General features: G+C 32.9%; 1 protein-coding gene across 2 annotated transcripts; it reads right to left on the bottom strand.

Annotated features, from left to right (window-relative positions):
- Positions 1–2,902: 2,902 nt before the first annotated feature.
- Positions 2,903–68,720, bottom strand: LOC129221097 (tumor protein p53-inducible protein 11-like). 2 transcript variants are annotated; one of them, XM_054855542.1, is made up of 6 exons: positions 68,617–68,720; positions 17,710–17,803; positions 10,836–10,943; positions 8,618–8,726; positions 6,927–7,028; positions 2,903–3,546 (listed from the first exon to the last, which is right to left on the bottom strand). In XM_054855542.1, exons 1-6 carry the CDS (start codon positions 68,640–68,642, stop codon positions 3,332–3,334), a joined length of 654 nt encoding a protein of 217 aa, XP_054711517.1. In that variant the 5' UTR covers positions 68,643–68,720; the 3' UTR covers positions 2,903–3,331. The 2 variants fall into 2 exon arrangements, with proteins under 2 accessions (XP_054711517.1, XP_054711518.1); XM_054855543.1 differs by lacking the exon at positions 68,617–68,720 and adding an exon at positions 34,868–34,950.
- Between the last annotated feature and the right edge of the window lie 75,459 nt (positions 68,721–144,179).

The following is a 144,179-nucleotide window of genomic DNA, read 5'->3' on the forward strand; positions in this document are numbered from 1 at the left end:
ATGAAAGATTCCAAAATAATCGAATTGTTTCTTTCCGCTACTGCAGAACTTTTTTTGGATACAATCATTTCGTTCGTCCTAATCCCACTTATAGTTATGTGTTTTTTAACTTCTTTAGGGGGTTACATTTCGTCACCCATTTTTTTGGAAGCCTAAGATGTCAGAAACGAATCAATTTCATCAGAAATAGAATAAAACAATGACTACGATGTGGGTAACAGATTTTTTTTTCGTTCGAATAGTGAGAGAAATGAAATGCTTTTTGACCCACTTGTTAGATGCAAAGAGGTGTCACCATATTCAGCAGCTATTATAAAGAAATGCGCATTTGAAACTTAAAAAATTGAAAACGTTTTCTTGTGAGGTTTTGAACTTATTTTGTTTTATTTTAGCCAAGAATGAGTAATAGTTTTCAATTCTACTTTTAAGCAAACGATGAGTGTGATTCAGCATTGAAATACTTCAATTTTGTGGGCAATGTTTCTCAAAGATTTTTGAATTTAGACTCCTGCTAGAATAAATAAAAAATTCAAAACTTTTTTATAATGCAGTTTGTACTGTTTTTAGAAGAAGTTTTGAAAAAATCACTAAAATAAAATGCATATAAAATGCTAAAACGAATTACAAACAAGGTTTTTGCCGATTTTTCTAAAGAACCGAATTTGAATTTTCTCGACTTGCTTTTTACATCACTTTTCAAATATATATTTTCATGCTTCGGCAATGAAATTTTATCTCGTGTGAAAAAACTGGTACAGGAAAAACAAAATCCCACACATAGTATAACAATGTTTTACATAATTGCTCCTAATAGTTTCATTACACTATGTAGCCTAAGCCTGACTAAGTTTTACTGCTTAATGTTAAAGAAAAGTAATATACTCAACATAAATGAGTTTTAATGATATTCTCACAATTGTTTAAGAATAACAATACGTATTTCAATAAATATATATTCTGAATTAAAATATCAAGTTCTGAACAAAGTAAACGTAAAATAGACCTCAAGCATATTCAGTATTATTTGCATTTAAATCCTACTACTAAATGTATTCTTGAAATATAACACAAAAGAACATAGTAAATTTAAATTTTGAGAAAACTCAACATACTTCGAGCACGAAGTTTAACTATATCATAAATGCAGTACATTTTAAAGCTTTGAGCTCTTCACTTTCGAAGTTGTGAGTTCGGTGAAATATTGCGCCTCACAAAACTCATTTATGCCTCAAAGCAACTATTTGCGGATAAAACTCATATCCGTTGCAAATAGCACTCTTTTAAAGGCTATAACTATCTTTACAATAATATTAAACTCCATTCAGATTTTTGATGGAAAACAATTTGAATATGGAAATATTCTTTGAAGTTTACAAAACAACATTTCAACCCACGACATAAAACACAATGTGACACAATAACACTTGATTCTATAAACCTAACATTTATCATTTTACCAAAATATCTGGATTTGGTATGACAACCATTAAAAAGCTTAGTATATACAGCGGGAGAAAACGTTGAAGATTATCTTTCAGTACTTTTTGAAATAAATTAATTGAAGCTTCACAGAATCATTTCTGACTTTATAAATTTCAGTAACCGTTTTTATCAAAGTAAAAATTACTCTGAGATGAGGCTTTAAATTTGGAACTTTTAAATTTGAATGCTAATTGTTTCAAGTTAAACTGAAAAAAAAAAAACCTCTTGGTATCAGAGTTTATTTCCTTAGCAATTGATCTGAAAAATCACCATGTAACTTAAATTTTTCATAAGAACAACAATTTTTATTCGTACGAAATCGTTACAAATTGTGTTTTTTACGAATTTTTTTAGCTAAGGTATGAAACACAATACAAGAATAAATGATCATAATATAATCACATATTATTAACTTAGATATGCGGAATCGATACGCTGACCTATTTGCAACTCCAATACACTACAGGGGGCGCTGCACCCACTGTCTAATGGCGGATGAAAAAGGTAAAACAAACACCCGCCATAACTTATAACTTGCTTCGACTCTTAGTGAATGACAGTAATTTTTCATCGTGTTTGTGGGCAGCTTTCTTTTCTATTCTTATAAAATTACATTACACCCCAAACCGTCTGAAGCCTGTAATTTACCCCAAAGAAAACACGTGGAATGGTATGTTTTACCTTTTTCTTTAGTATTATTAATCACCGAAAGGTAGCGTATTCGAGCTCTGGAGTTGCGAATCTCAGAGAGGTCTAGGTAAAAAATACAACTGAAAGATTTAAATTCTGAGAGATGCTAATATTTTAAATTTCAAAGCTCATATTAAATGGATTAGTTATGTACAGGATCAGTAGTAATGTACAGTAGACAAGCGAATGTGGAATTCCGCTAAAAACGAAATGCTTGGCACAAAAATATGCCTAATGGTCTTATGACACGGTGCAACTTTAGTTGCAGCAACTTCCTGCAACTTACGCCACCTACTTACAGGTTTACCACAAGTGTTGGCGGACGTCACTCATGTCAGGTAGTCTGGAAAGATCACATCTGTTAGAACCTGCAACTAGGTGCAACTATTGCATGCAACTGTCGGTGACACAAAGCAATTTTCCCCCGTAAAAATACATGAAGTTGCAGGAAACGTTGCAGATGGTTGTACCGTGTAATAAGACCATAATTCAAAAAGAGGTTTGCTTCAAATAACTTGACTGAAAGAATTATTTAAATTGTCTTTTTGAAACGATTGTTAAGATATAGAAAATAAAAGGTTTTGAAAAGAAATTTTGCTACAAAACAGATATAAATTCAAAAGACATTGAATACGCATAACACATTCTATTAACCTAAACATATTTATGAAGAAAATTATGAAATACAAGAATAGTACAATGCCGAAGTTTTTGGAGTATATTTAAAAAAACTAGTAAAAATGACATTTTTGGAAGAGTTTAATAGACAAAATTATAAATTTACGCAATAGAAATAATAATGCTTTTATTTGGTAATAATACGATCTTCTATGGGGGAAAAAATCCACGCAGGCACCCAAAATAAGAAATTTTCTTTTTGAAGAAATCTGAAGAAAAAATCGCTTTAAAACTGTAAAGAATATTCAATGTATTATGGCAAAAAAAAATGTCTGAAAATAAAAATGATAAAAATAAACTCTCTTAAGTATCCTCAAACTATACCGATGTAAAAAAAATTAAGTCATGGTGGAGCACTTGGTTTAAACACATTCGAGGCAAAATGATCTTGTACCTAACCACTTCGGGATAGTTTCCAAGATTTTTAAACAACCACACAGACATATTTCACATTTAAATAATCGAGTAAGAACGCTTTAGTTCAGTCTGATTTCTTGAAACCACTGTTAGTACTGGAGTTGCTGTTGTAAACGCAGTCTCTCAAGTTGTTGAAAGAAGTGGACTTTCGCATTCTCAAGCCACAAAATCCGATGTTCCGGTAGAAGTAACCGTTTGGTAGGATAAGAAATGTACGTAGCAACAGCTGTGTTAAAGTACGCCAGTTCCACACATATCCCCATTCAGAAGAAAGGATAGCTGCAAGAAGAGAAACAAACGTTAAATAAATAAAAATAAGTAGACCTTCAATTATCTGAACTCCTATTAACCGAATTTTTTTTCAGAATTTCGATTTCCAAAATAATAATTCTATCTGCGCGATATTCCGTCCGCATAACTAGTTCAAAAGTTTACTTCGACATTCAGCAAGCAATGGCTTTCATTTAAAGCACGGTGTGTACACACTGTACTAATGTACAGTACTTGTATGTACACTTATCAAGTAAAAGTGTTGCATTTTTTCATTTGATTAATTAATAATTCTCTTTTTTTGAAAATACCTTTTCTCTCTTATTTTCAATATATATTCAATAGTTAACAGAAATAGGCTCTTTTTTCGGGCAAAGTCCAACTATCCGAATTTTTTGATTATCCGATTGAGCTCCGGTCCTAATTAACTCGAATAATTGGAGTTCTATAGTTGGGTCAAACGTAACCTGGCAGCATTGGGAAGGCTACGCAGATCCTAATCACAGTATTACGACGCTGCAAGTTAGGTTTGCCCCAAATATACTGTACAATACAAGTTTATATAATTTGAAAAATCATGCTTCTTTTGGAGCAATGGAAATGTAATTTAACCAGCAACAAAGTTACGCTCGCAATATACGATTCTATGCCGGCTAGTTATGCTTAATGGTTATAAGTTGGTCTTTTACTCTTTAGGTTGAGGGTTTAAACCCAGCTCCAGTCGGTAGAATTTCAAAATTTAGAAAATCGGCAGCGTCCATGATGCATAATTAGGAATTAATACTAAAAATCTCTGTTTTATATTTGTTGCAATATAATACTTATGAGTGTATTTAAACAAATAATGACTAGTTTCATTTCAGTATAACGTTTCCCCATTTATTTACAGCTCTTATTAAAAAAAAACAAAAAAACTAACTATTAAATGGTATTGTAGTATGTATTGTCAACGTGATGAAAGAATTGGGTACGCAAACACATTTGAACAACAAATCACCAATGTTACAGAGTGCTGAAGGAAATTTAGTTTCGGTCTTGTTTAAAAGAGCACTCCCGCAATAAATGTTTTGGTAAATAGTTTAATTGTTCTGTACATATTTGCGTGACCGCTACTTAGCGACGAACACTCAAGACATTTTCTGCTTCAACAAAGGAAGTTTCTTCTGTATGGCCGAAATTCGCGAGTGTAATAGTTTAACAAATGTGTGCTTTAGTAACGATGATGGAGAAATCTATGGAAATCTTGGAGAAATCTATGATTTCTCCACAAGAGTGAATTTTTTAAATTCATTTGAAGTTCTTTTTCATAAAATTTCTTCAGAAACAATTTTTATTGATTCAAAACTAAGTAACGAGATTGAGCAATCTTTGCTCTTCGGATTTGTTTTGAGTAGTTTTCATTGAATAAGACATGTTATCTAATTAAAGAAAAAATTCACAGTACCATGATTCATTACGTGTTTACACGTAATGAATCATTTATTATGAAGATTTTGATGAAAATAGATTTCTATATAGGGGGGAGGCTGAAAAAAGTTTTACTCGGAATTTATAGAGCAGATTGAATGAACACTTAAGCACAAGTCCATTTTCAAAAATTCATAGCATTGTTAAAAATTGTTGAATTTGACACATTACCAGTAAAAATCATTGTAGATGATATTGAAGGTGTCCCCGAATGCCATGTAGAAACTTGGAGGGGAAGTGGAGAGTATAATGACAAGAAAAATTATGCAAGGACATACAGCCGCAAACGCAAAGCTGAAGTACTACGTGCACGGGAAGCCAGAAACAGATAGATGCGAAACAAGTTACAAATTTATTACACAAACGCAATTTCATAAATTTTAGTTTCTAAGAAAGATTTAAAACCGTCGATACAATTTACGGCCTGCAGTAATATTACATGGGTCGCAGTGACAACGCACAAGCCGTCGCAACGTCGAGCCATTTTCAGAAGCTCTCATCGATGCTGTGTTGTTGTGAAGCTTGTATTAACAGCCACAGGCCGGCAAGTTAACCAACAGCTTTAAACTTTTCTCAAAAACTAAAACGAAGTGTGAAATCATCTTATTGTCATAAATTTGTAACCTGTTTCACAACCATCAGTTTTTGGCTTTGTGTGTAGTGCGTCAGCATTACGTTTGCGGCCATATGTTTTAAAATAATTTTTGTAGGTTATCGTTTTCCCTATCTAAGCTCCAAGTTTATACAGGGCATTATAGGAATCCCTGTATGTACGTAATTACAAAGAAATCCCGTTACAACGAATAATAATGCAACGAAACATCCGTTTCAACGGAATAAATTCATAGTAACGATTTAATTACCATTACGTTGCTTAAATTCTATCACAGCAAAATTCCCGTTTCAACAAACAAAATTTGGGGTCCCTTCAAGTTCGTCTTAATGGGATTTCAATGTATTTTTTTAAAAACTTTTGAGAATTTTTATGGTTCCGCATCAGATTTTTCGGAGGGTTAAAATGAAAAAAAAAATGTTACAACGCAGTTAATAAAAACCCCTAATAGTGGACAAGTACAACCGTTTCAATTTGATTTCTTTCTGGAAATATGTAGAAGAACGTTAGTAATTCATCTAAGGAAAATGTTTTAAAGTCTTATCAACTAATATCAAAAAAGGAGGTTATAATTTCGTCTGCGGCTTTTTATGTACGTTTTCGTATTACTCCAAGAATACTGGACCGATTTGAAAGAATCTTTTTTTGCTTCAAAGGGTATGCTTTTCAGATGGTCCCATGTTAATTTTGTCTGGATCTGATTAGGGGTCCCGGAGAAATCTAAGAAACTTTAAATTTTATACTTTATGGCTACGTAGACCAGCTTTCGTCAGCTGCGCGATACTTTCTTTTCTCAATTTCCCTCCCCCCCCCCCCCTAAGTAACTCCACTATCAGGTTTTTCTTTCTTTAAATATGTTATTTACTCACGCACAAATAAATATGCCGCTCATTATTATTATTCCATATTTTTTCATTTTAATTTTGCAATTTCTATGAAGTAATTGAAAACCGATATATTTGCATGCATTTTTATCCTTGTTTTCAAAATGGTTGTCGTCTAGAAGGTTTCCTTTTATGCAATATTCATCTTTTTTCACAATTGTTATCAAAAACTCATGAACTTGATTGGTTCAAAACTGATTGGCACAATTTTTATCAAAAATTCACAGCCTTATGAACTGATTGGCTCAAAACTGAATTTGACTTTTTAAAGATAAAATTCGGGAATTCTATACAGTATTCGACTTATTATAGAATGTATGATTTTTATACATTGCCCGGGGGGGGGGGGAATGTAAAAAAGCAGTCACAATAAGAATACTTTAGATAGAGAAGTATGTGCAGCAAAAGGATTCTTTGCGTCTTACCTACTACTTGCAGGAACTGACAAAGTGCGATAGCAAGCAACATTGTTCTAGCAATACCTTTGTCCATTGTTCCCCAAAAAGACCATAACAAGAAAGCCATTACTAGAAGAAGAAAAAATATAATTTTTAAAAACTAGAAATATCAGTTTATCTGGTTTTTCCAGTGGAAACGAAAAATAAATAGGGGAATATGAGACAAAATGAAATAGTTAAGATAATTTTCCTTTTTCAAGAGGAACATGCAAGTTTATTCTGGAAATTACGTCACATAAAGAAAGGACAATGTTTTTTATAATAAAACTTGCTCAAAAGTGTTTTTTTTTTCAATAAATTTGCCTGCTAAAAAGAGGTCGAAATTTTTCAGATTTTTTTTCATGGGGTAAAGTGAAAATAAAATATTTTTTTATGAAATATTTTCTATTATATTATTAAAAGTATTTTTGAGCAAATGAGTGAGTAAATAAAAGAAAATGAAATGAAACAATAAATTTATTAATAAATGAGTTAATAAAAGAATGAATGAATAAGAAAACATGTGAATGAATAATTAAGGGAATTTTTAAATGAAGGAATGAAAATAAAATTAATAAATGAACACGTAAGAGAGATTTAATACGTAAGTGATTTAATAAAGAATTGAATAAATAAACGAAACTAACTATTTCACTTTGTCCCCAAATGCACTTTACTAATTGTACAAAGCATTCAAAATCAGGGGTGATAGTGGACTGAAGTAAAACTTTTGAAAGCCAACGTGAAACTTTCAGAAACCTATAAGGAACCCCTCCCCGTCCCGCCAGTAAAAACTCATCAAATATACCTACAAAAACCATTAAAATCATTGGAAAAAATAAAAACTTAAAACAAATTTTTAAAAATAATTTTTCAGTTTTAGAATGCGTTGTCAACCTAAAATTTTCGGAAACGGCAACGCATAATGTTCGGAAATTTCGGATCACGAACATCCCTGATTCAAAATACAATTAAACTTAATATTAAATAATATAATACTGCATGGAATATTAGTAGATCTTGATTACTACTTAAAATAATATTGACAAGAATTTTACCATTTAATAATAACAAAAATAATTTTTCACTTTTATCAAAATATTACAATATGACATTTTTTGAAAATTTCTTGTATTATCATATTGTTTGATGTTTGAGGTAACTTTTTCTCTTGACTGGAATATACTACTTGCATTATTACATAGTTAAAATATTGCCAAGTAGGAGGAGCTAAAAGTAGAGTAAATACTTCACCATTCCACTTTGCCCCGCTATTTCACTATGCCTCACATTCCCCTACCACTTCTATTAGTGAAATTAGTTAAAAGAAGAGACAATAAGCTAAAATTGCTGTATGACACTAAGTATATAAAAATATATGAACAATAACATCACACTATATACATGTATTATGCCTTCAATACTAAAAAGCTTAATATGTATGTACAGCAATCGAAGCTTCGGTATTGGGCGCGTCGGCTAAACTGCGCTTCGTGCCATCTCTAGTTTCAAGTCCTCGCTTAGTTCAGACATATTTTACTATACAAACCACCAAATTGCATCTTTTAAAGAAGTAACGCAACGTAGATAAAAATAATCAGCGTAAAAATATGATATTCATCAATTATTAGATTTATTTTAGTGACTGACAGAACAAAAAAGCGAAACATATAAGTTACCAAGCAACATAGAACCATAAAGTCTTGTGGACAAATCACCATCTTCAGTAGTGTTAGAAGTTTCTTCAGTTTGAGATTCTGCTGAGGATTCTCCAGGAAAGAACATATTCTGCAAAGATTTTCAAAAATTGTTACATATTTAAACTGATATTACAAATTATAAAGTTTAGCATTTGAAATCAAGGAAAAGGAAAGAAAATTACTAACCAAGAGCTGTTTATATTATTACTGAATGAGTATTTTAATAATTGCATCTGTTTTCTAAATACAAACTTCTGTTTGCTAGGCACCAGGCTTCTGACACAAACTAATCTTGGTTTTCGATTTGTAACATTGAACCAAATGGGTCACCTTCGCTGGCGCTGTAGGTTTGGTATCACTTGAGACTTAACAATTACTTATTTTAGGATACAAACCAATTATACAGTTAAAGATTTACATTAAGAAATATACTGTAAGAGTTGGGGGATTTTTTAAATGACTTTTGTCATTTTTCACAGCTATTAAAAAATTTAAATTGAATAATGTCTCAAAACTGGAAATTAGCACATTGCAACTTTTGCCTGAATGCCGACGACATGAATAAAAACTTGAAATAAATAAAGAAAAAAGGTATTTGGCAGAGTCAACCACGTGACCAAGTGAGCAGCAATCAAACGATGTATATTGAGTTACTCATTTTACTGCAGATAAACACCCAAAAGTGAAGAACCTTCTGGCAACACCTTTGTTTCCTTCCGGTCCATCTTTTCTCATGAACAGAGTATAGTGAAGCTTGATATTTTCGTTGCGACCTAGTGGGCGGTTTCTTTTTTAATTCACAAAATCTTCTACAAGGTGCGGCAAAAAACCCAGACAAGCATTTTTTCATGTAACTTTATTAGAAATAGATAAATCAACGAAACACAAATAATAATGAGTAGATCTTAAAAAATCAATAAATTTAATTAGTTTCTAACTGGCCACCTTTTGCAGTGATACAGACGTGCAACTGCTTATTGAAATTTTCATTCAATGGCCGCAAGTCTTTTACGTATAATTAATCCTATTCCCTCTAAAGCGATTGGTTTAGAGAGTCTAAACTTTTGGGTAGTTTAGGGTAGACCTTTGACTCTAAAATAGGCCTTTCAGTGTAATAAATTGGATTGAGGTCTAGTGAGTAGAGCGTCCACTTTGCAGATAATATCGAGTCAAAAACAATGCGCCTTGTACCAATCTTGTCTTTTTGGTCATATGAACTGGTGTAGAGTCTTCAACTGGAGTCTACATTGCTGAAGTGCTCTTAGGAACACAGAAGTACAACAGCTTCTAAAACGTCCTTCTGGTACACATTTTGATTCATTTTACGACCCTCATCCACCAAGAGAACAAAACAGATTTTTTGTCGCTTGTGCTGATTCCATCACAGATCAAGTCTGCCTTCGAATTTTGGCACTGTTTAACATTTTCCAAGTTGCTTGGAGTGTCTGCAGACCAAAACCTATCGTTGTGGCTGTTATAAGTTGGTTGAACGGTAAATCAGTAAAATGTATCTCTTCCAGCACGGACTTGCGGCCCATCTCAAACGTTTCTGTCATCTTTGGAGTCATACAAATTTGTTTTCTTCAGCAAAAGGCTGAACTTTTTGGAATTCGTAAAGCTTCTGTTCGAGCTCTGTGACCGATAAGTGTGACTAAGGGCAAAAATAAATTCCTGTCTCACGGACGACTTCTCTCGTGGAAACCCAAGGCTTTCATAGAACTCACTTTTGGATGGCCTGACGATTAACGGAAATGTTCACTGTTCGTTTTTGTACACTTCTTGGATGTCGACTATCATTTCCAAGTCACTTGAAACGACATAATGCAAATACATTTTGCCGAGGCATAACGAGTAAAACGAACTATCGCTCTCCTAGGTTAAACAACTTTGAAATATCACGTCTTTTACTTAAAATTGTAAGAAAACCGAAAAACAATCTTATATATTGTAAATAATTTTCTAATAAAGTGAGAGAGAAAAATAAAGAAAAAAACTTCATTAAAAATAAATTAGTTTTCTTCCATTCGATGATGCAAACTTTGTCCGAATTTTTTGCTGCAACCTGTAGGTTCTCTTTACTACATATTTCCTGGACTTTTTCCCCCAGTAAAAAACGTATTTGCAATATAATATACGGAAGATTTTAACGCAACAAAGACTCACCAAATGTAATAAGAATAAATAAATGAAGCCTTACTTTGAAACCCAGCAAAGTGAACGCTAGTGCCATTGACAGGTGCCACAACCAAAACCCGCGAGGAAATTTCACGTACAGGTGCTCGTTGTGTCCGAGTAACTGGCTAATCTAAAAGAGAACACAAACTTTGGTTCATAAAAATCAAAGCATCGTAATAATGAAAAAAAAAGCTCTCATAAAAATTTAACAGCATTAAACATGTTTAAAATACAGCGAAACCCCGTTTCTCGAGGTACTGGGTTGAGAAAGAAAAGTAAAATACGGAAAATACATAGAACAAAAAATAAAATAGAAAAAAGTACAGGTGGTAAAGAGGACTTTTTAAAAAGGTATAATACCTATATTTTACGAAAAGAATATTATTAAATACATCATTTTAGATCATTTTAAGAAATTTAGTTGCGAATCCGGGTTTTGAGGTTGAAAATAGTCCGCAATAAAGTGGGTGGTTTTTACTTCCTTTTACAATAAAGGAAGTATTGTAATCGCAAAAAAAATTTCACTCAAAAATTGGCCTTAATTTCGATTTTGCTCGCCTCCGAATGTATATTGAGTTTTCTTTTCAACCCGACAGCACGTGGATATATGCCTAAAAACGTAAAGACACCCGAAGTATCCTTTTTGACGATCCCGAGTTAATTACAACGAGTTTTCTTGTGACGTGCGTATGCACGTATGTATGTGCGTATGAGTGTAAGTACGTATGTATCTCGCATAACTCAAAATCGGTATGTACTAGAAAGTTGCAATTTGGTACGTACACTCCTAGTAGGGATCTAGTTCTACACTTCAACCTTTTGGTTGCATTCGGATGTTCCAAAGGGGTCTTTCACACCTTTTTGGGGTAAAGTCATTGTTAATTTCAATGCAAACTCAAGTAATTGGCAAACATTTGGTAGTATATCGCCAAGCTTTTGGTCGCCAAGTTTTATGGCCAACTTGGCAACAGATTTGGCGGTTTTTTTTTTTTTTTTTTAATATGGTTTTAATTTGACCATATTTAGAGAGTTCACCATTGAATCACATTAAAATTGCCAATATTGGAAAAATGTATCTGTATAAAACGTTTTCTTTGCTTCGGTTCGCAAAAAACATGGGGCGAAAATTTTTAAAGTGTTTCTTTGCTTACTCCGAGGCACTATTATCATTAAATTTGAGTAAAAGGAAGTCATGTGATCACACATCAGCTCATTTAGTTAATGAGTTCAGCAAATGCAGCACCTTCCTGAATTGAATTACTTTGCAAGTTTTTTCCTATTCTTTATGAGGAAGAAATTTGTAAGTTCTGAAACGCAACATTGAAAGAAGGGGCGGACTGCGCTTACGCTACTCCTTGTTCGTCTTCATCGGCGGAAGAAAAGTCCATAAGTTCGGCTACGAATTGAGCAGTAGCATTTTTGTTTTTAGATTAAATTTAAACAGTGTGGATTATCTTAAAATACGCAAAAGGAAACAAACATTGCTTATTTTAAAACCTTTTAATTTCTTTACTTTCTGGGAAAATGCAAAATACGGGAGTCTAATGAATAACAAACTTTCCATCTGGATTAAATTAACATACATATATATATATATATATATATATATATATATATATATATATAAGCCAGTGATCGAGTGACGCTTCTGACGTCATCAAAACTGAAACTCGAGCCATGGCATGATAATTTGATAATATGTTTTGGCGATGATTATATTGCCGGGAAAGGTCTTATTACAACGCTGAACTGTATCCGGTAACTTAACTGTTTTTCTGGTAAGGCTATGTCATTTCAGGGGAATGAAGAAACAAAAAAAAAAAAAAAATGGTCAACAATGCACGCTATCTACTGGAGTTTAAATCCTCTGGAGTTAAGGTTAAAATGTCAGTTATCAAAATATTACCCTTCAGGCAATTGCTTCGTTCTAATGTAGAAGCAATTTTCACCCGTCATATCTTGACGGGCGATTTTCTACTTATTAGTAAACGGAAAAACTAAGACCTGATGGGGGGAAAAAAGTGAAATACTGGAAAAAGGGAAATTTCGTAAGGTGGGGAGGGGTCGGGGTTTTGCTCTTTTAATCAACGAATGTAATTCAAAGAATATTTTCAATGAAGTTAAGCAAGAACACTTACATTTTATATCATTTTGTCTCTTTCAAACGCTCCATTTGATTACACAGGCAAACAAAAAAAAAAATTTTTTTTGGTGCCTAGGATTTTATAGCTAATTTAAGCTATATTTGGGCCGCTGAATCTAAATATGAAATCTGTTTTTCTCTATCAGCTCTACTTTTTTAGATCAGTGATCATCTGATCACCCTTCTGATACTAATGAAGGTGACAGTGATTATGAGGGCATATTATCAATTCCTCAACGTTTCAACCAGGATGAGTTAAATGACCTCACCAGAGATCTCAACCAGTAAAATGAAGCTGCTGAAATACTGGCATCCAGGTTGAACGACAAACATTTACTGGAACAATTAACCAAAATCTCCTTTTACCGTACATGAGAAAAGGGATTGCTACCCTTCTCTCAAGAAGACAATCTTGAATTTTGTCACGAAATTATAAGTACTCCTGGAAACAATGTTTCTTCCTGAATATTTTCCAGATGATTGGTGCCTATTTATTGACAGCTCAAAGCGAAGTTTGAAATGAGCCCTTCTACACAATGGGAACAAATTAAATTCCATACCAATTGCTCACTCAACGAAAATAAAAGAAGAATCTAACAGCATAGGTTTGGTCTAAGAGAAGATAAAGTATCATGAACATGAATGGGTGATTTGTGTGAACTTGAAAATAGGCGCCACACCAAATATCCTTGCTTCCTATGCCTTTGGGATAGCAAAGACAAAACACACCACTGGGTCAGAAAAGAGTGGCCTCAAAGAGAAAATATGGACGTTGGGGAAAGAATGTCATTAACGACCCCTTGGTTGCACGAGAGAAAATCATCTTTCCTTCACTGCATATCAAACTGGGCCTTATGAAGCAATTTGTAAAGGCTCTTAATAAGAACGGATCTTGCTTTGCATATATAGGGGGGAAAAATGCCTCGGTTGAGTACGGAAAAAATTAAAGCAGGGATATTTGATGGCCCACAAATAAGACAACTCGTTAAGGATCCTGCCTTCGTAAATTCGATAAATTAGGCTGAGCGAAAAGCCTGGTCTTCATTTGTTGCTTCATTTCAGAAATTTTCTTTGCAAACGCAAAGCTGAAAACTATGTTGAACTGGTAAACGAGATGCTAACAGTTTCAAATCCCTCGGGTGTAACTTGAGCATTAAGGTGCACTATTTACACAGCCAACTTAGACCGTTTTCCTGACAATTTAGGAGACACCTCTGAGGAAACAGGTGAAAGATTTCACCAGGATATTAAAACTCTGGAGGACCGCTACCAAGGAAGATGGGATACGTACTTGATGGCAGATTACTGCTGGAATTTAAAAAGGGATTGACCCATAATATATTCAGGAATGTGATGGAAAAGATGCTTCCAAAGCGTTCAGTGAGTAGTTAGTTTCATTGAGTACTTTTCCCTCTTTCTTTGTTCATTATAAACATTCAAGAATGTCACGAAAAAAAGGCTTCGGAAGTGTTCAGTGTTGGTTTCATCAATGATTTTTTCCTCTATCTTGGTAATATGTCATTATTTTATCGTATGTAATTAGTATATTGTATTTATATGTATGTATTATTATATACAAATAATTTTTAAATTTGATAATAAAAAATCAGTGTTTAGTATATATAATTGATCCATGGATTTAACTGTAAATAGTGTAACGTATATTTCACTAAAATGTTATATTTCAGAAACTCGAGCTCCCAGGCGAAAACTAATGCCCCGGCACCAAAATGTGTGTTGGCCAGTGTTATTTATTTGTTATTTTTTGAGGAGCCGTAGATTAAAAAAGAACGATAGCTGAAGAAAATGCAACTAAAAAGTTTAAATAATGAACAAATGGGCCTTATTTGTGGAGATTAAATGAAGTTATAACAACAATCTGACTTTCTGCTTCAGAAAAAATTTGCAATTAAACCGATTGCCGTTCTTGCTCTATTAATTAAACCCAGTAAAGCAAAAGGGAAAAACAATGTTTATCGATTTGTTTTCATCCAAGATTGAACTATAAATGAGTGAAACGAATCATTTTTTTTTCCAAAAGAAAGTAAGGAGACTTGAAAAAGAATTGCTGCACAGTAGACCCTCGTTTTAAGCGGGTTTATTTTACGCAGTTTCGACTATATGCAGTTTAAGATTTGACACTTTTATTTTATTTTACGCGGATGAGTTTCGGTTTGACGCAGATGCGACAATGCAAACAGATAAAATTTTCCCCTCTTTCAAAATCCAAACTCCTAAAGATTGCAGATTACACGTAATAGACTGCATTTTGGATTGCTAATAATCGAGCTTGTGCCCCTGGAGACATTTTATGCGATTGGTTCCAGAGCTCTTTCCAGAAGAAAAGTTATTAAACTCACGCAGTTCAGAACTGACTGGAAGAAGAGCTTTTAAGAGTGGCAAAGGAGGACAAAACCAACGCGGATACCGACATTGGTGAAACAGAACCAAAAATGTTCACATTGAAAGTTTTGAGCCATTCCTAGACCATAGAAATGATTCTTCTCATTTGTTTGTGAAGGAAGATTCTATCATGGAAATGGAGGCCTTAATGCTCTGCAAGGAATTACAGATAAAAAATTTTAATGACTGCCAAAAGACTATCATAGCCAGCTCCTCTTTATAAACGCATACAGAAAACATGAAATTAATTCATGTTCTCTGTATGCGTGTTGTGCATAAAAGTCGATATAAGTACACATTAAACTTATTACTATACAACTAGTCATCACTAGAATGAAGTATTTTAATATCTACAAAACCAAACCCTTATTTTAACACTAGTATTAGGTCTCAATTTACGTGGTTTCGATTTACGCGGCATCTCCGTGGAACGTAACCTCCGCGTAAAACAAGGGTCTACTGTATTATCGAAAGCAACAGAGGCGACGAGTAACGATAGAACAATACTTGGTAAATATTAAAACTAAAAATTGTGATTGATCTGCTAATAATACCTTCAGTTTCTCATTTATGTTACAGGACAATCAATAAAACATTAGACTATAGTAGAGAAGTTTAACGAGTTATGTAAACATTAAGTGAAATCATTGTTGCCACATTAGCATTTTTAATGCTAGATTTGGCATCAAAATTTCAGATTTAGCACACAAAAAAAGCATCTAGCATTTGGCAGGAAAATTAGCAGTAAAACGGAATTAGTTAGTATTTTAATCTATTTTTTTAATTTGACAAAAATAATTAGAAAATTAATATAAATACACACAATTTGTTTCAACGGAATCACAGTATCAACATCTCTAAGTGCGGGAGTTATATGAAATGCATCGTGACGATCAGAAGAAGCCATTTGGTTTACATTACGAGTAAAATTAAGGCCCATGTAATTGATTACTGGTATACAAATGTATGTTCTTTGGCAATTTATATGAGCAGAAAGACACACAATCTTTTCCTAACTTGCAAAAAGGGATACTTAATCGTTCTCCACTGATATTCTGAAAACCATAACCTTGTTCCCAGCAAAAAATTATTTTGTAAGATTCTTTTTAAAACAATTATTTTTTAGAAGTTTAAAACTTGTTAACTAGTCATCAAAACCTTTCATGAATAATTTGGAACATGTGTACCAATTTCGCTATATGAAAGAAAAAATTAATTAGAAATTTTGTCTAAAATCGCAACTTCCTACAATTTTTCAAACGATACTTAACAGCTGGTTTTTTACACTCTCCCAAGATCTTGGTATAAATTGATGTATTTTGCTGTTCCAGTTGTAAGTTTTCAGCGTCCAATGATTGATTATTTGAATTCAACTGGAAGTTTTATTTTTCAGCAGAACTCTTCACGCTGTCTATACAATGCAACTTGTTCATAAATGATTTTATTACCTAATTTACAAGTTTTCATTGCCAAAGCATAACAAACATTGGAAAATCAATTTTCTCCAAATTTCCTTTGCAGGTGCAGTCCTACATAAAAGCGTCTGGAATGAAAGTTTTGGATTGTGCCGGGAATCATCCTGAATTGAAGCTTGTTGGCTTAAAACTGGTAGAAAATTGATGCTAAGAAGCCTATTTTAAGGTATCTAAACCCTTGACGACAGTTGAAGAACTCGTCAAATGTTTCAATTATCGAAATATTTCCGAAAAAGAAAGGGACCAAATTAATTTATTCTAAGGGGTTTTAGCAGCGTGATGGAACATTTGGATTTTATTAGTCTCCAGACATCTTTCATCCAACTCACGAGAAGAATTTTATTATTAACGGCAGAAAAATGACATAATTGAAGTGTCCAAATTCTTTAAATAATTACAGAGCAAATAGAGATATTTTCTAAAAAAATTTGGGTTGTGTTGATGATCGAAAATTTTCAAATTATTTGAGCTATCATGTAGCCTTTGATAATTTATAACTACACCTTTAAAATTTTTGTAATCAGTTCTTCAGAAAGAATGAGCCTAAAACGGAAAATTTGTAAGCACTTTTTTCTTCTTTTTTCTTTCTCATTACAAAGAAAAATTTAGAAAAAAACCAAGATTTTTTTAAAGTATAATTTTGCCTGATTTCTGGGGCATTTTATGCAGCACTTTGAGTTTTTTCTCCGGGTCAACAATTTCCCTTAATGTGGTCCATTTTGCCATACTCACCTCTATTAAAAAGTTCGTATTAAACTATCGTAATTGTTTACAAGATTTGACTTTTAGTAAAACAAAGACTTGAGTCATAGAAACCCTCTAGTATGACAAAACAATATTACTGCCGCAAAACTGAAATGTTGAACATATTTTACCTTTGATCTGTGAATATCTCCATTGTCTGTTTCACCGACACCGAGAATTTTTCTCGTTTTTAATCTGCTATGCAAATCACCACTGCTATGCTTCCTAGAAAAAATAAAAATAGTTACAGTAAACTTGGGCATATCATTCAAGAAACAGAAAACATTTCTTTGTAATCTTAAGCAATCAAACGTAAACCATACAGCTTGTTTAAATACAGATATTACTAGTACTCCTAGCTTTGCCCCCCTGTGATATATCACCTGGGGACACAACGCCCTTTTCTCTTTAGAATATTTCAGCTACTTTAACGCATGAAAATCGAATAACCTCAGCTGTTCAACACTGCTACAGAGTTGATTGATTATTCTTTTAAGGCGTTTTATACCTACACACGGAAAACAAATTAAAGTTCGGAAAATGTGCAGATAAAATTTTCATATACAATTGTATACTTAAACAACACGTTGTGTTACTGAATTTTTTCATCTTTTCTTTTTCATTTTCTTGTCAACACAAATTTAAAACTGCCGTTGAAAGGTAAAACGCAGTAGCTGTGTTAAATTTAAACATATAGGTTGCAGGTACCGGACATTTAACCAATGTCCAATTCTCACTTCAACATACTTCAACTGAACTTAGTTAAGGACGAGAGACAGGACAAAGTTAAAACAAGAACAATATTTATTAATAACTGGGCAAAACATTTTATTAAGGTTACACGCGCATGCCCAGAAAAAACAAACCCTGACAGCCTCAACACCGGCAATTTTATACATTGAAAACCCACTGTTGAAACAAAAAGTTACTGTATTTGAAAAAGGTTAATTTGCATAAACATCATGAATTAATCAACATGAGCACAAAACATTGGGACAATGTTCTGCAACTGAAATTCTCTAATTCCAGTTCCAACAAGCTGCAAAACTTTAATTTTTTTGCTTTTGTCATCTATTGCAGTGCTTCTCAACCGGTGTGCTTCGGCATACTGGTGTGCGCGACAAGGTCCTTGGTATGCCGCGTTGTTTTCAGAGTTGTAGAAAAAGGAAAAACAGTGATGCAATTTAACTGCGCCAGAGATCAGATATAATGTTGCTAGTTTAATTAATTGCCATCTTGCATTGAAAATGGCATGATGACGGTAAAAAGTTTATTTTACCTGCTTGTAAAGAAATCGTACTGGGGAAGATAGGTTCCGATGCAATGAATGAGATGGCGGTCAGAGTACCAATTCTAGACGATGTTTTCAAGTGACGAAATAGAAACATGATGGATGACATTAAAAAACATTGGTTTATAATCTACAATAGCCACGAAAATTTTATTTAATGTTGATGAATCAACAGACATAGAAGGCGCGCTAATCCTGTTTATGAGGACGACATTCAAGATCCATTATGTTGCAATGATGAAAAATGTCAAAGGGTCCATGTGTTGAATGCAAAAAGTCAAAATCCAAGTGTTCAAATCAGTTTTCTCCATCGTGAAACTCTCCTGTCAAACCACATGCTAGATCAGCTGAAGTCGGCCGTGCTTGAAGCCGTAAAAATCGCCTAGACGACTTAATTCTCACATTTGGATTGTACTTTCTGTATACGTGGGGGCAGATCACCACTCTGCTTCTTCACATGGTGCTTCGGTTGAGAAAAAAGGTCGAGCCAAAAATTTTTGAGTTGAGGAGACCAGGTACACATTTCTGATAATTCACGACAAACGAAACATACCAATTTGTTACAAGATAAATTATGTCTGGGAAAACACTTGCCTGAGAGTACTTGGGTGATATTTTTAAAAGTCTCAAATAACTAAATAGAAGAATTCGAGGACGCGGTGAGATTGTTTTTTGTATGGGCAAGCTAAATGAGCTAAAATCAAAAATTCAGCTGTGGAGAGAAGATTTAGATCGTGATTCACTGGACACGCTCAAACAGACCAGATACAAACATTCTGAAAGAAAAGCTATTGAATGCGGTGGCAGAACGCTTGGCAATGATTTTGAACAAACTTTGAGCACTGCTTGTAGTTCACTGCAGTAGAACAATATGACTGGGTTCGTGATCCGTTGAAGCATCAGCAAATTTCTTTGAAGGCATGAGAAAAAATTAATATAGATCTCAGGAGCGACTGCTCCTTAAAACTGGGGTGTAGCGAAGTGCTTTTCGATAAATATTGGCTGTTAATAAAAAGGGTACCTAACAATCCCTGATGACGTTATTTACGAGCTGTTACTCTAACAATTTTAATGAACATACACTGGTGTGCAAAAATTAAGGACGAGACGGTTTTTTCAATATAACTTTGTATAAAAGCTTTCCAAATCAACACATTTAATACCGTAAGATCCCCAATACGTAAGGACATGTGTAATGTAAGCAACACTTACTAAAAGAGAAATCAGAGGGATAAAAAGAAGCTTTATTGAAAAAGTAGCATGGAGCGCAATGCGACTGAAGGCTGAAACATCCCTGTGATGGGTGTCCAGCAAGAAACATCCTGTCTTTAGTGGGGGATATGATCTCCCCCGACTGCTAGGCAGGTTTCACAGCGGCTGCCTGTGCTGAGAATGAGGGTGTCAATGAGTTGTTGAGGCACTGCTGCCCATTCGTCTTGCAGCGCCAATCGAAGCTCCCGAATCGTTACTGGTGGTAAGGTACGAGCTGCCAAGCGTCTGCCTAGAAAATCCCATACAGGCTCGATGGGACTGAGATCCGGAGATTGTGCCGGCCAATCCATACGTTCAATATCCTCACTCTCTAAGAGCTGTTCGGCAGCTACTGTGCGATGACATGGTGCATTGTCGTCCATGAAAAGGAACTGCGGACCCATAGCGCCTCTAAAAAGACGAACATATGGAAGAAGAATCTCGTTACAATAACGGGTCCGTTGACTGAACCTGCGTCGAAGATGTGAACGTCTGTACGACTACCAAGCATGATTCCTTCCCAAACGAGAACGCCGCGACCTCCATACCTGTCCCTTTCAGTGATGTTCGAGGGATGATTGCGGCTTCCCCGCTCTCTCCAGATGAGTATGCGATGAGAATCGCTACTCAGACTGAATCTACTCTCATCTGTAAAGAGTACTCGTCCCCATTCATTGTCTCTCCAATTCCGGTGTTCCCGGCACCAGAGAACGCCTTCTCCGATGGGCAGGCATTAGAGGCACACACTGTAGAGGGCGTCGTGCAAACAGACCACCACCGTGCAGTCTTCTGGCCACGGTAAAACGCGATATCGGTCGTCCAGTCGCCTGTGTCGTGTGTCTAGCGATTTCTCCCGCTGTCTGCCGCCTGTTTCTTCAGCCCTGTAAGACAATATACCGGTCATCTGCGGGTGTGGTTCCTCGTGGACGACCACTACTGAACCCCCGGATAGCTGTTCTTGTAGTTTGAAATTGTCTCCAAAGTCGTGAAACGATGCTGTGAGCAATTCCGAACTCTTTCCGCCACACTTTTCACACTGCGGCCTTCCTCCAACTTCCCAATGATTCGACCTCGGGTAAAAGCATCCAGATGTCGTCTATCAGATTCATTATTCGCCATTTCTCGCTGAGGCAGCAACTCGGTGTGATTTTAACTGCTATACAGCGTGCAATCTCTTTGCCAGAAATACTGATCTTACACCGACAACATGCTTTATACTACTCAGACACTCCCCCATTACGTCTGCCTGCATATCTGCGCATGTGCTACCGTACATCACCTTACTTAATCTCCTGATTGGTCTTTCTGTCCACTCTGCCTCTTCGTTCAGCTGATATGCTAATTTTTCGACTTCGTCCTTAATTTTTGCACACCAGTGAATATACTCACTGGCCAATGAATTAGATTCCCAATATGAACCACGTGGGGCTCTTAGCATTGTACTTTTCAAGAACAACAAAATATCATATTTAGATCCTCGATTAAAAAACTTTCTCTCTCTCCAACATAGAGTCGAATAAAAAGGACCACTTTCTCTCAAGACATTAATGTCACATTCGTGTTAAAGTGAACGTTTGGGACTTGCTGGCCATTGTAAGCGCTAAAATTCATGAACGTTTAATCAATTTCTAAGGAAACTAAAGTATTTAAAAGATTTAAATGATTAATTGTTACATCATTTTTTTTTTTAAAGTGCTGGTGTTTTCTCTTCCTTGCTTTGACTAGAGAATGATGAAAGCACTGTCCATATCGACATATGAAGTTTGGTGTAGTGTGCCGCAAGGATTGAGCCAACTATCAAGTGTGCCGCAAAGTAAAAAAGGTTGAGAAGCTCTGATCTATTGTACTTCAGCTTTATTGTACAAGCTTTTTCATTTGGTTTCGTCTGCAAATTAAACACGAAAAATTCCTCAAATTTTCAAATAATCGAACACTTTTTCCCTCCGTCATAGCATGCATTTGTGTTATTGTCACGCAAAAAATTATATAGTTGCTATTAAAATCGGGGTCAGAAAAATTTAAAATGTAATTTGGACTTACGCTGTTTTTGCACTCAATTGGTTTTTAGGCTTGGGGAAAAAAAACTTCTAATACAATCAAAGTTTATAATATTTGTTGTTCATTATTTCTTCAGAAATAAAGTAACGGTTGGTTTACCATTACAACACAAGAATTCAAAAAATTAAGACTATTTTAAACCATACATAGAAAAAAAATTACAAAATAACAACGACAATGGAAGGTTATTACAAAAGTTGAGTGTCGGTTGCTAAATGGGTACCAAAAACGTTCAAAACGTTCTGTCCGTTCAAAAGAAAGGTCCAGTATCTTTCGAACTAGTAACCTGAGTGTCGTGGTTTTTGCACTTAACACGCATCTTGCCTCCCATAGCTTGTTTCCACGAAAAACGAATGTTCGAATTTTTGTGACTGAAAAGGTGTTTGATCTCAACGATTCAAACATAGCCACTTCGATTTTAAAAGCATCCTTAGTCTACTGAATCTTCTAGTTCCCTGAACTAATGTCGAAAATATTTATCATGTAAGTATTACATGTGACCATAACATTGAGTAAATTGTGAGTAGTTTCACTTTTTTATTTTATTATTCTTTTGTACCAGTGGCTTCCAAAGTGGTTCACAAGGACCCCCAGGGGTTCATGTCAATGAAAGAAAAAGTTGGAAGTACATGAGATGCAAATAGGGATCCGTGACAATCGCCCACGCTCAGAAACGTCTGGCAAAAATCTCACAACATTCCCGTCGTATTTCCCAAAATGGCATCGTGGAAAATGCTCCGAGTCAACTTTTCGTCAGATTGACGAATTTTTCGTGAGATTTCGGTATGAGTTTTTGATCAAGCGAAAAAAGAGTTGATAAGAGAAAGTTAAAAGACGAAATTCGTATTACGATGGGAAAAATCCTCGAACATGAGAGATTCATTTACGAGCGTGCTATATATTTTTTTTTCTTCTGATATTAGCATTACATGTTGAGGTTTGTGGGGGCAAAGTGAAATAGTAAAGATAATTTATCTGTTTCAAAAGAAGAAGTTGGATTTTTTTTTTTTTTTTTGTAAAATACAGTATATAAAGAGAGAACAGTCTTAGGTTTATTTCTAGAGAAGGAGAAAGAAGGAAGAACAATATATTTTCCAATAAAACTTGCAATGAAACACTACTTTCCATTTTTGGCAGCAAAGTTTTCCATGGGGCAAAGTGAAAAATAATATTTTTTAAATGAAATTGTTTCTATTCGATAATATTTTTTTTTAATCAAATGAGGCAGCGAGAAGGGATGCAAGTGGCAAATTAAAAATTTGGAGATTAACAGTACAAATGGTAGGTGGACCCCTCCTCTATCTTGGGGCAAGATATATTACTAGTAGCCCTGGCGGGTTCCGGTGCACAATTCGATTTAGAAAAAAAAATTTAATGAAAGCTAACCTAGGATCTGATCTTTAAACCCGTTTTACTGAAAACTTAAAAATGTTCACTTGCAACCCTTTGCTTCTCACTGCCTCAAGTGAATGAGTAAATGGAAGAATGAATAACTAAATAAAAGGAGAACGAAGCAATAAACCAATAAATTAAATAATTAATCAATGTATGAGAGAGCAGAGTAAATAAAGTGAATGAAATCATAAATAAATGAATTATGATTTCATATATATAATATATATAATATTTAACATTATTTAATGAAGGAATGTAAAAGAATTGATAAGTACACGAACTCGAAATTGATTTAACAAAATGTTGAATTAGTATACGAAAAAAACTATTTAACTTTGACCCATCCCCTTTGCCTCGCACGCACTTGAGTAATAATTGTACAAATAATTTAAAATACAAAAAAACTGAATTGTAAACAAATAGTGCACCGAATATTAGTAGGCCTCAATTCATATTTAAAATGTTAATATTGTACGTTCTCGAAAGCAAGGACTAGCACTCAGGACAGATTCAATTTTAAAAAGGGGCGATAGGTTGAAAGGATGGACATTTTCCGCTCGCACTTGCTATATGTCTTTTTCGACGCTTCTTTGGAAGAACTGCTGAACACATTATTTTGCACCTTTAACTGCCAGGTTTCCCGCCCTATTTCGATAAAATCAGAGCAGACCTGACGCATGCGCAAATTGGCGCTTGGTCTTGGCTAGAGAAAGCAGACAATAGCAAGAACTTTATAATTTTTTTTATACAAAACTAATTCTTGACTTACAACAAAATATTACAGTAAAAGTAGCAAATTTTGAAAACTCTCACATTATCATATGCTTTGATCTTCAGATGTAACTTCCTCCTCACTGGAGGGGACTACATGTCTTACTACATAGTTAAAATATTACCAGATAGGTGGCGCGAAACACAGAATCGAGTTCACCACTTCACTTTGCCCATATTCCCTTGTTTACATAGTTAATATCTAGCTCTTAAAAAAAAAATAACACGTCGAGAAAAATTGCATACCTACCAACATCTACTGGGAAAAAATCGAGCAAATGATTAAGACGAACCAAATGTTCCTTACATCATATACACAACCAAGAGAAATGATCAAAATCCAGGAATCTCTCGGAAAAACCAAGAGCTGGCAGGTATAAAATTGGCTCTTAATTCCGGAAAGGTGCCGATCCCACCAGTTTACCGATGCTTTGATTTATCAACACATGGACAATGAATGATCCACTACATTGGCCCTACCGCGCACGGGCCACTTCAGGACCGCAAAGTCGACTATTGAAAAAAAGATCGCCGTTTTTTTTTCAATATTAAAAATTGAAAACCACGAATAGCAACAATGTTACAAAATTTGGCCCAATTATTCAGACAGTGGTTTTTGAAACTAGATGCCTGCTTCGTATTAATTCAACAAGCAATAGACTAAGCATAATGATTCTATATTTGCAGCTTTCTTCTCTTTTCCACGTGGTCTTAGGTTATTTAGAAATTTTTTAGATATTTTACAAATTATGTGTATTTTATTTGACCCATGAGAACCAACTTAATACAGGTGCGGACCTCGAGTCGAAAAAGCTTGAACACTGCTGATCAACTTGATTTTCCTCAGACCTTTCACGTTAACAGACTGTTACTCATGCTCAACACGCTGATTTTTATTTTGTTTTCAAAATGATTGATCAAAGTCAACTTTTTTAATTAATACAAATGAAAATTACAAGCTTTTCAAACGAAAAATGTTTGTAATTATGTTTTGATTAAAAATAACCTTGTATAAACACTAAATTTAGCTATATTTTGTGCAGTCCAATTCTCACATTTTATAAAACTTCTGCGGAAAAACCCAAAACATAAAGGAAAATGAAATGCACCAAATGTAATTCAAGTAAATGTCACAACTGCCCGTCATAAAGAATAAAATTTCAGCTTCAATTGAAAATAAATTTATTCATGAGTAAATTTTCTTCTGGAACAGAGAACAATTCCTAATATTTTTCAAATAAAAAGTTATCTATTTTTCGATTCGTTGTCTTTTGTGTTGCACAAGCATTGTCACATCTTTCGTGTTCACTATTTCAGAATGAAATGAATTAATGCTTTTCTTTGTCCGTGTCAAATAATTGAAGGAGAAAAAAAGGGGTGAATACTCTCTAAGCTAATACATAATCATTATTCTCTTGTATTATGCTAATGAGAGGATAATCATAATTATATTAACTCATACTACAAGAAAAATTATTGGCAAATATTTGCAATTGTTTTAAAGCTGTGTTTAATGAAGGTTTTTATTACATTAAAAAAAACTAAATTCGTGTACACATTTTCTTTTTACTTCCTTTTACAAAAAAGTAAAAATTGTATTCGCGAAAAAATTTTCACTCAAAATTCGGCCTTAATTTCTATTTTGCTCATCCCCGAATTAATGTTGAGTTTTTTTTTTCAACCCAACCCTCCGCCCCCCCCCCCCCCGGATAAGTGCCTTAGAATGTATAGTCACACGAAATATCCATTTGACGTTCCCCGAGTTAATTACAAAGACTTTTCTCGTGACGTCCGTATGTATGTTGCATAACTCAAGAACGGTATGTCCTAGAAAGTTGAAATTTTGTACGTAGACTCCTAGTGGGAGTCTAGTTGGGCACCTCTCTTTTTGGTTGCATTCGGCTGTTTCTAAAGGAATCTTTCGCCCTTTTTTGAGGGGAAATCATTGTTAGTTTCGATGTATACTCAAGCGGTGTTATATTTTGGCGGACACTTGGCGATATATCGCCAGTCTTTTGGTCGCCAAGTTTTGTCGCCAAGTAGGCGAAAAATTTGGCAATTTTGTTTGAGCAATCACAATGCTTATTGTTCTCACTTGACGGTTTTGATGTTCCTATGATTTTATTTTCCCTCCGCCTCCCTCTGCAGCACCACCAACGACCGGCCTTACGATGCTGCTCCTCCAGCAAAAACCGTCTCCAGGTTGCGTCCATATCCTGCACACACAAACGCGCATACATACACACACACATACATACACCTACACACATACCCACACACTCATGCCTAAACACAGACACAAACACACACACCTACGCACACGCCTGCACACAGACACAAACACACAGACAGACACACACTCATGCCTGCACACAAATACACGTGATTGCGAAAAACATAATTTGAATTCAAGATGTCAAAATTCAAAATACTTTTTTTTTCGTATCTGGTTTCAATTTGGCCACTGGTGGTGATATTTAGAGAGTAAGCTATTGAATCACATTAAAATTGCCAATAATAGGAAAATTGGAGTAAAATGACATTAAAATTGGAGTAATGACATTAAACATCAGCTCGTTTTTAATGCAACGGGGATTGGCGGGAGATACGTAATTATTATTGCAGGGGCGCCCATCCTACCAAACAGCCGAGAGCGTATCCCTCCCCCCTTCCGATCGGACGCCCTACCCCAAAAAAGAAAAGAGACTATATAAAACACCTGCCGCTCCTAAAAATGTCAATGGTGCAGTCTGCACCATAACCCTCCCTAGGTAAGCCCCCTAGTTATTGGTACAGTGAAACCACTCTGAACGGCTACCTGTCTTAAACGGCCACCCCTCTCAACGGCCACTTTTTTGCGGCACAGATTTTTAAGCCCATAGACTAAATGTTAAAAATACACCTAGCAACGGCCATTCAACCCTTCTGATCGGCCGCTGAGTGGATGCGCCCATTCCATTTTTTAGAAAAATCTATTCGCTTTCTGTTTCTAATCTGCAGCGTTTTAGTTCAAAGAGGAGAATTCTTATTGACCTTTAACGAATGCCGATAATTTTGGAGTACAAATGTCAATCATGTTCATTTTATTAGTTAGTCAGCGTGTATGTGTAATCTGGATTGCAAACAACACTGTCGGAGATCGTTTTATGAATCTCGAACTTCGTATTGAAATTCTGAGCAATATGAACGTGGAAAATTGGCGAGAGAATTAATATAGCAAGATTTCGAATTATTTCCAGCCTGAAACAGCAACGGAGAGCTGCGATAATTACACTGCCGACTAAGAAAAACATTTTCTGGTTAACGAGTCAGCGAAAATAAGCGTTTTTCAATCAAATCTAATATTAGTTTGGGATTGGTTTAAATAAACTAATCAGTTCGCTGTGTGTATTATTAACGTCATTTGAGCAAACACATTGCTATGCCTTTCAGACACGAATTCGATCTCTGATAATCAATTTACTAAAACGTTTTGAATCATGAGCAAACTTAACTTCCAACTGAAGTGATTTTGGGGATAACAAATAACGTCATCAAAAGTTCAGATGCAATGACAAATATATTAGTTACAACAATTTATTTGTCATTTTAAATTGAAAAGCATTTGAATTACAACAAGCAACATTTTGAATTCGATTTCGAAAACAATTGTTGGAGAAGATTGAAACTTATGTCACAAATTGTACCCTTTCTTCGAAAAATGTAAACAGTAATTAAATAATATACTATTTCCCTTTTGGAACTGTCTCAAACTTCCTTCTATGTATTAGACTTGCTTATGTTGTGTATTATAGAATTATATTGCAACTGTACAGAAAACCCTTTTAAGCGGCCACCCCCTCTCAACGGCCGAAATTTTGTGGAACGGAGAGCTGGCCGCTCAGAGAAGTGTCACTGTAATAGCTTTTATAACTTTTATGATTATGTTTCGACAGTACGTTTTAGTCATAACTTATTTAGACTTCTTAATTGAGGGGTTCAACTCTTTTTCTTGAAAACATAACGCCCATATACACCTTTTTCCCTCATCAATAGTTCACTTAAATTACATTAAAAAAAAAAAAAATCCGCACACTGTTTGCGAAACATTGAAAATCACAATAAATAATAATATAATCTTTGGAAATACTCAGTATTTAAATATAGCCTGTAGAATTCTTCATTGTAATTCGGTGAAAAACATGTTATTTGTGCCCATTTCCGTATTTCTTTGTATTAACACTCTCGAAAACGAATCGCTCCCTTTCGAGGAATATTCCATTAAGTCAAATTTTGTTTTTATAACGGACTCAATGAGTCAGAAAATCATGCTCAAATCTGAACAAATTTTCATAAATTTGACGAAAAGTTTTCTCGGAGCATTGTTTCTCTTCAAATACGAAAAAAAAAATTCGTTAGATTTGAACAAGCGCTTCTGAAAGACATAGCATTTTTATCCAGTTATATTTTCGTGTGTGTTATAGAACTACCAAATTAGTCTACTAATAAATGCATCTTACTGTGAAAAACCGAAATTGGATAAAGGAGACACTCGACAGTGAATGCCAACAAAGGGAGAGCAAATACATCGATGAAAAGCAGAATAATCAGTTACATTTTTGCAAAGTAACATGTGAGGGTTGACATTCATTATTTCCGGTTTTTCAAGGTATAGCTTGACCACGGAGAGATGGCGGATGACCTTGAATCAAAAACATCATTTTGTATCATTTGTAGTAGGTAGAATCAGCCAGAAAGAGCCGAAAAGTAAGAGGCGTGTTCTCGCTGATCTTTCTATTACAAAATAATGACAACAACCAATTACAAATGATGTTTCCCCTTCAAGTTCATCCACCATCTCTCCGAAGTCAGGCTTTAACGTACATTGATCCTCCACTTTGAAAAAGAAATGGTGATTCAAACATCAATTATTGAGGTTAAGTATCAATAGCACCGATTTTTGGATTTCTAACATCGATGTTTTAAAAATTCGGTCAAACGGGAATTGCAAGAGATCATGTTGCAATCCGGCAAAGCAAAGTGAAAACTCTAGCATCAGAGAAAATCAAGGTTTTATGAAAGAGTAATGTTAAGTGATTTGGACTTAAATATTACAGTACGAGCAAACGAATTTCTATGTGATTGTTACTGGGTAGTTTTTGCACTCTAAATTACTAATGCATACTTAAAGTTCGAAAATATTTCTTCTAAATTATGAAGTTTAATGATGTACCACTAGTGAGATTACATCGTTTTTATGCCACCGTGCACCATTTATGTAAGCTAAATTTGAGCGAACTTGGTGGAAAGAAAGAGCATTAAATTTAATGTTTTAAATTAATAACTAGTACGTTTTCCCCAACTTTTGAGTTGTGTCACTTCTCTTGTCTGGGTTCGATATATAGACCCCCCCCCCCTCCCCTCTTGTCCGAAAAAAAAGTGGTGTTTCAAAATATCAGTGGTTTTTTGTCAATAGCACCGTTTGTTTGAACTTCGATTGCAAGAGCTCGCATATACATTTTTTTTTTTTATGTTGCTCGTACAAGGTTTTTTTCCCTTTTATATCAGTCAACAAGTAAAATATTGTATTAGGAGTAAACACAGGACCAGGTGAGTTAACCTTTCCCTAGTATTATTTAAAAGGAATTAATAGTATCAATTACTTTCATCTCTAATGTTGTGCATACTTTCTCAATGATATTTAACATGCAAAAAGTACACTTATACCTACTTTTTTCGTCTATCATTTCTACTCCAACGTAATTGAGAAATATTTTTGTCATCATATGTTCATCATTGCTGTTACTAGAACATAATTTTATTGAGAAATTAATTTCCGTAACGACAGGTTAGTTTTGCTGTTAGATTAATATTTTTAATAAAGTTATATATTTTTTAACTTTGTGAGATAAAATGTAGTTTTTTCATATTTAAAACGTTACAGTTCGTAAGAAATAAATACTGTTCTGCTAAGTCATTAACATAATCACAACAACGTTTAAAAAGCATAAATTTTCAACAAAAAAGTCAGATACGCGTTTTGGGGTTACGAGAAATCTTTTTTTTTTTATTAATGGAAAAAGAGATGAGCTTATGTATATAATGAAATTTGACAAAAGTTGTGTACATTTTTACTATAATCCATAACATTTTAACTCATGAGCCGCTAAGCTTTTTTGATCATTGACATCTAGAAATATGCTTATTCTCTCATCGACCCGCCTTTTTAACAACAATGAGCAAAAAAGAAAAAAATTAAGTTGAATTTTGTCATCTTGAATTCAAATTATGTTTTTCGCAATCACAAGTGTGTGTATATGTAGGCGTGTGTGTTTGTGTGTGGGGGTATGTGTGTTTGTGTGTAGGGGTATGTGTGTTTGTGTGTAGGGGATATGTGTATGTGTGTAGGCACGTGTGTTTGTGTCTGTGTGCAGGCATGAGTGCAGGGGCGGCATTTCACCATTTCATTTGGGGGGTCGAGTTTTTTAAATATGTATAACCAAAGCGAAACCAAACACACATTAGCTAACAAGAAGTTGTCATAAAATCGGTTTAGTATGAATAAAATTAGTGTTTAGATTCAGTTAAAATTTTGATTCATTGACTAAAAATTTATCATACAAAACATCTCTCTGCTAAAGATTTTATACCTTTTGGAAAAATTATAATGCATGATTTTTCGAATTCAGAACAGCAGGGAATCCTGTTACTAATCTATCAGTGCCCAATGTCGTGCTGTTTTGCCGGTTCAGCTAAATAGAAAAGATATTTTTTCCCCCTTTGTGCCTCGAAAATATTTCTCTAACCTCCTGAGACACAAAAAAAATCTTTCTCTACTAGCTGAACCGATTGTAATAGTTAAAAAATAATTGAAGTAACACAAAGTTATGTATAAAAGCACTTTTTATATCTTGCTCTTCAAAATAACCCATGCTACTTCTAAAACTGTGAGGGGCTTAAACTTTTCATCATTGAATAATCTAGTCATGTCGGTGCTCGCAGCTTCAATGAGATATCATCTGCCTCCAGCTCTGTTATTCACTATTCCAGACTAATGAGCCCATAATAAGGACGAAACTGCAGTCTTTGGATGTGAAAACTATTCTGTCGGTATATTGCTTGTAATTGTTCTTTCCTCATGCTAAAAATTTTACTCACAGTTGAAACATCTTATTTTTCGTTTTCAAAATCCAATCCAAATAACCATAATCCCAGCCAACCATACAGAAAAATAATTATCATCAAATTTTGTGTTAATTTCATTCGAAACTGAATCTATTAATTCATACAAAGTATTCAAAAATCAATTTTTGACTTCACATCATCATGTGGATTTTTGTCACTTTTTTTTGCACCTCTTTAAAATTGGCTAGGAGGAAGAATTTTTTTTTTTTTTTGAAACATTTCACGATTGATTGAAATGTACACACAGAACAATTGTAGATTGAACTGTGGTTTGAATAGTCCAGTAGCGGATTGAAGATATAGATTTTGATAGAGTAAGGCATTTTTCAAAAACCTTTTCCCGATGCAAACAAATTAACATGCTAAAGGGCATGAGCTTTTTCATCATTGAAAGAATTGTTTTGCAATAATTCTTCCAGTTTTCAAATCACTGCTTTGAAGTTATAGAGAAATGGTTTTATCGTTTTAACTCTTGGAGATTATCTTGTGTCACTCCGCGATTGCATAATTATAGAGCCCCATAAAAGGTATTTGGTTAATATGTCTTTTTTTTTCAATAATCACATGCATTTTGAAGAAGTTTCTATGAAAACATTATAGTGTATTGAGCAGCTGAAACGTGTTTCTAGCAGAAGAACACTCATTAAATAAACATACACTTAAAAAATGAGCGTAAAAGTGAATGTAAAATATCAAGGAAATTTCTTGTGAAAACCATGCTGCCACACCACTTTTCACGAGCCTCTCGTATTGGACATACCATCGTTACACTGGGCACACAAGTGTGAAACTTTTAGCCTATATGAGGCAATGTCTTCCTTAGTTAAAATTCATGGTTCTCTATCAGTTTTCTATGTTCTGAAAAAGCCGAAAAGATTTCTTGAATTTCTAAGTCATCATCCAAATAACGAAAAACACTTCTTCTAGTCTGAGAATGTGTCGAGTTTCATCAAATAGTTGCTGAGAACCAGCGAGATTTCCTTTAGTGAACATTTATTTCCGACTTACGTAAATTGAATTCACCCATTTTCTATCATTCTGCTCAAAAAATTTGGGGGTGCAACCGCCCCCTCTTGACCCCCCTATTTGCCGCCCCTGCATGAGTGTGTGGGTAGTTGTGCGTATGTGTGTGTGGGGGGGAGTATGTGTATGTGTGTGTAAGCATATGTATTTGTGTCTGTGTGCAGGCATGAGTGTGTGGGTAGTTGTGTGTATGTGAGTGTGTAAGTGTGTGTGTGTGTTTGTGTGTAAGTGTATGTGTGTAAGTGTATGTGTTTGTGTGTAGGTGTATGTATTTGTGTGTAGGTGTATGTATTTGTGTGTAGGTGTATGTATGTATATGTGTGTAGGTGCGTGTATGTATGCCTGTAAGTGCAGGATATTGACGAAACCTGGAGACGGTTTTCGCTAGAGGTGCAGCATCCTGAGGAGCCGGTCGACGGTGATGCTGCGGAGGGTGCTGGTGGGAAAATAAAATCATAGGAACGCCAAAAACAGTCAAGTGAGAACAATAAGCAATCGTGATTGCTCAAAAAAAAAAAACAAAAAAAAAACACTATAAACTCCACGTGTTCGTCGTATGACACACAACGAACTGTTTCTATTTGAAAAAAAAAATATACATTAATCAATGAGAACGAGATGCTTTTTAACACTTTCAGGGCAAGCAGAACTATAGTTTTTGAGGGGGGGGGGGGAGGGTACAATCAATTTAGCGACGGAAACTAATAATTTTTCAGAATGATAAAACTCAAGAACGCACATTGCATACATACAAACTCCTGATGGAAATATGCATTGCAGTAATTTAAAAAAAACAATATCCTAATACTGTGTTCAAATTTTCGGAATGTGAAAGACAACGCATCACAGAAACAAAAAATTTCGAAAAGTCACAGTGACCTCCCGTAACCTCCCATCGGGGTGCCTCTGGCAAGATTTGGGCTCGAAGATTGTTACTTTCAACATTACGTTGCCTCGAAACTCTCCCTAAATTAAATTATTACTGCACTTTGCTAAAATCGAACATGACTGAACACATATTGAACTGTATATGAGATTGGAAATGTAATAAAGAAAAAAGGAATATTGCATTGCGAAGTCTTGAATTTTTGCGTAACATTGACTTTTTTTCCAAAGTTGAATCATAGCTAAACAATTACATTTTTTATTCTCAAACTCAAAAACGCATTCCAACCAAAAATCGAATCTACTTCGCTGATTTTATTAGAGATTGAACACCATTGGTATTTATCGACCCTTAATCGAACTTTTAGATCGAAGCGACACCTAATTATATTATATCCATCCCACTCCCTCTGGGTCGATATAAAAATATTTATTGTTCTTCGGTTTAAATTACAGTCGGATCCCGCTACAACGCGATCCGACTTACGTGAAATGGCTATAACGCGAGTTTTTCATGAGTAATGATTTTTTTTAATGCGGACACAAATTACTCGCCTGCAACATGAAATTTTTCGGAAAAGAGCGGCGGAGCGTTAGAATGGGCTTCGTTGACACTAAATATTGGTTTTGTGAATGGACTTTCATCTCTTTAGCATCACTGAAAGCGGAAGTTCACCCACTGTATTAGTCTAAACAACGCTTTGTTTTAGTTTATACTAATAACCATGGCGATTCTTAACTTTTTTTTTTTTTTATTTTACATGTGAACGTTGATAAAATACGTTGAACGTTGATAACAGTCTGATCGCGCTGCATAAACCTTCTTCATTTTTTAAATTACAAATATATTTACTATATCGATATTGTTAAGTGCTAAAATAATACCGTACCATAATGTAAGTACCATACTACTTTATTTTAAGTTTCTCTCCCCCGTTAATCACTGATTTTGTGCTAAATTACAGAATTTTATGCCAAATAATAACGTTTTTTCTAAAATGCAGAAAAAGTCGGTTCTTTGTCAAAGATACTGCAATATATAGTTAATAAATGGTTTGAAACAATATGAAGGGTTTTTACAAACGTCTGAAACAATTGGGCATGCTTATAAAAAATTACTAAACATACCTTGTTCCACAACGCGAAATTCCAACTTACGCGAGGTGTCTTGGGACGCATCCCTCGCGTAAGTCGGGACTCGACTGTATTCCATTCGATACTTTATTTGCTTCATTATGGAATAAAAAAATAAGTCGATTTTACTTCCCAATAACTTTAAATAAGTTTACGTTAGAAGAAGACTTTACAAACTCAGGTGTTAATTTTGTTAGTCACTATTTTATCAACCATTATCGTTACTATAATGTAACATATTATGTTTATGTCTCAAATAACGAAACGATCATCTCAGACAGATACTAATTTTAAATATAGAAGTATATCTTACTTACGTGGCATACGGCATTATCCAACAAAAAACCTCACATTACTTAAACCCCGTTGAATTCCTGTATTGAGCAAATCACTATGCAACACCACGACGCAAAACTTCCCAAATAAAAGTTTTGCAAAGAATTTTATTCACGGAAAACATAAAAACAGCCTATACTTCCTATCCGTTTCATTCTCCGCGCATGCTCATCATTCATCATCCGGGTACGTGTGGTTATTTCTAAACAGATTATTTCGAACTGAATTTATAAAATTGGAATTTTAGATCTCGATTTTAAGGCTAAGAAGGTGCAAGTATTATTCTCGGTTTGATTTATTTTGCAATGCTTTATTCAACGGAATTTTTGGTAATAGTCGTCGAAAAACTGCTAGTAGTTCCTCAAAATAAAAAGTTGCTTATTTTGTTTCTGAATAAATTTATGCTTTTTACGTGCATGAAACTTGCATTGCTTTGTTATCTTAAAGAGATAAATTGTTTTTTTTTTTTTTTGTTAAAATAACTAACTACATTCAGCCACATCTTTTACCGTTACGTAAAAACGGAAACTTTTGATCAGTTTAATAAAATACGACCAGGAAATAATATTCTCAATAAGACAAATACTTTTGGAGGTTCATTTACATATTTATTAGTGTGATTGTTTTACTGTTATTCCGGACATTTTGAAGTAAAAATTAAGGGTTAAATTTTCCATGAAACATGTCTAATTTATAACTTTATTTTTTGTTATTATTTTTGAGTTTAAAGACTAGTCTTGAACTACACTTTGTTCTTACGTTGGGTTAATTTCTAACAATTTCAGTATTTTCTTTAAGAGGAAAAAAACTGTAAAGTACAAAAATGGTAGAATCAATTGTATGCGCGTTTTTAAAGTTAAGGAGCTTCCTCCATTAAAGCAAAATATTCTAATGCTATGCCACAAACTACCGTGGGCAGGTGAAGGACAGTAACTGCAAATTTTTCATTTCTCTTTTTTTTTTCATTTTTGTCATCTAGTACGTTAGCTTTATTTTACAAGCTTATTTATTTGATTTCCGCTGAGGAAAAAACCCGTCTAATTCAAACATTTTCCTATTGTTAGTACTAAATCAAAAGCGCGTTTCTTTAAATATCTCGACGACTCATTTCTGAAGATACTGCTTTTTACCTGCCAACGGCAGAATAAAAGACAATTTTCTATAATACGTAATATGATCTAGCGACCTGTGATAATGCAAGTTCAATGCAATGACTTCCTATTTAACAACTCTATACATGTGTAATAATACAACAGTGTTTCATTGGTATTCGTCCCCAACCATATGTTTCAAACTGATTGCACGATGGAATGGAAAATCCCTTTATATAATTTACATAAATGGAATTTTCGACGCAATAATATTTGGATTAACCACGTAGTTTAACTTTTTGGTAAACTATTTGAAAAGCATTCTCTTTATTCCGAACATGCAAAGTAATTTACTACAGCTTCATGGAATGAATTTATCAAAGTAGCGACAACCCAATCTAATGACATCATTCATTTCATGCGCCAATAGAAGACATGCTGTATTCTGTAATATAGACTGTAAACCTAATTTCGGATACGCATAAAATAACCATCATATTTGTTTTAACGACTATTTGGAGTGCTTGCAATGTTCAATGCAGCATATTTTAATTACGCCATATATTTCAAAGGTTTTGGGGAAGGAGGGGGGAGCATATATGTAATTCATAAAATACCTACACAAATGCATAGCATTATGTTTTTAAAATTCAGAGGTTGGCAATTGATCCCCATGATCCCCCGAATAACGGGCTTGGTTTTGTGTATGTGTGTGATCAATATATTTTTTTTCCAAAGAAGAAAAATAATTTTTCTTCATTTTTAAAAGAACAGATCTAGTAAAAACCTCGCTTTAATTTAACATTCAATTTAGCATCTAACGCGACGTTTTCAACTTCAACAAAAGCATCACTATCTGATCGGATAACTTTTTATTCATTTTTTGCAATAGACAATTTTTTGTCATAACGTTTAACGCACTAAGAGCAAGTCAGATTTGAGCGTGCTTTAGTAACTTCCATTGCGGTAATCTACAATTCCGCTTTTGTTTTACCGCTCTCCGCTTATTTTTATATTGGTACTACACGCAATGATATAAAACTGATGAAAAATTTCTGAAGTATTGTATACTGGGGTGGGCAGAAAAAAAACTCTTTTTCTTTTCTTATTTCAACGTTGGGTAGAGCAGAAAACGTGACATCGGGGAAGCAAAGTGCACATACATTTTGTTTAAATTTTCGGTCAATTTTGATCTGCCGCAGTTGCGTGAAAATTTAAACAAAAACAGTTTTTTTTTAATGTTTTTAGCGAAATTATTTTTTAAAAATTATTTTCCAATTTTTGATGATGAATAGTGCAGAAAAGGTGCCTTTGGTGGTACTCAATTCTCAATAAAAAAAATAAGGTATGCGGTACAATTCCTTCCTTTTCCAGGAATGCATAGAAGTTTTGGCAATTTCTGCTCTTTTAACGTTTTTAATAAATTTTGTCGAAACTTTAAGACTGTTTCCGCTGTATTCAATATCAAATAACTATGTAGTTTGTCATACATCATATGATTTCTTTTAGATGCTCGGTGTTTGGAAAAACAAAGCACCACAATACTATATTAACCCTCATTATCATTTTTCGTCATCATGTATACTATAACAGAAACTTATGAAGGTTATCGCATATTAAAATGCTATCTAAAAAAGCTTAAAAAAGTAAAATACTGCTTTGGTGGCCTGATGATAAATAGAGGCGTTGGATTCTTAAATGGAGGATTTCATGTACAATGCCATTTGGTCGAATAAGATCCGTATTTGTTACTGAGGACTGGGGCACGTTAAAAATGTCGTAGTTACTTAACTCCTCCAAATTGTCATTTCAAATCAATACCTCTGTTGGTTGTGAACCAGGAGTTGTTCAGCTTCTGCTTTGGACCAAAGTTATCGAAATGTTGGTAAATAGTGCTTCCATCTATCGTGAGCTGTCTGAACTAAATCTAGCTTCAACCTTAATGGTGCTCTGTAAACGGAAGTCGTATAATTCTGCCTTAAATCAGGCATTATTATCTACTCGGGCTCGAATATGCGTGTGGTTTAGGTAACAAAATAAATAACAAAAGTAAAATCCACTAGCAAAACATGCATTTGAAGTGCAAGACAATGTTTTTAAGATTCCACAATTTTAACTCAAACTTAGCCAAATTTCGTAAGCATCTTATTAGTTGAAATACACTTTTATTTTAAAATTAGTCTTTTGCTTTCGTTACTGTTTTATAAATAAACTATAAACAAAGTTTTGTATAACCAAGTTTTTAGATAACTATTTGAATCATTGAATATATTACAGAATGCGCACATCAAAAAGTAATTACTTAAAGGAAAATCTTCAAATATTTTTTCTAGTGCACATCAAGGAGAAATCTTCAAATAAGATGGAGTGCTGTCTGCATTAAAACACTCAAATAAGAAAAACCTGATTTCGTATGTTTTTGAAAATATACTTTTCTTGATTCAGAAATTTCTTTTATCTTTCAACGAGTTTTCTTAGAAATATCAGATGTGCTTGCATGTCTATAAAACATTAGTAAAAGTAATTAAAGTAAGTGATAAATTTCCGGAATTCTTCAATGCACTCGAAAAGTTGATAAAATGATTTTTTCCGGTATGTTTTTATTTAGCAGATCGATGCACTTAAAAGCATTCCAGAACTTGGAAAAGAAAATCATTAGGGAGATGATGTTGGCAATTGATTTTTTTTAATCGAAAAGAATTGGAGTGTGCAAGCTATATTTTTGTAAAATTAGAAGTTTTTGTTTTTAAAAAATGTATATAAAGTTTCCTATTATTAATAATTTGAATTTGCAATGCAATCAATCACAGGTTATTAATAGATAAGTAATATTTCTTGAATAAAAAGTTATCCCTCGTTTGAATATGATCTGTAAATACATGAAATACACCGCCAGCTCAGTCAATTCCAGGCGAGGACTGCGGTTTCGTGCTTATTAGCACTTATCAGCCCGGAATAGGAGTGACTGAGCTGGAGGTGGAAAATCTCATAAGGAAGCCATGAGTGCCAAACAAACTGGTAGCTAAAGCAGAATTAGCACTGGCCAAACAAGTGACCGAAACGATGGTTCGGTTCAACTCGAAGGCAAGGCAGGTAAGTTTGTTTGGCACTCGTGGCTTCCTTATGAGGTTTTCCACCTCCAGCTCAGTCACTCCTATGCCGGGCTGATAAGTGCTAATAAGCACGAAACCGCAGTCCTCGCCTGGAATTGACTGAGCTGGCGATGTATTTCATGTATTTCTGCCTTAGCCCCGGCTATAGGGCGGTAACTTACTGAATGATCTATAAATGTTTAAAGTGCAACATAAATAATAAGTAAAATAAATAATATACATAACAAACAGACATTCTTAATATTACACAAAACCAGGGTCAAACGAGCCAGGGCACCAGTTCGCCCGGTCGACTAAAAAAAATCATAGTGACCAAGGGCGGACTGGTTGACTTTGGCCCAGTCGGCAAAAGAATATTTTGGCCCACACCTGTAAATTAAAAAAGTTAAATTAAACAGTACCGGATCTCGATTCTTCAGAGTCGAGCAAAGATATTAAACTACCGCTAGTTCCTATTTTCCTTTAGGTTTCTAAATCAAGTTTTAAAGTTCTAAAAAAAGAAAATTATGAAACGTAAAATAAAGCTAACACCGACACATTTTTTAAGTGCCTTTAAAGAAGGATACTAATGGTTGTCTGAAAAGGCACAACTTTAGGCTTCTATACTGACAACATAGGAAGGACACGAGAATAGGGATGAATCCGGTATATCAAGCCGTAAAATTTTCGAAATTGGTTGATCTTTATAGACTTAAGGAGAAAAGAATCAAGAGAAGGGGTTCTAGTTCCCTTCCAAGCGATATTTTCAAAGTTGATGTCAAAAACCGCAATTTTACAATTTTCGGTAACGTTAGAGGAGAAGAAAAAGAAGGGGTTCCCCCACGCGCGTGCGCGATTTAGTTTTCTTAACTTTTTTTTTTTTTTTTTTTCAAAATTAAAGCATTTTAGTTTACAATAGAAGGTTGGGAGAAATTCTCCGACATGGAAAGTTTTAGAAATGCAATTTTAGGATACTCTTGGTAAAATTAATGGAACAGGGAAGCATCGGAAGTTCTCTACGAAAACGTTTCGACTTAGAACTATTAGAAAACGCCAAACTATCTTTGGTTACGTTTGAGAGAGTAGGAGCCTCAGTGATCTCATTTGGAAGCATTTAAAAAATGAAGTATACTCGACCCAATTTAAAACTACATCTAGTTACCACAGGGAATCCGGCGACTTCTCTTTGTAATTTTTCGACATTGAAAATTCAAAAACGTAATCTTATTATATGTTTAAAAACGTTAAAAGGAAAGAGGACAGTTTTCGCGAGTGTTTCACCAAGATTTTTTAGGAGGGCGCTGTGCCCTTCCGGTTTTAAGCTATTCTTTGATCCTAAACTTAATCAACCCTCCTTGCCCCTTAAAAGTTTAAACAAAACTTCACAAAAGCGAATTTTTATCCAAAAGGTAAAGGTTCATACCAGCCTGTCCTAGGAACGTCACTCTCTCGTTTCAATCATTTATCCACAAGGATCTGATTAGAATATATCTGAATGTTCTTCGCACTATACTATTAAAACTAAACATCAAAAAGGTTTTTAATATTTTAAAAATAACTACTATCGAAAACACTTGAACTTTGTATGTACTATACCAAAAAGTAAATGAAGCACATTTTTTATTTGACAAAACTTCTCTTAAAAAGTACCCTTTTTATCGGAAAGCGCACTGCCCCTTTTTTGGTCTGAGGGAAACACTAGTTCCCTCTGGGCGGTCATTCCAAGCGCGCCAGCTTGCGAGATCGAGATTTTCGCTCACGTGATCGGTTGTGACGTAGAAATGTCGCTAAGTAGTAATCTAATCACGTGAGCGAGAATCTCGATCTCGCAAGATGACGAGCTTGGAATGACCGCCCTGGACATTTTTTTTTTCTGAAACTGAAATCAGTTTTAGGTTATAGTGCAGATAAAAGGGCTACGGAGCTCTCCCACGGAAATTTCTATAAGTGAAGTTTTAAGCTATCTTTAGTGACTTCAAGGGAATGGCGAAAGTTCGAAGACTTTGGCAATTTTTTGACATTTAAAACTGAAAAACACAAATGAGGGCCTTGATGCAAGAACCAAGACCTGACTCACTCATTTTTGGTAAGACCAATAATAACATCAGTGTCCGATAGAAAGGCTAATATCTTTTACACATTATTTACTACAAAGCAGAGGTCTGATCTTACATCTGTGTCTCGTTGTTGCATCAATCGGAACATCTATATTCTCCCAGCGCATTTTTTTTTTTTTAAGGGAAAAGTTTGGATGTAACTGGTTATTGCATCAAAGTCCTCAATGAGGATGTTTCCTTCAGTCAAAAGTACTACTTTTAGTCACTGAAATTGATAGAATAAGGGGGAGGGGGAATAACATGGAGCGTGGATAAAACTTTCATTTTCAAAACGTTTAATTTTTAATTATTTTTTTTAATATCCGATTTTGAAAATAAGGCGTGGTCTTTATGACGTCGTAAGTGATGCACTTTAGCGCATCTCCACTGGTGCGCTGAATGCTGTCTACCTCGTTTCCAGGTTATGATAATTCAGAAGCGAATTAAATTTTGCGCTCTACGCTTGCTATCAACCATATCGTTGCCAGTACATTTGAGTAAAGAAGCGAATTAAATATTGCGCTCTGTGCTAATGGCATTTCATCTTTTTATAACATGAGGAGAAGCGTAAAAAATTAAATTGCACCATTTAAAATAGTTGTTAAAAATGCCAAGTTATTTAAATAATGGTTAAATCCTATGTTTTTTAAAGCTATGTTTTCAGAAAAAAAAATTGCTTTTAAAATTTCGGAAACAACCCCACTGTCGACTTAAGACTATTGTTGGTGGCTTTAGGACTACAAAGAGACCTCATACCTGAAATACCTTAGGGACCCGGTTAAGTCTTAATCTGGCCCTGATTACAACTAATGTTGCAAAAAAAAAAAAAAAAAAAACTTGCCCCCCCCCCCCCCCCCCTTGAACGCAATCCTAAATCCGCCTATGTTCAGGAGTTCTCCCTTCTAAGTCAAAATTTTGTCCTGTTTCAGATTCAGTTTATCGTAGTCCAGGCTTGCTTTCCCGTATGTGAATCTGAGATAAAAATACTCGTATAGCGATAATTTACAATAGACTAATGAAATATCTTGCCAACTGACAGCATTTAGCTGAATTTATCACAACCACTGAATACCAGGATCAAGTACAGAAATTTCGTGTCCCGTCACATATGACATTTATTGACCCTCTTTCATCTTGTTTACCACAACGTCCCTACATGTATTTCACCCCTCATTTAAAAATTTAGGACCCCCTTCAGGCTTGGAACCGGGCCAACAGGTGTCCCTTCTCTCCCCCCTCTCCCCTTGTGCATGCAAATGCTCATTTGTATCAACACTCCAAAGCACTCCAAAAATTGCTGGAAGTGGCCCACTCGGCGGTCGGCCCAGTCGGGGATCCCTGACTAGCCGAAATGGCCAGTCCGCCCCTGATAGTGACTATAGTTGGGTCAAATTTATCCTGGCAATGCCGTAATGCTGTAATTAGAATCTGCGTAGTCCTTTCAAGATAAAAATAAGATTTAAAAAAAAAAATCCATCACGAATCTAGTTTTTAATCGAGCGTATTTGAACTTTTCGTTTTGTATTCAAAATTACAAATGAACTGATATTTTACAAGAAAAGTCACATTGTAAAAAAAATAGAAATTTCAGTCTGCAACGTTTTTTAATGTTCTTCTGAGCAATACATTATTATCAACGTCCGACTTATGTAGGGAGACTAATGAAATTGCATTCAAAATTGAAAATTTTCTTCTTTTTGCCACCAATTAGGCTAAGAAAGTTGTCAATTTGTCAGAAAACAGAACGGTGTATAGCTGCACACATAAAGCTTTAGTACGTTTAAATCACGCTTATTTAAATCACATTTGTTTCGAGGACATTTGATAAAAAAAAACGGCTTATTTTATAAAATCAGTTTGTAAAAATTAGGTTTTAAAATTTAAATGCTCTAAAAATGAATTACTCTATTTATGTTTCATTTTAGGTATTGCAAAATACAGCTGACATCTTAACGAAACATAATGCACATTTTATTTATTTGCATGGGATCTTAAAATATTGGCATATTGGTATTTGATTAACAAAACTTAAAAGTAAAGATTCGGTATCGCTAAAAATTATTAGATATGTTTTTGAAACATTCAAACATTACCTCTTCTGTGCTCTTAAGTGCATCGTATGACAGATCAACTGCATGACATCAAGTGGTTTTCTGACATCTATTTAACAAGTAAAATTTGGCACTGCAATTTTTCTCACCTCCCAAGATCGATTCCTCACTTCTTGGTGCTACATAATTCAGTAAGTCGGTAGCAGTTTTTAACAAATGACAATGCAAAATATTTTTGAAAGCAGTCTAAACAAAAGAAAAATTTCTTTAAAGTTTCGAAATTAATATTTTTTTATTGTTTGAGATTTCAGAGACAAAACGTATCCTTTGATTGTTTCAAAGTAATCACTTTATACTATAGCCTTTAATTTTAGTTTTTTCTAAAAAATATATTTTTTCGATTACATCTTTTTAAAGCTGAAACGTCAAACCGTATGCTTATCACGCCAAGCTAGAGATGTGCACTGGAAACTAAAAATATTCCACCTTTTCACTTTGTCCCCCCTAATTTAACTTTACCCCACATTTCCCTACACAGCAATGTTTTTCATTTATTTAATTCTCTTTTTTACTGCAAGTTTACGCTCGAATGACGAAGTCAACTTATTCTTCCCTATTTTAGAAAGAAAAAAAAGACAGTTACGGAACTGCCCGACAGAAACTTGAATAACATAAGCTTATACCGTTGAAGAAGTATATGGAAACGACAAATCGAATTAAGTGTTAGTTAACAGCCAAAGGTTACGCAATTAAATATGATGATGAGGTTTGTTTTGTATTTTACTCTGGGAAACAATGTAAAGCAATTGGCATTGATTTCGAATTTTGTGAGCTGTTAAATAGGCCTTCTAAATTCAAAACTAGTTAGTTTTCCTCTACCACGGCAGGTTTTTTTCTCTACAGCCTATGTGATTAAGAATGAGGTCGTTTCCAAAATTTTAAAAGTATTTTTTTTTTTTATGTGAAAGAACATGCTTAAAAACATAGGATCTAACTATTTTTTAAATAATTTGTTTAAGTTTAATATTTTTAAAAAAAATAATTAAATCGGTGAGCTTTTATTGTTTACATTTCTTGCCAATGACATCACAAATGATGAAATGCCATTCTGTGTAACTATTCACAGAGCAAAATATTTAATTCGCATCTTTACTCACGTGTATTGGCAACGATATGGGTGATAGCAAGCATAAAGCGCAATTTTAATTCGCTTCTTGATTATCATAACGTGGAAACGCGGTGCAAAGATGCGCCAAAGAGCATCATTTGTGACGTCATCAAGACCACGCCTTGTTTGAAAAATCGGACAGTTTAAAAAAATCAATTAAAAAATAACTGTTGGGAAAATGAAAGAATTTTCTAAGTCCATGCATGTTATTATTATTATTTTTCTTTTTTTTTTTTTTTTTTTTTGCTTATTCTATCAATTTCAGTGACTAAAAGTACTACTTTTGACTGAAGGAAACAACCCCATTTCATTTTTTTAGGCAGGAGAGCCTTATAGTTCATCTAGTGGCTCGTATTATGCATACAAAATTTAATGATTGCTAAGCTCAAAATCTTCAATTTCGTTCCAATATTTCTTTGAAAAGGTCCTATATTTTATTATTTGTTTGCTTTATTCCCTATGCAGCTTATGAGAACTTGACGTGATAGTCTAAAACTAAGATCATTTTAGGACTCAAATGCCGTAAATTAATCAAAAATAAAATGTTAAAAAAGTTACAGATCAAAGGCAACCAAACCGTTCTGTTCTCCAGCATTATTATTATACTAGTATTATCCGTGAGCGCGCGCACCGTTTTGCCCGTAGTAGAAAATTAAAAGGTCATTTGGTTCGCCTGTATATTCACAGTCAACATCTACTACGCGTTATGTTTTTTCTTTTTTTTTCAGATCTCTTCATATTTTTAGCAGATTTGAAAACTTAGCACAACTACCTGTTGATTAGTCGCTATTACAACAACAACTGTATTTTTCTAGAAACAAAATGTAAAAGAAATCGAAAACATTGTTACATGTGCGATGTGCAAACTGTCCGTTTCGAAAATAAATTTCATTTAGCTTTAATTTTTGATTTTCTTCTCGAGCTTAATCATTTAGAATCGTTTGGCTCGCTTAAGACAAGCCTTGGATTCCGGCTTTCTTAACAAAATTGTTACAGCTCTCCTGATGTTTGTAGAAATTTCGAATAAACTTCATCTTATGCAGAAAATTCCAAGCTTTCGAATGATTTGAAACTTAAAAATGTGCGAGCTATATACGAAGGCTGTTCAACAAGTAATAAGACTAAATTTATAAAAAATATCGAAAACCTTTAATTCTTATTTATAATTTACATGGTTGTTTTAAGAATAACTTCTGCGGGAGAAAATATATTTACTCCAACGTTCTGTCCACTTCTTAAAAATTTGTGAACGTTAAGTTTGTGAGAGCTTATTCAAAATCATCTTCGCAGAGTCTAGACATGCTTTGTTGCTTTCAAAATGTTTGCCTCGTATAGGTTTCTTAAGTTACGGAAACAGCCAGACATCACTGATGTAAAATAGTTCTGTGATTCCGCAGCAGTGATAATAACAGCAGTGTTAATCATTGTCTCTGTGAGAGTTGTCCTTAACGTTCAATACTTCCACATTTTGTCTGCCTTTTTTAAAAGCTTTATGCCAGCAAAAAGTACTGATTCTAAACATTGCTTCACCGTTGAAAACTTCACGTATCATATCAAAGATCTCCGACAGTGTTGCCAGATGGTCAAATCCAAATTTCCCCAATTCCCTTCCAACTTTTCCCCAAAAGGCGATGTTTTCTATCAAAATTCCCTAAATTCAAAAATTATTTTTCCACTAATAACTTCCTCAAAAATTTTTGTCTCTTGAAAATTTTTTTTCCCCCAAATAGCCAAATTTTTATATAAAATTCCCCAACTTTTTTTTCTTCCCAGTTTCACTTTTTTTTTTTTTTTTGTCTTCTTTATCTTTACTAATAACAAAGCTGAAAGTCTCTCTGTCTGGATATCTCTCTGTCTATCAGAGTAGGGGAAAAAGGACAGTTCTGCGACAGCCGGCGCAGCCCGCAGCCAGCTGCGCCGTCCATCTCCCCGATTGCGCCTCCCCCTCCCACTCTTCCTCCCACCGCCTCCTCCACTTCCTCCCCACCCCCTCCCGACCTTGGGGTTGACCCTCCCCACGACCGGGGCCGCCGCGAGAACCCGTAGAAGGTGACGAGGGTTTTTCCCGCGTTTTAGATATTTTTCCCGCGTTTTCGGACTTAGAATATTTTGAACTTGTTGTCATGGTATCCACAAAGTTTTTACTTTTTGGATGGCAACACTTGTTTGAGTTTCGGTTTTGGAATGGCAACACTTGTTGTCATGACAACCAGAGTTTTTAGTTTTCGGTTGGCAACACCTGTTGCTATGCTTTAACTTATGCGGTGTTTAACGTTCATGGCGCCATCTATTGAGAGGTTTATTTTTATTTTTTTATTTCTACGAATTTAATTATTTTTATTTTTACAGAGTGTTGAAGTTGGGAATCGAACACCCAAACTTTGAGTTAGCAAAAACGTATGCTAACCACTATGCTATATTTTTCATTACTCTTTCAGTCTTAATGTGAATCTGTACCATGACAACGAATATTACAATTAAATTAATTTTAAAACCATCAGTTAATTTACTCTTTAGTACTAATCATGGCATATCATTAACTGAATTTCAGCTCATAATTGAAACTATCATCATTATTATTATTATTTTTCATAATAACAAAGTTTTCACTTAAGTAAAGATTTATTTAAATACAACCCATTCGAGATTTTAGATTTATTTCAATGCTTTGTGGACTTGAAATATATTTTAAACTTTGATTTTCTTTTTCATGCATTTCAAACTTTATCCTTTTTATTTTTTCTAACTTGTTAAATTTTCTTTTTTCTTTGTCAAATTTACAAATAATTTTTCTAACTTGTAAAAATTTCGAAGAAATAATTTTCTTAACTAATTTTTTTTGACTTTCATACAACAAAATATTTTTTCTTACTTGTTAAATTTTCAAAGAAATAATTAACTTAAATATTCTTTCACACATTTTGAACTTTAACGTTTTTTCCTGTCATTTAGCACTTTGATTTTTTTTTTTTTTCACTATTTTAGCGTTTTTCAATTATTTTCAGTCTTTAACTATTTTCTTAACTTTTTAGTCTTTAACTAATTTCAAGCATTTCAGACTTAGATTATTTTTTCGTGATTTCGATTTTTTTTTTTTTTTTAGTATATTTTAGAGTTTGATCATTTTCTCGCTTGTTTTTACTTTATCGTTTTTTTTTTTTTCCCCGATATTTTTAAACTTAGAAATTTTTCACAAGTAGTGACAGGAATCGAACCTTCAAATTTTTCAAAACGTTATCATGTCTTCAATTTTTGCAATCATGTCAAACTTGCAATCAATTTACTCGTAGTAGTAATTAACACTTATCATTAACAAATTTTCTCAGATTTTAAAAAAATCAACTTAATTAATTTTTTCCAGTAAGCAAATTGCGCACTCAAGTTACATTCCAACACTGCATATATGTTTCAAGAGTTTCATTGAATTTATCACATTCCATTTAATTAACTATAATAATTACTTTTTCATTAATACTTAACTTAATCATTTTATCATACATTTATTCCAGTTACAAAATTATGCTTAAAAGTTATTTATTTTTCTTAGCACAAGAGATTTTAACATGTTCCTACTAAAATGCTTTTCACTCTAGTTTGAGTTTACTAAAATAGCAACTCATTTACGATTTAGATTCATTTAATCGTCTTTGATTCTTTTTTCATTGTTAATATTTTAAATTATCACATACGTTATTATTTTTATACATTTATCCATTTAATTTTCGAAAATCTACAATCAATTTACTTTTCGTATTAATTAACACTTATCACTATCAAATATTTTCATGAATTTTAAAAAATTATCTTCTTAAATAATTTTTTACTGTAACCAAATTTCCCACTCAAGTTATATTTTATCACTACATATGCTTTTCATGAGTTTCACTTAATTTATCGCATTTCATTTAATTAACTCTAATAATTATTTTTTATCATCGATATTTAAGTTAATCATATTTTCCTTTCTTTATTTTTTTTTCATGCAAACACTCTTGATGGAATAAAACAAAATTTTCAACTTTCATGAATTAAATCCCCTCTGAATATTTTATTTTACTTTACCATACTTTACTATTTTACTTACTGCGTTTTACTATTTATCATTCATTACAGCTTTTCCAAAATATTACTTTACAACCAACCAATTTCATTAACAGAATTTTCATTACAATTTATAAATTTCACTTTTATTTAATTATTTTTACCTACGGTAAAATAAAACACATAACACAAAAATGTTAAACATCAATGAAGTACCCAAGAAATGTTAAAATTATAAGTCGAGTATCAAAACTTCATGTCAGCAAATTTTAAAAATAGACTTACCGAAAAATAACTTCTACTGAAATTCATTTCAAAACTTGGAATCAATTTACTCTTAGCATTAATAAACACTTATCATTAAGAAATTTTCATGGATTTTAAAAATCAACTTATTTAATTTTTTTCCAGTAAGCAAATTTCGCACTCAAGTTACATTTCATCACTTTATATGCTTTTCAAGAGTTTCATTTAATTTATCACATTTTATTTAATCAACTCTATTAATTATTTTTTTGATTAGTATTTAACTTAGTCATTTTATCGCATAGTGTTTTACTTTATTATTTTTTTTTTTTCATACAAGCACTCTTGTTAGAATAAAACAAAATTTTCAACCTTCATGAATTAGAATCACTTTGGCTATTTCATTTTCCCAATAATATTTTACTTTAACAACTAATTTCTTTAACAAAATCGATATCATTTATTTTAGTCTTTATCCTTTTCGAACGATACATTCAAATGGACAGCTATACGTTAAATTAAGAAACTTAATCTAAATTTTGACAAATTAAGTTATAGCTAAATACTGACTAAAATTAAGTACAAAAGACTAACCTTTTTGGGGTGAAATCCCTCAAGTACCAGCTATCGCGAAGTTATTTAAAAACAGTGAATGAAATTGTAATAAGTGGATTGTTAATTATAACTCAATCTCACAAAATTACAATTACATGCATGTTTTATTTGAAATCGCTGCATACGGCTGGCTGCCCATCGTCGATTTGCAGAACGCATGCCGTGATATCGCAAATCAACTCGGCTGTTGAAAGAAACTACCGTAATCCCACAGCACTTCGGATCGTCCACACACACACGCATCGAGGCGAATTGAGAAAATGACTTTATCAATATTGCTATCTACCCCTTTACCGATAACAGATAACAAACCCCACGTGCTAGTATTATTCACCACCTGGCCTACGTCTTTCAAGTGATGTCACTGTTTCTGACCAATTAAAATTAGTTCACGTTTCTCAAATATCAAGCACATAGATCGGCAATAGCCTGATGTCAGGTTTTTCCAAACAAAATTTTAGATTTTAATTCGTAGTTTCGAATTAATTTCTTTTTCATTTCAAACTTATAAAAAAAAATTTCCAGCTTGTAAGAATATTTCTTTCAAAAACAGATTTTTGATTCAAAACAGTATTTTTTCAAACTTGTAATATTTTTCTACTTAGAAAATGAAATCAAAAATTTTTGTTTTCTTTAATCATATAAAATGTTTTTAAGAAATAATTTCTCAAACTTGTAATATTTTTCCACTAATTAAAAAAAAATCAATTTTTTTTTTCAATCATATAAAAATAAATTTTTAATCTTACAACAGTAAATTTTTCCGCAAAAATATTTTTTTCAAATCAAAATAATAATAATATTTTTGTAACATATTGTTTTTTTTTCCTTTCAATCTTTTTTTTTTTTTTTCAAAAATTTTCAAACTTACGAAATAAAATTTTTTCAACTGAATCTTCAAACGAAATGCTTTAATTAAATTTAAAACTCAATATCACTTTACTCTTAGTATTAATAACCAATAGCACTTAACCATTTACTCTTTGCACTCTAAGTATTAATTAACACACACGCATTAGAAATAATAATAATAATGTTTAAGATACTTACAAATCACTTACTCAAGCTTTCAAATATCCATCTAGCATGTTATTGTTCATTCGTGTGAGGGAACTTGTAATAAAACTTTACTTATCAACCGAAATTATAAGCGAAAATATCGCATTTTTTAGCACTTAATATAATCCTACAATTAACAAATTGGTTTTAACTTTGAATTTAAGAAAAATAAAAACTATTACACACTTAGTAACATATCTATCGATGTATATTATTTCATGACAAATCACAAATAGGTGAGGATCTTTTATCGATCATGTAACCAACTAAGTTAAGAAAGAGCGTTCTTATCTCATATGAGAATTTATAAGTCTTTAATATTTCTCTTTAATGTAAGTGTATTGATACGTACGAGTTTGTGTATGTGAATATAACTGTGTATTGTTTTCAAACCATTGTCATGTTTAAGCTTTACGGTTCTAATTTTGACTTTCCACTTAGCATTATTTGAAGTCCTTCGCATGCATTAAACTATAGAAATATTACAAAAATTATATTTTCATTCAGTCTTAATTACAAAACCATACAATAAGATGAAGACAACACCGATAGTATAAAGATTACTTACAATAAAGTGCATATAAAAAATATATGTAAGAGTGATTTCAAAGTATAATCCATCAACCATATTCAACAACTCAATCAAAACACAAGTCTCTTTTAAAATGATAAACACAATTTATTCACACACACAGTAAAAGACAATTAAAAAAACTTTCATCTTTAAGTAAAACTCTTCAAAACTTTCAAGCGTATTTTTAACATCGATTGCATCAAATAAATCAGACACATGACATTTTAAACATGGACTATCAACATTCAAAGCAACGAAGTCACGAGTCAAGTTTTCCCAATTAACATTAAAAAGAGCCCGTTCGAAAAAAAGTGTCGAACTTTCGACCCTTTGTTAATGATTCACATTCATGCACTCTCATGTAAAAAATGAATCCATTTTTACAATCCACACATTCTTTTTTAGAAAGGTAGTTTATGTTGCATATGAGCTCATCAAATAGTCACTTACGTAGAGAATCAGCCAGTTTACGAACTTCTTGTGATGTATATGTGCTGATTTTATCACATCGACAATCACAGGGATATTTTTTCTCAATTTCCGAAAGGATGTACTCTTTTAGAGTATAAGTCATAAGTTTGTCTTTGACACTACGTGAGATACAAGGGGATGCGTAGCACAATTTGTCAATCTGGCTTTCCAAAAGTAGAACTCTATCAGACATCAACTGGAACACTTCTCGTTTCAGTTTGAACAATCTTTGCACACTAACACAGATGTTACCATTCGCACTCGACTCTCCTTTTTTATAACAAAAGCGAAATCATGGTCTTCGATTAATTTTTGATTTACATTTTTACGTAGGCTTGAAATAAGTGATCTCCACACATCTGGTTCTAAGGAAATACCATCCATAGTTGGTCGAAAAATACCATCTTTCCCACACGTATATCTTCTAATATGCACGCGTGTACGTTTCCGAAAAGTATTCACCTAAAGTGAAAATACAATCACCCAAGTGTATCATATCATCAGGCTGTGGAGAAGCCTCAATGTTCATTTTCATGTTCGTTGCATCCCATCTGTTCATCTTCAGGCTTCAAAGTTTCAGAATGATTTTCACCAGCGTTAGTCATTCTTAACTCTCATAGGATTAGGAGTCACAATACTAAAACAACTTCCTGTGAACTTAAAAAATAAATCAAACTAGGTTTTAACACTAGCTGGTGAAGAAAAATCCTAAGTACATAGAATAAAATTTCACGATCTCTTTCAAAGCTCAGAATCACCCTGAAAATGATTCTCCAAACATCCACTATAAACCAATGAATATTCACTTTAACCAATGAGAAGTGTACATAAATCTCTTGCTACTGACGTCATAGAATATCACATGAACTTTTGAGCAGAATTGAGTTGTTTTACACAGTATTCAGATTTTTAGAAAATGCCAACACTTTGACTTCCAAATTCATCCTGACCTACTACGAGTAATTTTAAGATGGTAGCAGGTTTTCACATCACATCGAATGCCGATGACGTTTTCGCATCTCACGCATGACATGATCAATCACGTGTAATTGATCATGTCAATTTGCATGAGATGCGAAACCGTCATCGGCATTCGATGTGATGTGAAAACCTGCTACCATCTTAAAATTACTCGTAGTAGGTCAGGATGAATTTGGAAGTCAAAGTGTTGGCATTTTCTAAAAATCTGAATACTGTGTAAAACAACTCAATTCTGCTCAAAAGTTCATGTGATATTCTATGACGTCAGTAGCAAGAGATTTATGTACACTTCTCATTGGTTAAAGTGAATATTCATTGGTTTATAGTGGATGTTTGGAGAATCATTTTCAGGGTGATTCTGAGCTTTGAAAGAGATCGTGAAATTTTATTCTATGTACTTAGGATTTTTCTTCACCAGCTAGTGTTAAAACCTAGTTTGATTTATTTTTTAAGTTCACAGGAAGTTGTTTTAGTATTGTGACTCCTAATCCTATGAGAGTTAAGAATGACTAACGCTGGTGAAAATCATTCTGAAACTTTGAAGCCTGAAGATGAACAGATGGGATGCAACGAACATGAAAATGAACATTGAGGCTTCTCCACAGCCTGATGATATGATACACTTGGGTGATTGTATTTTCACTTTAGGTGAATACTTTTCGGAAACGTACACGCGTGCATATTAGAAGATATACGTGTGGGAAAGATGGTATTTTTCGACCAACTATGGATGGTATTTCCTTAGAACCAGATGTGTGGAGATCACTTATTTCAAGCCTACGTAAAAATGTAAATCAAAAATTAATCGAAGACCATGATTTCGCTTTTGTTATAAAAAAGGAGAGTCGAGTGCGAATGGTAACATCTGTGTTAGTGTGCAAAGATTGTTCAAACTGAAACGAGAAGTGTTCCAGTTGATGTCTGATAGAGTTCTACTTTTGGAAAGCCAGATTGACAAATTGTGCTACGCATCCCCTTGTATCTCACGTAGTGTCAAAGACAAACTTATGACTTATACTCTAAAAGAGTACATCCTTTCGGAAATTGAGAAAAAATATCCCTGTGATTGTCGATGTGATAAAATCAGCACATATACATCACAAGAAGTTCGTAAACTGGCTGATTCTCTACGTAAGTGACTATTTGATGAGCTCATATGCAACATAAACTACCTTTCTAAAAAAGAATGTGTGGATTGTAAAAATGGATTCATTTTTTACATGAGAGTGCATGAATGTGAATCATTAACAAGGGGTCGAAAGTTCGACACTTTTTTTCGAACGGGCTCTTTTTAATGTTAATTGGGAAAACTTGACTCGTGACTTCGTTGCTTTGAATGTTGATAGTCCATGTTTAAAATGTCATGTGTCTGATTTATTTGATGCAATCGATGTTAAAAATACGCTTGAAAGTTTTGAAGAGTTTTACTTAAAGATGAAAGTTTTTTTAATTGTCTTTTACTGTGTGTGTGAATAAATTGTGTTTATCATTTTAAAAGAGACTTGTGTTTTGATTGAGTTGTTGAATATGGTTGATGGATTATACTTTGAAATCACTCTTACATATATTTTTTATATGCACTTTATTGTAAGTAATCTTTATACTATCGGTGTTGTCTTCATCTTATTGTATGGTTTTGTAATTAAGACTGAATGAAAATATAATTTTTGTAATATTTCTATAGTTTAATGCATGCGAAGGACTTCAAATAATGCTAAGTGGAAAGTCAAAATTAGAACCGTAAAGCTTAAACATGACAATGGTTTGAAAACAATACACAGTTATATTCACATACACAAACTCGTACGTATCAATACACTTACATTAAAGAGAAATATTAAAGACTTATAAATTCTCATATGAGATAAGAACGCTCTTTCTTAACTTAGTTGGTTACATGATCGATAAAAGATCCTCACCTATTTGTGATTTGTCATGAAATAATATACATCGATAGATATGTTACTAAGTGTGTAATAGTTTTTATTTTTCTTAAATTCAAAGTTAAAACCAATTTGTTAATTGTAGGATTATATTAAGTGCTAAAAAATGCGATATTTTCGCTTATAATTTCGGTTGATAAGTAAAGTTTTATTACAAGTTCCCTCACACGAATGAACAATAACATGCTAGATGGATATTTGAAAGCTTGAGTAAGTGATTTGTAAGTATCTTAAACATTATTATTATTATTTCTAATGCGTGTGTGTTAATTAATACTTAGAGTGCAAAGAGTAAATGGTTAAGTGCTATTGGTTATTAATACTAAGAGTAAAGTGATATTGAGTTTTAAATTTAATTAAAGCATTTCGTTTGAAGATTCAGTTGAAAAAATTTTATTTCGTAAGTTTGAAAATTTTTGAAAAAAAAAAAAAAAGATTGAAAGGAAAAAAAACAATATGTTACAAAAATATTATTATTATTTTGATTTGAAAAAAATATTTTTGCGGAAAAATTTACTGTTGTAAGATTAAAAATTTATTTTTATATGATTGAAAAAAAAAAATTGATTTTTTTTTAATTAGTGGAAAAATATTACAAGTTTGAGAAATTATTTCTTAAAAACATTTTATATGATTAAAGAAAACAAAAATTTTTGATTTCATTTTCTAAGTAGAAAAATATTACAAGTTTGAAAAAATACTGTTTTGAATCAAAAATCTGTTTTTGAAAGAAATATTCTTACAAGCTGGAAATTTTTTTTTATAAGTTTGAAATGAAAAAGAAATTAATTCGAAACTACGAATTAAAATCTAAAATTTTGTTTGGAAAAACCTGACATCAGGCTATTGCCGATCTATGTGCTTGATATTTGAGAAACGTGAACTAATTTTAATTGGTCAGAAACAGTGACATCACTTGAAAGACGTAGGCCAGGTGGTGAATAATACTAGCACGTGGGGTTTGTTATCTGTTATCGGTAAAGGGGTAGATAGCAATATTGATAAAGTCATTTTCTCAATTCGCCTCGATGCGTGTGTGTGTGGACGATCCGAAGTGCTGTGGGATTACGGTAGTTTCTTTCAACAGCCGAGTTGATTTGCGATATCACGGCATGCGTTCTGCAAATCGACGATGGGCAGCCAGCCGTATGCAGCGATTTCAAATAAAACATGCATGTAATTGTAATTTTGTGAGATTGAGTTATAATTAACAATCCACTTATTACAATTTCATTCACTGTTTTTAAATAACTTCGCGATAGCTGGTACTTGAGGGATTTCACCCCAAAAAGGTTAGTCTTTTGTACTTAATTTTAGTCAGTATTTAGCTATAACTTAATTTGTCAAAATTTAGATTAAGTTTCTTAATTTAACGTATAGCTGTCCATTTGAATGTATCGTTCGAAAAGGATAAAGACTAAAATAAATGATATCGATTTTGTTAAAGAAATTAGTTGTTAAAGTAAAATATTATTGGGAAAATGAAATAGCCAAAGTGATTCTAATTCATGAAGGTTGAAAATTTTGTTTTATTCTAACAAGAGTGCTTGTATGAAAAAAAAAAATAATAAAGTAAAACACTATGCGATAAAATGACTAAGTTAAATACTAATCAAAAAAATAATTAATAGAGTTGATTAAATAAAATGTGATAAATTAAATGAAACTCTTGAAAAGCATATAAAGTGATGAAATGTAACTTGAGTGCGAAATTTGCTTACTGGAAAAAAATTAAATAAGTTGATTTTTAAAATCCATGAAAATTTCTTAATGATAAGTGTTTATTAATGCTAAGAGTAAATTGATTCCAAGTTTTGAAATGAATTTCAGTAGAAGTTATTTTTCGGTAAGTCTATTTTTAAAATTTGCTGACATGAAGTTTTGATACTCGACTTATAATTTTAACATTTCTTGGGTACTTCATTGATGTTTAACATTTTTGTGTTATGTGTTTTATTTTACCGTAGGTAAAAATAATTAAATAAAAGTGAAATTTATAAATTGTAATGAAAATTCTGTTAATGAAATTGGTTGGTTGTAAAGTAATATTTTGGAAAAGCTGTAATGAATGATAAATAGTAAAACGCAGTAAGTAAAATAGTAAAGTATGGTAAAGTAAAATAAAATATTCAGAGGGGATTTAATTCATGAAAGTTGAAAATTTTGTTTTATTCCATCAAGAGTGTTTGCATGAAAAAAAAAATAAAGAAAGGAAAATATGATTAACTTAAATATCGATGATAAAAAATAATTATTAGAGTTAATTAAATGAAATGCGATAAATTAAGTGAAACTCATGAAAAGCATATGTAGTGATAAAATATAACTTGAGTGGGAAATTTGGTTACAGTAAAAAATTATTTAAGAAGATAATTTTTTAAAATTCATGAAAATATTTGATAGTGATAAGTGTTAATTAATACGAAAAGTAAATTGATTGTAGATTTTCGAAAATTAAATGGATAAATGTATAAAAATAATAACGTATGTGATAATTTAAAATATTAACAATGAAAAAAGAATCAAAGACGATTAAATGAATCTAAATCGTAAATGAGTTGCTATTTTAGTAAACTCAAACTAGAGTGAAAAGCATTTTAGTAGGAACATGTTAAAATCTCTTGTGCTAAGAAAAATAAATAACTTTTAAGCATAATTTTGTAACTGGAATAAATGTATGATAAAATGATTAAGTTAAGTATTAATGAAAAAGTAATTATTATAGTTAATTAAATGGAATGTGATAAATTCAATGAAACTCTTGAAACATATATGCAGTGTTGGAATGTAACTTGAGTGCGCAATTTGCTTACTGGAAAAAATTAATTAAGTTGATTTTTTTAAAATCTGAGAAAATTTGTTAATGATAAGTGTTAATTACTACTACGAGTAAATTGATTGCAAGTTTGACATGATTGCAAAAATTGAAGACATGATAACGTTTTGAAAAATTTGAAGGTTCGATTCCTGTCACTACTTGTGAAAAATTTCTAAGTTTAAAAATATCGGGAAAAAAAAAAAACGATAAAGTAAAAACAAGCGAGAAAATGATCAAACTCTAAAATATACTAAAAAAAAAAAAAATCGAAATCACGAAAAAATAATCTAAGTCTGAAATGCTTGAAATTAGTTAAAGACTAAAAAGTTAAGAAAATAGTTAAAGACTGAAAATAATTGAAAAACGCTAAAATAGTGAAAAAAAAAAAAATCAAAGTGCTAAATGACAGGAAAAAACGTTAAAGTTCAAAATGTGTGAAAGAATATTTAAGTTAATTATTTCTTTGAAAATTTAACAAGTAAGAAAAAATATTTTGTTGTATGAAAGTCAAAAAAAATTAGTTAAGAAAATTATTTCTTCGAAATTTTTACAAGTTAGAAAAATTATTTGTAAATTTGACAAAGAAAAAAGAAAATTTAACAAGTTAGAAAAAATAAAAAGGATAAAGTTTGAAATGCATGAAAAAGAAAATCAAAGTTTAAAATATATTTCAAGTCCACAAAGCATTGAAATAAATCTAAAATCTCGAATGGGTTGTATTTAAATAAATCTTTACTTAAGTGAAAACTTTGTTATTATGAAAAATAATAATAATAATGATGATAGTTTCAATTATGAGCTGAAATTCAGTTAATGATATGCCATGATTAGTACTAAAGAGTAAATTAACTGATGGTTTTAAAATTAATTTAATTGTAATATTCGTTGTCATGGTACAGATTCACATTAAGACTGAAAGAGTAATGAAAAATATAGCATAGTGGTTAGCATACGTTTTTGCTAACTCAAAGTTTGGGTGTTCGATTCCCAACTTCAACACTCTGTAAAAATAAAAATAATTAAATTCGTAGAAATAAAAAAATAAAAATAAACCTCTCAATAGATGGCGCCATGAACGTTAAACACCGCATAAGTTAAAGCATAGCAACAGGTGTTGCCAACCGAAAACTAAAAACTCTGGTTGTCATGACAACAAGTGTTGCCATTCCAAAACCGAAACTCAAACAAGTGTTGCCATCCAAAAAGTAAAAACTTTGTGGATACCATGACAACAAGTTCAAAATATTCTAAGTCCGAAAACGCGGGAAAAACCCTCGTCACCTTCTACGGGTTCTCGCGGCGGCCCCGGTCGTGGGGAGGGTCAACCCCAAGGTCGGGAGGGGGTGGGGAGGAAGTGGAGGAGGCGGTGGGAGGAAGAGTGGGAGGGGGAGGCGCAATCGGGGAGATGGACGGCGCAGCTGGCTGCGGGCTGCGCCGGCTGTCGCAGAACTGTCCTTTTTCCCCTACTTATCAGGATCTCTGTGACGCGCATAGCGCCTAGACCGTTCGGCCTGTTTTCATGTGATTTGGCAAACAATTAGTTTGTAGTGGAGGTGTGCACCTTTAAGCGATTTTTGGAAAATTCGATTTTTTCTTTTTCTATTCCAATTTTAAGAACATTTTCCCGAGCAAAATTATAAGATGGATGAGTAAATTACCAAGCTATCATAACGTGGAACCGTAACGTGGGCAAGCCAATTGGCATCATGCATTATTTAAATATACAGGGGAACCAAAAGACCTTTTAATTTTCTACTACGGGCAAAGCCGTGCGGGTGCCACTAGTCATAAATACCAGCGCCTGACCGAAAGATAAGAAATAGCCAAATTTTTTTTCTACTTGCATTTACTACTCTGCTTCTGTATGTACATTTAAACTATGATTTTTTGTATATATTTATCCAAGAATATTCTTCATCACACTTATTTTTACCTGTTTCACGTATCAACTATTTACTCACGTAAAACATTAATGCGAATTCCGTAGCATAACATTCCGCGAAATGCGAATTCCATAAAGTTGAGCAAAGCTAAACCAACGCTGTGTGATACAAACAATGTAACCACTACTTCTTGACGCGAATCTAGATTCGAAAAAAATTCTTTTTTCCCCTAGGTTTTTTTCCCCCAGGTTTTCCCCAAGAAAAAATTTTTCCCTCAAAGAATTCCCCTCAAAACTCATTTCCCCAAAATTTCCCCAGAGAGCACCAGCTTTCCCCAAAAATGGGGAAATTGCCCCCAATCTGGCAACACTGATCTCCGATGCTAATTTTTACCGACGAAAACTAACTTTAATCGCATAACGTTGTTTCAACTACGCTTTCGTTTTGACAACTGGTTGCGTCCTGTAGGCGCCCGCCAACATGCTTCAGTTCAATCACGTGATACTCAGGAACAAGAGTCTGTACACGCTAACTATCGGTAGCTTTTGTTAATACAGACAGGAGACAGTTTTTATGCCAAAGAAATTAACATTCCGATAAGTAGTTTCGTTGCATTAAAATTAGTTTTATTACTTATTGAACAGCCTACGTATATTATCAAATTTATGCGAAAAAGGAACTTAAACTTGGAAAATAAAAAGAACAAAATCAAATTTTCGAAAAAAATGCTTCGAGGTGCACACTCCTACGCTACAAACTAATTTTATCCCAAATTTCATGAAAATCGGCAGGACAGTCCAGGCACAATGCGCGTCACAGACTTCCCGACATCTAGACAAACTTTCAGCTTCATTATTAGTAAAGCAGTTGAGTAACTCAGTGAGTTAGAAATCAATGAAGGAGTATTGAGAGAATAGTTGCAATATACAGTTGAACCTCCGTACATCGAAGTAACAAATTGCCGAAAAAAAATTCGTTCTATAGAAACGATCTTAGTTTATCATAAAAATCTCCTCAAAACATTAAAGTTAAAGTTAATTTTCGTGTATGAAACCCTATATCTAGTTTATACGAGCATCAGATTAAATGTAAGTAAATAATTTTAAAAAAAATTAAATGTGAAACATTTACTGAGCACTGCATTGTTTCTAAAAAAAAAACAAATGTAATGTCGTTTCATGTTTTTGAGGGAAAGTTTTCCGTACGTTTCAGTACTTTTATTATGGCTTTCTGATTTATCATAACAGCAGACACTCTGCTTGCGTAAGTACTAAATTTATTAGAAATGACATTTTTGCGCCTTGAGACATCTTCATTCTTCGGCAATTCGACTTCATCCGCAACATTAGGAGATTTTCGTTTTGACGATGGTAATTGAGGGAAAAATAAAAAATCAATCTACTTAACTTGAATGATTTTCACTGAAGCTAAAAAGACTAGGAATGATAATCAACAGACAAAAGGGATACCTTGAAACTGATTTCACTGTATTACTGGTTGCAACTAAGATTTTAAATATACTTCAGCGAATTTAAGAATTCCAGAACGGAACAACGACCTATCTACACACCCCTCAACACAAGATTCCTTATGAGTTTCGGTAGCAGCCTTAAGTGAACATAATGGGTTTGTTTCGCTTAGTCAAAAACAATACTTTTAGTCGATGAAATTAATAGAATAAGCGAAGAAAATAACATGGACCCAGAAAATACTTTCATTTTCCCAGCAGTTTTTTTTAAATTAATTTTTAAAATGTCCGATTTTTCAAACAAGGCGTGGTCTTGATGACGTCACAAATGATGCACTTTGTGCCGCATCTTTCTACTACGTTTCCACGTTATGATAATCAAGCAGCGAATTAAAATTGCGCTCTACGCTTGCTACCAACCACATCGTTCGTTGCCAATACATGTGAAGAAAGATGCGAATTAAATATTTTGCTCTGTGAATGGCAACACTGAATGGCAAATTTGTGATGTCATCGGCAGAAGCCGTAAACAATAAAAGCCCTCCAGTTTAAGAAATTTTTAAAAAATATTAAACGTAAACAAATTTATCAAAAAATGGTCAGATCCTATGTTTTTAAGCATGCTCTTTCAGAAAAAAAATACATTTAAAATTTTGGAAACGACCCCATTTCTCCCCTAATCTTCATTTTTCATGAGATAAACAGTTGCAAGAGGAAAAAATATCTACGAATGTCTCGAAACATTTTTCGATATATAGAAACAATTTTTCTATGCAGCGTACATAAAAGTTTGCTAGGAATTTGATATATAGAAAATTTCGATGTATGGAAGTTCGATACATGAAGATTCGACTGTATATCGTACTTGATATTTCTCTGCCGAAGTTTCAATACTCACATCTCTCGTCATCAATATTTTTTTGCCTTTTCATCCGTTACTTTTGTGTAGTCTTTCTCATGAATAATATCTTTGAATATAATGTGGTGTGTGTGTATACTTTTATTATCTATTCAGAATGTCCATAACCCATAGAAAATATCGAGCTGTCACTTACTACCATAGAAATTCTATAAAACTGACACTAAGCGACAAAAAAGCAATGAAAAAAAAACATTATTTGTTAACTTCTAGATGGCTGACACAGGAGACAGATATTCAATCCCTAGGTAACACTGCGAATAATACATACATATCTGATTTTTATAGCGTAGATATGCGGAAGACTTTTAAATAATCTTTTGCCAACAAAGCAGTTTCTATTGTTTTTCGATCCAGTTATTGTGTAAGGAAAATAAACGATAAATAGTTTGTTTATATTTACAAGAATTCCCCACTGCATTGTATTGTAATTGTTAGCATTACTTTTATTCAAGAATAGTGGTACCCGCACGGCTTTGCCCGTAGTAGAAAATTAAAAGGTCCTTTGGTTCGCCAGTATATTTACAAATAATAGATAACGAATTTCTTGCCAATTTGCTATGTTCATTTGCTTGCCCATGTTACTGTTCCAAGTTATGATAATTTGGTAATTTACTCGTCTACGTTGTGATAATTTGCTCGGTAAAATTTTCTTAAAATTAAAATAGAAAAGAAAGCAAAATCGAATTTTCAAAAATCGTTTCGATGTGCGCACTCCCATGATATAAACTAATTCTGTGCCAAATTTCATAAAAATCGGGCGAACGGTCTAGGCGCTATGCGCGTCACAGAGATCCTGACAGACAGAGATCCAGACAGACTTTCAGCGTTAAAAGATCAAGATTTATTAGTTAACAAGTAAATATGTTTATGAATTTTTCGCAAGAAAAATTAGCTTTTTGTTTTGCAATACAGGAATATTGGTTGACTTTTGTGTCATTCGACCACAATATGTCAGAATGAGAACCGAATCGGTGACAAACATTGTTGAGTAAGGGAATTGTTGAGTAAAGTGAAATGGTAGTCTTTTCAGTTTCCAGTGCCACCGTTCAATAAAAGTTTTAACCATGCTCTTAAATGATTCTAGTCAAAAATTTTATAATTCTGAAAATCAATATGCATTGTTAAAAGACTCACTATCAAATTTGATACACATATTGTAAGATTCGTTGGTTTATCACAAATATTTTTTGTTTTTGTAAGGTTGTTTTTGTAGCGAGGATTGTCGAATTCATAGAGGAAAGAGAAAGTGTGCGATCCTTTCGAGTCAGTTTGAAATTTGTGAATGGCAAGTGTTCCATTTTTTGCCATGAAGGTACGTGTTTGAAATTCTCTAACTTTTGATTGGTTGAATAAAATGTAACAAAGTAGCATATCAAATTGAATTAAATTTAAAGATATACAACTTTGTCACTGACAATCTTTATGAATACTGATCCTTGGAGGCACTCAGAGCAAATGTTTGACGAAAAGATAGAATTTCTTTGAAACTCATCGATTTTTCATGACATATACCCTGAAAATTATTGAAAACTTGACAAATATGTGTAGAAACGGTTCTATAGGAACTTTATTTAGCTTGAACTTTTATTTTTAACTCATTTTTTCCACCCTTTCCGACGCATATTTAAAAAACCCAAAATTTGCTTCCCCCCTTCCTCCCATCTTTAGCTCACTCCCCAGGGTCGGGGACTTTTAGCATATTTACTTACGAACTACCCCTAACAATGTTCTGAAGTCAAAAATTATCGCACATTCCATGCACGCTCCAATGTGCTCATTGACTGGACTACATGTAGATAATGCACAAATAAGCAATGAATTGCATATAAGTGTTTCAGGATTTCTAGGAACCTCTTTTTCAATTCAGAAAAATGCGAGCTTTGGTATAAAAATCATCAGAGAAGAGGTCAGATTGTTTTTATTCTGCATCAGTTATACTGCAAGTCATTTTTGAAATAGACAGTTACTATGCATAGAAAACACAAAAACATAAATTTTTAAAACACAGTTCAAGCTTTTTTTGAAACGCTTTTTTGAACTACTAGAAAGAATATCTATCATACCGATAGAAGAAAAAAAAAAAAAGCTTGCACTTTTGACATGCTTTTAGCCATGAGTTCCCGAAATGGGTGCCGCAGGAGGAGGCAAAGGGTGTTTCGAGGAGCCTATGTAGTGAATATAACAAACAGAATAGGCTGTCGTGAGAAAATTCTAATTCTTTAAAGGGTGCGGCGAATCGGAAACGTTTCGGAACTCCTATTTTAAGCCAATATTTAATTAAATTTCTTTGATTAACATCTAACACTTAAAAAAATACTTTTTTAGACACATTTCTATTCATTCCAGACAAGAACTTATTAAATGAATACATTCCATGCATACGATAAGAACAAAAGTATTTGTGTTTTAAAAAATTTCATACTTTCATAAACGTGTTTCTTGGACTTTCCAATCATTGCATAGAAAGGAACACATTAAAAAATGTAGTTGAAAAAATACTTTTTGTTTCCATAATAAGACCATTTTTGCCGAAATACTTAAAGTAGAATTAAAATCCTTTTCGTGTTTGAAAATAAAATAAATAAAAAAATGAAAAATTAAATAAAGTAAATAACTAAAAAACAAAAAAAAAAAATGTTTTACATGCGTTAGCACTTTTTCATTTCTTTGAGAACAGAAATGAGTTAAAAATAAAAGTTCAAGCTAAATAAAGTTCCTATAGAACCGTTTCTACACAAATTTGTCAAGTTTTCAATTATTTTCAGGGTATATGTCATGAAAAATCGATGAGTTTCAAAGAAATTCTGTCTCAAAGAAATTCTGTTTTGAATCTATAACATTCGTATGTTAAGGTTACGAAAAAACCAGGACTAGAATAAAGCTTGGTATACATCCCGACTTCTTAACTGTCAGACGTACCAAAATAATATTTTCTTTTTCCACCTATACTAAAAGCTAAGCAGAAGGTGCGCGAATCATAATTTATCTGTCAGGTAAAATTTTTAACTGAATTAAAATATGCGACAAATATTTAACATTCCCCTAGGACAGGAAGTTCTCTTTCGAAAACTGCTATTTTTATGTCCATCTGCGGTATCTATGGAAACGAAAGAGCCGTTACGGCTTAAATTGTTTCGTTGCCATAGTTACATATCAATCTTGTGAATCTTATAAGGAAGACATATCGAAAACAAGACCACACTAATTCAATATTTTGTTGTGTTTCCTTCTGCAGTACTGATAAATGTTTCATTTGACCTTCGTTAGAACTTTTAGTGCAATAAGATGTGTTTTGCAGCTGTTGCCACAACCAAGAAAATCTTTTTTCATGTATTTTTTAATTAACATATGAACTTTTTATTTAATTGCTCAATCCAATTACACAAAAAGTACTTTGACGCATATATTTGCACTTTATTCCCGAAAATTTTAATTTTGGTTTTAGTGTCCATTTGTTAGACTTTACGGTTGCATCCGCAACACGTACAAATAATTATTTTTCTGTGAAATATTTTTTTGAAATTCGATACTTTTTCTTGTAATACATAATGGTTCCATATTTTGGAATACAGAAAAATTTAAGCCAAAGTTTGAAATCCTGGAAATGCAAATATATGAGCAAAAATGCCACATCTGAGTACAGCATCGAGCACAGTGCAAGAGATTTAGCGCATATCAAACGGTGAATTTGATTTTTAAAAAATCAAATTTCACTGTTTTCGGCAGAAGATGTATTCGGATCATAGCATTTTGTTGTAAAAGCAGTAGTTTTTAAAACGTAAGAATATTTAAAATGACAACAGGCAAGTGATGTAATGGACACTAAGACATTTTTGCACATTAAAATGCACGCCCAAGTTAAGGCTGTCTGTTTGTCTCATTTGGAAGCGCGAGGCTTGCTTACCGATTACCCCCGCGTAAAATGGAACTCTGCGTTCGAGGAGGTTGGGCGAAGTGCCTTCTCCTGAAAAACGGATAATACACTGCTCGACATTGAAAATGCAACACTAAGGAGGAATGTTCAGAAATTTATGCAAATTTCAGAGCAGACGTACGTCGTTGAGTTGTGTAAATGATGTGAAATGCGCACCTCTCCGACGCACGCGAAGTAAGATATAAGGGAGTGAACTTGCAGAATGGGCAATATTCGTGTCGTTATTTCTGACTGGAGAATTATCGAAGAAATTTTGTTTTTGTCTTAGAGGATACGGAGGTTGGTCCGTACGTCAAGTCGCAGCTGATACCTACATGGATGCAAGCACGGTACATCGGTTGTACCGAAGATGGATGGAACAACGAAATGTGGCAAGATTGAGGGGTGCAGGGGCAGCAAGAGTGACGTCAGAACGCGTGGATCAACGCATCCACCGACAAGCTGTAGCAGACCCACAAGTCACTTGTTCTTCGACTCTGCAGCAGGTGCAAGATACCCTGAATGTTTCCATGTCAACCAGAACCATTTCCCGTCGTTAGGTTGCACGTGGTCTACAATCACGGCATCCGCTAAGAAGACTGCCATTGACCCCACAACATAGACAGTAACGTTTAGTATGGTGCCGGACTAGAGCGACGTAGATGACAGAATGGCGAAATGTCGTGTTCTCAGATGAATCCCGCTTCTGTTAAACCAGTGAAAGTCGCCGCATACGTGCGTGGCGTCGACGTGGAGACAGATCTAATCCGGCAGTAACTGTGGATCGTCCCACCGCACGACAACGTGGCATAATGACTTGGGGCGCGATTGTGTACAATTTCATATCACCTCTAGTTCGTGTTCAGGGCACTATGACGACCCAACGATACTTGGATAATGTGTTGCGGCCGGTGGCAATCCCATACTTTCAAGGGCTACCTAATGCAATTTTTCAGCAGGACGCCCGACCTCACAGTGCTCGCATCTGCCAACATGCTCTCCAAGGCCCACAGATACTTCCCTGACCACCATACTCTCCTGACCTGTCACCAATCGAACATGTGTGGGATGTGATTGGACGCCGTTTGCAGACTCTGTCCCTGCCTCGTTCAGAAGACGAACTGTGGCAAAAGATTGAAAGGGAATGGACAGTCATCCCTCTGGACACCATACGCATCCTTATTGACTCTATACCTAGACGTGTTTCTTTGTGTATCACTGTCTGCGGTGGTTCTATATCCTACTGAGCCAACGCCGTTCTCCCTCTGTATTCTGCCTATCATTTTGAAATTAAGATCATTTATTATTCCTTGCTGTCTCTGTCTGTTTTCGAAATTTCATCACTTTCTGATCACTCCTTCTTGGTGTTGCATTTTCAATGTCGAGCAGTGTATCAGTCATTTAAGATGACGGTTGTTCTTCAGATGTCCACAACTTATGAGCAGCGAAAAGTTTTGTACGTATCAACGGACAAAAGCCTATAGCAATTCACAGGGGCACCTATACAGTCCAGGCCTTGCCCTAGTGATTTTCACGTTTTCGCTCCACTGAAGAAGTTTCTGGCAGGACAGAGAGTCACATGTGGCGAAGAAGCCAAGAACGTGGTCTGACGGTGGTTCTACAGGCAGCCGGAAGAATTTACCACAGGAGGATCTCTAATTTAGTGCTGTGATGGGACAAACGTCTGAACCGGTGTGGTGACCATGTGGAGAAATAATGTAAGGTACGTAATACACTAAGTATGTATGTAAATACCTGTATGTACCTGTTTTTGGGGAATAAAAAATAGGCGCAAAGACTTTTTGATTTGCCCTCATATTTTGCAGTAAGTTACCGCCCTTTAAGAGGTTTTTCGTCTCCAGCTCAGTTGCTTCCTATTCCAAGCTGATGAGTGCGAAAAAGGACGAAACTGCAGTCCTCGGATAGAATAACTGAGCTGGCGGTTATTTTAAGTATTAATTAAGGTTGTTGACAATTTGCCGAATCGTCAACAAAATTTTCTAAATAAGGAAAGGTTTGGGAGGGGATACAGTGACCTCTCTTGAGCTTCCATCGGGGTGTCTTTGTTTGCATCCTATACGAAAGAACCTTTTTTTTTAAATTCTTCTTCACTCGCAACTAGAAAATATCTCCTCCTTGGTTTATGGCTTCTCAAAAGTAGATAACAGTGCCTCTTTGACTTTTAACCAAAAGACAACAACATCACTGCATTCGCTTCTGGTATCACCTATATGAGGAAATAATAACGCATCTGTACTAACTGCTGCCAATTGCAAGAAGGCATAGCTCGGATATGTGTCTCTTCTTATCAACAGACAATATAGCCCTGTCTGTATTTTCTATCATCCCTAAGGAACCTAAGTTTCCATTGTGTGGCAGAAAGCATGCATAAAATATCGCTTCGTCAATATCTGCCATTTACACAAGGAGCTACCGTGTACCTTCTCCCTTTTATGAACAGATACCCCCCCCCCCCCAGCACCCTTTTCGGTTGTTCTTCTGTCTTCCACAAAGGTACAATTTCGAGAGCTTCAAGTTCCACGCACCAAATGATCCCCGCACCTTCCAATTTTAATTAGTTTTGTCGGTTTTAACTGCTATGGTACGCCGAGGCAAGTGGACCACTGAGATCTCCACAATTTCAGAATTCTACAAAAGGAGAAGGGAAGTCTTCAATACCCTGCACATAAGTAACTGCTAACGACCGACTCCAAGACATTAACACCCACGATTTCACAAGCACCTACTATTGTGGGCATTTGGTTGCATGGGTTTCAGGCCCGCCCCCCTCTGATTCCGAGTTCTGCGTTTTATCCACTAAGCAACCCATTACCCTGGAAGAAAACAAATAAACAGTATTGTCTCCTTGAAATATATTAAACATAAGAAATAAAACCGCATCTATCTGTCTCCTCTCAACCACAGAAAAACCAAACTGTCCTCTTCGGTTCTTTTGTCCCCTCCCCCCAAGGAGAATGTCTAATGATTTGATTTTCAGGCGGAAAATAAGGAGACAGAACTGCTTTTTGAAATATCCTATCCACCACAAAAATTCAAACCAGTGTTGTGTACTATTTAATTCCCACAAATGAATAATGATGCCGTCATAGGTTTTACTATAATCTGCAAGCGTTGAACGGTTTGTACGAATAAGATCACAATGGAGGTCCCTTTGATACACCTGTCACCCTCATCGAGTACCACATGAAACAAACTAAAGCAAATATGCAGATGTATACTAACATAAACATGCACATGTATCGAATTGTAGTACAACTACTAATTAAACGCAACTTACCTTTCCAACTTTGGTGGATGAAACATTCGATGCGCTATTGCACTAAGAGGTTTGATAGGTGGTATATCCTTTGTTGCACTAAGTTGTTTTTCAGGTGGTATGTCTTTGACATCCTTAGAAATGTTAGTCACATCTTGTTTCTGAGTGTTATCCATTGTTTCTTCTTATAAAATTTATTGTTTATGCGAAATGGGTGTCCTTGAGGCTAAACGACTGTATAGATCTTGTTGTTGGTATAGAAAGTACTGGTTGAAACGACTAACGTCTTGTTGATTTACCCAACCTTATTCCACCTTTTAATAAAACTCTGAGAAAATATCCTGATATGTTTTTTGATTTAAAAAATATCTCAGGTTTTTTAAATTAACAATTTATTTTTTACATGTGTTCATCTCTTTGTAGTATGTAACATTATTCATAAGCAATAGCTTTCTGAAGCGTACAAAATAGACCATTTTCGTTTTTCAAAGGGTACATCTCTTGCCCATTGTTAACAGTACCACTTCTTTGAACCAATTTAGCTAGAATTTTATGATTTTTATCCACACTTTGCAAAATATTTTGTTTGTTTTATCAGGAAATTAAATTTATATTTCTATGATATAGAATTTATTTCCATATGAGAGCGCTTGGCAATAAAATATCACATTTAGTCTTACTATAAAAATACTAATGTGCTCAAAAATAAATAATTTTAGCACGTTCTGCAAAAAGAAATTTTTTCAATGCTGTTGCGCAACATTTCAAGAAACACATCACAATTTATTTATTTTTCCTCAAAAGATGCAAAATCCTTTTTAAATTTTTATACACAAAATGAAAAGTTATGTTTTTCTGACTGCATAGTAAATTTTCAAGTTACAACAATAAATTATACTTATTTGACAATAACAGAAACCGAAAGTTCATTATAAATGCAGCACTCAAATGTCACTAATAATTTGGCATTATTTCTTGTAATAATATATTCGTTCCTTGGAAAAGAAAATGACATTTTATGACACGCTGTTAGTCTTCCAAATAGCAGAAGAAAGTTTTCTATATTCTTCCAATTTTGAAAACATCTTCAGAGTTTCGATCCATCCATTTCTTAATGCATTTTTCATTGATTCACTGAATGAAATGGAAATATACATGTTTTTTAAATAGAAAAAGAAAAAAAATAGAAATATTTTTAATGTTGTTGTCTGTAATGGAAAATACAACAAAATCTTGCTTTTAAGGCGTAAAACATAGCTAAGTATACAATTGTATTTGTATTGTTTTCAATGCTGAATGAATTTGTTTTTAATTGAGATTGATGTATTAGCTTCGTGAAACAAGTGAATTCATTTTTGTTTGCAATTTCAAATTAATTCCTTTCAATTGTGATTTATTTATGCATTCGTAATTGAATAAAATAAAATTAAAAAAAAAAAAAACTTGGTGAATGCTTTTTATGAACCGAACAAGTAAGCGATAATTGAAACACTAATATAAACCATATTGTAAATTCAATGTAAAATGATGCATATACAAAATGCCCAATTTGAAGTTATACTCAAACTATTACGCTGCTACCACCACGAGATTTTCTACTCTATATTTCACAAGAATGAAAAAAAAAAATACAATTTTTGGCAACCTGATGGTATTTCAAATTTAAATGACATGACAGCAAGCAGTCCGTATTTTTTTTCTTGACAGATTTTATAATTTATATATATTTGTAATCGAGCTGGCGCGATTGTGCTTCTGGAAAGCAGTTTAGATCAACCATATTTCACGCAAACGTTCTATGCATGTAGATGACTCTACAATATTATTTTTCGACTTTTAAAAATTCAGTAAACACATAGTACATTTACACTGCAGGGTCCCACGTACCTACAATTGTGCGTGGTTTAGTCGATTGGATAGGGCTAAGAAAAAAACTGGGTTTTCTTATCCTCACCCGAAGCTCTCAGATGAATTTTAACGGGAACTTGGATGACTTTGTGTCCACGACATGCTCAACCCCAGTGCTACGTCCCCAGTCACCATTAGCGAAAACTGAGTATATCCATCCGGCCAGCCTTCAACTCGGGAGCTGGAGCCCGATACTTTAGCGATCAGGTGCTCACGATCTAGGTCCCCACGGTTAAAGCAAACTCACGCAAAATGGTGCATGAAAATTTCTGAAACCATTCAGAAACAGCATTATCCTCATATAAATAATAGCCGATGATCGAGTAACCCGCGTGTTTCAACAATTAACCTGGTGCCACGTCATGATAATTTGTTAATATGTTTTGGTAATGTTTAACATGCAGGGAAAGGCTTTATTGTGACAAGGCTGAACTCAATAAAGTAACTTAACTGCTTTACTGGTAAGACTGTCATTTCAGGGGAATGAAGAAACATAAAAATGGTGAACAATAAACGCCACCCACTGGAGTTCAGGGTTAATCGACTGGAGCTGGGGTTACGATTTCAAGTATCAAAATTTCATCAAACAGGCAATGTCTTCGTTCTAATGAGAAGCAGTTTTCACTCGTCATACCACGACGGGCGATTTTCTAGTGTTTTAATAATTAACAAATTTCTCACGGAAGTCTGAAAAGTATATAAACAAAACCTAATTAACCATTCGTAATATGTTTTTAAAAAAGTTTTATAAGTTTTTCCTTGTACAAATAGGCAACAGTAACCTCCTTCTAAACAATTCCAAAAAGGAAACAACTACACAACTTCGTATTTGCCCATCATTCGAATGTGTTCATCTACAACAAGTTATTGTACCAATTTTCATTTAATATCCAAACAACCTTGAAGCAAAGCCTCAAAAGTTCTCCCAGCTTTTTTTAATGACTAAGGTGCTTCGCCCCCTGCTCGTTAGCGCTAACCAATCCCGAAGATTGCTTCGCAACCTTATTTGATTCGCAAAGATTTATATCATCAATTAGATAGAATCAGAGTACCAACGCTTTACAAGTTCTGTTTGGAAAAAAAACACCCCTTTCACGGCTTTTAAACTAACTAGTACTAACTTGCAGAGCTATAGCTGTTAAGAAACTCCTGCGCATTGCAAAGCGGTAGTTTTGTGCGTTTGAAAAGTCACCTTCAAATTCGTGGTCTCCATTTTGTTCTTTAGCTTAAGACTTGAATTGTGTTGAGCATAGGATTTTCCGTTAAAATAGAAACCCTTATATATGCTGTTCTATTTAATAGAGAAAGTTGGAACAAGCCTTATTTGATGCAGAAAAAATTTCTTTTGAACAACATAAAACGTTAAGGGATATGGGAAATCTCTCATCCCTTTAATAGACAATTTACGTGTAATTTTAGCATTTTTGTAATTAATTATTTAACCTAATTCATAATTAAAAATAAAAATCCTCGGTACAAATTCCCTGGGCTCGAAGTAATTTTGTAATAATTTTCAAAGCTGTAGGTGCTATGGGTTGTCCTGGATCCTGGTCCGCCAAAGACTTCCTTTTGCAATTTCTTTGACGTTACTTATTTATTTTTTTTTTAATATACAGGGTGCTCCGTTTTACCTGCAAGACCTCTATTTTCGCAACCGTTAGTCCTAGTTGCATACTTCCAATTGCAAAAATGTTCAAAGTCAGATGCTGAGTTAAGATACTGAAAGTTTGAAACGAAAATAAAATTGCTTTAAAAAATGCAAAATTTAACTTTTTATACGATCCCCAGGTCCCCTAACTTATAATTAGGGAAATAATCTCCATCGAAAATTATTACAGACACAAAAAACTTGGCAGTTGTGTGACCAAAACTCAAGGAAATAGTTCAGTTTAAAGTTTTAAGGGACCATACTGAAGATGAGATTGGAACTTATCGCCCTTAAAGAAAATGACAGGTTGTCAAGGTAAAAAAAAACAAGGTAATAATATTTTTCATTGCTATTCAAAAATTCATGCAAATGTTCTACCATGATAATCAAAAACGCACTACAAAACCTCTAGCAATTTGAAAAAGTGCACTCTATGCACACATATAATTTTAAGCACTTGTTAACCGCTATATTTCCCCCAAATGGTGTTATTGACGGCGAGTGTAAAGTGGTGTAAGTCATTAAACGCTGCTTCTCATATCTCCATAATCATTAGTCGTACTATTTTCAAACTTTTTATGATGGAAATATTTTTCAATTGAGATGTATTCCCGAAATATAAAGTTACAGGACCTGGGGCCCGTATGAAAAGTTAAATTTTGTATTTTTTGACTCAATTTTATTTTCACTGCAAACTTTTAATATCTTAACTCCGCATCGGATTTTGAATATTTTTGCAATTGGAAGTATGCATCTAGGACTAAAGGTTGCGAAAATAGAGGTCTTGCAGGTTAAAACGGAACACCCTGTATAGAGATTACACACATCAATAAACTCTTTTTAATTTCATGTGGTACATGGTACTTAACGATACTATGCATTTATAAAAATGAAATTGTGCTTAAGAGTTTGTTGTCTACTCTGTAATAAAAGAGACTGGGGAGTAGGGTAAAAAAAAAAGAATCTTCTTCTTTTCTAAAGAACTGAAAAAAAAGGTTCTTTATTAATTTTTTTCGATTTTACATAATCTGGTGGTCTCTGGGGAAATTTTGAGGAAATGAGTTTTGAGGGGAATTCTTTGGGGAATTTTTTTTTTCTTTGGGAAAACACCTGGGGAAAGAAAAAACCTCGAGGAAAAAAGAATTTTTTTCGTATTGAGACTCACGACAAGAAGTAGCATTTACATTGTTTGTATCAAACAACTTTGATCAATTTTATGGAATTCGCATTTCGCATTATGTGGAATATCATGCTACGGAATTCGCATTAATGTTCTGTGTGAGTAACTAGTTGATACGTGAAACAGGTAAAAATAAGTGTGATAAAGAATGTTCTTGGATAAATATATAAAAAAATCATAGTTTAAATGTACATACAGAAGCAGAGTAGTAAATGCAAGTAGGGAAAAAAAAAACATTTGGCTATTTCTTATCTTTCGGTCAGACGCTTGTATTTATGACTAGTGGCACCCGCACGGCTTTGTCCGCAGTAGAAAATTAAAAGGTGTTTCGGTTCCTCTGTACATTTACAAATAATGCATGATGAATTTCTCGCCAATTGGCTTGCCCACGTTATGATAGCTTGGTCATTTACTCGTCCATCTTATGATAATTTTTCTCGTGAAAATGTTCTTAAAATTGGAATAAAAAAAGAACAAAATCCAATTTTTGAAAAATCGTTTCGAGGTGCACACCCCTATGCTACAAACTAATTTTGTGCCAAATTTCATGAAAATCGGCGTAACGATCTAGGCGCTATGCACGTCACAGAGATCCTGACAGACAGAGAGATATCCAGACAGAGAGACTTTCAGCTTTATTATTAGTAAAGAAGATAAAGATAAAGAAAGATAAAGATAAAGAAGACAAAAAAAAAGTGAAAATGGGAAGAAAAAAAAAGTTGGGAAATTTTATAAGAAAATTTGGCTATTTTGGGGAAAAAAAAATTTTCAGGAGACAAAAATATTAAAGGAAGTCGATTCGTTTTAGGAAAATATTAGTGGAAAAAATAATTTTTGAATTTGGGGAATTATGATAGAAAACATCGCTTTTTGGGGAAAAGTAGGAAGGGAATTGGGGAAATCTGGATTTGTCCATCTGGCAACACTGGGTACATGCTGAAGCATGGCGTGGCAAACACCGATAAAGCTCTCGAAGGTTGTCCTACGGTATTTCCGACCAAATTGGCTCCAATTATCGGACGAGGTTATCAACATTCCTTGCCAGATGCAACCGCCATCCCATCATATCCCAGACATGCTTGATGGGAGAGAGATCTGGCGATCTGGCAGGCCACGGAAGAGTTTGAAAAGCTTGCAGACAGTTCATAGCAACACGTGCCGTATGTTATCTGGCATTGTCCTGCTGAAAACCAGCCGAGGGTACTGCAAAAAGAACGGCAGCAAAACAGGTCTTAGAATGTCGTCGACGTACTACTGTGCAGTAAATGTACCTCTTAATTACGACCAAAGGGGTCCAGTTATCAAAGGAAATGGCAATGCAGACCATAATGTCTTGTTGAGGGCTTGGAGTGCAAAAGTAAAACCAGGTTCCCCCCTTTGCCCTGTGTGTCTCCAAACACGTCTTCGCTGATCGTCATGACCTAGTTAGAAGCGGGATTCGTCGCTAAAGACTCTATGTCCCCAGTTGGCACCATTCCAATTTGATAGAGCCATGAACCACTGTAATCTGGCTCGGCAGTGTGTAGGTGTCAGTGGCAGGTGGCGTAACGGTCGGCGCGAGCGTAGATTTCGTTGTCCTAACCGGCCATGATGGACACTGGTGTTTGGGTTGAGTGTCTGATGGTTCATAGAGATGAAGAAAGCGAAGAAAGCGCTGTGACAGCTGATCGGACAACCACTCTGTCATCACAATCTGTTGTGACCCTAGGTCGACCGCTACCATCTTGACGCTGAACTCTGCGATTTTGCGATTTTCCACCCATCCTTGCCAGCATCTTCGAATCGCCGCATCGCTTCGACTCAAATGACGAGCGATTCTCCGATTTGTCCAACCGTCCTCTTTCACTCCAATGATACGACCTCTTTTAAACTCTGACAGTTGCTCGTAATGAGCACGAACCATGCGGCGAGGCATTTTTAAGTTGTTGAAAGGTAATCTGAATCGGAATCAAACCGAAAGTTTTAACTGTGGAAGAACTGCTCTTTATATACATCTGCTGGATGTGCAGTTTCAATGCGCTGGAGATGAAACTATTCATTCATTGGACACCAAATTTTAATCATTTACATATCTTGTCAAAACACTCATGCATACAAAATTTCAAAGCAATCGGATGATTGTTTCTTGGTACGTCAATTTCTTTATAGAGTGTACTTACTTTTAAAAATAATTTTAATGCATTGAAAAGATTATTGAAATAATTTACATTTTATTCATAAAGTGTTTGAATACAATATGAACGGATAATATTGACGACATTATTATTATTTACTTTTTTTTGGGAGGGGGGGCGTCGTGACCATCCATGCAACTCCCCCTTGTATCCACCCCTACGTTTCAATTAGATCACAATAAATTATTGATCACTTTGAATTCTTTGAATATTTATGTTATTTCGAACATTTTTCTAGACTTTTTTTTCCGATGTTTTAAGTTTTTTAATAATACTTTAAATCAATAGTAATGGAAATAATACTATGAAAAAAAAATCTATTACTATGGTAGCTTAAAGATCAAATAATGTTTCGATTAAAACTGTTTTCTTTGTCTCTTGATATATAATCCTGTTTTTTTAAACGTACCCTTAAAAAAGAACGAAAAAAAAGCAAAATTTTAATTAAATCAACTGCAAAAATTCTCCATATGCTTTTTTTTTTTTTTAAATTGAATAGTATTGATTAAATGCGAATAAGTGTTTTGTCTTGCATAATTAAAAAAAAAGTTTGACTAATGCATTAATTAAATAAATATTGTTAAAAAATAACATAAGCACTTCCTATGTTTTGGTTCGATTAGATTAAAAAAAAAAGTCTTTGACTTATGAAAGGTGTTGATTTTTAATGTTTGCTTTGCAGAACTTTTTTACGTTAAAGACATTTTTTTCTGATAATTATATCAGATAAAAAAGAAACTCGAAGGTATTAAATGTCTTTCAAAAGAGCTGTTTGCTTAGAAAAAAGAGAAGAAAAAATCAAAAAGTCAGTAACGGAATTAATATGAATTACTTTTTTAAAGAAAGGCTTAGGAAATAATAGAAAAACCCACTTGTAAGATTTAGGAAAAATCAATTTTCTTTAAAAATAATATTATTGATAAAATAAAAGGATTGTTTAAACTGCTGAGCTCGGGATAGTGAATGTTTGCCTTCTCTATGTTTCGGGGTTACAAGACACTCCTTTACCAATGCAATTTTCATATTGAGAAAAGTGGTACTCTATAGCACACAACTTTTAGCTTCTTAAGCGCTTTCCTCTCTCCTTAAATAAAAACATCTGAACTATATCCCTTTTGTTAGTTAAGGTGTTCATTTTTAATCAATTTCATGTATTAGATAGAGAAAACACTTAGATTTATACAATACAGACAGATTTCCTTGTTATTGATAGTTTTTTTTCTGAATGAAGTAGTTAGAGTTTAAGAGCATGAAGGAAAAAAAAACATTGAATCAACCATGGAAATTAATCACGCGTTTGACCCCTCCCCCCCCCCCCAGCTTCTTCCATATTCTTACATTATGTACTTGCTCTCAGCTCATAGGGTTTGTTAAGGTTTTAATCAAATTTCAAGGTTAATACTGCCGTACTAAGCGCGAAAGACGAATCTGGAACTGAGTTCAAAATGAGAAATTGCCAATTAAAGTTGTGTGCCTCCATAAATTTGATTCAGGTGCAACTTTCTTAAAATTTTTTAAAAACATATTTCCTGTTGACAAACGAACATAAAATGTTGTATTTAGGTGAAATAAATGATCAAGAATCATTTGGTAAAGGTAACTCAATTTTGATAAAAAGTGCAGATGTGACTTTTGTGCTTAGCACGGTAGAATATAAATCTAACAGTTATTCAAAAGTAGTCTTAAGAAATGGGTTTATCCCCGGTTTCACCGAGACAAATTTCTTTCCCCTTCTCACTGAAATGTTCCCCAAAATAGGGAAAACTAATGGGTTAACGTAAACAAGGGTTACTTTGGCCCTAGGATCCTTCTTTGACCCATATAGATAAAAAGATACAATGTCCTCTCAACCTTCAGGGCGCAATTTTTTCAACATATTTTGACAGATTCCACTCCAGCGCATCCCCAAGCACGCATTTTTTTATACCAAGCAGTTCTATAAATCTGCTCAAGAAGCAACACAAGTGGTTCTGCATTCCTTGAGCTAACATGTGCCTTCATAACCTCTCAACTTCTCCATGTAGAAGCAGCTCTACATCAGCTAAGAGTTTTTTAAGTACTCCTATTTACGAGTACTATTTTTTACTCTTCGCCGTAGCATAGTTGTACTTCTCATTTCTGTTTATGTTTTTTTTTTTTTTTTAAATTGACAATGACAACATGTCTCTTTACCTAAAAATTGCGACCTACTTTGGCCCAGTATAAAAACTTGAAAAACTCCGCGCGCGAGAGAGAGAGACTTGGAAAAGTTAAGAATAGCTAAAACTAAGAATCTAAACAGGAAAAACAAAAGAAAAAACCTGGAATTCTCGATAACGGATAAATAGAGAGATTGCCGACTCAATTCATTACGGCTCAATTAGATTACTTTCATTATGAAGATGAAGATGAATTAAAAGTTGCGGGAAGTTTAGAAAAAGGTTTACCCAGCTGCATCTACATCTTACAAATATTGTTGAATTTGTTGGAAAGTTTATGGAATTTTATTATAGTAGAATGGAATGAGCTCAGGCTTCCAAAGATAGCTGTTAACGCGAGAGAAAAGGGGCGAATGGCAATGGGATGCAGCAAAAAGTTTTGGAAGTAACCAAAAATTTAGAATCCTTTGTTTTGCGAATGGTGTTGTCTTAAGAAAATTATTCAACTTCCAAAACTGATGAAAAGATGACTTTTCTATGTCGGTAGTTTCTGAAACAATAACTAGGTATACACACAAATATTAAAGAACAATAATAATTTTCCTTAAAACAAATATGTGTGACTCAAACTAATTTTAAATGTATTTTTCATTCATATAAATAGTTTTCGTATGAACACACGTATTTCCTCGACTCTAGTTAGTTCTACAGTGATTTTAAATAGAGAAAAGCATTTTGAGCCAAAGTAACCCAAATGCAAGGGAAACATTGGCTCAAATAAAAACCCCTAATAAACGGTAAAATTGCTTGGAAATAAACTGATCACACTTTTTAAAAATTAAATTAAGAGATCTCTAGATGTGTAAAACAAGTTTCCACAGTTTGGAAACATGAATAGTTTTAAAATTATTGAAGGAAGAATGGGAAAAATTAAAAATAAAGGTCAAAGTAGCCCGCGATTACGATACTCCCCCGGTTCGCCGACACTATTTTTTCAAAAATGAAGAATGAAATGAGTGATTAAAGATAGTTATCATTACATATTTGATACTTTCACAGTCCTTTTTATGTAAGTATGAAAACAAATCGTTAATAACGTGCCAGAGTATATATGATTCCAATAGACGGCGTAGTATTTTCTTGGAATTTAAACAATGTTAGGGCAATTAAAACTGGACTATTTTTTTCTTATTTTATTGAGCAATCACATTGTTTACTGTTCTCACTTGACGGTTTTGATGTTCCTATGATTTTATTTTCCCCCCGCCTCCCTCTGCAGTACCACCATCGGCTGGCCGCCTCACGATGCTGCTCCTCTAGCGAAAACCGTCTCCTGGTTGCGTCAACATCCTACACACACACACACTCACACATACACACACACATGCCTACACACATACACACACGCACACATACACACACATGCCTACACACATACACATACCCCCCCCCCCCCACACACAAACACGCATGCTTACATACACACACACTCGTGATTGCGAAAAACATAATTTGAATTCAAGATGTCAAAGTTCAAATTAATTATTTTTATTTTACGCTGAAAGAGATATTTCATTGCAATTTTCAACGTGTGCTGGTAAAACCCTGGAAAGACCGTCAAATTTTCAAGCGAAGCTGCGGAGGCGGTTAATAATCCCTCTTTTATGGGATCAGTATAACAATTAAATTATAATAAGTTGGTTAAATCCATGTATGAATACAAACTTCCATTTCTAAACGCGTTTATTTTCGTAACATCAATCATAAATTGTCAGTTTTTTTTTTTTTTTTTTTGCACAATTTCGGGAAAGCTTTTGCATATTTCTCCCTCGCCGACACAAGGTTCTTGAAATAACCTGACTGACACCACAAATCATAAAATAAGCGAGAAATGCATTTGATCTTTCAACGCAAGGCTTCCTGTGGGGAGAAAATTGCTGTGATGACGTCAAGGGACCTTTCCTCATAAAGCATTCCATTAGCAGGATTTTAAAAGATTTTCCCTTCTCTTTGTCAAGTACGACATAAACCATGCATTTACCGCCGTTGTTGACTCGAAATGAAATTCATAGCACATTTATCATTTGCAAATTATTTTTTTTGAAAGAAAAGCGACCTATGCCGTTGGTGATTATTTTCCCTGAAATTCTATGTGTAAGAGATTGAAAAAACTTATAGATATGACGTTTCTAAAATAGTTTTTGATGTCAATTATTAAATTGAGTTATTCATTGACAGGTTTCTTCACATATTTTTTTTAAAAAAGAGGAACGTTAAAGGAATTGAAATTATGTCTGTAGCGAGCCTACGTTCTGGAAACCCCATAGCACCTACAACCTTGAAATTTTGTGCAAAATTACTTTGAGATGTCAAATGATGCCACGTTGCAATTGTGAACTTATACAAGAAATAAAAGCTCCTAAATGTGTTTATAGACGTGTACACCACTGTCACAACATAGCTCTCCTTCTACTTGCAATTTTTTGTAACGTATTGGTAAAGACACTTAAAGTCAAGCTCTTCTATCCATGATTTATCAATGTAATCAACAAACGCAAGACATCCCTGCTGGTTCGGTTATTAAGGCACCTTTGTGTCAATATGTCCCCACTATTCGTAGCTTGTATAAAGTGTCAGTTCGAATGGCAGAAGTTCCCATTCTCCGTCTTCCGTCGCAGTCTCCTATGCTGCCGGAAATTGCTGTGATTTTTGACAAGACATTTGCCACCCTCAGACTCCCCGCACTTACCAATTACTCGGCTTATCGGTTTTAAACGCTCAGATAAATCTGAGCAAGTGGGTCCCTGAGGATTTTTTTTTAAAATTATATTTAAAAAATACATTATTATCAGTTAATATTTTGACTCACTATTGACGAAAATTCTGACAATTTATATCAATATATGCGATAAAATAGACAAAAACAAAACCTAAAAGCTTACAATGATACACTAAGACATAATACAAAACTAGAGATTTGTAATTTTACAGAGGATAACGTGTTAAAGTATGGAGAAAAAAAAACTAAATAGAAACGACATTAACTATTAATTTTTTTTTTTTTTTACAAGACACATCGTGTTAACATAAAGACCAACAGATGGAAATCGCACAGATGTTTTGCAAGATAAGTGCTGTTTTAAAAGTGGACGTATAATACGCGAATTGTCCTTTTAAAGTTAAAGTTTTTGAAAAATGGCTTCGGGTGCATCATTTTAGAAACAAAATATAAAAGCGCTAATAAAGAGCAAATATTTGTTTTTATATTATGTACAATATCACTATCAACCCGTTCGATTTCAAATTAAGTTTTGTACTTACATATGCAAAGTTTAATAATTTAAGCTCAATTAAACGTTTTATCCAACACAACTTCCCTTAGATAATTAAATAAAAAGTACCCAATTCGCTAAACTTTGTATAAATTAGCATAATCGTATTGTTTTACTTAAAAGTAAAACACCATCTGACGTTCAGCTGTATTTGTAACTCCAAATCAATTCTGTCTAAACTTCCAGACATGATTGGCAGTTTAATGTATTTCTCTTACCGATAGGGAAGTAATATAGAGCCATTCTAATAAATGACTTCCATCAAGTCAAGCTTGTGATTAGTTTCCTATGTCTGGCTTTAAGCTCGTAAACATTCCGACACAAATACGACAACTTAAATTCTGTTAGCACCCAATTGGTTTGTCGAACTGGCATTGAATAAAATGCATTAATTAGAACAAATTTCCTGATCAACTGTTTTATCTAGTATTTTCATAACAATCTGTTCCTTAAGTGCGAAAAAGGCAGCGTTCGGTAAAATTTGTGAGCACATGTAAATATCTAAGTAAATGGAATTCATTTCAGGGTTTACCTTAAGTTAGTTAAAAATAACTTCTACTTTTGAGTTCAAATGATTATAATAAAAAACAATGAAACGCCAGAAAAGAAATACATGCATGTATAGTTTTTTTTCTCTCTCTTATGATGCGTTTCCAAACACTGGTTCCGATTTTATCTAATGGATGATTTTTAAAAAATGCCATCTTCAAACGTTTTGCTCCTAATTTTTATTGGTCCTGAATTTAAATTTGTACATTAGATGGCAAACTTATATTGATAACGAGCATAAACAGTATTGGTTAAATGTTTAAACAGGTGAACACTTTAGGGTTTTGTTAAAAACTGTATTTATAGGGGTCTTACAAAGCCTTTCGCGGGTTAAAAAAAATCTTATTTTTAAAAAATAGGAAAGATCCACGCGTATATTAACGCTGTTTGAAAAAAAAAAACATTTTAAAGATAAGGATCAAATTTGGATCTGAAGTAGTTTTTCAAATAAATTCTCTTTAGAAGTGCAAGACATTATAATCACCCACCAATTTCCGGTCACCTTTCCTATACAAATAAAATACAATACAACAATTTCGTTTATTTACGTTTAATGAATTCATTACACTTTTTGAATTTCATTTCAAAGTAATTAAAACGCAACAACAAGACACGCTAATTGATGGTTAATTGATTTTTTTCTCAAAATTACTATATCGTCTGCATCGTTAACTGCAACTCATTATCGGTAGTATGAATTCAATATTCGTGAGTAAAAGAAATCGTTTCGATATTTTAATTGAATTCTCTTAGATGATTGGAAGATAATTAATGTATCCGAATTTTATTGAAATTACGGAAAGAAAAACAGCGTGGATAAAGCTAATGGAATTACTTGAACCCAGACAATTATAGATTAGAAACGGAAATGAGAAAAAGTAATGTTATGGCGGAATTAAGCATGATTAAAATGTAGAGACGTAATTGATCTGGAAAATAAGAAGCACTGTTACTTCATTTTTCATGTTGCCAATAAAAATTTACGACTACATCCATCAAGTGACGTAAAATTGAATTAGAAAACTTTGCAGCGATTGAGGTACATTTTGAGACTTAATTTTGTTTTTATAAATTATTTCTAATTAGATGACAAAGTTTGTTTAAAGAATTGGCATCATGCGATTATTATTATTATTATTATTATTATTAAGAATAGGAAATTCTAATGTAAATGGCTCTAGCTTGAAGTTGTTTTAGTGCCATTTTCTTCAGCTGCAACACACAATAATTCTACGATATCATGCTGACTGGCAAGGAGGTAGAAAAATATTGACCCCCCAATTCTTTAAGATTTTTTTTTTAAAGTAGTGCAAGGTTTTTATTTTTACGGCAACTTTCCACATTCAGAGAATTAAAAAATTCTTACGAGATAAGAGAGAGAAAGTTAAAATAGATTAGTTAGATGACGAAACCTGAAATTAAAAAGAAAATTACTTTTTCTCCTATGAAACAACATACACAACAGTGTTTAAATAAAAAGATCGTTCTACTCATAAATATCGCCGAAATGCCCAACCCCAATGAGCCCCAGTGTAGCACAGCGGAGTATTAAGAGTAGCATGCGAAGACTAGCTGAAAAGGTTTAAAAATTGAAAAATAAATGGGCATGTCCATGAAACTAGGGACATCACAGTAAAAAAAAAAAACTTCATTTTATCACTAATTGTTTTTCTTTCATATGAGGTTAAAAAGACAATTTTTAACATACTATGAGAAAAAAAGTTTTATAGGCAAATTTTGACGACACTACTCAGTGCCCATGCGTCGTTGTGTAAGCGGTTCTAAAAGTTTATACTTTTTTTAACTTAAGAAATTAATTGTTACGTCTACAATCTTATTTTTTATTGCAATTTAGCTTACATCGGAAGAGATTAGACCAACAAATGAACTTTAAACTTTTACTACTGTCTTGTAACATTTTTTTTTAAACTAGCCCTCATACTAATGTAACATCCGTCACAAAATTGCATAAAAGTGTGCATTGCGTAAACAAGAACAAGCCCAAGTTTATGGAAAGCCATATTCTCTTCATTTATGATTATATCTTTGATATTAATGCCTTAAATATTGAGAAATAGTTAAATTTAATTATTTAATACTTATTTAAAATATGTAACAACAGACGTAATAATATCGGTCACATTTCTCGTTTCGTTAATAAACCTCAAACAAATTGCACAAACAGCATTGACTACTGCAGAAAGGAAAAATAGAAGGCGAAATGAAATATTAAGAAATAAAGGAAAACATGAAAATTGCGAAAAGTGAAACAAAGAGTAAAACAAAGTAGAAGCTAAAAAGAGCGGATGATAAAAAATAATTAAAATAACTTTAAAAAATCCAACATAATTACCAAAGTTAGTTCAGAATAAAACTAACAAGAGAAATTAGGTGAAGAAGTAGAATAAGAGTATAACAAATTTACAATGTGGAAGCGCGAGGTTGAAATTAACAGCTACATTACCCCTCTTTAAAATAATGAAACCTTGATGAACTATTTAGTCATTCAAAGTGCTCTTTGTGATATCTTCACAAAAGTTTTCCAACATGAAATTTGGCCATCAGATACTCTTTGTTCTTCATGCATTACACTTGAATAAAAGTGCTACATCATCAATACTGAAATATTTCTAAATGTCACATAGCTTCATGCTAATTTCAGAGCTATCACCATTCGACTTGCAGTCATAATATAAAGAGTTGCATTTGAGTAATCCTTTTTTTTTTTATAAATCAGAAGCTGCAGCAGGTGTTTAGCAGCAATACTTTTTTTTTACAGTAAAGGAGGAAATCACTTCCAGCTGAACATTTTCCAAAATTGTTAACTGCAACAAGAGAACGGGTTCTTGAAGAATATGACAAACAATTGCATAACGAGAAGTTAGATGCATTAAAATTGAAAACAAGGAATATTTAGTAATTGTCAAGATTCAAACAGTAAAACATTGGAAAGAGCCTGTCAATGTGGATGAAATTTATTATTCACATGAGAAAGGAATAAAATATTTAACGCACGGGATGTAGTTAAGGCAAGAGGACTTTTTATTTTATGAAATACATCAAAAATATAACTTTTAAAACTTTACAAATGAGCTTTTCCAGTATTTAAAATGTAATTTTACTATTTCAAATGCTAATTTTATTTTAAAGGAGAAATAATTTATAACTGTAGCAATTTATTGTAAATGTAACATCAGTCACAAAATATTTGTATCATTAGTCACGGGTGTTAAAAACCAAAAGTATAAAAAATATTTAAGGTATTTCAGTAAAACAAAGTCTCAAAATCAAGTATAAAATCTAGTTAAACAATATTAGAACAGTTTTAAAGATGAACGAAGGATTTTTTTGCCTGTTTCAAAACTTTCAAGTGATGGCAATGACTTGTACCCATTTGTACATTATGCAGGGAGCTATGCACATTTCTTCTCAAAGGATCAAAAGGACCTGCGTCGTATTTCTAGGTATACAAAAACAGCCCTAAATTTAATGTTAAACTATATTGTTCTTTTGTCTCATTGAATAGGAAACTCCCTGTATATCGATAAATATTGGCAAAAGTAGTGATAAGACGAAGCATTATTCTGCTGGGATATAAATGTTGATGTGCGAAAGGATTTCCAACTAAAGCTGTTAAGTATTCTATGCTCATACAAAAGCCGTGACTGCCTCTCCGGCATGGAAATTAGGATTAGAGAGAAGAGGCTTTTATCCTCTAAGAGGACCTTTCCAAATTAAACAGCTCTTAGCACGTAAACTCAAAGGCAAGTCAAGAAGAAAGTTTAAACAATGCGGATGAAAGCAAATAAAACGAGAATAAACGATCTTTAGAAAATGGAGTAAAAGGTGCTCTCTCTCTCTCTCTCTCTCTCTTCAGTTACGCAAACGAAATTGTATTATGTTACTATCTCTCTCTCCCTTTATATATATTTTGTCTCAAAAATGTAGACACAAGCATATAGGGAAAGAGTGGCTCAAAGCAGGTAGGTCGTCCAAACCGGGTAGGCATTCGTATGCCCCCAGCGTCTCATGGTGGGTAAGCTGCGATGCATACGTATATTGTGTCTACCCGAACACCCCGGAGTTTTAATCCGTCCCGGCGAATCAGCAGTGAAGCGGCGTGACGCAACCAGGCTTAAAATTTAAAAAAAAATGACACATTTCGAAAATAAATGAAATTTTGCAACTTGTGATTTGTCGAACCAGCTTACATTTTTGATTGTCAATAATATTACGTCATTCTGATACCATCCACCTACAAAATACGATGGTCATTTCGTTTTTTTTTTCTTTTTTCTTTCTTGAATTTAAGGTTATAAATATTGAAATAAAATACGTGCCTTTGGCAAAGCGGGTATAGGATTTAATTATATAGGGTAACACCCCCAGTAATGGGCGTGTTAGGCATCAGTGATTGGCACTTCAAACAAAAATGTTTCAAAATAAGATTCATATCCAATCTTTTAAAAGTTGATGGCTATATGCCAATTGAATGTTGGGGAATGTGGGGCAGTGAAATGGTTAAGATGTCAGAGCTTTTTAAAAATGAACAAATGGGAACTTTGATTCGAAAATTACAGTATGTAAAGAAAGAACATTGTATTTTACAATAAAACTTACATTGAAACATTCTCTTTTATTTTTGGGGATTGCAGAGATTGAACTGTTTTTCTTTTAGTTATGAATTATTTTGACATTAGTAATTAGTTTTAGGTAACAGTTTTCAGTTACTTTTATTTCATTTTGAACTGATCATTTTAAGTGTAATATTATGTGTTGACTAAATGTATTCGCCGCAAACAGTTGAAACAAATTGCCCTCTATATTATGCTGAAACAATTACTGCTTATACTACATTTCTTGCAAAATTGAAAGAAATTAGGAGATACGTACTAGGTTTCTAATGAATGCTGAAGAAATATCTGATGTCAAAAATTTGCTGCCTACGGAAGTTGTTCGCCGTAAGCTACACTAGATAGTAGACAATTTAGAAATTCGTCACTGTAGTAAACTAAACACTGAATTATTTTCCCACTGTACTTTCTTAAATAATTATGACAGAAATAAGTTGTATTTTTAAACCGAATTTGATATTTCAAATTTTCTAAATTACATCAAAGCATTATTACACGGATATCATCCCAAATTAATAGGGACCAAATTTGACAATCTCGGTAATTTTGAGATTTCAACATAGAAATACGAATTATTTAAAGATAGTATGTGTACAAAAAAAAAAAGAGAAAACTACAAACCAATGTTCTTTTCAGTTTAAAAGGGGGAAAAGGGGAATCTTTTAAATTGGCGAGAAAAGAATGTCGACAACATAAAGTCTAATTTACTAACACTTAAAAACCTTTTTTAAATGCATTTAACTTCCCTGGTGATAAAAATACTTTCAGAAGCTAGCAAAATAGTGTATAAAATGTATTCCCGCGTACTTCACTGATGTAACTTAATATTTAATAGAAATATTAGGAATATAAATATTTAATAGAATTAAATAATTATAAAATTCATAGCTAAACATGGTTCGAAAAATAAAAATTGCAAGAAATGAAGAAAAATGGCATAATAATAATACTGCATACTTGTGAAAAGTTACAGATAATCCTTTTACACAATTTTCTTTGCAAAGAAACGCATAGCAAAAGTAAACCACCTTTCTTGCACTTGGATGTTTTGAATAAGAAATAAAACTTTTGCCGCTTTGCAAACATAATTTCTTAAGGACGTCATTTGCTACGATCAACGCCCGCCGTTGCTATGACACACACCAGTCACATGGCTTGGTTTGTGACCAACAAAAGGGTTGCCATAGCTCGGACTACTCTTATTATTAGACTATGGTTCATTCCCCTGAAATGACACAGGCTTACAGTAAAACAGTTAAGTTACCGGATCCAGTTCAGCCTAGTCACAATAAAACCTTTCCTTGCCTGTTAAACACTACCAAACCATATTATCAAATTATCATGCTGTGGCCTTGACACAATAAAGACTTTCCTTGACAGTTAAACATTACCAAACCACATTATTAAATTATGTTGTGGTGCGAGTTTCATTGTTGATGACGTCACGAGCGTTACTCGATCATTGGCTATTATAAATATATATATGAGGATTATATTTAAAGTTCAGAAACTCAGCGCATTCATACGCAATTATGTGTCCACTACTAATTATTTCATCCACGCTGTTTTCCATCGAAAGTTTCAAGTTTTGCATCAGCTACAGGGTTAGTCCATAGTATTTCATACCATGCTTGCTCTGTCGCTGCTTTAAGGTCCCGAGTCAAAAAATATTTGCTCCCATTTTCATATAATTTTAGTGCTAAATGTTTGTGAACGTTTCCACTGGATTTTAGTCTAGACAAAGTGATGGTCACTCCATGTTATTGATATTCATGGTAAAACATGATTCTTGCGTTAGACATATGAGTAGGTGCATTGTCTGGCTGAAATACACAGTTATGACCTCTAAGCAAATCCTGTATTGGAACGAAATGGTCATATAATATTTGCTACTAAACGTGGAAATTCATCGTCTTGCTGGAAATTACAAAGAATAAATAAGTAAAAAAAAGTTTGTCGATTGAACCTTGAATCATCACAAAACTCTACGTTGAAACTGGGCAAAGAAAAAGATGCTTCAGGGTGACGAATTGCTGTCAACAATATGAACTAACAAAAACGGAGATCGGTTGACTCGATGAATTTAGATTTTACTAGCTACGTCGCCCGGCTTTGCATGGTCCATCTCGAAAATAAAAGTTATATCAAGTGATGCGTGTTCAACAATCAGGCTTGAAGAAGAAAAAAATTAGTAAAATTTTGCGGCAGAATTCGGAAAAATAACCAAAAAGTAAACATTTTAAATCCCTCGATTACAGGAGAAGCCATTAAAACAAAACCCAGAATTTTATTTGCTCATATTCGAACCAAAAAAGGGCAACAGATCTTTCGTCGCAATGATGTTCTTCACCGCTATAAATTTTAATAAAAGCATTGTTGCGGAAAATTTGAGATGAAGTACTGAATAATAATTTGAATGGAGGAAAGCCTTCGAAAAATTGGGATTTTATGTCGAAATCTAAGTGTCATAATTAATAGTTTTTAATTGATATCTCCACTGATTATTATCGGAGGATTATGTTGAATAGCCAAACATAAAGACGGGAAGATTACGAATCCATCGATATCTGGTTCGATAGTCAGTTCACTGCCGTTCGGGAGAAGAAACTTGAACATAGATGACTACATAGATACATAGGTACATACGTTCAGTTTTTAATTATATAAGATTGGTATGATTTAAGAAACGAACGAAGAAGTTCTTTTAGGAAATAGCAAAGTGAAGGATCAGTTGTGACTTTGGGTGATTTTGAATTTAATAAGCAATAATTTTTGGCATTGTAGGGGAAGAAAATGAACTTTCAAGACTATTATCAAGTTCATAAAATCATAATAAGTTCACCATTATAATTAATGCAAGCCTTCATTTTTCTCTTGACACCTTAGTTAGTTACGCTTTAGTTTTATTGGACTTACTAAAATGAAAGAGATTGAGAAATAAATAAATCAAACCCAGTTCTCCAAAAAAAAAAAAAAAAATTACACCACAAACACTAGTGTAATATTTCATACACGGTGGGCACGGGGCAGAGAGCGGTGTGTTGAAAGTGTGGAGCGTCACAGAATGGTGGGGAGAAGCTCAACGGAAAGATCTGAATGGGAAGCTGTGTTACACCATGCTTTCAGTTGCCATCATGCTTTGGTCGAGACTATCGCGCTTTTACTGTGCAGGCGTACTTTTCCACGCCTCCATAGTAAAAGCACAATGCTGTCTCGAAGCATGATGGCAAACGAAAGCATGATGTAATAAAACTTCCCATTCAGATCATTCCGTTGAGCCTCTCCTCACCACTCTAACCACCGCTCAATCGGAATGGGGACTTAAACTGGCCTGCACGCTCGCCCGATTTAGCCCCCTGTGACTATTTCCTGTGGAGTTATCTGAAGTCGCAGTAACGATCGTCCACGAACCCTGGAAACCCGATGAACTGCACCGAACCGAAACTGCCAATATACCGGTCGACATGCTCCAAAGCGTTGACCAAAACTTCTGACAAGGAGAGGTTACGGTCTCGGAAATTCAGATCGGGATGAGATTTGGCATATTAGTAGTATCCCTTAAGGGTACTCTCAGGGTAAAGTAATAAAGCGCACTAGCCATAAAATTCCGAGAAAACAGCCTTTAAAGATTTACGCGCAACTTATTAACTAGTAGAGATTGTTCGTAAACAAGCGCCCGGTGGTCATGTGGGCAGCGTGCTGGGGTTCCATGCGGTCAATCCGGGTTCAAATCCACTGCGAGTTTTTTCATTTTTGTTCATTTATAAAGTGACTATTACCGCTTTTTGCAGTTTGCAAAACTCTATTTACTATTCTCACAAACAAGTGATTACACATTTTTAGATATTATAAACTTTGACGAAGTAAATGATTTTTGCAATAAAAACATAATCAGTTTCTTTGTGGATGAGTAAGAATGTTGTTTCATTGCATATAAGCAGGTAGTCAAATTTAAAAAAAACCTAACCGTACTTATCGAGCAATGGTTTTGCTCCTTGATTCTGTTATTTGTAAATTTATCGTCTGCTGTATTTTTCATTGAATATTCAACTCTTTATTTTCCATCTATTATTGTTTGCAATGTTCATATTTGTTTTCATCATTAAATTTATTTATCGTCTGTGCTGTATATTAGACTGGAACATTCTATACCGTTAAAAAGGATTTCAGTTTTTAAAATATTGTGAATCGAAATGGTCGGTTATTGAAGTAATCCTGAAACAAATAAAATCTGTTGGCAAAATGGATCAAAATTCATTGCACAAGGAATTGTTGAAGCAGAGATTAAAAGATGCGGTCGTTTATTACGAGAGCTTGCTTACTGAAAACCATTTGATTGCAGCAGAATCATCAAGTTCAATTTCTCATGAAGCAGTGTTAATGGGCGAAGAAATTTATGAACGTACTATGGATATGCTGGTTGAAAAAATATTTGTAACTGATGACGAACTTGCTCATGAAAATGAAAACTGTGAGGAGGAACCTTTTGAGCAAGTCGAAATTCAAAGCTCATCAGCTGAATACGAACCAAAAGAGAAAAAAAGAAGAGAGGTAGAGCATCTTCCTTTGGATTACAAAATTAAAGTTGTGAACATAGCAACGGCTCACCCCTCATGGAATCTACAAACCTTACAAAAAAAAGGTTAAAAAAAATGAATATTTATCGCAATGGGAGAAAGAAATAAAAAATGGAGGAAATCTGTTAGATCAATACGATGTAATCAATTCTTGGACATATGATCGTTTTCTAGAAGCTCGAGAGAATTATCAACAAGTTACTACTCGGAACTTGCAACAGTGGGCTTTAGCAGCAGCACGACAGTTTACAGATTTTGAATTTAAAACATCTGACAGTTGGGTAAAAAAATTTCAAAAGGAAGCATGCCATTCGTCAGCGAAAAGTCACAAAATTTGTTTCAAAAAGAGAAACTGCGACGATCGAAGAAACTTTGGCTTCTGCAGACACTTTTGTAATCCAGACGTTAAAGTTGATACCGAATTTCAAAAACGATTATGTTATCAATGCTGACCAAACTGGTAAGTAATTAAAAACTTATTTTACGATCTTCAGACCAAGGGCGGATGCAGCTTCTGGTTTAGGAGGAGGTCATTTTCGGAAAGGGAAGGGTAAAAGGGTAATTTTTGTGCGAAATGGGCAATTTTTTTTCAAAATATGTCCCAAAAAGGCAATTTTATTCTATATTTGGTCATTTAAAAGATGGGTCATGACCCCCCCCCCCCCACAACCCTCTCTCTGGATCCGCGCCTGCTTTTGACAAAATATTTTAATTCCCATTTCCTTTTTCCAGGATGTCAGTATCAGTCGGCGTACAACAGGACTTTGGCTCGAAAGGGAAGTAAAACTATTTTCGTCAAAAGGCACGACATGAATAGAGTAATGCATTCATATACCGCTCAATATTCTTTTACCCTGTCTGGAAAAGTTCTGCCCTTTGTATTTGTTTTTTTTACAAAAAGCAACTGCTATTTTTGGCCCCCGAATTCAAAAAACAATTGATAAATACTAACAAAAATATAAAAATGTCATAATAACATCTTTGAAATCAGGAAAGGTAACGACAAGACTATACATCGAATTTTTAAACCGTTTGCTTGAAGTTTTATGCGGGAAAGGAAGAATTTCTATTGATTATCGACTCTTCGGGAGGACAAACAAAACCTGAACTATACGACCAAATTTTCCAGGATGATGAAAAATCTCCAACTTTTCAGTTAAAGGGATTCCACCAAAATGTACTCCACTTGTTCAACCTTGCGACGTCTATTTTTATAGACAGGTAAAGAATTTAATAAAAAATATACATAATTGCGCGTTACTCGTTGAAAATAATAGAGAAATAAATGCCCGTGAAGACTGCATAAAAATACAATCAATTGTCCATCAACTGTCATCGCCAATTTTTGATAAAATGATTCGATATACCTGGTATACTTCTAAACATTCTGACAAAAGAGAAATTTTCCTGAATGTAAATGAAGTATGTTTTCCAACGACTCTTTCACAAAAAAGTTGATCCTGTAAGCAATCTTCCTTTATAAATTGTGCGAGATATCAAAACAGTTTTTGTTTTCCATGTTTTTATGATAAATATCATTCTGGTGTATGTATATAAATAACAACTATATTGTTAAAAATCATCTATAAATTAAGCTCCACAGTAATTTTGTAGCCGTTGTAATTCATATTTTAACTTGTATCGATTTAATTTATCTCCATTTTCTCTATTAAAGTGCTTTACGTGTTTAAAAATTTCGCATTATCTTCAATTCAAATTGTACAAAGCTGTAACAGTTACTTTATAAATGAACAAAACAAAACAAAAAAAAAACACTCGCAGTGGATTTGAACCCGGATCGACAGCATGGAAGCCCAGCGCGCTGCCCACATGACCACCGGGCGCTTGTTTACGCACAATCTCTACTAGTTAATAAGTTGCGCGTAAATCTTTAAAGGCTGTTTTCTCGGAATTTTATGGCTAGTGCGCTTTATTACTTTACCCTGAGAGTACCCTTAAGGGATACTACTAATCTGCCGAATCTCATCCCGATCTGAATTTCCGAGACCGTAACCTCTCCTTGTGAGTTTTACAGAATAAGTGTATTGAAAATAGAAGGCAACACTTGCAAGATATTGCTTTCAAAACAGTGTAAAGCATAACCTCCCATAACCTCCCATTATCCCTTAGAAATGGATTTTTTACGAGAGCGGAAAGATTCTGATGCTCGTTTTGGAGCGTGTGTACATCCGCAGTTCCTACTAGTATATTTTTTGTCGCATTTTTATTTATGTTCAGGCATCAAATAACACTTAAAAATAAATAATAAAGACACTTTATCGTTAACTAAATATTGTGGTATCTCCTGGAATACCTAGAAACATTTTTTAAAGCAAATTTTCGACAAACAACAAACAAGTAACAAAATATCCAAAAGTTTATTTAATGAGAAATCACAAACTTTCTTGACTTCGTGCTCTTTTGTAAAGGAGGATTTCGTGGCGAATGCTTTTTGTTGCTTCAAGTAGGTTATTTCACTATAAACAATATGGAAAACTGAATTATTTTGCATAAACTAAAAAATATTGATTTATACCCGAGTAGCATCAACTCATCGGCCGATGATCGGCCGTTCATCGAAATCCGATCAAACTTTGATCGGTCGATGATCGGCGAATGATCGGATTCCGATGAGTTTTCATCGGAAATTGCTCCAATATGTCTCATCGGCAATAGTAGAATCCGATCATCGGATTCCGATGAATTTTGCTCCCTATACCGATGAGATTTGGAGCAATATACGAGCAGTGCTGTTCCGAGGCGATGAATTTTGGATAAAAATACGATGAGATTTGGAGCAATATACGAGCAGTGCTGTTCCGAGGCGATGAATTTTGGATGAAAATACGATGAAATTTGGAGCAATATACGAGCAGTGCTGTCGTTCCGAGGCGATGAATTTAGGATGAAAATACGATGAGAAGTAGTAACAACTACGATATAGGGACAAGCAAGGAGGGAAAAAAAATAACAGTGGGAAGAGAACTTGCAAGAGGGGTATTTTCGGATGACGTCATTTGGGAATTACTTATTATATATTATTTTTTTAATAACCTGTTTAATTAATTTCTAATTTAACAACTTTTGATGAGCGTGATTCATGAGTTCAATTTTAATCGCTCTAGCCGGGAATCGAACCCTAGTCCTCTGGAATACGAGATTCATACGCTAACCACTAGACAAGTTATGCTCGCTCCATGGCGGAAAATAATGTATTAAATGGAAAATCATTTGTGGCGCCATCTATCGGGTGGTAAGGCCATGACAGATTTCTGAACGGAAAGTGAGAATTTTATTCAGTGAATATACTTATGGCGCCAGCTAGTGAAGAGTCGGAGTCGGTAATTTTGGGAGTCAGGAGTGGAATTGTTTTGGAGATAGAGAGAAATCATTCAAGAGTCGGAGTCTCATTTTGTTCGCAATTCCAGTGAGGTAATCGGCGTTTGAATCGTGGAGTTAAAGTTGAATTGATTTTGCAGCAAATTGAAGTAAACCCTTCCAAAATCCAGGAGTCGGATTCGGAGTCAAAGTCTCAGTCATTTTTAATCCGATTCTCAAACTTGAATGTTGATCCGTATAGCCTTACGTTTGATCAATAGTCGGATATTCAAATAATAAATTTTATCCTATTTTAACAGTTGGGAGATTTCCAAAAAATTTAGATTGGGAAAATTTTTATCGGAAAATTTAAACGACCTACTTTTTTTAAGATGAAATGTAACTCGGCAAATTTTCATCTGAAAATTTGATCGTTACGATCTCTTTTTCCGATGAAATGTAGCTCGGCAAATTTTCATCGGAAAATTTGATCGTTAAGATCTCTTTTTCCGATGAAATGTAGCTTAGCAAATTTTCATCTCAAAACTTGATCTTTACGATTTCGTTTTTCGATGAAATTTCGCTCGGAAAATTTTCATCGGAAAATTTGATCGTTACGATCTCTTTTTTCGATGAAATTTCGCTCGGAAAATTTTCATCGGAAAATTTGATCGTTACGATCTCTTTTTCCGATGAAATGCAGCTCGGCAAATTTTCATCGGAAAATTTGATCGTTACGATCTCTTTTTCCGATGAAATGCAGCTCGACAAATTTTCATCGGAAAATTTGATCGTTACGATCTCTTTTTCCGATGAAATGTAGCTCGGCAAATTTTCATCGGAAAATTTGATCGTTACGATCTCTTTTCCGATGAAATGTAGCTCGGCAAATTTTCATCGGAAAATTTGATCGTAACGATATAGTTTTCCGATAAAAAACAGCTCATCGAAAACCGTTCTCGGATTCTGATCGCAACGATATCAGCGTGCATTACGCGATGAGTTTAGGAGGAGTCGATGATCGGCCGAGCAAAATCCGATGAGTTAATGCTACCTGGGTAAACGCTAGTACCCAATTTATAACAAATCGTCAAAGCAGAAATTTCAACATACTTAGTCACGGGTTAATGAAGACTGAAAAGCCATCATTTTCCCCCCCAAAACTAAATTTTATATTTCTTTTGCAGTAAGTTATTCATCATTATTCTCATCACAATAAAGCCTTTTTATGTTGAAGCAAGATCATTTTTGTGAAGTATCTCATCGAATAATTTTTTAAATGTCTAGTACTCTTTTTAAATCTTCATCAATTGCAATGGTAAACAATAAATTGATAAAACACCAAAGAAAAGAAAAAATATGTATAGGGATAGAATATTTTATTTTTTATTTTTTAGCTCTGCGACGCAGGCATCTTACGTTATCGTACTGAAAGAAAAATATATTGCTTAGAAATTTGAAATTTCTATGTTCGTGGGAGAAAATTAATTTAATTTTGCTTTCTAATTTGATGATTAATTTTTTTTTTTTTGCATCGTTATGCTTTCATGGCTTTAATTAGATTTCTTAAGGAACATCTTCAATAAGATGTTGAGTCACAAAAAAGGTTCTTTTATTTACAAGTCTAAGTGACTTCACAGAATAGCGAAGAGAACACGGGTAGTACCTTTCTCAAATGTATCGTATTTTCAACAAGCAGAAAAAGCTCGAGTTTTGTGTTTACAAAATTATGAAAAAATTTAAAATATGTTTATTAATAATTCATTAGCCATTAATGATGAATAATTTATTTCTTGAACGCTGAATTGTTTTCGTAACGAAAGGTTTCTTGTGAAGAAAAACATAGCATAAAATATTCTTGAATAAATAAAAGATTTTTTTCAAAAAAATCTTTCAAAACTAGAAAAAGGGTGAAGATCATTCGAAAATTTATTAAATTATTTTGGTTCAATGGAAAATTTAAAGAAATATTTATTACTAGTGGTACCCGCACGGCTTTGCCCGTAGTTGAAAATTAAAAGGTCATTCGATTCGCCTGTATATTTACAAATAATGACTGACGAATTTCTCGCCAATGCTATGTTCATTCGCTCTATCATTCCACGTCATGCTAATTTCGTAATTTACTCGTCCATCTTATGATAATTTTTCTCCGGAAAATGTTCTTAAAATTGAAATAGAAAAAGGACAAAATCGAATTTTCGAAAAAATCGCTTTGAGGTGCACACCTCCATGCTACAAACTAATTCTGTGCCAAATTTCGTGAAAATAGGCCGAACGGTTTAGGCGCTATGCGCGTCACAGACATCCTACAGACATCCAGACAGAGAGACTTTGAGTTTTATTATTGGGGGTTTTATTTAAATGGGAATAGCTGAATCCCTGATGTTATGAGTTAATGAAGCGAACTCATGACGCCAGAACCTTGCAGCTTTTAAGAGAAAGAGTTGAAAATTTTCCCCGAATATAATTGCATCCTTTTTTCTTCTTTCCTTTCGTATTCATTTTCAGAAAATTTGTATTTCTTTCTTCATTGTTTGGTTAAGAATTAACTAATCAAGTGTTTTCGGATCTCTTTTCCACTTTAAACTCTGTTTTGTTATTTAGTAGTAGGAGAGAGAATTGCAGTAATATATATTTTTCCTAATACTTCTGTGTATATTTTTTTCCTAATACTGTGTGTGGGCAGAGGTACAGGGCAGTAACTGATTTTTTTTTTTTTGAGCAATCACGATTGCTTATTGTTCTCATTTGACTGGTTTTGGCGTGACGCTGATTTTATTTTCCCGCCAGCACCCTCTGCAGCATCACCGTCGACCGGCCGCCTCACGATGCTGCTCTTCTTGTGAAAACCGTCTCCAGGTTGCGTCCATATCCTACACACACGCGCATACAAACACACACCTACAAACTCACACACCTACACACACACATACACACGAACGCCTACACGCACAGCACTGCATACACAGCACGCACACACATGCATACATAGACTCACACACACACGCATCCACACACATGCGCCTACACAAACACAAACGCGCATACATACACACACACGCTCGTGATTGCGAAAAACATAATTTGAATTCAAGATGCCAAAAATTCAAATTAATATATATATACATATATATATATATATATATATATATATATATATATATATATATATATATTGCATTTTTGCCATTTATTATACGTCAGCTAAAATGTACACTCTTGCTTATTTGGTTTTCCACTGAAAGTAATGCACAAAAAAAGCATCTATTTTCAACATTTCCCTATTGTTAGTATTGAATCCAAAATGCGCTTCTTCAACTATTGCGAAAACTCATTTCTGCAGCGGATGCTGTTCACCTGCCTAAGGCATAATAGGCGTTCGAGTTTTTGAAATTAAACCTGAAAATATTCTGATGTAGCACTTTTGGCAATGATCATCGTCAATAGCTTTTTACAATGTTTTAAAAAATACGTCTCGAAAAGATGTTTTTTTACTAGGGATCTTCTACAAATGATGTCATGCTTTGAGGGAGAGCGGAGACAGGGAAATTGATAGTTTGTGACAAGAGATTGCAACAAAAGGCATCATATATTGTTTTTAATTTCAATATGCTTATGGAAAAATGCGTGACATGCATGGACGCCCATATGCAAAATTTTTAAGAGGGGATGGATCAGATATTTTCCCCATGGAAACCGATTTCCGTACAGATTAGAGTTATTGAAATTTGACATTTTAATGACTTTCATTTTTGACTGGAGAAGAAATGTTTTTACATTTCTGCAAAGAAAAAAGTACTAAAAGCAGGGAAGTTCTAATTTCTTGGGAAGGGAGGCTTCGGTCCCTAATTGCCTCCCTATATGAGCACCTATGGTGACATGTGACAAAGGGGGGAGAGAGGTAGACGAAGTATGGCACTTTGGGACATGGGAGAAGAGTTGGTCAAATTTGCTGAAAATGCCGTGATATTATTTATGGAGAGCCCGTTGTCAAAAATAAACATGTTGATCTTTTTTCGCACGAAAGAATATCTATTACGAATGAAGTCTCATGGACTGAGTTTACTCAACATGAAATTCACAGATAAAAAATAATACATTAAACATTCCACTGAATACCCATAAGTTTGAATTAGAATTGGAAAAAGTTCTCTGACTTACGCAAAAGTAAAATATTCTTTATAAATTCAATAAAATATTCAATTGTCTGAAGGCTGTTCAAATTCTTTAGATAAAAAGTGAAGAAAAATTTAATAGGAAACTGTTTACAGAAGGAATTTTTATGATTAAAATAAGCATGCGTTTAGTGAAGACGCATACCGATATTTACATATTTCTGGGAAAAAAGTACTTTGAAACTGAAGTTTCAACAAAATAAGTGCAGGTGTAATTTTTTTAATCCAAATATTAAATGAAAATTTGGTGAATTCAATCGAAGAAGAACTATTCTTATTATATTTCTTCCAGTAACATTCCTCTTCTGGAAGAGAAAAAAATGTAGTCTTAAACGCTCAAAAAGAGTTCCATCACAAAACTCCAAAAGTGTGAACTGAAGTTTCTTTATCATTTAGGTAGTTTAAAACCGATGTATAAAATAATTTTCACCTACCACCAATTATTGTTTGTACTTCAAACCACATGGAGGAAAAAACAGCTTTGTTCAAAAAGAATTCATTCCACTTCATGGTAAAACAAAAAGGAACTACGCTGCAAAACTTAAGACCCTTCAGAGCATTTTTTCAACACGAACAATTTTCCCCTTTTTTTCGGAAAACTTTAAAGTCAACTTCTTGAAGCAACTTTCAAAACACTTCTTAAAACCCTTCTAAGAGCATTTGTTCGGTTCAGCACACTTTTTTAATACGTTTGATCACGCATTCGAGATTTTTGATACTAAACCACAGTTGTGTTGCTGTATTGAAATCGAAAAAAATAAGAAAATCCTGTTAAATGCCCCTCCCACCTAAAATTATCTTCTGGTTGCACCATTGCTTCGGCCTCTTGGATCCCAGACACTTCCCTGCTATGAGCCACTGCTCTTCCTTGCTTTAGAAAGTTCCTACGTTACTGATCGAGATTTGTTTAGAGATTCCAAACCCGTCCCGCCATATTTAAAAAGTGTAGGTTTTAAAGTGTAGGTTTTTATTTATTTAGTTTTAAATTACAAATGAGAGAAAAGCAACAGTTTAAAGTTAAAGGGTTACTTTTAATGTACGAGTCTTTATGGAGTATTTAATGCCGGAAAACAGTGTTAAGGCTGAAATATAAATCGAGATTTTATTTCTTCGTTTACTACAGATTCGTATTGTATTTGAATAACTTACTTTAGAAAAAGCAATGGAGGGGTGGGGCGGCACTTGTCAACCTTGCCTAGGGCGGCAAAACTAGAGCTGGCCCTGAGTACCCCATATATGGAATACTATAAACACCATCGAAATTTAACCTTAACTTAAATGAGGTTCTTTGGAAACATTGGTATAACAAAGAAAGACACAGAAATTATTTGCAAAAATCACAATTCCAAGCATCAGACTCTGGTTCTGCGCAGTCATTGTGCCCCGAGCTCACACATGAGATACTTAACCCATGTTTCCCCATGGGTATCATTTGAAAACAGCATGCGACAGAAAATACACTCTGAATCTCCAGAGTCTGGAGCTGTATTTCCTATCAAGGCATCGGGCTCACTGTCTGTATCAAACAGCATCATCTCCTCATCATCATCATCTGAATCTGACTTAGGATTAATCTTTTCTCTTAGCTTTTTTCCTTATTCCATAATTGGATCTATGCTTCGTCCATGTTTGGATTTTCCAACGACTTCAAACTGACATTTATATTTTTATATTGATAACGTATTATAGTCAAATACCGATAAAACCCACAAAAGATCATTTAAACAATGTCTAGAAGTTATAACAACAATGCTGTGTGCACTTTTTGTACAAAAATACCTGTTTTTTACATAATTTAGGAAGTTATGCGGAAGCGACAAAACAAAACACTGCTACTGTGATGAAAGGGCTCGCTCGACTGACATGTTACGACTTGTTTGCGCGATCGCGGACACGAAGAAAGATACGAACACTGCGAACACTGTTTACTGCGTGTGTCAGTTTCCGTTAGATAGAAATGCCAGTATTCCATATTAGGGATACTATTCCATATTTGGTAACTTTTCTCTAAGCATTTTTGTTTTAATTACTGACCTTCAGTTTAATATTAGCAATTTTTTAATCTTTTAGAAATCATTAGTCATTATGTACGACTTCTACAAAGCATTTTTATGCTTTTTAATCCTAGTTTTTCTTCAGTCGTTTTCAAATACTTCAACCCAATTACTAGTCTTTCTTTGAAGAAAAAGTCTTTTCCTATTTCATTAGTCATCATTATTAACGTTCCAAATATATTAACAATTAGTTGCCGTACGATTTGATTCGACCGGTAGAAATATTTTTGTTTTCATTAAGAATTCAAAATTTAAAAATAAGAAAAAGTTGCCTTATTTACATCCTTAATGAAACTTTAAAATTTATTCCTTTGGTTTTTCTACATTAATAACTACTCGTAAGAGCAAAAACCTTGAATTATGAATTCAAAAATCCTGAATTGAAATGTAATAGATTGGAATAGCAAACGTCGTAATGACTGAGTCAAATCATTGATATTTTTGTTGATATCAGATATTTAAAACAAAAAGTACGTATGCATATTTTTTGAAATTAAAAATATTTTTCTTTTTATGTGTCTTTAATGATGAATAACTTTTTCAAGTCAATGTAATATCATGATAAAGAGTTACATTATCATTTCTTATCCGAATTTCCATGTCTATATAACCTCAGCTTATAGATGGGGGAGGGGCAGGATTCTATCACTCAATCGTAAGACTCAGAAAAAACCTTTATTTTAACATAACCTATCGCAGTATTATAGGGTAAATGCTTCAGTAGTCGGCCATTTAAGAGATCGGTTGTTGGTTTTTGTTAACCTACAGATTTCAGCAATCAATACAACAATAAAAACTATACCTTTCTGATAATGATTCTTTAACTTATTTCTGAAATAAAAATATTTTTATTTTAAAACCAAGCTATTGTTAATACGAGAAAATGCTCCAGTAGTCGGCCATTGAAGTCCAGTGCTCGGCCATGCATGACCCAGTAGTCGGCCGTTTCGTTTTCATTACTCTTATGGGGTGTGAGTGAATAAATTTAAACAAAATTCAATGCAAAACTCACAGCTCAGCATTGTACTTACAAAACTAACTATTCCAGTAGTTACGAAAGCATTCTGCCCTCTTGATGTCTTCCTATCTTTACGTTATCTTCCAAACTGCAATCAATTTGAATATGCATCAAATGCAACGTGCAATAATTTTGTTTATTATTTATCCTCTACATCAGCGATTCTTAAGGAGGGAGGCAGGGAGGGACTCTAACGGGTCGTGACACAAAGGGAGCGTTAGGTTCTTTAAGATTAAATTAAAACAAAAAATAACATTCGGTTTTATGGTCATATTTGAATATAAAATAAGTGTCAGCTCTCTCATTAATGATGTGAAAGTGATTGATGTACACGCCTGAATTACCTCAAAAAAATTGTATTTAATCCTTTTCATCTTGGATACTCCCCCCCCCCCCCCATAGCGAAAAATGTTTCTGTAGTAACTGTTTCGATGGACTGTATGTACAACACCTGTTTTCGAGAATTTTAAATTAAAATCAACATTAGAAACAATAAAATGACGAAATGATTTTTTTTTGTCAAAAAAAGTTAAGGCATAAAGTTTAAACATTTTTTTTTTTTTTTTGAAGAAATAACATCATAAAGGGAATTTTTACTCAAAACTGCTGTGTCAATACTTTATTTTTATTATTTTATTGGCTGCTGTGTAAATCAATCAAACAGTATAGAACCTGTTGTCAATCTGCCATGGCCGACTATTTTAAATGCATAAGAATTCAGTACCCAATGGTCGGCCAACCCTCTAAAAAAAATTGAGTCTAAGGTGGAGTTTATTTTTTTATTGAAACGTTATGTTGTACAATCCATTAAAACATAATCAAAAGCAAATTTACAGTAGAACAAAAAAATAAGGGTACTTAACATTTAAAGATGATGTGTCTTCTTAACAAAAAAAAAAACAGAATCGTAAACTAGGATGATGGGTACACCATCTTTACTAATAATAAAGCTGAAAGTCCCTCTGTCTGTCAGGATCTCTGTGACGCGCATAACGCCTAGACCGTTCGGCCGATTTTCATGAAATTTGGCACAAAGTTAGATTGTAGCATGGGGATGTGCACCTCGAAGCGATTTTTTGAAAATTCGATGTGGTTCTTTTTCTATTCCAAATTTAAGAACACAATTCTCTTAAGATGGACGAGTAAATTACGAAATTATCATTACATGGAACCATAACATAGGCACAAGCCAATTGGTGAGAAAATTCACCATACATTATTTGTAAATATACAGGCGAACCAAAAGACCTTTTAATTTTCTATTACGGGCAAAGCCGTGCGGGTATCAGTAGTTTAAAATAAAATGACTTGTTACTACTTAGTAAAAAGTACCCACAACTTCACTGATATTGGATAATATTTGGCGATAGGTAAAGGAATAGGGGAATCCGTCATATCTGATTTTGAGTCATACACATAATATTTATAAGCAGTTTTATGTCCTTGTGGCCGACTACTGGAGCAATTACCCTATAACTTATTTCTCAAACCTGTTTTTTTGAGCAATCACGATTGCTTATTGTTCTCATTTGACCGTTTTTGGTGTCCGTGCCTTTTTCAACTTGGACCAGAAGCCTTTGGAGCACCACCGCCCACCGTCCTCTGCTGGCGGCGCGGCGCGGCTGCTCCGGTTTTGAGCTATCCGCTTCTCCTGGTCGGAGGCGTCCATGTCCTACACACACGCACGTTCACACACATACACACACACGACTTCACACACATACACTCACACACGCCTACGTGCATACACACAGGTCTACGCACACACACAACTATGCACAAGTAACCGCCCAGGAGGAGAGGCAGACTTGGTGGGAGACAGGAGCCGTTTCTAGAAACAATAACTCCAATGAGTAGGGTCCTGTCTCAGTTCGTGATTGCGAAAAACATAACTTGAATTCAAAATTTCAGAATTCAAATTAATTTTTTTTTTTTAATAAGGTTTCGCCATAACTTTCTTTTAGCTTTATTTAACTACAAAAGTAAGCTCCATTTTAAAAAATATTTCACCGCTATCAGCAGACGGAAGCCAAAAAATTTATTTTCGATTCCATAGGAAAAACTACTTTTAAAATCCGGTTTTTGGTTTTTCTTCTGTCAAGCACGAATGAATGTTTTGCACGGGTCAGCTAATATCATATTATTCCTAGAAATAAATTCAACTGAACAACAGATCGCTAGTTTAAAAGCAACATTACATCTTTTCAAGTATTCGGTTCCCATTACCTTGAAAAAAACCCTTTCTGTTGAGAAAGGTAAAATATGATTTACCCCTGTATTAAGGAATAGAAGACGAAACTGAACTCCAACAGGAAAAGCAGGGGGTATTAAGAATGACAAAATCCTCTATTTGATGCGTTAATATTTTAAGTCTTCAAACAGTCTCAAGGCTTAAGGCTTAATCTGCTTCTGGAATCATTTCACGGCCGAATGATTAAAAAGGGAATCAAATGCATGGGATCTAGTAAAGAAAGGTAGAGATCTTAATTGGTACTCATAAATGTCCACTCATCCATATTCATGTTAATTATAAACGCAGCGCATTAAAAAGTTTATAGCTGCCAGCTTAACATCAAAGAGAATCAGAGAGAAATAAAAGTATTTCGTATCTAAAATGAAGAAAAGAATGGAGTTCAATTGGTAACACAAGGGCATGAAAGAATAATAGTTGCATTTGATTAACTTATTAGCTAAGATTTGAATACATTTTTAAATATCTTGCACCAGTGTGATTCAAACAATAATACTTAAACATTTAAAACATACAGTTCAGAATCGTTTATAAGTCTCTCGATTATATGTTTTTTACATTAATGCGTCGGCTTCATAAATCTTGATTCAATCCAATTCCTTTTGATGCAAAAGTGTATCGTTTATGCGTCGCGAAAAATCGGTTATGCGTCGTTTACATAAAGTTCAGATTGATTCAAAATCCTTTCAAAGCAAAAATGCGTTGTTTATAAGTCGTGAAATATTGGTTATACGTCGCTTTTCCCTTCTTAAAACTTGAAAATTTTCTATTTGACTATTTATCTCGGTTTCTATTGGGGGTAAAACCGATCAGGTATGGAGAAAAAAAATGTTTATTGAAAAGTCTGGGGGAGGGGTCCTTTAAAGGGACTGGGACCAGAAAAAATGTCCCTCAAATAGAGTTGTCCCTTATTCAGAGGTTTCCTTAATGGAGGTTCTACTGTAGTTGTTATTTGAAGGACGGAAAGCAAAAGTCAATACAATAACTCACCTTTCTACAACTTCACAAGTAGTCCTATTTTTCTATAATAATACTTTTCAATTTTATCAACCTTCAACTTACTTTGCTTTTTCTTTGCACTTGATGATGTATATTAGAATTTTTTTCGATGATTTTCTGTTTATTAAGTTATGTTACGAAAAGTTAAAATGTTACTCAGTCTCTCTAAAGGTAGCTTGACAAATATGCGCAGGAATTTATAGCGAAGTATCTATATATTGTAATGCTTGGTAAACAATTGTTTTATCGCTTTAAACTCAAATGCATGTAACTGACTCATAAAAATAGTGTTCATGTTACATATTATCACCAAAAGTATCGGGACACTTTCAAAAATCCGTTTTTACAGATTTCTCGAGAAATACAGGTAAAATACCAAATGTTCTGTAATTTTTATTACGTAAAAGGTATGTTATAGCTGTGATTTTACAATATGAAGTAAATCACCCATACATTTAGGGAACTAGCAACAAATTAAGAAATCAATAAACAGTTTTGCTCATCTTTCATCGTAAATAACTTGGAATAAGCTATAAATATCAGAAATAAGTTTAAGAACTGTTTAGGATTTATGTTTATATTTTCGTGAAAGTATCACTTATATTTGTATATTCTTTCAAGTAGACAAATTTTATTTGATGGTTTTTGACTCATAATACGAATTCCGAGTTTTCCGTCACCCCTTACCAAACTTTCAGAATATTTGACAGCATACAAGAGAAACATCACATTAAAATTTGAATTCAAAATGCTGAATATTTGCTGAAATATTAATATTTAAAGCAACTAAACTTTCACTGCGCATGCATGAGAGATAGCGATTTACAACCTTCATAGTTTAAAACCCTAAGTTCCCAACTCATTAGTGTATTCGAGTTCAATGTCCTAAAAATTTAAATATAAATTTCAAATTCTTAATATTTTAATTTCAAATTTTAGTATTGCACTTCTCTCTTAAGCTGTCAAATTTTCTGAAAGTTTGTTAAGGTTTGAAGGAAAATTCTGCTTGTTATGAGCCAAAAATAGGTGAGCAAAATCTGTATTTTTAAGAGAAATACATCTTTGTGAATATGAAAAATATTTTCACGAAAACATAAAAATTATTTCTACATAGTTCTTAAACTTATGTCTGAAATGTATAGCTCATTTCCAGATATTTACGATGAAGGCTGATCACAAAACCTTCCGTTGATGACTCAATTTTTTGTTGGTTCTCTAAAAGCGTGGGTGATTTATTTTTTATTGGAAAATATCATCTGGAGCATACTTTTTATGTGATAAAACAGAACAATTGGTCACTTATTTCTCTAAAGTCCATAAAAATGTGAATTTTTGAAAGTGTCCCAATACTTTTAAGTGACTTAGTTTATCCTTCGCGAAAATCCGCTCAATACTTTCCATTTATCAACGTCCATATAAATTCTTACTCGCGTCAATGAACTATTTTTATTAGCTCTTCACTGAACCAAAAACTAAGTACCAGAACTCATAAAGTCGAGCTCTATTTTCCTTTGCCTTCCAAAGTTAGGATATTATATTCAGAAATTACATTGAGAATTATGCGCACAAGAATTTGTGTAGTGCTCATTTATGAGGAAAAGCTTTTAGAAATTCTTTAACCGTGTACGAGAAAAAGTTTTCTGCTTTACATAGACTTTAATAAATAATATTAGTTTGTGGTTAAAGGTAAATAGTTCTGTTTTTTCTCCTCAATAAAAACTCTTTCCATTTTTCATGTCATTTTTGATGAAATATAAACCGAACGTAAACTTTCTTTTCAGAAACGAAATGAGTAGGATTAATGATTAGTTAAGGGATTTTTTTTTTAAACTTGGATACAAATGTTGCAGTTCTAGTTCATGAAAAAAAAATTCTACCGACGTTAGAACGTAGAAACTGCGTTTTTATAGCTGTGATATTTTCATTAATATTCATTAATGATTCATACACATTTTTTTTTTTTTTTGGAACGCACTGGTTCGAACTGTTATGATCCCACTCGCTTAGTTGTGGTTATACTAGCTGAATTCAATTATTTTCCGGAAATACACAAAAAAAGCAACATTAAAATTTACAAATACAGAAATGACAAGTCGCTTTTGAAATGTTCATCTGAACAACAACAAAAACTAAATAAATAAGTAACGCAGATATAATTAAATGTTACTGCTGCTTTTTTATTTATCGTTAACCACATTTAGCTTATGTTTTATCACCAATCCTTAATAATAATTTTGAGTAAGAATGCCCCAAAAATATAAGTACTAAGTATTAAAATAAAAGTATTAAGTATTTTAGATATGGCCATATATCTCCATAACTGAAATATTTACTTTTAATAGACTAGATATGGGTACATTAGCTTGATAGGATTTTAAATATCATGATATAAAAACTGATTCTCCCTGAAAATGTATGCATTTTAGCGTTGTGTTTTTTACTTTTTGAAACAAAGGAATTTATTTAATCTTAATATTATTTGGTTCGAGATATTTCGTCAAAACGTACTTCCAGGTTTCATTTTCCTTTTCTTTTAAACTTCGGAAACTTTTATTTGAGTATGATTGAAAAATTTAAAAAATAACAGTACAATCTCCGAAGAAAATTGAATCCGTCCAAATTTCTGATCAAACTGGCCGACAATATCAGAAACTGCTATAGGGTCATTAGATCGAGACTAACATAACATTCGCAGAAGCTTTTCTAACTCTTTTTACTTAAAACTTGAAGTAAAAGAAAATTTCTTTGGTTTAATATGCAGATTTAAAATGTTCAAGGTGACTATTTTAAGTTTCTTCCATGAATTTGAAGCAAAATAATCGCTCATAGGTATATTTTCAGCAAAAAAAGCCGCTGACTAGCCTAACATTTTGCAACCCTAAAAAACAATGCTTATGTTACGTGTTAAGTTTTTCTGTAAGTTACGCAGGCATTTAAAATTGGCTAATATATTTGTAAAAGACTAACAGTCTATTTTACAAAATATACTACATATTTATTACAGCTGAATTTTTGTTGGTTCTTTTATGAAAGACTGTGTGACAAACGTAACGTGACTAACGTTATCATTGAATAACAAGCAATGCAAACACATAAAAAACTTTTTGTGTTTAATCTCTTGCACTTAAATTACTTTTACACCTTTTTAGGAACTTTTTATTATTCTGCATTATGGTTTTTCTTTACTTTTTTTCTTCATTAGTGTTAGAAACTAAATACAAGGATTCAGTTTAATTAACTGCCAAAAGAACGAAAAAAAACCGCTTTTATTAACAGAATAACATCAGTTTGCCGCTAATCAAATCCTAAATATCATTCTTTTAAAAAACTAACTTTATACAAGTTGATAGTTTCACCAAATTCAAGTATCCTGTCAATATGCTAGTTATCGTCATAACAAACTCCGTCGTAATACTTTTCAACGACATATTATGTTTCAAAGTTTAGTGATTAATTGAACGAATAGTATTTTTTTTACGCTGAATCAAAATGTAATATTGATAAAAAATGTTCAAAATTTTTTGCAGAATTTCATTTTAATTCCAGATATCACCGCAACTATTTAAATATCTAAATCATCATTCATACATTTTCTGTAATATGCTACAGCAGCGTTTATTATCACTGTATAATGCAACATCGTCAAATGTTTTCTAACGAGATGCAATTACTTAATTTTAATAATTAGTGGAGATATTTTCTAAAAATATAAACTTTATTTTTTGTTAAGAATGCATATTCAGCTGAGTACTCATTTTGTTTTACCCATCCTTATTTTTTAAAAAATAATTATTATACTTTAATAATTATTTTTTTAAGTTATCTTTTTAAAGAGGACATTTGAAAACGCCTTTTTTTAGCAGAGAGAATTCCTATGTTGTAACATTACTAGATGTATTTTTCACCCTAAATATTTTTAATAAAAGTAGAACGTCTACTTCTTCAAAATTGTTAATGAAAATGTACACTAAATTGAATAAGTTTCAAAAAAACAGCAGCCATTTTTTAAATGTTACGTTAGTCACACCTAACTGCTCCGTTAGTCACAGCTCAAATGTTACGTTAGTCACACTAATTATTTTATACCTACTGTATCTAAAAAAAATATTTTGCTCCTTTTAAGTAGATATGATACAGATGTAAGAAAATAAAAAAGTGTATCTGGTTTATTTTTTAAACAGAAAACAGTACATTTTTGTGAGTAATGTAACGCAAATATTTTTATTGAAATAACCAAACTAATTAAAATACTTATCTTGTTACACATATGAAAATAACAGTCGGTTTTACTGGGCCGACATCTAATCTTTTACAATAGACATAGTTCTTTTTAAAATTTGCAAAATTTTTTACTTAAACTTGCAAAAACTTAGAAGTATGTTTTTTGCGTATACTAAGCCTTTTCTACAACCTTGCGCGTTTAGAGCCAGAAAAAAAACATCGAATGGAATTTTTGCAAACTGTTATTGGATTTATGTACTAGAAAGTATGCTGAATGAAATGATAGGTCACAATTACGGTTTTGTGAAAAAGAAAATTCTGAGGCTGAGGTTGACATTTCTATGGAATGACCCTTGATATAGAATTTACAAATGTACAACGATTTTAGGATTCACTCACTATACGCTAATATCGTGTAAGAAAAGGATTACACATTACCATTGTTTTGTGTTTCAATATTACAATAAACCCTCATTAATCCAGAACCTACTAAGCCGGACTTCGTTTACTTCGGACGGCCATTTACATGTAAATTCTGTTATGCAAGTTATCGCAAAAAATGTATTTTTGTACTCTTGCCTTTTGCATATATGTACAATGTGCATACTATGTTTAATTTTCTCATTCAGGCTTTTGTTTTTTATTCTCCTGAATTTAAAATACAACTTTGATTACGTACAGTATTTTGTTTATGTACTTTGGTTGAATTTATAAGTTATTTTGTTTAATCCATACTGTCGTTCATTTAGACGTTCTGTATCTTCTGTTAGTCCGCATAGTTGAGGTTTTACTTAACAGCCAAATTGAAAGATTTTTAAAAGAAAAACGCTAAAAAAAAAATTTCATCAAAAGTTTCCACCAAAAAATAAATAAATAAATAAATAAATAAAAAGAAAGAAAATAGCAGAAAGTAATACAAAATTCATGAGTCAGTCTTATTCCCTCGACACTGTGAAGCAAAATGTCAGATTCAACTTACTAAAATCTAAATATTTGAAATTTATTGAATCTTTCCTGAAAAAAGAAGGCTACGAAATGTTTTTTGTCACCAAATTGCAGATTATTAATAAAAATATTACATTTTTATTTTTATTTCTGAATATTATTATGTTCTTAATTATTATCTTTTGCATTCATCAAATAGAAATCGTCTTAAATTTGCGTCAGATTTACTGTTTTTAAAAATGTTTAATAAGTTATAACCGAGAAAAGGCTTAGCTTAATTTTGACACTTCAAGTCAGAAACTTCTAAGACGATTTTTCCCAATCCTCTTTTGTTATTCAGAGGACGTTCAAACATCGAGACGGTGAATCAGGTACGAGAATGCAATTTAAATTTTAATTAAAATTTTATTCCTACGGGAATATGTGAAAAATAATCTGAATCGCAACATGCGAATTAATTAGTAATTTGCCTAACGAGACATTCAAGATTGAACGCAACTAGTAAACAACTCTTCAACCGAAGTTTATTGATGGGAGTTCCCAGAGGAGACTGAAGCAGAATATTCAAATAAGTTCCCTAATATATTCATTCTAAGCGTAGTACAAAGAAACAAGTAATGTTTGCAGATATACAACATGTTTTACACTATGTGGTATTAACAAAATGTGTTGGAGTTGATAGCGTGAAACCTGATTAACAGTAATGCATATTTTTGAGTGTAATTGGTTTGAATCAATTGTTTCGGAATAGTATCCATTGCAAGCAAATATTGTCTATTAAGGGTTGCTACTCAATTTGATTTAATGTAAATAAAAGTGTTATCTCGTTGAATATCGATTGGATAAAAATCTTTCTTTTAAATTCAACTTTAAAAAAATTGAAGACATTTAGTTAAAATGTTACAATTCATCATGCAATTTGAAAAAGAAAAGTTCATAACTTTGATCTGTGTTACCTATCAAACATGGAACCATGTAGAAACAGAGCACTAGCGTGAAAGACGCAGGGGTGCCCACTTCTCCTAAGAGCAAGAGCGCAGCCCCCCTAAATCTCGCCACGAGCCCCCCCCCAGAGCAAGAGCCCCCCAAAATAGAGAAAAATATCTCTCAAAACAACCGCTTCTAAAATTTCAATGGCTCAGTCCCCCCCTCCCCAAACCAAGTCTACACTCCTGCAAGACGAGTAGTTGGTTCAGTTACACTGCGCGGCAAAATTGAAAAAAAAAAAAAAAACTTTCCAAATACTTCTGACAACAATCTTGCTGATATTTTTGTAAAATGACCCTCCGAGTCCAAACCATGATCATCGTCTCCCCCCCCCCTCCTTATCACCACCATTTTTTTTCTTCCAGTTTTCGGCAATTTCAAAACGGTTAGTTTCATTTGGAAGGGAAGGGAGCATTGTTTTCGTCATTAACCCTCTTCTGAGGGGCTAGAGAGGTAAAATATTCAAAAGCATGAACATTTGTAGCAAGTTGAAAGATTCGTGTGGGAATTTAACCTAAAATATTTAAAAGTTCATCAAAAACTCGTTTTTTCTAGCGAATTGTTTTACAATTTAGTAACACATTTTTCGATGCAAAAATGCATTGTATCGGCTTCGCTCCTATGAGCTACATGTCCAAAAAAGTTTCCTGTTCGAAAAAAAAAACCGCTTGAAAACTACATGTTGCATTCGAGTCGCACCGCAGATCTTCAGTAAAGAAACTTTAAGTACCATTTATAGTTATTTAGTTTATATTCACAGACACGGTTAAGATTAAAGACGAATTTAAATATTTTAATACTATAGCATAATTAAAAAGCATGAGCTTTGTGCGTAAAATAGAAAAAAATCTGAAACAACGTTCAAAAGCACAAATAGAGAAGAAGTGTGTCAAGAGAAGTGTGGTGGGTCTTGACAGAGATTTTCTTCTTCAAATTGTTGACGAGGCTTTTTACGAACTCTCAACCCGAAATAAAACTTCCAACAAACCGAGGTTTCTTTCTACAAATTCTGTGATTTACCGTTTTATTCAAAAATATCTTTTCGCATTTCTAGAATTCTTAGCAAGTTTGATTTTCGTATAATTTACGAACCTATAAATAAACTTTTTTTTTTCAAAACTGATGGACCCAATCCAACCACTCGATTAGCGGGGCATCTATCATATTAATTGCCAATATAAAATTGGATACGTGGGACAGACAAGGCAATCACTTAAGTTTCGTTGAAAGGCACATGAAAATCACGTTAAAAAACAGGAACTGATCAAATCTTCGATTGCCACCATCATTTTGATTATTTTCAGACCTACTAATGTAGGGGAATTGGATTTTCTGGAAGCCTTTTATGTTCTTAAAAATTTGAATAATCTTTGTAATGAGTCTTTTGTGGTTCCGCATATCTCTCCAATCTTAATCCGATGGGTTCAATTTTACGTATTCTGACACGTCAAATCATACCTTCGCACTTGATGAGTTCTGAGTGGTTGACCTACTCCCCCTCCCCCTTTTTGTATTTAAACTCTCCCATGACCATGTTCCAACCCATTTGCTTGCTTTGCACTGAGGAACGAGGCCTCTGAAACATGTTTGCATTTTAACTTTTCAATCTTTTATTTGTGCATTTAAACGTTTTTTCTGACTTTTACCTATAGCATAATAATGTATATTTATAATTCTGAGAATGTACCGCTCCCATTGCTTATCACTATATCAAGAAGTGATCACGCAAATTCATAATAATGATATGAATTCTGACTATATCAGTTTCTCTTTTTTATTTCAAATGAAGCAGAAAACTTACGACATAAAAATCAAAATGAATTTCCGTTGCCTTCGTGTTGCAGAATGTAACAGATTGGTTGAATGGTTGCTATGTTGTAGTTGCAAAGCTCTATATTTTACACCAAAAGGTAGAGTTAAAAACAATTTCTCTAGGTAGTATTTGATTACTGAGAAGTAACTTTTCACCTTCTAATATTTCAATTATATATTTTTCATGATTTGTATAAGATCAAATAAAGGGAAGTTAACTTTCTGATTGACATAAAACAGTACAATTCCAGATTTCATTAAGCGCAGGTGTCAATGCAAAATATTTTATAAAAATAATTTTTTCTTTATTTGTTTTTTTTTTTTTTTTTCGAAAATGAATTCGTTTTCAAAATTTTGAGGAAAAAATGTACTTTTACGACTCAAAATGTTGATATTGTAAAATATAAATAGTAGTCAATTATTGAAATATTCGTATAAAGCGTAACAATTTAAGTTCATTCATTTGCTATCGTTTTCCATAAACTGAGAAATGTCTTTACATTAAAAAGAAATCTTGTTATAAACCGCTTTCAAGTACTCAAAATATACATCTGCAGCAATTTGTTGCCTGGTGTCTCAAGTACAGTCATAAATTTGATCACTAATGGCTTCTCAAATCGTGTCACTAATGATAGGAAGTAAGCTCATTTTGAATCGTTTGTCTAAAGTAATGGAGTTTTATGTCATAAGTCTAATCCGACGTAACATGTTGCGACAGTACTAGATCACTGGATTATTCTTAGAAAGAATTTGCATTAACCCCCCCCCCCCAACTGCAAAAAAAAAAATGCTTTTGCGTTTCCTAGTTTCTCTCCTGAACAATCTAGAGGCCGGATCACCAGCAGAAAATCAAGATCACTTGCCGTTAAAAAAAAGGTTGTCAGCGCCTGCTTTAGTGCATATATCTTTTTTCCAGATGTTATTTAATTTGAGATTAAACATATTTGACTTGTAGGTATTTGCTTATTACAGTAAACAAGAAAAAAACAAAATTACTTCAATATTATCGTCGTAAAGGCCGTAATCGGGTTTCCATGTTAAATCTGCCCTTGAGGTTTTTTCGGCTCGCATTTGGGGTATTATTTTGGTGTCGAATAAAAATTATTCAGCCAAATTTTCAGCTCTTTACCACAAACAATCTTCGAGTTTTTCAAAAAAAAAAAAAAAAAACCCTGTTTTTTCGATTTAAATTTTTTTTTCATAGTAAAATTAAAAATTAATGAATGGTATTCTTTTTCCTTATTCTTAGGAATAAAATACACGAAAAATTATCATAGTCATAATTTTTAAACGAAAAGCCGATTTTTGGTGACGGAAATAAAATTTAATTTTCTTTTTCAATGCTTTTCTGAAAAGTGTCGTTCACCAAATTTTGTCAGAAAATGTCTTTCAAACTTTCCTACGCTCAGAAATTTTTTCGATTTTTTTGAAGTAGTGGAACAGTACGAAAAACATTAAAAAGTTTTTTTTTTCATAATTTTGCTTTTAAACAAATTTAAATATGTTTTATTGCTAACAAAATCATTTAAGCTGTCAGTAAAAAATCGTTTGCGAAAAAATCTACGATCCCATATTTTTGTCTCATACTCGATATTTGGCACACACACACACACATATATATATATATATATATATATATATATATATATATATATATATATATATATATATATATATAATCTTTACATTTTGCTTATTATCTGCGCAAGAAGTTCGTTTTAGGATTGACAACACTAACAAATAGAGGCTGTTAAATGGAGTTTTTCCAACCATGGGTACTCGTCACAGAGGCGAGGTTTTTTGTCTCATTTTTTAAAAATATATATATAATCTTTTATTGATTATTTCAAACGCTTTTATTATGCTTTGATATTGTTTGGAGAACTGTTTACGAAGAAGTTTGTTTGATGTTTCATCATATTTTTTAATCTTAAATATGTATTTCAAAACTATACGTCGAAATATTGGAGGTATCGTTATCTTTTTTCATCTACAAACTTGAAATTTTGTATATAAGATAATCCTTACCGTAGTACACTGTCTATCAAATCAAAACATTTTTGATTAAGTATTTCATATTTCCGTCCGAAAGGGTTGTTGAATGGCAAGATCTTTAACTTCAATTTTTAAGTGCTTAAAATGACTGAAGCTAAAACAACAATATGAATAAGGAATATTATTCACTTTTTCCTCCTATTTATATTTATTTTATTCCAACAATTTTGGGGGGTGGGGAACCCATGCAACACGCTTTAATATGAACACACTAAAAAAACAAACTTTGAATCTCGTAAGAATTGACCAGCTAATAATGTATTCAGTAAATTACCGGCCAAAAGCCAGGGCTAAAGCAGAAATACATGAAATACACCGCCAGCTCAGTCATTTCCAGCCGAGGACTGCAGTTTCGTGCTTATTAGCACTCGTCAGCCCGGTATAGGAAAGTGACTGAGCTGGAGATGGAAAACCTCTTAAGGAAGCCAAGAGTGCCAAACAAACTGGTAGCTAATATGGAATTAGCGCAGACCAGACGAGTGACCGAAACAATGGTTCGGTTAAACTCGAGGATTGAAGGCAAGGCATGGTATATTCAGTAAATTACCACCCAATAGCCAGGGCTAAAGCAGAAATACATGAAATACACCGCCAGCTCAGTCATTTCCAGTCCTCGACTGGAAATGACTGAGCTGGCGGTGTATTTCAGCTAATAATGATTTAAATGTTATCATAACCATTTTCAAATACCTGTTTTACGTAAAGTACTAATGCACGTGTAATTTTAATCGTGGAAATTCATTCAGCATTGAATATAAAATAATTTTTACAACATTGAACAGAAAGCAAAACATTGATCAAATAGTTCAACTTATCGAATGTAATGCGATAGTTATAAAACAAAAGTCAGAACATATATTAATTAATTATGCATATTAAGCAAGGAAAAATGATTGGATTTAAAGAAGCACATAATTATGTTCATAATAAGCAACATGTATAACATTGAGGTTCTAAAATGCAAGTCATATTAATAAAAAAAAAAAAAAAACACAAGGTTTAAAAACTTCGTTTTAATTCAAATATAACATTAACCCTTTAAATTTAACTTAAATATTGTCATGTGGTTTATAAATCATAGTTTTAAATGAATTTTATGTTTAAAATATTTCTCTGGTTTAAAATATTTTTTACGGTTTATCTAAGAAAAATGTCAAGTGTCAATATTTTTTGTCTGAAAAATGTTCTATAAAATTGAAAACAACAATATCTTTTTCCACTTGATAGGATAAAATAAGTACCCAAATAAAAAAGATTTCAATTGAAATGCATGGTAATACTTGTACAAAACACTTTACATCAATTATAGTGAAAAAATTCTAAATTTATTACACATATTGATTTTTGTAAATTGTTCGGAAAAAATACTAAAAATCTCAAACTAAAATGTACAAAATTCTTTTAAAAATATTTTATTTTTCACTAATTTCAGTGTCCTTGCTTGTAAAATAAATCGAAGTGCTGAATGCCTTAAATAAATTAAAAATCTAAATAATATTAATATTGTTATATAATAAATTATACATAGTAATTGTTATGATAAAATTATAACAACTTGTCGATTTCTTTATAATTTTAAATCCATTTTTAAATAGAATTTTCGTTTTTACATGTTTATGTTATTTTTTTTAACATTATACATATCGTATAAAATTTAACCGACATTTCAGAACTGTAAATGAAACATATGCTCTAGTAAAATTTCTAATCTTTTTAAACTAAATTGCTGTAGATCGAAAATTGTTTTAAATTCTCAGTTATATATTTACAAGTAATAATTTGCTTCATTTTTGACACTTAAACTTAAAAAGTAAAAAAATACAGTTGTATGAAATTACTGAATCGATCTCATTTTCTTAAAACAAATAAGATTTTGTTCTGTATATAATAAAAGAATACAGTTTTATGTACTTGCTTACTTTGAAGAAAGAAAATAAATGATTTTTAATAACACAGGATTTCAAAAAACAAGTTCTTTAAACATAGTTTAATAATGTTTCTAAAAAAACAAACAAATACCATTGGTATTTCAAATTTGTATTCGTGGTTTTCAATCTGAATAATGCAAGTTTGAAATGTAACGTTCATTTAAAATTACCAACGCGATTTAATTTTCTAAAAAATATGAGAAAAAAGTTTTTATTGTAATAAAATATTATAATTTTATGATACTTGACTTTACAAAAAATGTTATTTAGTGATATTTGAATCTAATAAAAAAAAAAAGGAAAAACAATTTAATGCGTCTTTGGAAATGTTTACAAATGCCATTATTATTTTACATTTGTATCTGTTGAATTTAACCTTCAAAAATTATACCGTTTCATTACTTTAATACACGTATGAAAACATCCATTCATAACTTAATTGATTAATTTTAATCACAATTCTGACGCAATCATATTCTTCAAGGTGATCCTATTTTTGTTGAACAAAAATATAGACAAGAATCCGAAACTGAGAACGCCATAATACAATGCTTTCAACAGCGTCTTACCTCCTCCAACAGGTATTATGAGAAATATCCCAAGAACATCCCCCACTGGCGGGAGAACTGTGGCGAAAGTGCGACAGGACAGGCGATAACTACGTGGGAATGCGCCTTCCCCTGGTGGCATACGAGAGACTCCAAATTGGAGAGTGCTCCAAAATGGAGAAATCACCATGGGAACAGAGGTGGCTTTAAAAATATTCTTAAAATAATATTTACTAAGCATGACTTCGGGGGCTTAGGGATGAAATATTTTGAATGCCAGTGTTTTCTTCTTCTTTTTCATGCACCGCCTTTCAGTTTGGGTAAAAGATATATGTGAATAAAACATATGTAAAGTAAAAATATAATTCGTTGAAGAAGCACAGTTGTTTTGTTAAGATAAAATGAAAATAGCAAAAAACAGGAAAAATCGGTTATAAATGATTCCTCCTACGTAAGTTGCAAGAAAATTAAACTTCTATTATTATCTTGCCAAATTGTTATGTCGTTTAAATGAAAAATGATGCTATGTGGTAAAATTTGAGAGCAATGAAAAACAACGCTAACACACAATGTTTTTCTAGATAGTTTCTTCTAGCATGCGTATATTTGAGTGTCTTATTTCCAAAAGGTAACATGTATTTAAAAAATAATAATAATAATAAAGAAAGGAAGAAAGAAAAATAGACTTAGGGGAAAGTGAAATTTGTTGCCGGTCTCAACTTTTACTGCTTTGTTTGGGAAGGTAATTGTAATAATAGTGTACTAAATAAAAATTATTTTTGATTGATTGTAACACAAAACAAATAATAACACTAGTCAACACCAAAAATGCATCCGGCTCAAAAATAGCTATTTCCAAAAATTACCATAAAAAGTTCAGATTAGCTCTAGTTTTCAAGATAAAGAGCCAACTAGGATAGTGAAATCTCACTAATGCTCTTTTTTTCTGGCAGATAGAAGCACGCCCCACGGGACTGACAAGGAGAAGACATAACCGTGGGGTCGGAGATTTGCTTTTTTTTTTTTTTGTGGTGAAATAGGACCTCTAGTACCTTAAGTGGTTAAAGTAATACGACGCAATACTCATGAGAAAAATCGATTTAAAGTCGCCAAGGAGTCTTCCAGGCGTTTTATGAATTTAAAATGTCAGTCTCTCTTGACGAGCCGCCGCCAGCCTAGTTGGTTAAGGCGCGATCTTGTGCTCCAGAGATAGTACGATCGAATCCCACTCTGAACCTTCTTCTTTTCTCTTCTTTTTTTTTTTATTACTTCCTTTTACAAAAAAGGAAGTGTTGTATTCGCGAAAAAATTTTCACTCAAAAATCGACCTTAATTTCAATTTTACTCACCCCCGAATGAATATTGAGTTTTTTTTTTTTTTTTTTCGACTCGACCAGACGTGGATAAGTGCCTAAGAACGTACTAACACGCGAAATATCCGTAATGAAGATCCCCGAGTTAATTACAACGAATTTTCACGTGACGTCTGTATGTGCGTATGTGCGCACGCACGTGCGTATGTGTTTATGCAATCTTCCCCGGAATTAAAATCTTTATTTTGCTCTAACGGTTCGCTGCAATTTTGCAAGCGCTTTATGAAATTTTTGACTTGTGTGTAAAAGTAAACATCACAAGGTTGTACCAAGGGAGTGCACTGTGCATGGATTCTTTGGGAATTTCCCCTCCTATTCCAGAAGAGCCTGCAACTTCTTCAGCCAACATTTTTAATTTTGACTGTACGATAACTTTGCATTGAATGGAATAGACGCGTAGGTTCACGTTCACCACGAAATAGAAAAATTAAATACAGTGCAATTCTCACAGGGTCACGCAATCTTATGCGCAGATGTCCATTATAATCGTAAGTGAACCTCAGGTCAAAAACCTTTACTAGGCAAAGCAAACCGTACAGAATAACGAGCAAGAATGTTTTTCAGTGAATGAAAAAGTAAGTGATCTTTGGGAAAAATAAATTTCAGAATATAGGGGTGAAAAGCATTACCTCTAATTGTTGTGATAGCAAAAAAAAAAATTAAAAAAAAAAAGAAGAGAAAAGAAAAAAAAAATCCAGAGTGGGATTCGATCGTACTATCTCTGGAACACAATATAGCGCCTTAACCAACTAGGCTTGCGGCGGCGGTTAAACTCGTAAGGCGCCTGGAAGACTCCATGGCGACTTGAAGTCGATTTTTCTCATGAGTATTGCGTCGTATTACTTAAACCACATAAGGTACTAGAGATCCTCTTTCACCCCCTCCCCCCCCTAAAAAAAAAACAAAAAAACAAATGACGCAAATCTCCGACCCACACGGTCGTGCCTTTTCCTTGTGAGTGTCTTCTTAACTTCGACCTTCGGGATAGAATATCTCACTACATAAAACCGAAATGGACTTCAGGAAACTCAAATTCTCGGAAGAGAAATGCCGAAATAAATCCACCCTGCTTAGACCTCATGCTCTTCTGCTTAAAACCTTCTGCTAGGAATAATGAAGAACTTTGTAAAAGCATTGAAAAAAGTTGGTTTTCTAAGACCTTAGAGGGAAATTTATCGGATTTTTTGAAGCTAAGGTAAAAGACAGTCTTTTTAACGGACCTTCAAATACGCGGAATTATGAAAATCACTATATTTGAAAAAAAATTTGAAAGGGAAGAAAACAAGCCCCCAAGAAGCCTTTAAGGGTGTGTTACAAATATTTCTAAGCAGCAGAGAAGACGAGAACTAAAAACAGTCGGTCAAACAATCCCTACGGAAGTTCTGAGACCATTGATGAAAGATAGGTCTCTAAAACTCTATTTTTTTACTTCTTCTAGGATATTTTTTGGTTAAACACTGTAAAGCTATCAGTAATGGACATGAGGAAAGGTTTCGCTAAGATATCTCTTCAATGGAACGCAGATATCAGGGTCATTGGGCTGGGGTTAATAATGGTCAAATGCTGTTGAACTATTACAAGAGGTTCATCTTTGGCGTACAAAAGGCTATCGAAAATGAAGCGTTTACAGCAATAAGCCAAAAGCGACCACTGATTTTGGAAAAATAAACATTGTTTATTAATACAGGACCTATTTAATAACGTTTACTGCACAGGATTTTTTCCCCCTTTTAATCTTACTTCGATTCAATATGTGGTTGTTGTGCATCTTTCTCTAGCGGGCTCTTGTGTGTCTTGAAAACAAGAGCTAATAAAAAAATTCCACTATTATATTCGTTTTCTCGACCCAAAACTAGTAGGAATTGACTATTTATAAACAGAGATATTACCTTTTGAAAATAAACGATTCATTGGTAAATCGAATGCTAATGGGAGTTTTTAATCTTATGTCTAGATTACGATAGTCATAAAATGTCCATTATAAAGATGGGACATGAATTCATCTTTATAACGTGATATCATTTAAAATTTGGCTTATCATGGCAGTTTCTGATTTTCATAACGTGAACGTACGGTTACATCCCCAACACGTAAACACGTAGAATTTTTTTTTTTTTTTTCCCCAGTAAAATACTGCTTAAAAACTTCCCTGAGAACTTATTTTTATCGATTTTTTCGGGTAACAAATTAAAATTTTAAAAAAGATCACGAAACCCTTGATTGATCTCCATGTAGGCATAGGGTACCGTGGAACCTAATTTAAGAAAAGCCATCGTAAAAGATTGCACTTTTATTATTTTTATCTGTGTACTTTTTGAATGAAAGGGTAGTTGGGTGGATCTATTTCTATATATTTTCGTGGGCTTCTGCTTCTTGATTTTTTTCTTTTTTTTTTAAATTTTTATTTACTGTAAACTCCCGATTATCCGCGGAAGAAGGTGGCACTTTGGTGGCACGGTAAACACGGACAAATGAATTTGTGGATAATCCGTAAATTAATTAAAATGAAGCTAATGCATGGAATATCTTAATAAGACCAATAGTACTCGGATACAATTAAACTATAGCTAAAACCATAACAGTGTTTGTAAACAATTGATGTAAAAGTCAAAAAAGGATCGTTCATTATCGAAAACGGATTGCACATTTACGCGAGTAAATCGTACAATCATATGGTTGCAACAAATCAGTTTAAGTTACACCAAAAACGGCATGTAGGTACAAGAGGGATTTTTTTTCAATACTGGTCCAGTCACTCGTTTAAGCGCGTAATTAGCGTAGATCTGAAAACCAAGTTTCAACTAAGCGGATTTTGGTGACCTTGGGAGGTTTGATATTATTGGAGGGGAAGGTGAAGAAAAAATAGGAAAAATCTAAAAGGAGATTTTGCATTTGTTGAGTTAAAATGTGTGCATTTATCTACATTCAGTTAATCATCAATTTTTTAAAAATTATTTTTAAGTATGAAAGGTCGCGGATATTATATGTTTGTGAGCTCAAATTGCGACATCATTTTATTCTCTACTCCTGAATAACACGAAAATGAAACTCGATCATTTGTATCAATTAGAGTTATCTTTCTCTATTTCTCTAGAGTCATCTTCGATCATTCATATTAATTTAAGCTCGTTTTTATTTCATGAGAATAAGATTAAATCATTTAAATCATTTTTATCTCTCTCACTCTCTCATAAGTTTGAGCTTGGATATTATACTTCATTTACACTGTTTTTTTTCTTGAGCATTACGTCGGGTCACTCATGTTATTTTACTCTGAACTCACTTTTCCTTTTCACTTAACTTATTCGCTATTGTTATCTTGAATAATATTTATTATAAATATTTTGCACTTTATTTTTCGAACGGTAATTATTCATCAGAATTTCTCTAACATTTTACATGAGGGTGTGCACCGTTCATCTTCATTTTTTTTTTTTTTTTTTTTTTTTTTTTTTTAATTTTTCAAGACGAGCCAATTTTTTCGTCATCGTTATATTTTCAAGATCTAACTTTCTAGTTTGAACATGTTTTTCTTTTTTAAATCATTCATTTATCATCCCTATGTTTGCCCTACTTGGAGAGTGTTCTCTCGGATAAGACATATTGAGTATGATTAACCACTTTCGAGAATTAATCTTGAATGTTTTCATACAATTATGCACGAATTCTTCAGTCTCTGGAGCAGATACGCTCTGATCATTTGTAAAATTTAGGTCTGCATCCGTTTTTAACGAATATTAGCAAGGGTTATCCATAAGTTTTTTTACACCCTGACCTTCTTTATCTGCTTCATCTTTGTTTTTGTCCTTACGCATTATTTGGAGAATAGTTCTCACAGATCAGTCATATTTAGTGTGACTCGCCATTTACGAGGAAATAGTTGTATGAATATTTACAACACAACAGGAATTTCTCTGTCTCTCTTTATTACATATTGTTTTTTTCTTTTCTTGTTTCAGCAGATTAGTTCTGATCATTTACATAATTTAGTTTTGCATAGATTTTTAAAGAATATTAGCAAGGTCATCTATAAGTTTTTTACTCTTTCCTTCGTTACTTACTTCATACATATTTTTGACTTTACTCATTATTTTAATGAATGGCGCAAAAAACGTATGATGTTGACAACAACTTTTCCCTACAGCCAATAAACGAATCTGTTAAGTGCGATATACTAAACAGGCCACTGAGAGCGACATATAACTTTTCCCATTCAATTACCGATTCACTTCCTATTGGAAGGAAGCCTCAAAGCAGGTTTGCAACATACAACGTTCTTCCATCAATTATGAACACTTTATTTACAAATCCAATACCAACTAGCGCATTTTCTGACCGTGTAAATGAACTAAAAACGCGGGTGGTTCATTCTCTGGACTATATTCATCGTATTTTCACTGTTTTTTTCTTTTTTTTGAAAACCTTACAACGTTTTTCCCGCCACCCATTCATTTGGACAGTTTTCTCTAGGATCAGTTATATCGAGTATGTGATCTACCACTTACGAGGAATTGCTTGCGTGAATTTTATCATTCATGCAACTCTACAAGAATTCTTCTATTTGTTTATTACATAAGAATTCTTCTTTTCTCGATTGAGAAGATTAGCTTTGATTATTTATATAATTCAGGGCTACATCCCTTTTTTACGAATATTATCAAGGGGATTAAGATTTTTACACACTCACCTTCATTATCTACTTAATCTAATAATGTAGAGACTCATGTCGGATGTAGTTTACGAAAATTCGCTAGTGTGGATTTCAATCATTCATAGATTTTCAAACTATAATGTAAATTAGTGTAACTCTTTGAAAATTCGTTCAGAATTGAACATCAGATTTTTCTCTTTAAGTTTTACAACGTGCAATTTTATGACGATCCCTAGGAATAGATATGAGTTCAAGCAAAGACAGTGCTTTCATATGCTTAACGACAAAAGACATTTGTTCATGTACAGCGTAAAAGGATAAGCTCTTTTCGAAATCCTGTTTTCCCCAGAGCTAAGATATAAATTTTTTTTAGAGCACTTTATAAGACTCGTTTGCTCTTTCTTGACACGGATACAATAGGTTATATCAAAGCTGATGAACTTGCACTCTGTCAGGAAAATAACTTTTCCCTTTTTTCTTTAGCGGAAAGTGATTCTGGTTGTACCTAATTGAGTAAAAATTGAAAAAACAATAACACTACCTCTGAATGATATTTCAAGATGGAATATTATGTTTCGGTTACATAAGGTATTGAAGTGAAGACGCTGAATTTATACCAAAAAGTAAAAAGAACAAAAAACATTTTCAATTATGAAAATCTTTTTCTTTTTTCATCTTAAAAAAAATTGATTGTGAATCAATAAATAAAAAGCTTACTTTGATATTCTTAGTTACATTAAAATATGACTTCATATCGGATGCATCGATGGATATTGTTTCATCGATTTACGGTTTTTATTAAGTGGCCAGGGTGGAGGAAACTGTTACAGCTTGTTTTATTCATGCTCAATATCTGTTATAACTAACTACTAGTCGATTTGCAATTAAAAATGCTTTCGATTTCTTTGTAAAATAATACACTTAAAAATTATATAGTGAGTTTATTATAACAATAATAATAGTACAAATTTTGAAAGGTAATTTATTTTACTTGTAAAATGTTAATAATGAGTTTTTACTCATAATAATGTTCATTAACGTTTGATTAATTATTATCTATTTTCTTACACATTTTCATTCTTTTTTACAATTCTGCCCAAACATGGGGTTTGTTGTAACTTGGGTTACCATATTCTAAAACGCCCAGTTAAGGGCATTTCCATTCACTTTACATTTTTCCTTTTGAGATGACAGAACTTTATAAAATCATATAATAAAGCACATACAAATGACCACTTGGGTTTCCAATCCCGAAATCCCGATCCGAATCCCGCGGGATCCTGCATGATATTTGGTTTGATTAATTCCGCAGAATTGAGAAAATTGAAGCATTTATTAGTTTTCAGGGATGCCAGCTTTAGCAGCTGTGTGCTAAAGCTGGCTTATATAAAGCTTTCTAAATTTAGCTGAGTCGCTTTGAATGAACAAAACGAACGCATCAAATCCCCCCCCCCCCCTTCCCCTCATTCGGATGGACTTTTCCAAACTGACGGTTTCCCAATTCCATAGCAACAATGAGCTGACACTATCTAATTCATTAGTTGAGGTGTTTCGTATCAAAACCAGCTGAATCCGTGGATTTGAGACATCTCGGTCCAGGAGTTCCCAAACTGGATGCCGTAGGAAGAAGCGAGGATTGACGCGAAGTATCCCTGGTATCAACATGTGTAAGGTGGGTGAGCCAAATGCCAGATGGACCAATAAGGCCATCCCCAATTTTAGTGATTTCTAGGTCGTGACTTCATCGTCGTTAGAAAACCTAAGTGATGATATAGCGTTATCAACAAGCAGTTTTTACCAGGCAACAGTATAGCAAAAGTTATTACAGAAGAGTGTTGTCAAAATTACCCATATTTTGCGGTAAGTTTTGTTTCTGCATGAATCACTGTAGTTTAATAGTATTAAAAAAATTGCTTATTGTTTTTGAAACCTAACTTATGACGAATTAAAAAAGAAAAAATTGTTGTGAACCGCCATTCCTGTAATTTTATAATCTAGGAAAAGAGGTTATAGCCCAAAAAAGCCGTGGTTCGCCTTGTTAACACTAAAATACGATCCTGTGCTGCATCTGTTGCACATTAATGCACGAGCTGTGCGCAGGAGCGACAAAAAAAAAAAAATCAATTGCCCGAATGTGAAAATTGATATTTCGCCTTTTCATGAAAGTAAAATGGAATTTTCGGTAATGGTTTTAGGCTATCGAATGCGGTTACAATATAATGTGTCTTTATATTGTAATAAAGATTTTAACTCTTTACAGTTTGATAGTATTTTAGCGTGTTTTTGTTTTCAACTCTGCTTGAAGTAATCCTTGCCAAGAGTAGTCTTTATTGGGACCCATCTTCCTGATAAAAAATACTGATTTACATTAAAACCCCAGCAGAATCCAAATTGTTTTTACTTGTAAATAAATAGAAAGTACTGCTAGTAAAAAAGAAAACCCAAACACTGCAGATTTTTCAAACGAAAATCGATTCATTTGGAAAAAAAATTAAGTGGACAAAGCGTAAATTGGTATAATTATTTTTTTATTTTCGATTCTAAAGTATTTCTTTTTAATTTGATTGAGCTAGTTTTTATATTATCCAATTTAATTCTGATTGCCTCCAGTCTCGTTAACTAATACATGTTGCTTCCCAGAAACTCAAGGCACTCATAATTTCAAAATTATTTTAAGTCAATTTCCTAACTTTACCTTTTGAATCCAAGTACAACAATATTTTTGTTGATAATGTCTTGTCTCGTGTAACACGCTAAGTGGCATGATTCATTAAACGGCTCTTTTATCATACAAAGCAAAAGCACGCCCCCCCCCCCCCCACCCCTTTCCAAAATAAGGAAAAGATGATGAAGAGCACATCTAATTTATTAGTTGGGCGACAGTTTTGTATTAGCTTAACCGTTTCTTAACACTAATTTTCTTAAGTGTGGTAAAAAGACAAGATAAAGTAGCGAAAATGGTACAAAAGTGATGTTTCTTCGCTTTGAAAGGAAAATTAGAAGATGACTTAAGTCAAGGAGAATTTAATTATCAACGACTTCAGGTAAAATTAATCGCAATGTTCAGTTCAGAAGATTAATTAGTTCAGATTCTGTAGGAAGCTCAATAAAGATGTCTAAGAAATTTGAGAAAAATAGTGTGTAATTAAGAAAATTTTTCAACACGTGAATCACTTTTTCCTTCCTTTATTGAAAAGAGGAAAACTTTTTTTTTACAGAAATGGCTACTTTTGAAGGGAAAAAAATAATCAAACAATCAGAGAAAATTTCCCGTAATTAATGGCATTAATGGTACTCTATTATGCAGAAAATTTCGTTTGAAAATACAATGAATATGTATTTGGTAATTTTGTACTATAACGCGTTCTCTTTTTCGAAAAAATTCAAATTTGTTTGTGAGGCAAGTTTTCTATCGGCAAAAAGCCTTCAAATACAACGCTAAATGTTTTCACTAGACATTAATTTGTAAAATATGAAAATAATCATATTATGCTATGACATTCTTTCAAAAAGCCCTCCCCCCTGCTCCAATTTGTATCAGTGAAGGTAACAATTACTCTTGAAACTTGAACCCAAATATTCATAGATGCTTATTATTTGGAGCAATAAAATTAAGTTAGTATGGCAAGCGCATCTTATTAGTTTTTGTAAAACCCAGAACCACTCAACTTATCTTTCTAAACTTAGTCGACGTAACTGCACATAAATTTTGCCCAGTCATTTGAAAATATGACAAAAATTTCATAAAAAGTGTGCTTAAAACATCTACAGTATATTTAATACGATAGTTTGTAAGATGCGAGCAGTGAAGCTCAATGCCTAAAAATCTACGAATTAAAATCTTTTAAGACGAATATTGCGATAAAAATGCACCAATCCCATATTTAATAAAAATAAAAATATAGAAAAACGAAGAAATAACTTTTAAAATAACTAATGTAATTAATCATTAGGCGCTTTTTCTGTGAACTGATCTTATAAAGTTTAACAATAAAGTTTTATGATACAAAAAATGCTTAAGAAAAATTTATAAAATATTCTCGGCAGTCCAAAACTACGCCTAAGCATAGCCTTAACAGACGTTTTCATTTCAAAGGATTTTGTGAGTTTCAATCCCCCGTCCGAATTAATGTCCTAAATTGAAAAATGCCCGGATTGAAAGATAATCCAAAAATGTGATTTTTTTTAATTGAACTGTTGAATTTAACCTGTGTCCTCTTGCTTTCATTAGGTTCTTCAGGATAAAGGCTATGAAAATAACCGAAAATAGCCAACATGTGTGAAAACCAGGGTTCGAAAATATTATGATATTTTCAAAAATATCGAAAATATCCGATATTTTGATATATATCCGATATTTTCAATCAGCCCAAATTCAAGTCTTCAAAGTAGTGAATGCATCTTCAAAACACTATTTTCTTATAGTGTTATTACAATATGTAGACTTAAAAGGAAAGTTTCTTTTATTATTTATATCTAACATTTCACTTGGCATTTTAATAAATTTTAATGGAATTTAGTTAGCATTAGATGTTTTACTCATTTTTCTTCTGTTAGCTAGTTTTACACTGCTATAATATGATTGAGAAATAAAAAATATGTATTAATTGGTGCACAGACATAGGACATTTTCTTTTTTCTGACCAACGTTTAATATTAAATTAAGCACTTTTAATTGGAATTAAAATTGTTACATTACTAATAATTTTATGAATGTAAAATAAAAAAGGAATACTATACTACTTTGTTATATTAATGATGCATTAATACATCTTTAAAATATAGTACATAACTTTTTGGTTATTTTCAAAAATAAATGAACAATATTACTATGATTAATATAGTTTTTATATTGAAAATACCGTGTTTGAAAAAATAAATATGAAAAATATCAAAATATCATGATATTTTCAAAATAAATATCGGATATATATCGTGATATATATCATGAGATATATCGACTGATATATATCGGCGAACCCTGGTGAAAACTGCTCTACCTCCCGGATATCACTCAACATTTTAGAGATAATATAGTTTTAAAGTGCCCTTTTTTTCAGAAACACCAAACCGTAAGCTTATTTTAAAATGCTATTATTTCTAACATAGTGATGGATAAGAATAATTTATGTATCCAATAACGCTATAAATCTGGAAATCAAGAGTAATTGTAAAGTGACTCTAAACGTAAGTGTCCATTACCATAGAACACGCAAGCTCTATCATGCTGCTAAATTTAGAACTTCTTCAATACCCTCTAAATTATTGATCACTGACTGATATTAAATCTACAGCACTTTATGAAGTTCTGATTTCCAAATAACGAAAATGAAATCAGGTAGTGTAGTGACCATTAGGAAGTGTTATTTATTACACAGAACCATTTCATTTTGTTAAATTGTTTTCTCTCAGCGTCAAATATAAATGATCATTTTTGATAGCCCCCAATTCGCCAATGGTGGGGTAAAGAGGTGTTACTTCAGATATTAGAAAATAATTAAACAAAAAAGAGTTTTTGAAATAAAAATAAAGTAAAATAAATGTACCTTGGTTACATTTAAAGGTACAGTAAAAATACATATATTTTTACCTATTATTTAAAAAAATAATAAGTAAAAAAAATTCCTTCTAAACTACATTTAGTGAATGAAATTGCAAAAGAAATTCACTGCATAATAGCAAAAGTACTTCCTAAAGTTATAAAATATAAGAAAAAGTTTCGTTTTGTTATATTATTGTAAAATATAGAGCTTTGACAAACGTTGACTCAGAGACAAAAAAAAAAAAAAAATGGCGCAATGCAACACTTAGCCAAGCCTAATCGTAAACCCAATTTTCCCACCTCAGAAAAAGCCTCATAATAAATAGGAACTTCAAGTGAATTCTTACCTTTCAATAGAGATCTGTTCTCAAAATAATGCTCTTTCAGTCTGTATGAAAAAATAAGAGCTTGCTCCTGTTAATAATGATTTTAGAAAGAAGTTTATCAACAGCATAAAATTACGTTTCATATAGAACTAACATAAGCAAATATTTTTCTAACATTTTGTTTATCACCAGGTTTTGATACTAAAACAAAAATATTTGCTAAATCTCACTACAAGTCTCCAAAAGAATTAACTAAATATCTTAACTAAATAAGAAAAAATAATGTGTTTTTCAATCTAGCCGAACTTTATCACATAGATCCACTTTCCCCCACCTGACCCAATTTTTAGAAATATCTCGTTCTTGTATAGAATGAATGATAATATTCTTCTTTATGTACGTCAATGTAAAATAAAAATCCCGCAAAAAGTGCAGGTTTCCCGTTCTTGCAGTGAGTTTTTTTTTTTTTTTTTTAATAATTAAACACGAAAAACCACTGTGGTAGTTTTTGACTGGAAGCAACAGCAACAGAAATCCCGTCGCCAGTGGATAATATGGAACGATGAATGAAACAGCGCTACCCAAGACAATGGGCGAAGGAATGTTTGTCGCTGTTGTTCCCGATCTGAAGCTGGCTTAAAACGATGTAAAAAAATTTTGCGTATAATAACTTTGTTGTATTTTTTTCTGGTAAGTATAACTCAAACCGACACCAACACGATTTTTTGTTTAGATTTACTTGCAGCGTAGTACTACTGAGAGTTTAAAGCAATTTTTGCGTTTATCAGAATCAAGCCAAAATTCTGTCTATAAACTTTTAACTGTGATGTCTTAGTGTAGTGAAGCGGTCATAAAATGGTATTCATCTGGGAAACCGTATATTTGGCGATAAAAAACTTGGTTGTATTTTTATTGTCACCAAAATTCTGAACATCTGAAAGACTCATAGTTTTTAAAAATTGCAATCAACGCTTTGCACGCATTTACTTTTTTTTTTTTTTTTTGAGGAATCACATATTGTTGAAAACGAAAAATTTTCAGACAGTTGTAATAAATACAAAAAATAACAACAAATACCAGGCACAACGGATGAAACGTATACTATGCTTCAGCCTAAATAATAAGTTCATGAAGAGATTACAGAAACTAGTTTAAAAAATTCTAATCCTCGAAAATATATTTGAAGAAGAAAGCTTGTTATACCTGTTTTCAACTACGTAAGTAATAGTTTTTCTTCTTAACTGAAGTAGATGTTTGAAGAGATACATAGATAAGGAAGAAGTAACGCTTACAAATGAACACACACACACACACATATCGTTTGAACTGGGAAATTAGATGGTTTCTCTCGTTTCCCAAAAGAATAAGAGCTTTAAACAACCAAAACGTTATAACAGTTTTTCTGACTTCTTACGATATAGCTTTTATTTAAACCCAAAATAGTAACAAAGGTTTGGAGTTTTAAGAAACATTATTAAATGTTTCCTTTCCATCGCTGAAATGAAGTTTAGTATTAAGGAATCTTATTAGAATTTCCTTTTTCGCTTTTGATAAATTGTGTGGAAAAAATAGTGTTTTACATGCGTCTAGCGATGTGCTATTCTAGTAATATTAGTATTTTGTACTTAAAACTAAAAAGTAGAAAATAAAAAAAAATACAAAAAAATTTTTAAAACATGTTTTTCTGTTTTTCATCTAAAAAATTGAACTAAAAAGTTGAAAATATCTTTATTTTATCACAAAAAAATTATCCTATATAACATATAAGTTAACATAAGACCAATTGTATTACGATCTATTGAAATTATCATTGAAATTTCTGACTAAAAAGAAAAGCGTGGGCGCCGTATAACCCATTTATACTAATGAAAATTAAAAATTTAACATTGGACATCATACAAACGGAATAGCAATTATTACGAGATGAAATAAATTTAAAGAAACAAATTGGTATACACTAATTTATTATATTAGACTTTAAAAAGTAGAATATAATTATAAAAAATCACATTAAAAATTAACTATAAACATTGAAATGAAGATTAAATCGTTAAGGTAGATCAAGATTCATATAAAACGATACTAAAAAAATATTAAGTTAAGAGTGTTATAAGTAAACACACCAGCACTACTAAATTACTAAAATTAATTTATATTATATTACGTCTCTAAAGTATCATAAATTTAAAATTTATACTAATTTTGAATGTCTGATTACAAAAAAAGTTTCAATTTATAAAGAGAACCTTATTGTAAGGTACAGTGGTTATTGACAGGTAAGTTTAGAAATATGAACAATAAATAGTAGTCGATTGAAAATTGAATTTTAATGTTCGCATATATTTATTAATTATCCTTAGAAGATAATCAAAAATATTTTCGATAACTTTATGATACGGCGCCCACGCCTTTCTTTTTAGTCAGAAATTTCAATGATAATTGCAATGTATCGTAATACAATAGGTCTGATGTTAACTTATGTGTTGTATAGGATAAATTTGTGATAAAAGAAAGTTATTTTCAACTTTTTAGTTCAACTTTTTTAGATGAAAAAAAGAAAAGCATGTTTAAAAAAAAAATTTTTTTTATTTAAATTGAAATAAATGTTTTTGTGGTGCACGTGGGGTACAGGGACAATGTTTTATCAACAGAAATCTGCGAAATTTTCAGCTCGCGAAATCACCGATATCTTCATTTTCGCGAAAATAAGTGCTTTTACAATATTGGAACAAGCGTCTCTTTGAAATTTAAAACGTTCATCCACAGGACATTCTCTGCAGAAAAACGAGTAACTAAATTGGCGGTTATCGCTAATTCATATACTTTTCTTTTGAAGTCAAAATCTATTCCAGCGGTTCCCAACCTTTTTCCCGTAGCGAACCCCTTGAAATATTCAAAAAAAAAAAAAAAAGAAAAGAAAAATTGCGAACCTCCTGGTGTTGAATTTAGTGACATGTAAGAAAACAACAAAAAACATAATTTTTGCTTTCCATTTTTCTTAGAAGTTGATTGCAATAAATAGAAATGTAACCCTTAAATATCTATTAGTACAAGCATTAGCAAAAAAGTGAAACTACAGCAACCAGAAAAATAGTAAGCAAGAAGTTTCACAAGCAAACTGGTTTTTAAAGCATACCTTAAATTTGAAAAAATCCTTAATATGATATTTGTGACTATTTGATGGAACAAGGAAATTAAAAGTTTGATTCAATATCTGACAGTTTCACTCTTATATGAGGCTATGCATTTATTCTACTTCCGTATTTATCTTTTCAGACAGGCATATGATGAAAATCCTTTCTCACAACATGCGTTGTGCAATGTGGTAATATAACACGAATGGCTTTTTTTTTTTTGGACAAAACGGTGTATTTATTTGTAACACGAAATCAGAACTCAATTAATGATAGATCTTTAAAACTAGCTTTTATTGAACTATCAAAGGATAATTCAAGTATTTCCTCTTCCTGTAATAATAGTATGGTCTCTAAGCATGAATCTATCTCGTTGAAAGGGATTTCGTATCCAGTTTTTTGAGAGGGGGATTAACGCCTATACGCCTACTAAAAAAATATTTGTCGAAAGGTTATTCAGGATGTTTCAGCTGTTTACATAAATTCCTTTTAATGTTTTAATGCTTTCATCAAGTTCAAATGAGTTTTCTAATAAAAAAGAGCTAATGTTAAGTTTTTTTTTTTTTTTTGAAATGTTTAAAACTGAATGAAAAATTGTTCAAACCAAAAAGATATTATCTATACATGTTCTCCATCAAGAGCGATTTCCAACAAAGATTGTTTGAATCATAGTAATGGGGTCTCCTCACCGAGATATCTTTCGAACGAAAAAAAGTTTGTTCGAATCGGACAATTCACTCAAACGTTGTTGGGGGGGGGGGGGCAGACAGACAGACCGACAGACACACATTTTCCCCATCTCAAAACTCTACTTTCTAATTTTTAATTTTTCAAAACATATTGATATATTTTATTTATGTATTTTTTAAGTTGCATTTAAACTTTTTTCCATACTTTTATCTTTTAGTTTTTTTTTTGTTTTTTTTTTTTTTTTTTTTACTTTTGCGAGAAAGTTTAGCTAAAAAGAGCATTAACGATGTGTGTAAATTGAATATTTCGCTATTTTTTAGGAAAATATTTTAAAATCCGCCATTATAATATAATTTTCGCAAACCCCTGGGGTTCGCGAACCACCGGTTGAGAACCGATGATTGGCGAAATATGAAAATTACGATGCCAAACAAACTAATGGAACAGGTAGAACGTATGGCGTCAGAATGATATGCCAGAGGTCAGCTCGTATTTTTATGAGTCTTATTTCTCATTGCATCAGCTGATGTACTTGTGCAAAACTTGCGCCAGTCAAATTCGCTTGAATCTTGATTTCTTTCTTTTTTTTTTTAAAGTTTTTTTCAAAGTAGTTTCCAGAAATCGCTACAAACTACTTTTTCTTGTATCGAATTACTCACTACAGTAGTTTTTTTTTAAATAGTGCACTACTCTACAAACTACTAAAAGATGTAGCTACTACAGTAGCGTCGCTACTTGTAGCGCGCTACTGTAGTAGCTACAATTTTTCCAACCACTGACTCAAACGATATGTCACGAAACATCATCAAAAACTCTTTACGCATCGAATCTCATACCTTTTGCATTAATAAAGGAGCTGACTTGTAAACACTATATTTGGGCACAACATTGTTGACAAAAACACATATAATTTTTAAAGCTGGACGTACAGCACTGTTTTCTAGATTACAAGCGAGGAAATTGTAACAAGCTTTTCCTTTCAATGTTTACTTGTGTTGTAATTATTCCACAAAGTTAACTAAGACAGTTTTGAAAAATACTTCTTTCAGATAAATATTATTAATGTAATTAAATACAATTAATGTAATTGCATTTACTAAAAGAAATTCCCTTTTTCATATTTTGATTGAAAAAAAAAGCCTTATTTTAAACTTTATTTTTAACATTATTAAATACACTAAGAGATATGAGAACTCAAAACCATTTATACTAGGGTAGACCGGGGTACGTTTACGCAGTGGTCTTTTTTCAAAACGAGTTACAAATGGAGAACCAACAGTCGTACCAGATTTTGATGCTACTCCCTAGGAAATATTCTCACAAGTTTTTGAGCATCAGTCGAGCATCGGTTTAACATGCAGATAGAAAAATATATTTTATACCGAGCAGAGCAAATTTTGTGTCAAACGTTTTGAAGCTTATTGTGAATAAATAATACTTTGTTAAAAACAAATAAATATATAAAAAAATAGCAGAATTTTATCCTTTTTTTGAGATATGTATTTAGATGGACCGAAAAGTTATTAAATTTTGTCGCACATTAAAAATAAATCCAAACTTGTCGACGGGGCACGCTTACACATTTTCATTGGGGCACATTTACGCACGTTCTTACTGTGTCTTACTACTCTGTCTTATTTCTAAGCGGACTTAAGACGCTTTTTTCGCTCTGTACTGTCTCAAATCTTTAGCATTTTCAAGTTATTTAGTTTTGAAAATCACCATTCAATTTTAATTAAGTAACTGATTCGCATCTTATAGCTTACAATCATATAGTGTTGTCTTCATGCCTGTTCAATTTTAACTTTATACACTATTCAGCCTGCAATACATTGTCTTGATTTTAAACATGGTAAGACATTACGTTGAAAACACTAACAAAACCACGTTAGATGTGAAGATAATGAAAAGGCTTTTCGGTAATCCAAGTATTTCTCCTACTAGGCCTTCCACTTTGTCACATATTGACTACCCCAACTGAGACCATTTTAAAAAGTAGGACCAAAGCTTTGGAACCAGGAAAGGATTGTGAGTATCCTCTTTTTTTTTTCTCCAAACTGATACTCCGATGAAAGAAGCTCTCAGACAAAAGCAGTTAGATGCTACAAGAAAAAAAAACAAAATGGGGCAGAACAAAAAAAAAAGGAGAAATTACTTTCAAATTTACAAGTTTCTATTCAAGCAGAACTAGAAGACAGAAAAGAAAAAAGTATGAAACCAAAACCTGCGACAGAGAAAACGTTAGTACACTCTGTAAAAAGGAAATTAATGAACGATTCTGTTTACAAAGTAGAAAATTGTGCTTGCATCTATTGTTTGAAAGCACACAACCAATCGAAATAAGGACAATACAGGGTTCAATGTCTTAGAAGTCAAAATGCAGTCCCATGACAAGTATGCGAAAAAAAAACTTTATTTTTGTTAGTAAAAATTAACAGTGATAAAGAAGATGACTAAATAGTTTTTTTTTTAGTTAGCAATAAGCAAAATGATTTTAGTCTCGCCTATAAAATGTTCTTCAATTAATTATTTGTGATTTTCTTATTTTCAAAGTGTTTTAAGAGACATAAAACATTAAAATTTGGTTAAATATCTATATCACTTACTCCTTGGTATCATTTTTATTATGCATAAACGTGCCCCACTCGATGCGTAAACTTGCCCCGTGTTCGGGGCAAGTTTACGCAACCAACATGGACTCAAAAAACATTTTTTTACGGTTAAAAACATAAGGTGAGCAACAACTGAATGTACAAATTTTGACTTCATTAACTGTTTTATAAAACCACAATGTCTAAAATTTCCTACGTTCAAACATAAATATTAGAAAATTCATTGAAAAAAATCCTAGTAAATGTGCTTAGTCTACCCTAACAATAATACGTGGATGATCAAAAAGAAATAATCGCATAGAAATTGTAACGAAGAATAACGCTGTAATTGTTACGAGTTCATTCCTGTCTCTGTACATTTGAAAAAAAAAAAAAAAAACTCGTAATATTTTAATAGCTTTCTCAACAGAAATAAATCAAGCGTTCACAAAATAATGATGCTATGTTGATTTCAAAGTAATTCTATTAGAAACGCTTAAAGTAATATTGATTTAACGGGACTCTGCAAGTGAACCGAAAGGAATGAATAATCATTATTTATTCAATCTCAAACGCAAAATGGAACATAAACAATGATGTTACTCAAACAATCGGAATGTACTCTCTTTTGTTAAATATCTTTTTGAATTAAGACATAGTGAATATGTAGTTCAAACAATAATATCTACTGCAAGAATCAAAAATTTTTCGATGTCTTAAAATATATCTTTAATAGGATTTCAAAATTAAAACGTAAGAAAGAATTACAGTTTTGAAGAACTTTACGAGTCTTTTTTTTAATTATTAAAAAAAAAAAAAAAGATTTTAACCAATGAAATTTGTTACAAAAACAAAAATAAAGATTTTGTTTTAATGATGTGCTCTAATGTTCTAACACGAAACTGCATTCACTGTAAAATATTTAGACTATATTGCGTTATACATTGGGAGTTTGGGGCGCGCTAGGGCCCAGCTTTTCTACTTTTCATTTTTTTATCTCATCAAAAATTAAATGAGCAGTTCGATTTGCGATTATGAGAGTTTGAAATAACAATAAAAAATAAATTTTTCATAATTCCATATTTTTTTTTTTTTCAAAATGTTCATTTCATTAACATTTTTAGTAAAATATCTTTTTAACAGAACCGTGCCAAGTGAACAAACCTGTCCTATGCCCGAAGTACGCAGGTGCACGTTGGACCACATTTTAAAAACTGCTTCTGTTATAATCTTAGTGATAGAATTCATAGAATATTGTAACTAAATTATTTTCTTTCATATTTAGAATGAAAAACAAAATTGGAAGACTAATATATTACCTTAATGTAGTTTTAATTAGTAAAGTATTTTTAATTACAAATGGTGAAAAGTAATCACTATAAGTACACAATTATTTAATAAAGTTCAAGGTAAAAAATAAACATTCAGCATTTCTGAGAAACTTACAAATATTAATTAAAGTAGGCAACATATGAGGTTTAGGATGGCTGTGAATATAAAATAATATGTTACTTCCTATTCAAAATACTTCACACGCTTTTAGATTTCCTGATGAAGATGTCTTCTTTATTCAATTATTTGCTTTCTATTAGATTCAAAAAGAAAATAAATGTGACAAACTACCTTATATTTATTTCCGAAAAAAATAAAATAACAACGACATCCTTAGATTAGGACAGCTTTGCGTTCTAAAATTAAATAAAGGAATCAAAGTCAGATGATCTTAAGACAAATCTTACCTTTTTTTAAACTTAATTATATGTGAGATAAATAAATACCTTTGTGCTGAACAGTAAAGTAAGACAAAACAACGTTAGAAGAAGCAAAAATTTGCAAATTACAGCAGACACGTGTTTCGGCGTTACGTGCTGAGTTTTTGTCGGATGTCTTTTCATCCATAAGCTCATTATTTTTTGCATTGAAAAAGGCGTTCCCTGTAACGCCGAAACACGTGTCTGCTGTAATTTGCAAATTTGTGCTTCTTCTAACGTTGTTTTCTCTTACTTTAATTTTATGTCTCCGTTTCATTTCTATCCAGAAGGCTTTCTTCGGAAAAAAATCATTTTTAATCAAATGATTTTATACTGGCATGTATTAGATATTTTATTCTATTTTAAAAATCTACAGCAGTTTTTTTTAATTATTTTTTGAAAATGAATGATTAAAAAAAAAACAAATTAGCAAATCTTTCAGAAAAAATTAACTTAGCATATTTTTTTGTTAATTATTTTTTTGAAAAATATATATTTTCTTTTACTTTTGATTCTAAGTGTTATTATTATTAATTTAAAACATGTGCAACGCGAAATAAATGTCTAATATATAAATGATCAGAATAATGTCATAGAACTTACTTTAGGAGATAAACTCAATTTACTGCTCTTGTCATGTTGAAAACCATTTAGAAAATAAAGTTTCAGACTTCAGAAAATTACTCGTTGAAATGGTCACTCCTTAAAATAAAATGTATTCAACATAACAGTATCATGTGATTTCCTTATAGTATTTGTGGCACCATAGGGTAGGTATCTTTTGGTAGTCAATTTTTTTTAAAATATAATACAGTATTAAAATAACCGAGACCAGTCCAATGTGCCTCTAGGTTCGACGAGCCTCAACTCCTCCTACACAATGTACAGTGCTGGCCAAAGTATTTGACTAAAGAGTTTTTTTTTATTTGTACACTATTTGTACTAAAATACTATTTATTTTACTGTTAAAGTACAGTACATACTGTACACTGATTATTGCGTTATTTTAGCATAACTTAATGTTTGCAGGTGGCAGCACTGTCTGCTTTGTTTATATTCTTTGTTTATCTACCTACCAGGAACATAACCTCAATCAGCTTAAACAGTTCAGTAGTTATTAGTGTGTTCTGTTATATTTAAAAATAGTTTTAGGTAATTAGTGAGTATGTGTATGTGAGTATATATAATAGTGAGTATAAACAATATTTTACCTCCTTTTTTAAAAAGTGTTAAGAAATGGTGTAAACCCAGTGAAAAGTATGCCAAAAAGACTTAAAATGCTCATCAAGAACAAGGAATGCATACTAAATATTAGATAATTATTTCACTGTTCGTTAATGTGTCTATAGTTATGTAATCAATAAAGAATTTGCTTTTAAAACAGTCTTAGTCTAATAATTTGGCCAGCACTGTAAGCTAAACACACCAGTGCTTCAGTGTAGTGGCTACTTCAAGGTTTATATTTGAAAAAATAGGGTTCCAGGTTTCCCAATGAATTCAAACGTGCAGGAGGCAATACCTCCTGCACGTTTGGTGCACTTTTCAATCCATTGGGAGACCTGGAATCCTATTTTTTAAATATAAACCTTGAAGTGGCCACTACAGGTGTTTTACCTTAGTTTTTATTAGACGCAGAAGCTACACAAGGTAGAAACAAGCAATTCACATTTTGGCTGTTTTTCAGAAAACAACTCAAATTTGAAATAAAAACGAGCTGATGTGTGCATCACATGACTTCCTTTTACTCCAATTTAATGTCATTTCCTCATGATTGGCAATTTTAATGTGATTCAATTGTTTACTTTCTAAATATCATCAACAGTGGCCAAATTGAAACTAAATTTAAAATTTAAAAAAACAAATCGTCAAATTTGTTGCCAAACCAAATATACTGGGTGACCAAAATACTGGCGATATATCGCCAAGTGTCTGAGAAATTATAACATCACATGAGTTCACATCGAAATTAACAATGATTTCCCCCAAAAAGGGGCAAAAGGACCCCTTAAAAACATCCGAATGCAACCAAAAGGGAAGGTGCACAACTAGGCTCCACTAGGAGTCTACGTACCGAATTTCAACTTTCTAGGACATACCGTTTCTGAGTTATGCGAGATACATACACACATATGCACATACATACGGACGTCACGAGAAAATTCGTTGTGATTAACTCAGGAGTCGTCAAAATGGATATTTCGGGTGTGTGTAGGTTTCTAGGCATATATCCACGTGTGGTCAGGAGGTCAGGTCGAAAAAAAAACTCAGCATTCATTCGAGAGTGAGAAAAAATGGAAATTAAGGACGATTTTTGAGTGAAATTTTTTTCACGAATACAATACTTCCTTTTTTGTAAAAGGAAGTAAAAATGGAGTGCATATGCATAATTTTCGACCTAGAAACAACGGGCGCCATCTTTTAAGAGGAAAAATGCAGTTTTTTGAAGATTGATTTGAAAAAATGCTACTAGCATAGGCGAAAAACGAAAAATGGGAAGTAGTAGTATTTATTATTGTGACATATCGAAGTCGAATCATTATTGATTTGATGTTTTTAATATTTTATTTTGTCTTCGATTATGATTTAAAGATACATTGACTATGTTAATCACTGATTCCAAACACACCTGACTTTTCAACTGACCAGTATCCTTACTAGTTCATAGTCTTTATTGACAGTTTTTTTCTCTTTGTTATGCATATAGTGACAAAATCAGATTCTTATTGCTAATAGTACTCAAATTATTAAAATAACTTCTTTTTTTAATAATTTACTAAATGACTCAACCACGTGTTGCTGGGGCTGCGAATGGAAACAATTTTTTACTCATTATTTTAATACGATCAAATTAATATGTTTAACAAAACTGGAAAAAAGATTCAGTCGATTTTAAATTACAGGAAATAGAGAATGGTCGTGTTTGTAGCTTTGGTACCATAGGTATGGTGAAAAATACTTTATGCTAGATGTTATATAAAATTTGAACATCATCAATCAAGCAGTTTATTTAAGTGACTTTGTCTTAATTGAAAAACTGAGGTTCCTACGATTTTCATTACTATTCTTTAATTTAAAGCAAGATTTAAACCAATAATTAAGTTTGCGTATGGTAAGTTACGGTTAAGGAGAAAACAACTTAGTTTTCCCTTAAAAATACCCCATTTATTTTCAACATAATAAGAATATCAATGTTTCCCTTTCTTCAATATATTAATAATAATCATAATAATAATAATAAAGAAAGATAATTTAAAAAAAAATTTTTACCTTTAAAAATTTACTAAAATAAATAGTTATCGACACTTCAAAATAGTAGCTTTCCTTCTTCCAAAACAGAAGTTCCAAAAGTGAGCAAAGCAGATAAGCTAGTCTAGTAATAGTAAGTAGATTACTTCTTTTTAAACTTTGAATGGATACTAATAAAATGTAAGATTCCACTTTTTAAACCTATTTTATAATATCAGTTTTATATCGACATCTAAAGAGAAGCACTTTAGCTGCGGACAAAAATGAAACATCCCGAATCGAAATTGGATTACGAAACGTAGACGAAAGTTTTTTCCTGAACTGAGTGAAGCATTTCTTCCATTTATTTTTACTGGTTTCAGCTAAATAATGTTAAAGCTTTTTACATTGACTCCGGCTCAAACGTGCAACGAACGGAACAAAGAAAATGGCTTTTAACCCATAAATTTCTTTGAAAAAAAGCAGTAATGTCAGTTTTACTGGTTCTTTTGATGCAAGTGGCTCGAAAGGAAGCATTTTCAAAGGAGGAAATAGCAAATCAAGTTGCAAATTCGTTGAGAATTTGAATGCATTTGATTATCTTTTGTTACGAAATTTTTAATCAGCTGCAAGTCTTGTATGTGTACTGAAGCGAAGTCAGTTTAATGTTTGTAATTTATAAAAATAAGAAGTTTTACTTATGTTCTCTGTGTAGATACTTCAACTAACAAAAAGCATATAAAATATAAAAGATTATTCTAGGAAAAAGGAAAAGAAATCAAGAAACAAAAGGGAGCAATGCTTTATTGTAAGTATCCAACTTGATGTTAAGATACATCAAATTAGTTAAATGCACAAATAAATAAAGAACGCATATGAATTAATAAAATACAATTTGAAGAATAAAAACTACTCTAGAAAATTTTTTTGTTCAATTTTAGGATAGTAAATGTTTTTTTTTTTTTTTTTTCAAAAATTTAAAAAAAAAATCGGCAAAAAAAATCTTAATCTTAGTATCAGTAAACTTCCAAGTAATGTGTAAAGTTTGTTTTGGAACAGGCTGCGATCAATCCAAAACATATATATCAGTTTGGCATAACTCACAACAAGGTATGTTTTTTTCTAACTGAATTCTCAAAGATAATGTCATTGTTACAGATTCTTGGCAATTTGAATGTTAGTACAAGTAAGGTCCGCTATTTACAACAATACACTATAGAATAACACTACTATTAGTTTGGAATCTGTTGGATAGAACGTGATACAAATCACATTTGACAACAAATAACTTTTTTCTCAGTAGTTGATGAAAACACGGGCTCTGAAGGTCGTCGGCAAAAATTACATCTATATTCCAAATTTCATGTTTCAAGGTCTGAACGTTTTCACGAGATGCACACCACAAACACACAAACATTGTATTTTAGTAATGATACAAGATATGTACAGATGGAGGGACGACCAATCTCCCCCTCCCCTTTCTTAGCCCTCTTTTTAACGGATTGACAGTATGGAAATACTAAATTAGTTTTTTATTTGGCGGGTACACATTCCACGTCTATTTACATTTTGTTTTTTAAGTTCCCGTTAAATAAACGGCTTCATAAAATTTTAAACTACAACGAAAACGAAAAAAGCCAACATTTTGAGAACTTACGCCAAGAGTTCAACTTTTTATCTGTCTCATACAAATACACTGATTCATAAATATGGAAAATTCAATATTGAAAAATCCGAATTTATTATAAGTTTTTTTAATTTTAAATAAAACAAAGAAGCATAACAAAAAATATGAATTGACGTCAGTAAAAAATACCACATTTTATATGCCTCATAAACACATTGCTGCGGCAAAGTCCAATCACAGAAAAATTCATTATTGAGTAAGAAGATTCTTTTAATTTCCTTTCCTTTTTTGCTGAAACCAAAAAAAAAAAAAGAAGAACAAATCACCTTTTAATAAATCGTATTAGAGAAATATCATTGCGCTTTTTATTTATTGTATACATACCGCATATTTTATCGACTGTTTGCGTCATTTTCGGCTGTAGAAAAATTGCCTTTAAGTAAAAGTTCTCTGAATTCAAAATAATAACCCAAAAAAGAAAAAGTCAATTTTAAAGAACTAATTACCGCCAAGTTATCTTTTTAGTTATCTCATACACATTTTCAAAAAAAATAAATATGGTAATTTCAGCATCGAAAAGGTCATAGAGTAAAACATGATTATTATCATTATTATTTCAAATAAACCAAAAAAAAAACAGGTTGGCCACTCTCCAGACAAACTCAAATTCCCACAGAATCCCGGGTTTTCCAGAGTAAAATTTCAGAAATTCCAGACACCGAGAAGCTTACTTCCGTTCATAATTTAAAACGATTTGTTTTAAAATATGAACGTTGTGATAATTTATTTATATGTGGGACCATTTTTATAATATAAATACATGTAAATTATTCACTTAAGAAAATTTCTCAATAGAAAGCAAAAATTACGAAAAAAGTCTTTAATTTAACAAACATTTAACACTAACTTTTAAAATGTTCATTCATTTCGTTCCATTTGCTTAAAAAAAAAGAAATGTACACATTTACAAAATAAATATAATATCGAAATCTTTACTAATAATGAAGCTGAAAGTCGGTCTGTCTCTCTCTGTCAGGATCTCTGTGACGCGCATAGCGCCTAGATCGTTCGGTCGATTTTCATGAAATTTGGTAGAAAATTAGTTTTTTCGGGGTGTGCACCTCGAAACGATTTTTCAAAAATTCGATTTTGTTCTTTTTCTATTCCAATTTTAAGAAAATTATACTGAACAAATTATCACAACGTGAACGAATAAATTACGAAATTATCATAACATGGAACCGTAACATCGGCAAGCAAATGAATATAGCAAATTAGCGAGAAATTCATCATCCATTATTTATAAATATACAGGCGAACCAAATGACTTTTGATTTTCTACTACGGGCAAAGCCGTGCGGGTTCCGCGAATAAGAAATAAAATGAAACAAAGTTCCGTAGTATATGTTACTTCAAAGTCATTAAAATATTAACAGGATGCAAAAGGATCAAAATCGCAAAACAGAAACAAGCTTTAAGGCATGCTAAAAGAAAAGAGGTTTTACCTCTATATAAGTAAATTTTCCTCCAATGACTGCAAGGAAGTTGCAAAAATTAAAAAGCAAAATTTTATTGATTTCAATTAAAAGTAAAATTATTGCATAACAAAAATCGTGATTGAAAACACAAATTGTTAACTGAAATTCTCGATCGAAAAACAAAATCTATAATAAGATGGAGGAGAAACTTGCATTTTCCCAATCGTAAATGTGTAATACATTTTCCTTTTCGTCTTTTTATAGCGTTTATTTATTAGAAAAATGCACTTTTTTTTTTTTTTTTTTTTTTTGAAAGTATTCAGTGGACTTACATAAATTTTTATCTTTTTCTCCGACGCGAGTACACCAAAATTAAAGTGTAGAATGAACTTTTCCAATGTTTCACACAAAAAGCTAATTTGAGGAAAATTTCCCGAGTGAATCGCAAATTTTCCTGAGTTTTCCAGGTTTTCCAATGGTATTTCGAAATCCCCTCAAAATTCCCTGTTTTCCAGATTTCCAGAGTGAGTGGCCACCCTGAAAAACTATGAATTAACATCTGTGAAATAACATTTTTTTTTTTTTCTCTCTAACGTACGTCTCATTGACTAATGATATGGTAACTTTGAAAAACTGCATTTCGTGAAAAAATTGTTTAACTTTTACGTAAATACAAAAGCATGAATAAGCATTACTTAAAAAAACGCATTTTTTGTTTACAATATTTCCAGCATAAAAAGTT

Source organism: Uloborus diversus, chromosome 4 (genome assembly GCF_026930045.1).
Source record: "Uloborus diversus isolate 005 chromosome 4, Udiv.v.3.1, whole genome shotgun sequence".
Taxonomy (NCBI): domain Eukaryota; kingdom Metazoa; phylum Arthropoda; class Arachnida; order Araneae; family Uloboridae; genus Uloborus; species Uloborus diversus.

Bases quoted from the DNA above. Each gene is read 5' to 3' on its own strand.
- LOC129221097 (XM_054855542.1), bottom strand. From the start codon at position 68,642: ATGTTTCATCCACCAAAGTTGGAAAG. The intron at 10,944-17,709 runs GTAAAATATGTT...GTTCTCTTTTAG, and splicing joins GAGATATTCACAGATCAAAG to ATTAGCCAGTTACTCGGACA. The intron at 3,547-6,926 runs GTAAGACGCAAA...CTCTTCTTGCAG, and splicing joins TCAGTTCCTGCAAGTAGTAG to CTATCCTTTCTTCTGAATGG.